Genomic DNA, 144,179 nt, shown 5'->3' on the forward strand with positions numbered 1-144,179 from the left:
CAGCACAACACAACTGTTGGATCCTTCGCTCTAGTTAGCAGTGAGCGCATCATGGTGCATCCAATGTGAAAGGGCCTTGACTCACACTGCACTGAAGCAGTACTGTCGCCATCCTCCATCTTTAAAATGTATCACCCTTCCAGGACCTGAAGCTTGGTAAAGTGAAACCATGAAACCACGACATAAGCCAAACCCATCTGTTCTCTGATTGGCATGACACTGACCAATCAGGTGAAAGGAAGGAAAATCAGGTCAAAAGTCGTACTCGTACGTTGAAACTCACACACAAGCAGGAACTTGGTAGAGTTAACATGTAGTTTTTTGCTTGCTCATCTATAGATGCACAAACATAACATTATCAAATATTTTGGTTTCCAAGGTCAGAAAACTTCACAACTACACAGTCTGACTTACAAATACAAAATATTTATGACCATAATTGGAGCCCATAGAGCTGCTCTGGATGTTTTACATGTACTGGGTCAGTTTATCATGTTCACTGTTTAATAATTAAATGTTACAAATATTTGATTTATATTTCACGTTCTGTAAAATTAACAGTGTGATAGCTGTTAGCATGATTTTCGACACATGCAGACAAAATTCATCAATATTATCCAACATTTAATCCACACTATCAGGTTAACATCTATTACACAGACAGAAACACTTCACTAAGTCCAGAAATGTTTCAAACCTCAGTATATGAGAAAAATCCACAGTGTTAATAACAAACACACAGAGACATCAAATCTACATTTAAATCTGTGGTGACATGTGACATGATGAACGTCACATGATTTATCTTCTCTGCCAATGACACAAATTAAAAAGGAATAATTTAAAGTGAAGAATCGAGCACAGCATCCCAGGATGAAAAGATGGTCTCCAAACTGATGGTTCACAATCCTTTTATTGAACAGCTTTGAATGTGATCACACCGTAAAAGCTACAAAATGTACAGAATAAAATTACCATTGGTAACTTTAATCTTTAACCTTTTTCCTTATTTATTAATCATAATTGTATTACTTTAAATGATGACACCTTTAAGGCCCTTGAATCTCTACATTGAGCGCTTTTGCCGTGTATATTTATTCAACCCTTCTAACATTTAGCCTCTTACCTTTTCTATACCCTGAGATAAAATACACCATATTACGATTGTCTTTGACCTTAAAAAGCATATAACAGTGAATCTTGTAAATCTTTGCATCGCTGACTAAACATGACACATGTACCGAGGTGTGAGCGCCCTCTAGTGGGGGAAAACTTAACCGTTACACTCAGTAGCAGTCAGCAGCTTTATGCTCCGTGAAATAACAAAAGTACACATTTAAACAATAAACTTTGATACCAACATTGTTCCCTCATCAACCAGGTGCCAGGGAACTATTTGCAACTTAGAATTCCACCTTAACAGCCTTTTTCCCATTTCTTAACCGTTGAGCAAATCTTCTCTCTGTATGTTGGAGCTCGTGCTGCTGTATAGTTTACATCGACTGATGTTTGACACCTGGTCGTTCTACTTTCCAAATAAAAACATTAGCTGTGTCCAAGCTACAACAGAATAATATGCACGTATGAACCAATTTATGAAGGAAAACATTAATGAGGTCATTTACAATGAGTGACTGAGACTCAGAGAGGATCAGACTGAGAGAAATGTCTGAGTCTGTGTTGGATCAACCTCAGGTTGATGAAGCTGTTGGTTCATTTTCTCTGACTCATTATTTACAGCTCGACATGTCAGAGTGACGTCCTGTCCAGACTCAGCTGGGATGGTTTTCTGGTCTGAAAGAGGAAACAACACAGAGCAGAGAGGTTAAAGGTCAAAGTACAATTATGATCAGAATGATTGACTTTAAATATTTTGCTTATTTCCTTTGACATTTGAGTTTTTAGTCATGTTGGATTTAATGAACCTCTGAACATCCAGCAGCTATTTAAATGTTTTAAAGTGGAGTTTTCATAGTTGAACATGTTCTGTTGTCTCTTTCTCTTTAATCTCTCTCACACTCCTGTCACACTGGTGTGTGTGACTGCAGCAGCATCTGCACATGTGCAGCTGTTGCTGCTCCTCCTACACTCAGCTTCAGTCTAACCTGATGCCACACTCAGCACTTCCTGCTTATAGTTTGTTAACATGTTGATGTTTCATAACAGAAAAATTTAAATATGAAGCCAGAGTGATGTGTTAGTGAGCTGTGTCGGGCAAACAGTCAGAGTCGTCTCTCTCACCAACCTGGTTAAATCACCATGGTAACGTATGCTGAACACATGTAAATATGAAGATAAACATTATTTATATTTGTTCTGTAACAAACGTTCAATAAAAGTTTCAGAGTATCAGGATCAGACAGAAATCTGTGAGTGTGCAGCTCCATAAATCTGTAGCTTCATAACAATCATAACACTGTGACTGTAAAACACTCTCAGCTGTATTTAATGAAAAGATGATGAAACCTGCTGAGTGTAAAATAAGCAGCATCAGTTACAGAGAGGGTTGTTACACACACTTTGTTTTTCTTCCTGCTGCATTCAACACACACAAAGTTCATAGAAACATGAAAGAGCTCAGTTTGACTGAGACAACATTTCTACATCAAACTGAGTCACAGCTCATTCATTTGTAACTGATCAATGATCCTGAACACAATCAGGCAGATTATTGATCGTCTATAATCCACAGACCTTCATCTACACTCAGATCATCACACAGCGTTTGTGTTGTCACTTCATTCAGTGTGTGTAACAGCTGATCTCAGGTCTGTGTTGTTCATCTCTCACAGAACAAGTTCTTACAAACAGCTGAAGCTCCAACACAAAAACACTCACTGACTCTGAGATCAGAGCTCAGAAATTCATGTGTGTTTGTAACACAGTTTGACTTTGTGTCAGTAAATCTCATGAACAGCCTGAAGATGAAGAAACTGTAGTTCAGAGTCACTGACAGACAGCACAGACACACACTGTTGGTCTGAGTCTGAACATGATGATCATCAGAGAAATAACATCAGACTCTGAACATCCAGCTTTCTACAGCCGTCTGCTGGATGTTCACCATCATTTATTTATCTTTGTGTTTGTTCATCTGACTCACAATCAGGCTGAAGATGCTCTGCTTCATGTGGATCAGCAGGATTCTGTTTACATCCTTTGTAGATCAGGAAACCAACAACAACAGCAACAAGAAGCACAGCAGGAACTGACAGACCAACAGTCAGTCCAGCAGATCCATCCTCCTTCTCTTTGTCTTCCTTTCCTCCATCTTTGTTGTCTTCATCCTTCTCTTGTCCTTCTGTCTGACCTGCAGGTGAGAAACAGGTGTGAGGTGTCAGCTGTCAGGTAGGTGATGAGTGAAGAACAGAACAGAATCCATTTCCTCTTCAAACTGCTGTCAGACATTATCTACTGCACTCTGATCACATCACTCAGACCAGCTGCTTTCTACAAAGTCTCATCAACAACATCTTTAGAAACAAACATCAATAACCAGGAAGCAGCTTCACCTCTGATCACACACACACTCAACTCTACTCACTCACCTGAAACAGTCAGGCTGACAGTGTTGATGCTCTCCCATGAAGTTGTCCCTCCATTGAAGATATTACAATTGTATGATCCATCATCAGCAGTCGTCACATTTTTCAGAACCAGAGACACGTCTCCATCCTTCATCTGTCTGTCCTGAAGGTCCACCCGGTTCTTAAAAGATGGATGCTGGCTGTCTGGAACAAATCGCCCATCCCGATAAACAAACACATATTCATCTCCCAGGTCAGCTCTGCTCCACTCTACAACTATGAAGTTGTTGTTTGGAGCTCGACATGTCAGAGTGACGTCCTGTCCAGACTCAGCTGTGATGATTTTCTGGTCTGAAAGAGGAAACAACACAGAGCAGAGAGGTTAAAGGTCAAAGTACAATTATGATCAGAATGATTGACTTTAAATATTTTGTTTATTTCTTTGAAATTTGAGTTTTTAGTCATGTTGGATTTAATGAACCTCTGAACATCCAGCAGGTCACCAGTGACCCACTGAGGGGGAATTTTAGCCTCATGCTAAACATGCAAAGTGTCAGAAACTACAAGATGTTAGCTTCCACAGAACAACAACATGTGCTGATAATAAGTGAACATAATGTGTGAGAGAAAGCAGCCTCTCATTATAAGACACTGTGAGTCTCTGCATGCTGCCTTTATGGAGCTACAGCTGTTTGTATACACTGAACAAAAAGCTTTGTAGCTGTATACTGACTCCTGACACTACAACACATCACACTGACACACACGTTACACTTCTTTGTCTCTGTCACAGCTGGATTACAGCCACAGATGTTAACTTTACACAGACTTCAAACAGCCTTGTGTGGCTTCACACATGGACACATTGAACCAATATCAAAACAGTTCTTTAGGAAGTATTAGTATGATGTAAACCAGACTGAAAGTCCTTTTTCCTTTTTTATTCAATAGCATTTTGGTTTCTAATAGTTAAATCTCACCTGCAGACACAAACGCGAAGACGCCAATAAACAGCAAAGTCGAGCAGAGTGACGCACATGGTCCAGCAGCCATTTCCGCGTTTTCTAGCTCTGCTGATCCAACACTTAGTTTGTTCTAAACAGTTGAGTGTGTTGGTATTTTCCAAGAGTAACAGAATCTGAGTTTAAATTGACTACGTGAGTTTCTGTGTCTTTCAGCCGCTCGTTCAATGTCATCCATTCAATGTCACGCAGTTACGTAGTGATATGTTACGTACGATACGTAACACGTGATATTACGTACGATACGTAACACGTCACTACAAAAGAGGTGAAAAAAATCTAAAGCAGGTCTGAGTGTTTAACGGGTTCAGTTCTCGAATGATCGCCACAGAACAACACAAACATCTATCTCATCATCATCATCAGCTACACACTAAAGACCATCATCAGCCGAAGGACTTCAAAATGTGTCACTGTATAAAGTGTATATTGTTTTATGGAGGTGGCAGCATTTAGCTGTAGTGATCAGGGATTGTCCATAAATATAAACAGATGTACTGTGACATGTGGAACTTTTGAACTTCATTACAAACTGAATAACATCAAACGAATAACCTGATCAACATAAACCAGAAGGTCTCAGATCACTTACTGATGTCAGGATCTCAGACTGATGTGTCAATGCTCTGAGCTGGAATCAGATGTAAATCAAAGCACTTCATGTAAAACAGAAGTAAGCAGAATAATCCTGATATATGTCCTGTTAGAAATCCTGGTCACGACCTCTCCGACTGTAACTCAGAGAAACCCAGCTGACACTGTCACCCTAACAACTTCAACAGAGATGAGCTGCTCAGCAGTTTCAGATTATTACCATAAAGGTCAGGACAGGATGGAGAGGAGGAGAGTTTACTCTGTGGAGGATGTTTTGACAGGACAGGCAGAGGCCTTGAGGAAGTGGGGACTCACCCCTTCTGGCCCAGCAGACTTGCCTGAGTGGAGTCTTCTCATTGGACGTGGTGTGAGTGAAAGTGATAGGTCGGGGAGGGATGTCAAGACTTTCACAGGAGGCAAAAGGGCAATGTGGAGAGGGAGGGAGAGACAGTGGTGAGGCTCCGGGTTTCAGACTGACTACAGGTGAGGCTGTAGGTGGGTGAGCATTCACTGCAGTCTCAAATATGCTGAAAAACACATTCAACTCGTTAGCTCTGTTTCTTAATGTCTGTAAGAAAAATCTCTGCTGATAGTGCTGGAGGGCTGTGCTGATCTGAGACTGTAAAAAGTCCATAGGAGAGATGGTAGCTGATTAAAGAGTTATGAGATAATAATAAAATGTAAAGATCGGTGACAGCGCTGTAAGAAAAATCTCTTACAGACATTTCTGTTATAAGACATTTGTGTATGTGATACAGGTAAAAGTCAGCATGAAGACTTCCATGTGGACCTCACCCTAAAAAGATGTTCAGACCTAAACTGTCAGGATGTTTGATGTCATTGACTTTGACTCAACCATTTTTAATGGCACAGAGCCAGAGGCTGTGTGCTCTCTTTCTGTGAGCTCAAGTTAAAGGATTTGTTTGCTTTTATATTCAGTAAAAACCTGTAAGTCATGCATTCAGACATATGCTGAGGAAGGCGAAGAAATAGCTTCATCACATGAATTATTTATTCTGTATTATTTATAACTTAATTTATTTTTAGTGTTCTTCTTAGATTATGCATTGCATTCTGCACTCAGAGGTAACATGTGCTAATAATAACAAGTGAATATAATATATGACAGAAAGCAGCACCTCTCATTATCAGACACTGAGTCTCTTCATGCTGCCTTTTCTGTAGCTGCAACTGTTTGTTGAACAGCCTTCACTGAGGTTCCACCCATCCTCTGAAATAAACATCACAGACAGGAAATCCCATCAGAGCACCCGACATTCCCATCAGAGCTGTGCAGAGATGTTTGAAGGGCGGGGTGCTCAAAGTTAAAAAGGGCCACATAAAACCAGACTGAATAACAACAACACACATTCATCAAGAATTTAATATGGAATCACATCATAGTATATCACTGTCATCAGGTGGAGACAATTCCAGGAAGAAAATGTATCCTATGTTTACCTGATGGATACAATGTTGCTGTTGAGGGGTTTCTGCTGCTCCTGCTGCTGATAGTGCTGGAGGGCTGTGCTGATCTGAGACTGTAAAAAGTCCATGGGAGAGATGGTAGCTGATTAAAGAGTTATGAGATAATAATAAAATGTAAAGATCGGTGGCAGCGCTTAAAACCAAAAGGGAAACAAAACTGTGAGAAATAAACTGAAACTGGAATATTAATCAAATCAAATTAATCAAAAGAGCAGAAGAGCAGTTACCATTTAAAAAGGTGGTACTCAGAATACAGTTACTTTGTTGTTGTAGCTGTTTAGACTCGACTGTACACCGTGTTTGTGTTTTCCTCTGAAACAATAAGTTCAGTTGGAGCAGCCTTTCAACGCCTCTCTCTGTCTCTCGCAAGCAAAGTTGACCCAGACAACAAAGTAAAGCTAGTTTTCAGCTACAAGCCCGACACAAACCCGACGCCAGAGGTCCCTTTACTACGGTTCGGAGCCGCTGACCTGTTTTGTATACGCGCAGAATAGTTTTCTATATGAGATCGCTGCAAAGAGTGCAGCCTTACATAATGTCCAACTACTGTTACTCATTTTGTCATGATTCTGGGCCATGTTGGCCCAGCATTCTTAGTTTTCTTGTATTTTTGTATTTTGTTCTGTATTTAGGCCATGCTTCCTGGGTTGCTCTGTTAAGTTGTTCCTTATTTGATTTCCCCTTGTGACTTTTACCCCCTGTGTGCCCCTCTGTGTATCTGTGAGCTCTCGTTTCCCCTCCTTGTGTTTTGTCTGTGAAGGTTCTCAGTCATCCAGGTCATCGTAGACTAAGGAGCTTGGAAAGAAAAGCGTCTGGACTTCTTGAGTTGCTTGAAGACGTTTCACCTCTCATCCGAGAAGCTTCTTCAGTTCTAAGGAACTCACATCCTGGGCCATCTGACCTCAGGAAATCACATGATAGGGTGGGGCCAGGTTTCACAATGAGCTCACCCGAAACTCTGGCTGATTAGGACCCACATCCGCTTTCACACCTTGGCTCATGTGATTAGGTAGAGGATCATCAGGGGGTCCTTTGTCCCCCTTTGGGGGGGAAACTCCCACTAGGTTTAAATCTGGGACTCTCCACCACTGATCCTTAGAACTGAAGAAGCTTCTCGGACTCCCAGCTCTCTGGGCTCTGACTCTCTCACTCCAGCCTCTTTCTCCTGACTTGCCCTTTGCTCTACATCCTCTCTAGGCTCTGCCTGTGACTCACTCTTCGCCTCCCTTCCACCTTCCATCGCCTCATCTCATCCATCACTCTCCACTTTCTCTCCATCCGAGAAGCACAATTTCCTATTGCATTAATCTATCACTTAATTACTCGCACTTAACAACATTTTCACCTAATGTGTTGATGCTGCTCAATCATCCAGGTAAGTAAATCCAAAAAAGCTGATTCTCTTCATCTGGACGCAGAGTTTTCAGAGGGAGAAACATTTCGTCACTTCTTCAGCCCAGCTGACTCCAGGTTTCCCCAACCTTATAAACAGTACATTTGTGCAAATCGATGTGGAGATGCTGTGGTTTAGACTCAGCGTTCCCTGATTTGTTGTCCTCGTAGTTCTTCCACACACAGCGGTCACTAACCTCCAGTCAGGGATCTTGTCCTGTGTGAGAAAACTCCTCCCTACCTTACAGTTGTTACCAGGGATGTTTCATATTCATGCTGATGGCATCTTTAACAGACACCCTGTTATCATACACGTGAGGCCAAGCAGCCTCTGCTGACTGAAACTCTGTTTTGTAAACGTGCAGTAATTTACCTTCAACACTCACTTCAACTCTTTGTATCCCTCTTAATTAACCCTTCACACAGTGGAAATGATACTTGTATCCTTTTAATGAGTTTACCAACTCTATTATAAGCATACATTGCAATTAATGTTAAAAAAACTCAATTTAAAATTTAAATTTAAATTCTAACACAGCTTCATCACAGCTGTCAGATATTTTATTCACAGTCAGTCGGCTCCATTTCTGTTCTATTTCTGTTCATTGTTGTGTTTCTGGTTTTCTCCTGAAGTCCAGACTCAGTATTTTCAGCATTCAGCAGCCTGCTCACAATAAAAATGTTTAGTTGTGTTAAGCTGCAGCACTTAGATAAATCATCATGATGCATGTGCTTCCAGTGTTTATCAATGAAGGACAAGTTTTCTGTAAGCAGTCCAGACAGCAGCTGATAATCACTGATGTCACACCTACTGTTATAAATATTACTGTGTCAAACATCAGCCTGATAAATGTTAATGTAACAGTGTTTATGTTGTATGACTCCACGTTAACCACAATGTGTTTGTGTATTATGACATTTATTGGCTCAGTGGCGCCCCCTTTTAGGCAGTGGAGAAATGCCACTGGCATTGTTAAAACATGGATGAGCCTGAGGTGGGTTGTAGATCACAGCACTGTGTGTGATCATCACACACTGGTGTCTGTTCTTATATAGCCCACCTGTTTAAATTGTATTAAAGCTTAAAGTTTGCATTATTACTGTCACGGCTGACGAGGTGAGCCGTGTGGAAGTGAAGAGAGGAAGGACCCACGAGCAGGCACTGACTTTACTGAGAGGGAGCTTTATTCACAGGGAGAGCAAACAGAAATGTAGCAGGCATGAAACAGAACCTAAAGATGTCCTGCACTGGAAAAACAGACCTGAAACCTGGAATCAGAGATGGACTAGGATGGACGACACAGGGAGGAAATGCAGGGTGACAACACAGACGGACCAGCAATGAACGACAGGAAACAGAGGGCTTAAATACACGGTGGAGTAATCAGGGAATAGGAGACAGGAGGGAAACACAGCTGGGAGAAATCAGGGCTAACAAGACTAGGGAAGCAAAACTAGACACATTCACATAAGACATTGACCTTCAAAGTAAAACAGGATATAGACGACAGACACAGAGATCCGGACTGAACACTGAACTTTACAGACAGACTCCCGAGCAGATACTACGACAGACAGAGGGAACACAGAAAAGTGGGACCAGGGCAGGCGCACAAAAGACAACCAGAATAAACAAGAACACTGAGTATTATAAGGAAACACAAAGCACTGAGTCGTCAAACTCAGGACCATGACAGTTACAGTCTGGATTTTTTTTTTTTAATGTTAATTAACAGGTATGACAGTCTGTATGAAGCTCCTGTACCATCTTTTGACGCAGCTTGATAATCGAGCTAACTAGCTTTAGCTGATAACTCACTGGTGGTCACTATGGTCACCCTCCACCAGTCACAAATATCCTGATCTCGTCCCCGCTCTGCTCTCTGTTCAAATCACCCTCTAGTTCAGAGTGAATCGGTGCAGGACGAGTAACATCATTTCAGTTCACAGCAGCTTCAGAGCAGATTTCCACTCTGTGAACGATCCTCCATCCATGTGACAGGAACAGACTCAAATCTCAGGTTCATCTCTGCTGCAGGGAGGCGGTCTCAGTGAGCACCTCGCCAGTCAGGGTTTGTTGGACTGACTGAAGCTGCATGAGTAAAATCAATGAATCTTTACTTCATTAACTGGTTCAACATGTCAAAAAACACTAAAAACAGCTTTTACAGCATCACAAAATAAAAAAAAGAATAATAAAGAAAGTAGCAGAACCACCAGTTCTCAGTCTTTCCCTTGCAGAGAGATTTCTTCATATTCGGGAAATCTTTGATGATATTGTGTACTATAGATAAGCTGTTGAAAGTCTTCACAATTTCTTCACAATATAATGACTTCACAAAACTGTTTCTCCATTTCTCAAATATGTCAGATTTAAGAGGTTAAAGTATTGTGATTTATAAAGCTGCTGCTCTACTGTAGCACCCAGTTTCACCAGTAGATGGCAGCAGATGTTAAACATGATTCGTGGCCATTTGAATCATCACAGAGGTGTTTAACAGGAGGAGCTCTGTGCTGGTTCAGGAGATGTGATCTAGATGGAAGTCCAGCCGAGTCACATGTTCTTAGTTTGTAGTACATTTTGACTTTGTAATCACCAACAACTAATTAAATGAGCAAATATTTATGTTAGCTGCTGCCAGAGAATATTCTGTATTTTTGCTTAAAATTGCAACAATAAAACTGAATAAATAAATAAAACAACAAAAACAAAAATCATCAGTATGAAACAGATGCATCCTGTGCTGCAGCCACTGACTGATCTTTCTGCTGTTTCTGGTCTGTGGTTGTGGTTTAATGTTTATTAGTTTTCTGTAGAGAGTACAGATGTGTATTTGTTAGTCACCACCAAACCACAATCATCTGACACCTCTGTGAAACCCACAGACCCACACCAGAAAAAAAAAGAAGTGAGAACAAAAGTTTATTTGAGAAACTAAACTGCTGCTGTGGAAACAAGAGCTAAAAAACATGAATACAACATAAGTGATGATGTTACTGAGGACACAGAACAACTGGAACTTTAATTGGATTCTGTAAAAGGAAAGTATGTAGAAAATAAGCAGTATTGTGATCTGAGCCCAAGAAAAAACTTGGATTTAGGTCCATAATTGGTTGAATGAGGACACTTTCTTTAAATGTAGCTTCTGTGTAACCATCTCCTGAACCAGCACAGTGGTTTGCACCTTGTTGAAAGCATTTGATTATAGAGTTTGACAATGACACGTCTGCATCCTCTTCCTGTTCTTGACTTAGAAACATGTTGTGTAGTTGTTTTTCTTAACCATGACAATAATTCTGTCATCATGCACTTTGCTGGGCCTTTTAATGTGGCTCAGCTGGTCAGTGGATTCATTCTGTTTAATGATGCATCATATTGTTGATTTGGCCACTCCTACAGTTTTGCTCTCTCTGATGGGTTTAGTGTCATTTGTGCTGACATCTCTCGAGATCTCACACTGAACATAGTAAAAACAGTGAAAAGCTATAAATTATACATTCAACATGGATCGATGGAACAAGGCAGCGGACTTTACCTGGCCATGAAACTCCTATCAGTAAGTTGTTGCCCCTGTGAATGCAGGACTATCTATAACATTACTGTAATTCCTAACAGGTAACACAGTACTTTACTTAAATGTCTGTAACTAAAGACTGAAGTCTACACTACAGTCACATCCTGATTGTTCAAGTTAAAATTCACTGTGGTGGTAAATAGAGTCAAAACTACAAAAATTGTGTCTTCATAAAAACAAATTATGTCTACAATGAGGAAGAGCCAGGAGAGAGAGGGAGTTCTGGGCTTCTTTGCTTTGGCTGCTGCCCCCACGATCTGGCCATGGATACACATGATGTATGGATGGACAGAGGGACTCTGGTCTGAGGTGCTGGGGGGACCAGTTAGAGACCAGCAGCTGGACGTCAGTGGTTGGACTGGTGGACTACATCAGTGAAGAGTAGACGATGTCTGGCTCTGGACATCTGAACACAAACACACACAGTTCAAATAACAGGAAACATGATTACAATCTTTGTAGTTTCGTCTTGATGCTCAATCATCCAGTAAATCTCCAAAAGTTGAATCTGTTCATCTGGACGTAGCGTTTTGTGGGAGAAACGTTTCGTCACTCATCCAAGTGACTTCTTCAGTCTCAGCTGACTGCAGGTTTCCCCAAACCTTATAAACAGTACATTTGCATAATGACTTCAGTCATTATGCAGAAGCTCAGGAGGTAGTGTAGGTCACCTACTGAAGGTTAGTGGTCCGATCCCTGGCTTTTCCAGTCTGCATATCAAGAGTGTGAATGTAATTAGGAAGCACTCAGTTTAGAGAAAGTGTGTGATTTGTGAATGTGGCATGTTGTTTAAAGCACTTTGAGTAATCTGTGAGAATAGAAGGTCCCTTTATAAGAATCAGTCCATTCACTGTCTGAACAGAGTTTTGTCATGTTACTTTTGTGCTGTTATGTTCTGGCACATGTTGTTATTACACGGCTTGATTAAGGTACACATTAGGCTGACATCTGGGGCCAGAGCTGAAACTGTTCTGGTCCAGCACAGGGCCAGCAGTGTGTCTGCAACTGGCCCGTGGCTGCACACAACTTACACATGGCCCACATACCACAAAGAATGACGGCCCTTTGGTGGCCCAGATCAGGTTTGCCACAGGTAGTTCACTTCAGCAAAGTTTAATCAGTCCTTCAAATTTTACCAGAGTATTTGTACAGCTTGAGTATCAGTAATAATCTATAATTTACTGAATAATATGTAGAATATAAAGCAGAAGCTGTGGGATGACTTACTGTAGTCAGGAGTTCAGGAGAATCCTCAGAGTTTCTGCTCCTCATCATGATGGAAACATGAAAACATGTTGATGCTCTTTGAGCTGGAATCAGTCCAAAGCAGCCGTGAGTGTGAACCAGCAGACATCATTATAACAACTCTGACATGAATCCTGATAGAAATCCTGCTCACTGACCTCTCTGACTGTAACTCTGTCACTGACACATCTGCCAACATCTGTTCCTGTAACAGCTCAGAGGAGTTCAGCACTTTCTCTCAGATTATTATCAGAAAAGTCAATATGACCGTGAATGTGGCGCAGCAATAAACAGACTTTGAGACTTGCTCACAGATGACTATGAGGTCTGTGTGAAACACATTTTCAGCCTTTTATGGACACGTTCCATAAATCTGCATATTTTTCCCTGTTCAGCAGTGTAACAATCTGAATTGTTGTCTGAAGGCCAAAAGATGCCAAACAGATTTAGGTTCCCAAGTCAACCATTACAGCATAGTGATTCACTTGAATCACAACAGACAAGACCAGGAGATACAAAAACAAAGTAAGAGAAGTGTTACGACCCAACGCTCAAAAGCCGCAGCAAAGGCTTCAGAGGGGCTTTTAATTCATTTACGGCTCCAGAGGAGCAGTGTAGACCTTTGTTGTTAGGGCCAAAGGTCAAAGCTGACTTTCAAAATTAATGTAAAGAAACCATGTGGAGTATAATATCTGATATGAAAGGACATGGAGAGATGAACAACACACAGTTTATTTTTTCAATACGACGTCACAATGACACCATAAAGTGTCACAAAAATCACACAGTGCATGAAAAAATCTTAAAATCTGAAGTTTTTACAGGTTATAGAAGCCAAAGATTTCCAGTTCTGCTCCAATCATGTGGGTAAAGATAATAAATACAAAGGTCAAAGGTCAACACTTTCTTTGTTTGAGCTTTTTAAAATATTATTTTTTCAGTGCAACATTATGTGACTTCACACTGACACAAAGATTAATATACTGCACTAGATTTACATATTAACACTGCTGACATCATCACATGATCTATAAAACCTGATGATGTCATCAGGCTGACATCACCATGATGTCACAAACACATGATAAAACATGTTTTAGTAGAGCCCTCTTGTTCTCTCCTGTAGTCTGAGTGTAGCCAGACTACAGGAGAGAACTGGTTCCATATTATATTTTTTACAGTAACAACCACAAACATGTTTAACGAATCATTTTCATAACTTGAAATGCAAATATTGTCACATGCGACAGAGCGGACTCAGGCGCAGACTTAAATCCACAGTTCAATGCAGGTCTTTATTTACACAAACACCAGGTGTGATATATATACATGTGGGGGAAATCCGGGGTTCCAAGGGTCCAAAAGGGAGGTCGGAGAAAGGGAATGGTTCTCTCGTGCTCGTGCTCCACCTCACGGTTCCACACAGCAACTCAGTTACATCCCAAACGGCAGATTACAAAGGTCCGGGGAAACTGTTTACAGGAGAGGGTAGTTACAACGAGGAAACAGACTCACAAAGAACACGTTCATGAAAGCTTGAGTCTTAACACTAACGTGTCTCGCACAATCACCCAGCGCTGAGAGAATCTGAGCCCCGGCCTTAAATGTGCGTGGGCCAAAAGCAGAAGCCCACAGTGAGCCTGCCCAGGCAGAATGACGAGTGGGAGAGAGCAGCTAAACAAATATGTAGCCTTTGGGGCCGGATGGGTAGACACAGGGACCAAGACAAATATAAACTTTAAGTTTTAAAAGCCTATGCACAAGTTTTTCAAAGTTAAATGCAGCCATTTACCTAAAAATAAACTCGGCGTTATTTTAAAATCTTTTCAAACTATTTACTGAACAATCAGCTGTTCTGGATCAAATAAGATGCCACAAATTATTTGTGCCACTCCAGGTCTGACAGCAACTGCAGCGTGTATCTTACTTCGTGCTTCAAACGTGTCAGTCGCGCTACTTGGTTGCGCGAATCAGGTAGAAAAGCGTTTTTGCGACGCAAATCTGCTTCTGAAGTTTCACGCGACCCCCAGTCGCGCTTCATCGCGCTTCTCCATTGACTTTACATGTAAACCTGAAGCTCTGGTCTCGTCTATCGTGTTCGGTGTGAATGCACCGTCACTCCTCCTGTTTCCCACCTGGAGACAGTGTTTACACTGTAATCTGCCTTTGGTGGCTTTGTGGCAGAAACTGTGACATTCAGCAGTCGTCTTATTGTTCTGACACACAACACAAAACTATCCACTACACTACACATTAACTACACACTAACTACACACTAACTACACTTTAACTACACACTCCAAACACGCCAAACGTCACAAATCTCTCACATCTCAAAACTCGCTCTCTCTCTCTCACTGCCATCACTCCTAAAACTTTCCCCTCTGCCCTACAGAACCAAATGCCATGTTGCCATATCATTTATTGATTGGCACATTTTTCCAACAATAGAAAAGGTGTTCTTTTTGTTTTTGGAGAGGTTTCGAAGAGTACTTTCCTTAGAAAAGTCCTGCAGTAAACAAAACAATGATATTCAGGAAAAATATGGTTTTTATCATGAGGCTGGTTTTACATGGCCGATCAACACAAATTAAAAACTAGTAAACAGTTTGAAATCCACACTTTTTACACAAAAATGGAAAATCAGGTTTGTATTGGGCTGACACAGCATCTTGTTGCTATGTTATCTTAAATTGCTCATGTGATTGGTTTACCGTGACTACTTCTCTTTCCCAGCCAATCAGCAGCACTCGTGAGATTTTTTCACCCCTTCCTGCTCTCAGTAAACTGAAGACAGCTTCAACCGTCTGCATTTTCTTCTTAATAATGGTAGCAGTGTTGTAACGATAGAAATAGTAATTAGTTGGATTACTAGTTACCGAAAAAAGTAACGCTGTTACTTTAATGCTGTCATTCCCATCAGACCTCCTCACACTTTGAACTCATTGTTATTCTGAATGTTTCTATTTTCACTTTGTTTCTATTTTTTCTTCTCTCTCAAGGTGATTCTTTGGTTTTCTTAAGTATTTATGTGTCTCCCCATCTGTGTTTACTCGTCTCTCTATAGTTAATCACTTCCTGTTTTATTTTGAAAGAATCTGTTCTTGTGTGTTTTTTCTCACTTTACTTCCTACTCCTGTCTCTCCACACAGATTTCTACCTTCCTGCAGTGACTCTGAAGCATCTGCAGCTATAATCAGAGCTGGTTGAATCTCTAAACACATTGATTACCTCCTTTCAGTCTGACCTGTGTCTGTGTGTCATTTGAACAATCTGTGTAACCTCTGTAACGTCCAGGTGTTGTCTCATCCTAACAGTTCTGACCATAACCAAATGCAAAACTAGCTAAAAATGTCAGAATACATGAGAAGGGAACATGTCAGTGACCTCCAGCTGTAAATCCATTCCTGTTTTGAGGGTTGTCTCATTGTTGTCCCAAAGTGCACCTGTTAAGATGAAACTGATTAACAACTTCCTTTGATTAGTCACTAGCTGGGGTTGTGCATCTGAATTAAGAGAAGCGAGATGACAGAATTCAGTTGAATACAATCTGTTGACTTAAAGCATTGTGTCAAGATAAGTAGAAAGACCACGCTATAATGGACAGTTTAAGGAAAAGGTCAACTTTACAAGAAACCTTTTTTTTTTGTTTTCTAACATAAAGATGAGTATTTTGATGTATTTGAAGTCTGAGCTCTGGGCTTGAGTCACGATGTGGTTTGGTTAGCTTAGCTTAGCATGATGTCTGTAAACAGGGTGAGCAGCTAACTTGTCTCTGTCCACAGTCAAAGATAAAGAGCAGCTGTACCTGGGCCTCCTTGTTCTGATGGTTGTTTGTCCATAACTGACATCTTCACTTCTCACTGCTGAGTAGATCACAGCTGAATCAGTCTCTGTGCAATAAACACAGTAAAATTACTGCAACAGTGCTGTGATATTTTTACACTACAGCGACGGAGACATTTCATTCTGTTCATGCTTTTAAAAGACATTAAATTGTGTCTTTTTATAAACAGCAGCAACTTTTCACAGTTTTTATTTTTAATCTTAACACCTCTGCTGTGAAACAGTGAGAACAAAGAAAAGAGGATGTTTCTGAGAAAAGGAAGAAGGGCGGCCACAGAGCTGCAGACTGATGCACTTTTACCACAGAGCAAACATGCATGACCACTGTCAAAGGAGTTTGCAAAGAAAAGCGTCTGGACTTCTTTAAGTTGCTTGAAGACGTTTCACCTCTCATCCGAGAAGCTTCTTCAGTTCTAAGGTCAAATGGCCGAGAGTCCCAGATTTAAACCCAGTGGGAGTTTCCCCCCAAAGAGGGACAAAGGACCCCCTGGTGTGAAAGCGGGTGTGGGACCTAATCAGCCAGGGTTTCGGGTGAGCTCATTGTGAAACCTGGCCCCACCTTGTCATGTGATTTCCTGAGGTCAGATGGCCCAGGATGTGAGTGGGCGTTAAGGCGTCTGGGAGGAACTCAAAACTGGATTATAGATGGCAGACAGTTGGTGTCGTAAACCACCGCCTCTGTTCAAAGATGGTCGCTCACAGTGGACATAGATGGCCTCTTTCACTCCTCTTTCAAACCATCTGTCCTCTCTGTCCAAAATGTGAACATTGGCATCCTCGAAAGAGTGACCTTTGACCTTTAGATGCAGATGGACTGCTGAGTCTTGTCCTGTGGAGGTGGCCCTAGGGTCCTTTGTCCCTCTTTGGGGGGATACTCCCACTGGGTTTAAATCTGGGACTCTCGGCCATTTGACCTTAGAACTGAAGAAGCTTCTCGGATGAGAGGTGAAACGTCTTCAAGCAACTTAAAGAAGTCCAGACGCTTTTCTTTGCAAACTCCTTTGACTACGATGACCTGGATGACTGAGAACCTTCACAGACATGCATGACCACTATTATCAGCCAAACCCAAACACACTGCAGCATGAAGCTCCATCAGTGTCAGACTAACTCGAGTCAAAAAGAAGCTGCTGTGTTTTACATGCAGATCAAGTTTAAAAGAATAAAAAGTCACTGATGGATATAAAGGACATTTTATCTGTTCAGTCTCTTCATATGTCTCATGTTCACATGTTCCATATATTAACTGTGTGTGTACAGACAAACACACATGTGTGGGCCTCATCTGAGCTCTGACATTTATGGCTCAGTCACAGCTGAATGTGATGTCATCCAACAACAAACACCTGCTGTAGAGCTGCAACAAAGTCCTTCTAGAAGCAAATCCACCCACTCTGTCTACACGGCTGTGGACACAATTTAAACACTGAGGCTTCAAAATGCAGCATCTACAACACTGTCACTCTGCCTGCATACAACTCTTATTTAGATTTGATGCAACAGTCTCCATGGTGACGAGTACAATTTACTGCATCTTCACTGTGATAAGAAGCTGAAACTGTTTCAGAGCTGCTGATTGGCTCTTTGGGCCATTTACCTTCAGGTCATGGGGGAATCACTAAAGTCGTTCACAGAGAGAAATGAGCACTGATCAAGCAAAGAAGCTGAAACATTTCAGACTGAAGAAACTGAACTGTTTCCTAATTCATGTGACTCTGACCTTTGACCTGTGTATTTATTATCTTTACCCAAATAATTGGAGCAGGGCTTGAAATCTTTGGCTTCCATAAGCTGTAAAAACTTTAGATTTGAAGATGTAATCTCTTCAACTCGATGTCGTTTCTTGAATCATTTTTAAGGTCAGCTTTGTTCTTGGTGCTAACAGTGAAGCTGAAGGTCAGATGCTTCGAGAACACTGATGTCTTCCAAGGCTTTAATGTTGTTGCAAATGTTTAGGATGATCCATAAAAAACAGGTAATATAATGGTTTTGACTGATTTTCACATTTGGTGTGACCTTCTCATGATTTTGTTCTTCCATCACACTCAACATGAAGATGATATGTTAAAGCCTGAGTGTCAGACTGCAGACAGACAAACTGAACCGATTACTCTTAAACACAGGAAAAGGAAAAAATACAAACCTCCATCTCTGATTTGTTGGATTGGAGGTTGATGATTTCACAACAATGTATGTGATGCTACTGGTGATGTCATCTTCTCCATCTGCTGAAATGAGTTAAAGTAAACACGTTTATGACTTAAGAATCTAAATTATGACCACAGAAAGTGAACAAAATGCCACAATGAATAAAAACGAATATGTACAAACCTTCAAGTTTCCTGTAAACACATCGTCTCTCCCGCAGAACCAGTAACACCAGTAGAACCAAAACATAGACCGATCCAACAGGCAACAGCACAGAAAGAGGAGGAGCAGAAAGTGACAGAGGAAGAGTGATGGAGGTGGAACCAGGTCGAGGTGTGGATGTAGGTGGAGGTGAGCTGCTCGATGCAGGTGGAGGTGTGGATGTAGGTGGAGGTGAGCTGCTCGATGCAGGTGGAGGTGTGGATGTAGGTGGAGGTGAGCTGCTCACTGTAGGTGGAGGTGTGGATGTAGGTGGAGGTGTGCTGCTCGATGTAGGTGGAGATGTGGTGGTGTGTTTGTCTAAAATAAAGCAAACACAGTCATTAAGTTGTCGTCACATTGTGAATGTTGAAACCTGCAGAAACACAGACAGGTGAGTGTGTCACCTGTGACAGTGATCCAGCTGTTAGTGAGGGGAGGGGCTGTGTGTCTGTGAAGGTGTGTCTCAGCTGGAGGAGCCAAAGATGACATGATGGTGTCCACATTGACTCTAAATCTGAGTCTAAATGTGATCAGATGAAGTGTGAGGTTGTGAGAAAGTCTCTGACTGCATTCATAGATGTGTCCTTTCAGCTGCTCTGATCCAACCTTTGGTCTCTATGAAGAGGCTTCAGGGAGATGTTTGCTACGTTGGACTGTAGGACCATCAGAAATGTGTGCAGTAACAAAACAGGCAGCACTGAAAGGAGCTCTAAGTGTTTGTGTTGTTCAATGATTTGTGCACAACAACAAAAATGGGACCTCTCTCATCCATCAGTCATCATGTGGACATTTTTCTGACACACTTTGAAGCTGATGGACGTTTTGTGTCTGCACTAAGTACGTTTTCAGCAGCTATGGCACCGGCAGGATTCACTTTCACAGACTCACAACCACCAGCTTCACCCCTCCCCTCCCCCTCCAGCTGTAGGCTTTAACATTGAGTTTCCCCACACATGTTTACAGACGAGTTAGAGAGCAAGAGAAGAAGAGACTGATTCATAAATGTCTTTGTTTCTGCTCTAACCTTACCCAAACAATGCTGCTCTACAACTCTAGACTACCAGCCACAAAGACAACAGCTGGAGAAACATCTGTCTACCTCTGACATCCACCAGCTCATCCATACAACAAACAAACATCAACAACCAGGAAGCAGCTTCACCTCTGATCACACACACACTCAACTCTACTCACTCACCTGGAGGATCAACAACACTAAGATAAATGATGCTGAGATCCCATAAGCGTGTTTCTCTCACATCAACTCGACACTCGTATGTTCCAGCATCATTAATCGTCACATTCTTCAGAATCAAAGACACGTCTCCATCCTTCATCTGTCTGTCCTGCAGATCCACCCGATCCTTAAAAGATGGATGCTGGTCGTCTGGAATAAAGTGTCCATCAAGGTACAAAAGCACATATTCTGGTAACAGGTCAGCTCTGATCCACTCTACAGCTGTGATGATGATGTTGCTTGGAGCTCGACATGTCAGAGTGACGTCCTGTCCAGACTCAGCTGTGATGGTTTTCTGCTCTGAGAAAGGACACAACACAGAGCAGAGAGGTTAAAGGTCAAAGTACAATTATGATCAGAATGATTGACTTTAACCTCCTAAGACCCGAACTCTTCCAGGGCATGCATTTTTAATTTCTCTTTGATATTTGGGCTGATTGGGGCCCAATGAATGTAAAATCAAAGAATTACCAGATTTTTTTTTGTTTTACCTGATTTTTGTTTCTAAGAAAAGTGAGAGCCACAAATGAGGATATTCGTTTAAAATTTTGATAGAACAGTCCTAATGTCCTCGTAAGTGGTTATCAGGCCTTTGTAGAGCAAATTTGAGTATTTTGGTCTAAATAACCCAAAATGTGATGTCCACATATGTGGACGTCAGGTCCTAGGAGGTTAAATATTTTGTTTATTTCCTTTGACATTTGAGTTTTATCTTATCCAACGTCTGCTCCCTGGATAATAAACTGGACTATATCCGACTCCAGCAGGCTACACAGCGTGAGGTTAGAGACTGCTGTGTCTTTGTTTTCACGGAGACATGGCTCAGCGACAGACGGGCGCCGCTATTCAGCTGAACGGGCTGGCCTCGTTTCGTGCCGACAGAAACGCAGCTCTGTGCGGTAAGACCCGCGGTGGCGGCCTGTGTATTTACATCAACGCGAAATGGTGCAAGAACTCTGTGCTAGTTTCTAGCTATTGCTCATCGCTGGTGGAGTTTGTGACTGTTAGATGCAGACCTTTTTATTTACCACGGGAATTCACCACTGTTTTCATTATCGGAGTGTACATTCCACCTAGCGCTAATGCTAAGGAAGCGCTAGGGGAACTGTATACAAACATCAGTGAACTGCAAAACACACACCCGGATGGACTGTTCATTGGTGCTGGAGATTTCAACCATGCAAATCTCAAGTCAGTGCTTCCTAGATTCCATCAGTATGTGGACTTTGCAACGAGAGGGGAAAACACGCTGGATCTTGTTTACACAAACATCCCCGGCGCTAGTGGTGGGCGGATCGATCCAAATATCGATAGTATCGATCCCAAGTCGGGATCGGTATCGAATCGATACTGGCCTGGTTAGATCGATTCTTTACTTTGAGTTCTGCTTGCTTGCTACGCTGTGCTTTCGGCAAAAACGAAACAGCCAGGTCGCTGGACTCGCCGCTCCTGTGACAGCGGAGAGCAGGCACACTTTGCTCCCCCCCCTTCTTATGTTTCGGTGTTGCGCTGACACATCACGTGACTTAGACACTTTGGGGTTGTTAAGTTGTTTACATATTAATAATATATATTGTTTTAGTTGTTGAGAATTTTAATTGTCATTTTTGTATTATAGTTTATCAACAGTATTTGTTTTAATTTGTTTACTGGTTTGCGTGCACTTAAGATTTAGAAAAAAAAAAAAAAAAAAAAAAAGATCGCCACCACGGCAGACCCGATGGCATTTTCATGCTTCGCATTATTTATTCTTACAATAATCCCACGGTTGCTGTAATAGTACATTCAACGGCTGCAGCTCTCCGCTGGCAGCAGTACACATCACCACCACCAAACCTGCAGCGGCATCGCAGAACACGCCCTGCCACATACCCCTGCCAGCTTCACCCCACCCCACGAGCAGGCGGGGGAATCGCCCGGACCGTCGGCGCCCATTCCCGGCCCAGCGACGGGAAGTGTCCACTCTGGCGGTCGCCCGCGCCTCCGGTGGAAGCCGGGAGCTGGCCTGATGGCCACCCATATGGCAAGCAGAGGCGGCGGAGCAGGAGTGGAAGTGAGCCGGGGCTCAGAGGCAGCTGGGCAGACGGCCGGCGGGACAGCATGCCGCCCTCAGGCAGGACCCCAGCACACTCGACCTCCATCTCCAGCTTGGCAGGTCCCGCTGGCGCGCCAGCCTCCGGCTCACCCCGAGCCGCGCGCTGTCCACCCTTACAGTGATCACACGGTTGCTGTAACAGTAGCCTACATTAAACGGCTGCAGCCCTCCTGCTGCCAGATATACACATCAACACCAAAAACAACAACAGCACAAGCAGCGCACAGGTTTTAAGCCGGTGAGGCATGATTGTAGATGCAATGAAGGTGAGTCCATCTCACCTGCAGCAGCATCGCAGACGGCTGCCACAATAATAAAGCATTTTTTATTTAATTATAAATTAATTATTTCTCCTAATTATGTCCCGGATTTTAAGTAATTAATAATACAAAAGGAAAAATCACAAAAAACACTTAAGGTCATGAAAATTAATTGCGATTTAGCAATTCAATGAGGCATCCACCTTGTTTATTGAAAAGTATTGGTATCGGTATTGGTATCGGCGATACTGGCCCGTATTTACTTGGTATTGGATCGATACCAAAATATGCAGTATCGCACACCACTACCGCGGATAGTGGGAACAGCAGAGAAGATCATCGGGGTCTCTCTCCCCTCTATTAAGGACATCTACACCACACACTGCATTCGCAAAGCCACCAGCATTGTGGCTGATTGGACACACCCCTCTCACACACTCTTCACGCTCCTGCCATCTGGAAAAAGGTACCGAAGCATTCGGGCACACACATCCAGACTGTGTGTGATGGCTGCATGCAACCACACAATTAAGATACTTAGGTAATATTCATTTGGTCTTTTGTCTTATGTTTACGTTATGCTCTAAAGCTTCTGTGATCATAAGTTAACTAATTTGTTATTTTGAGTTTACCTGTAATGCATGACAGCACTAAGCTATAGCCCAAATGGTGGCATAGACCCTGCTTGCATTGTTTGTTGTTTTATATAGGTATGTTATATTGATTATATTTCTACTCTTTCTGAGTTACCTGACCTCCGCTCCAGTCCTTCCTGGTTTGGCTGAAAGAGGAGGCTGTGGGTGGAGCTGGTTTAAATGCAGAAGCCAATAAAGTGGACTGGACCATCTATTGTGATCATGCAGGGGGAATGGGGTTCTTCTTGAATGATGGTTAACTGTTATCTCTTTAGTTTTCACCTTTGGTGTATATAATGGTTTATTCATTTGCTATATAACCGGAGCTGTTTCTCATTTGGGCAGGTCAGTTTGTTGAGTTATGTTTTTGTTAAGTGACTTTTGAGTAAAGTTCTGTTAAGTTAACCTCTTTTATGGGCCCACTTGGTTCTTAAAAAAGTTTATTTTTGTTATTTTGAATTTTTGTAATCCTCTTGTCCTTTTTGGGGTATAATAAAACCCATTTTTTTGAAGATTACATTTGTGCCTGTGTGTTCCTGGCCCCTTGGATCCTGACACTGTGCAACAGCTTTTTTCCACAAGCCATCCGTCTCCTCAACAAAAAGGGACTGGACTGATGAACACACACACACACACACACACACACACACACACTCTATCACTCTATCACTCAGCTCAACTCAACTACCTCAAAGCATCAACCTGTAAATGCTCTTTTAGCACAATATTATTATGTTTACTGTCCAACACTACCTACATACCAAGTATGTTTACTGTTACCTTTGCACTACCTACCTTGTTAGATAGTTAGTTTTAGTTAGATAGTTTTTGTTTTTGTTTTTTGTTAATTTATGTTGTAATTTATGTTAGGTCAGTCTGTCTTGTCTCTAGTTAGCTAGTTTAGTGTTTTTCTGTTAATTTATGTTGTAAATTTATTTATGTTGCATGTAGCACCTTGGTCCTGGAGGAACGTTGTTTCACTTCACTGTGTACAAACTGTATATGGTTGAAGTGACAATAAAGCCGACTTGACTTGACTTGACTTTTTAGTCATGTTGGATTTAATGAACCTCTGAACATCCAGCAGGTCACCAGTGACCCACTGAGTGGGAATTTTAGCCTCATGCTAAACATGCAAAGTGTCAGAAACTACAAGATGTTAGCTTCCACAGAACAACAACATGTGCTGATAATAAGTGAACATAATGTGTGAGAGAAAGCAGCCTCTCATTATAAGACACTGTGAGTCTCTGCATGCTGCCTTTATGGAGCTACAGCTGTTTGTATACACTGAACAAAAAGCTTTGTAGCTGTATACTGACTCCTGACACTACAACACATCACACTGACACACACATTACACTTCTTTGTCTCTGTCACAGCTGGATTACAGATGTTAAGTGTCCACACAGCCTCGTGTCTCCTTCACACACACAGACAAACTGAATCCAGATGAAAATAATCCTCCTGAACTTCTTGTTATCTCAGAGAAAAACTCAGTTTAGTTCAATCTCACCTGCAGAGACGAAGATTTGGACAAACAGCAAAGTGGAGCAGAGCAGCGCAGTGCCAGCAGCCATCTCTGTGTCAGTATTTGTGCTGATCCGACTCTTAGTTTGTTCTAAATGTCTGAGTCTGTCGCTGTTTTCAGTCAATAACAGAGTCTGACTTTAAATACTGACTACATCAGGTTATATTTAAGCTTGAAATAAAGCTGAAAGTCTGCTTTGAAGAACAGATTTGACTTTCAGCGGCTCACTCGGACTCTGCGGTTTGTGGTGCATTCAAGAACCTCGGAAGTCCGACCAGCGGCTGACGTCATACCCTGGTTCAGCGCGATCCAGCAGCAAAGCTCAAAACAGGAGATTATGTTCACTGTTGTCAGGGTAACTGACATTTCAGTTAACTACTTGGATCTGGTTACACGTCCTGCAGAACGACTCCTCATATTTCAGTTTTAGTTGTAATTTCCTTATCAATCGATAATTTTTTTTCACTTTGTTTTCACTTTTTGACATCTATGTGACTGTCTTTACGACAGTATAGCCGTACTCCGAGTGAAATGGCCATTAAGCACATTTTTTGTAAACATATATTTATTGAATTTTGTATTCATAAACATCCAACACTAAGTCATTAAGGACATTTTATCTGGGTGATGGGGATAAGTGATTGTCAGTCGTGTGCGTTCCTGCACAAACATGAGTCTGAACCTTTCTAGAGTCAGTTTCGAAATATAAGGAACAGGACATGTACCTGATATCAATACTCAACTGAGTATGTTTGGAAATTTGACTGACATTATTACTAATCATATTGTAGCGGCAATCTTCGACCCCTTTTTGTCGATGTGGTTGAAGACACAGCAGAAGAGGTTTGGCTGCTTCGACGTCCCTTACTGTGTCCGGATGACATCACTGAGGCACTGTCTGCAGGTTCAACTTCAGCATCAATTATTTATTATTATTCTTGCCTCATCTATTTGCCTTTCCACTCTTTTCAACCATTTCTCGAGTTTCTCCACAAAACACCTCAAATAGCCTTTGGCTCACACCACAGTGTCTGATCATGAAGAAGTTCTGACTCAGTCATGAAATATTTAACTGCATCGTTGTTTTCACAAAACTCGATATAAACATTTGAGAAGTCAGTGGCTAACTTCCGAAATTGCCAACATCTTCCATAAGCTCCTCAATCTCTTCAATCTTTCTAGTAAGATAACCCAACTTGGTTTTCCTTGTCACTTTAACCTCCTAGGACCTGCCGTCCACATATGTGGACATCACATTTTGCGTTATTTCGACCAAAATACTCAATTTTGCTCTACATGGGCCTGATATCCACTTATGAGGACATTATACTGCTACTGTTCTATCAAATTTTTAAATGAATATGCTCATTTGTGGCTCTCATTTTTCTTAAAAACAAAAATAAGGTTAAAAAAATCTGGAAATTCTTTGTTTTTACATTCATTGGGCCCCAATATGTCCAAATATCCAAGAGAAATTAAAAATGCATGTCGTGGAAGCTGCTGAAGCTTTTCCTCTTGTATTTTAAAGGTTGGCTTTGGAATTCGCTTTCCCAGCTGTAATTGCGCTGCCAGAAACCCTTCAATGCAACTAATCCTTTATGCAAGCCACGTACCTCTTAACCTTACAGGAATTTTCACACACCATAACGTAGACACAACATCTTACTTTTCTGATGTTTTCTTACTGCCGAAAGGATCCGGGTAACACGAGAAGATCGGAGGAGGATCCTCTTTAAAGTCCGTGGTATTGGCAATTTTTCCCGTTTTCCCTTGTCGTGCCGCGGGCCGATTAACTCCGTGCGCCGGTGACGTTTGCATGATCCTCCCTCTGAGCTGTGATTAATTAATTAATTAATTAATTAATTAATTAATTAATTAATTAATTAATTACTAGTTTATCCCCTGTTCACAAAGTCATATGGTTTTAATTTCCCTGAGTGACAACAAAATATATTATTTTTAAAAAGAGTTTAAACATAGTTAAAATTATCATATAAAACTAAAAGATCAGCCAATGTCCATGATAACTATACTACAGAATTATGTTTATTTTTTAAAGAAAAAATTGAACAATTAATAAAACTAATATGTTCACCATGTCAGTGGCTGCTGGTTGGTTTTGAGGTGACTGAGGAAACAAAGAGCTAAAAGTCTTCAGTCTCAAACACAAACATCCTGCACTGAAGCTTCTCTGTGTGGTTTAAAGACACTGAATGATGCTCTGGCTGTTTTTAGGTTGAGGTCTTTATTCTTTGTTTTCTTCAGTGAAGAGAGTCATTTAGCCACAAATAAACCGGAACAACTCAAATTCTCCATCAGATGCCTTTTTCAAACCCACAGAACCACAGAAGGAAAAAAAAATCAGAGAGCAAAGGTTTATTTATCACTGCTGTGGGAACAAAGGCAACAAACATCAAGTCAATGAACTGACTTCCAGTAAGGAGTTCTGGGTCATCAGAGTCTAATTCAGTGATAAAAAGACATAAAACATATAAAAATTCTCTGTAACATGTGGCTGTCCTCTGGTCTGAGGTGCTGGGGGGACCAGTTAGAGACCAGCAGCTGGACATCAGTGGTTGGACTGGTGGACTACTTCAGTGAAGAGTAGACGACGTCTGGCTCTGGTTTAAAGTCTGAACACAAACACACACAGTTCAAACAACAGGAAACATGATTACAAGCTTTGTAGTTCAATCAAGACCTCCAATCTCCACCTCTCTGCATCACACACAGTCCCAGTTCAGACTTTACTGGGAACCAGCTCACATACAATCACAGAGCTTTCTATATGGCTCACACTTTGAATGTTGAAATTGCAGTTTTTTTCCAGTTTCTCTCATCAGGTGTAATTCAGAGTTCATTTTTCCTGAACAAGGTGTTTTATTTTGAAAATCAACTGGATTCAGTGTAAATGTTCTCTTCCTGTCCTCCTGCTCTGCTCTGTGCAGCTTGAAGTGACTTTAGTCCACAATAGACGTTAATATAATCCATCCTCTCTCTGAAATAAGCTGTATTAGCTCCTCCCCCTTTCAGACAACTTTCTTCTGATTGGGTGCCCCACATCAACAGAAGGTTTGAACAACAGGTGGGTGGAGCTTCTGTGCCTGAGATGAACATATTAGGGATCTGTTTACTGCTCACAGGGGGCACTGTGACACTGAACGGTAATATGAACATCTGCCATTTGAACAGGAGAGGGGGCAGGAAATGAGAGAAAACATAATGGAAACAAGAATTATTTGTTTTCTTTGTTTGTTTGTTTTTAATTCAAATGTAGCCCAAATAAAAAAGCTGTCTACCACTGTGGAGCTTATTGTGTGTTTGTTGTTCTCTCATCAGGCAAAACTGGATTTTTAGTAAGTAAACTGACTTAATTTGAGCTCTGAGCTTGAGTCATGGTGTGGTTAGCTTAGCTTAGCATGATGGCTGTAAACAGGGTGAGCAGCTAGCTTGTCTCAGTCACAGATAAAGAGCAGCTGTACCTGGGCCTCCTTATTCTGATGGTTGTTTGTCCATGACTGACGTCTTCAGTTCTCACTGCTGAGTAGATCACAGCTGAATCAGTCTCTGTACAATAAACACATTAAAATTACTGCAGGTACAACTGCAACAGTACTGTGATGTTATTAGACTACAGTGAAAGAAATATTTGTTGTTTTAATGCAGCTTTTGAAGATATTAAGTGTAGCGTTTTTATAAACCACAGTTTTTTCCATCCTAACTCAGAGTGACCACAAAGAACTGGGTTTAGTTTCAGAGAAAAAGGCAGGTGGACGACCACAAAGCTGCACCTTCTTCCAGTGCACACTGACAGTCTTCACCACAGAGCTCAAAGCAAACATGTTCTCACAGCATGAACACAATTATTAACCAAACCAGAACACACTGCAGTGAGAAGCTCATCAGCTTCACACTAACTCCAGTCTAAAGGAAGCTGCTGTGGTTTTACCTGCAGAAACACTTTAAATTGCCCTTTTTTGTCTCATGTTAACAAATTCAACCTCTTAACTTGTGTTTGTACTAAAACCAGATATCAGACACGTCTGTGCTGTTTGTGATGTTTTAGCTCAGTGACAGCACTGCTGAGAGTTCAGTGGGACAGATGTGGTCCAACAGAAATGCAGACGAGCATCATTTGGGCACACAGCATCCTGCAAACACTCAGTACAGAGGAAAAACAAAGACAGTCTGTGTTCAATATTTTCTGTCTGAGAAAACTTTGATCAGCTGTTTTACAAAGAGAATAAAAGCGTCTGATTATCGTCTCCATCTTCTTTATCTGCTCAGATAAACCAAAGTAAACAAAACGATATTATGTAAGAATCTAAAAGGACCAAATGATGTCATGTCCACAGGATCTAAACAAAATATTACAAATTGTGAAAACTTTCAACTTTCCCGTGAACACATCGTCTCACCAGCATAACCAGTAACACCAGTAGAACCACAACACAGACTGATCCAACAAAGAACAACACAGAAAGAACAGGAGGAGGTGTGGATGTAGGTGGAGGTGTGGATGTAGGTGGAGGTGTGGTGGTGTGTTCCCCTAAAATAAAGCAAACACAGTCATTAAGTTGTCGTCACATTGTGAATGTTGAAAGCTGCAGAAACACAGACAGGTGAGTGTGTCACCTGTGACAGTGATCCAGCTGGATGGAGACTCTCCATGACCGCTGATGTCACACTTGTAGAGGCCTTCATCAGACCTGGAAACATGCTGGATGGTCATGTGACCTGTAGGCTGCTTCCTGATGAGGGAGCCATCTTTATAGAAAGCAGCTGGGAGGTTGGAGGGAGTGGTCTTTGTTTTACAGAGCAGAGTGACGTCATCTCCCTCCATCACAGGGAGGACAGGACTCTGCAGGATCACTGATCCACCTCAACACAGAGACAAACTACAGCATTTCATCCATTTACACACAGCTTCATCAACACTAACTCCACACACTCAGCTTACCAGTGACTGTCAGGTTAACCATGTTACTGATGGGACCCTCTCTGGACTCACACCAGTAAACTCCCCTGTCATGATGGGTACATGTATTTGATTTTACAGGAAGAACCAGCTGGTTTCCCCACCCATCTCCACACTGAGTCCTCTGTTGTTTGCTTGTGTTTCTCCTCAGAGTCCATCCAGCAGAGCTGTCGTCCTCCTCACAGCTCAGAGACACAAAGTCTCCTTCAAAGAACTGAGAGCTGCTGGGACTCACAGTCAGACGAGCTGTGAGGGTTAAAATGAAAAACTGATGATCTGTTAGACTTTACATTGTGAAATATGAACCCAATCAGGTCATATCAGTGAGAATTTATCAGGTTTAAACTGTGACAGAAGAAGGTTACTGACCTTGGTTTGTTGTGCAGCTCAGCAGTGAGATCAGAACTAAAGAGAAATGACACTCAGGTTGATTTGAGGTCAGTGTTGGGGAGTAACAGAGTACATGTACCAGCGTTACGTATTTAAATCTGTATTCCATTACAGTTACCGTTTTAAAAGGTGGTATTCAGAATACAGTTACTTTGTTGAAATAAATGGATTACATGGCGGTCTTTTACTGTTTCATATGTTAGGCTATGCTCTCTATTTTTGGTAATTCCACCCTGGTGGAAATCCAAACAAAACACGCACTGAGAGGCTCTAATGTCTGTGTCTCAATCTGGCGGCCCATATCACCCCTACTAGTGTAGTCCATGCTGCAGGGAGAATGGACTACCATACACGTTATGTGTCTGTGAGCGAGGGAGGGAGAGAAAGGAAAAGTCCGAGCTGTCACGGAGCAAAAACGGGAGCTGGAAGCATGTAAATATAATAATAACCACAGCAGCCAAGAAGAGTGCCTGACGAGCCCATTTATAAGTAAGCTATTAAGACTCAACTGTACACTGTGTTCCTGTTTTCCTCCGGAAAAATAAGTTCCATTGGAGCAGCCTTTCAACGCCTCTCTCTGTCTCCCGCAAGCAAAGTTGACCCAGACAACAAAGTAAAGCTAGTTTTCAGCTACGAGCCCAACATGAACGCGACTTATTAGTCAGAGGTCCCTTTACTACGGTTCGGAGCTGCGGACCTGTTTTATATACTGGTAGTTTTCTATATGAAATCGTTGCAAAAAGTGCAGCCTTACCTAATGTCCACCTGCTGTTACTCATTTTATATTAAGATTTAAACATCTAGTTGGTATTGGTATGGCTAATAACCTTCAGTAATAGTAATAAATCACACAGCAATAGTACATTCATGTAGTTGTAAAAAGCATGATAATATATTAAGTAATCCAAAGTATTCAGAATACGTTACTCTCATTGAGTAACGTAACGGAATACATTACATGTTCCAAAATGTATTTTTAATCTGTAATCTGTAGTGGAATACATTTTAAAAGTAACTTTCCCAACACTGTTTGAGGTGAACATAAAGAACAACTCGACACAAACAGCTGACAAACACACAAACTCGTCTCTCTGATGAATCTGCTTGTTTTCTATTTAACACCAGCAACATGTTTAAAATATATACAAGTAACAGATTAATAATTAAATCAAAGAAATGTTCTTGTTGTTCACTGCCTACTAGAGAAAAACAAAAATAGTTCATGAATCAACAAAAGTCTTGTATCAGTACAGAACAGTGTGGGCAGTGATTTATCTGAACTTCTATAATTTTACACATTTGTCATGTAGAAAACTGAGAGCTCAGCTCTAAAGAGTCAGTTCAGACCTGCAGTTGGTCCTCGTGGTGTTTGAACTTGAATTCAGCCTGATTTGTTTTTCATGTCTTCTCCTCCATCATCAGTTATCAGGAGAGCAGACAGTCAAAGTACAAGAATTCAAACAAACACAGAGATTCTACTTACAGAGCAGACACAGCACAGATGTTTCCTTCATCGTCCTTCTCACTCATTTGAGCTTTTTTTCATTTCTCTCACTGACACCAAGTAAAGCCCGCCCTCTTCCCCTGAAGATGTCCTCTTCCTTTGTTAGAACAGAGACAGTTGGTACAACTACACTACCAGAGATGGTGATGCATGAACTTCATTAACAAAACTATTCTGAAATATACAGACAGTCACATTGCAACGCCCGTGTGTTTAAAAACGTTAAATGTTTTATGTGAGGATAAATAAATCACATCCTACTCACTGAAACTTCTCAGTTTATTCACAAACTTTAAAGAGAATAAAGTCTCCTCTGGTCTCAGTGATCTGTAGTTTGGTTGATGAACAAATCCATCTCCATGCTGTTGGAGCTTAGACAGTTTAGGCCATATTTAAGTATATTGTGATGCTCTTTAATTTGAGTTTCTAGTTATAATCTTGATTGTTTTATGTTGTAATATAAAATAATATGCTCCACAAATGTGTCCTGCTTTGTTAATCTGTTGGCTTGTTGTAAAGTGTTGGTAGGTGTCGTGAAGCACGAGGTGGTGATGAAAGGTTAAGCAAGTAAGCAGAACATGGAGCAACAGTTTTATGATTGTTGTTTAGTTAGAACAGAACAGAAATATAAAAAGAGCGCTGGAGGCTTTTGTTTTGTACTTTTGGTTTGTACGGAGCAAATAAATGTTTTCTTCTTTACATTTGTCTCGTTTTTGAGACATAAAAGTATACAAGCCATCCAAGAAAGGCACGAGTCAGAAACGTTACGTCCTGCAGAAGCGACAAAGAAGGACTGAAGGTTGCTGCTACACATATAGTTACGTCCCCTCAGTGAGAGAGGCAGATATGAGCTGAAACACAGGAATCAAACCAGGGACGCTGCTGTTATGGAGCTGAACTGGAACCATTCAGACACTGAGGCCCTCTGAACACATTTTAATTACAGCTGTGCAGAGACACACTGATGACTGACTGGAACACTATGATTCACATTTTACATTAACACCATCCTCACACATGGTTTATATATGACCACTAGAGGGAGATGTTGGACTTTAAACACTAACATGGAAACAAGCAGATCATCAGTGATGCTTCATCAGTGTGATGACTCCTTATTCTGCTTGTTTCTTCCTTTCCTCTTTCTCATTTCCCATCTTGCATCCTTGATTCTGCCCCGCCAGCCACCCTGGCACTGCCCCTTGAGCCCACAGCACCACCTCCTCCACTGCAGTGGAGCCAGAGACCGCACCCCTGCCACAGTCCCCCTGTCTCCTCAGCTTCCTGTCTTTGACCTGATAGCTTTTAATTAAAAATAGTATAACATCTTGGCATCCTCATGTCTTAAACCTTGTTTTAAAGTTGACTAATCTCCATCATGAACAGTTGTGTTAAAGTCCACAAACAGCAGCATCTTATGATGTCAGGTGTAACAGAGATAATGACATGTTTCATATTTACGGACACTTAAATAAATTCACAGCATAAATCATGGTGACATCATGCTGACGTCACCATGATTTCATAAACACATCATAAAACATCAATTTTAGTAGAGCCCTCTTGTTCTCTCCTTAGTCTGAGTGTAGCCATGATAACAGTGAGACAGCACTGCCACCATGAGGTCAAACTGGAGCATTGCAGGTAATAATTCTCAGCCTGAACACTGTTGGAACATCAGACCTCCTCACCACAGTTGGGCAAGTTACTTTGAAAAAGTAATTAGTAATAGTTACTACTTAATTCTTCAAAAAAGTAACTGAGTTAATAACTGAGTTACAATATTATAAAAGTAACTACTTCCTAGGAAAAACAACTATTGTATTACTTTTAATTTTTTTTCCTGCTCTCCAGGAGTCCACCCTGCAGGTGGGGAAGAGGTAGAGGAGAGTTGGAGAATGAACCCAACCTGGGTCTCGTAGTCTGACAGATGATTGGATGATGGGGTGGGTGTAGCTTCCTTTGTGGTGTAGGTGGGTGGGCTGCCCCGGGCTCTGCACAGCTTGGCGGTGCTGCTGCTGTGGGCCCCGACCTGAGGCTTTTTACATTGGCTGTTTGGTATCATTGTTTGCAGCACAACCTCACATGACTGAATTTACAGTGATTTTTTGATTTTGACATATTGATCTAAAATCAGACAAAAAACATAAAATCTGTCTAGAAAAAAGTTATATTTCTTACAGTAACAACCACAAACATGTTTAACGAATCATTTTCATAACTTGAAATGCAAATATTGTCACATGCAACAGAGCGGACTCAGGTGCAGACTTCACAGTTCAGTGCAGGTCTTTATTTACACAAACACCAGGTGTGATATATATACATGTGGGGGAAATCCGGGGTTCCAAGGGTCCAAAAGGGAGGTCGGAGAAAGGGAACGGTTCTCTCTCACTCGTGCTCCACCTCACGGTTCCACACAGCAACTCAGTTACATCCCAAACGGCAGATTACAAAGGTCCGGGGAAACTGTTTACAGGAGAGGGTAGTTACAACGAGGAAACAGACTCACAAAGAACACGTTCATGAAAGCTTGAGTCTTAACACTAACGTGTCTCGCACAATCACCCAGCGCTGAGAGAATCTGAGCCCCGGCCTTAAATGTGCGTGGGCCAAAAGCAGAAGCCCACAGTGAGCCTGCCCAGGCAGAATGACGAGTGGGAGAGAGCAGCTAAACAATAAACATATGTAGCCTAATGGGCCGGCTGGGTAGACACAGGGACCAAGACAAATATAAACTTTAAGTTTTAAAAGCCTATGCACAAGTTTTTCAAAGTTAAATGCAGCCATTTACCTAAAAATAAACTCGGCGTTATTTTAAAATCTTTTCAAACTATTTACTGAACAATCAGCTGTTCTGGATCAAATAAGATGCCACAAATTATTTGTGCCACTCCAGAAAATAATTTCTGTCCACTATAAAGGAGAACATCACAGCCTGATACCTGCAGGCCTGACAGCAGCAGGTGTATCACGGTGCCTTCACACCGAACACGATAGACGCGACCAAAAAGCACCAGACGCCCCTCGCTGGTCGCATGCACATTCCCATCTCGATGCGCATCCAAAGCGAACTGAACGTGCTTTAAAATATGTAATTTTCACGCGCGTGAAGTGGAAATGTGGGAGGATGTAGTGCCAGACGGTATGTTTGCAAGACGGCAGCTGTCGATCTAGCGTTTGAAGAGAGAGTCTCTATTCACTGTGCAGAGCAGAGCAGCGGCGTAAAGGACGCTTTACACATTAGTCATTACAAAAATGTATTTGAAATAATATTAAGATGCTCAAACAGAAAAACATTAAACATAAATATATAAAATATAACTATTTACAGAGAGACAGGAATAAAAAGCATCCAGCTTAAAGTGGAAGAGCTTCATGAAGAAGGAGGAGAAAAATAAGAACATTGTTTCTGCCCTGGAGAGCCTGCTGCCTCATCAGAGAACTACTGACTGCTAGAATGAAGGGCTTTGACTGGACCTGCCCCTTTGAACTAGGTCAGAGCATCACGTCACCAGGCTCCTGATTGGTTGTCGCGGCGCGACTTGACCCTGGAGTTCAGATTTTTCCAACTCGAGCAGTAGGTGTGATAAGCGCGAATGCACAAAATGCACCACACAAAATGCAGCGCGTATTTTACTTCGTGCTTCAAACGTGTCAGTCGCGCTACTTGGTTGCGCGAATCAGGCAGAAAAGCGCTTTTGGGACGCAAATCTGCTTCTGAAGTTTGGGTCGCGCTTCATCGCGCTCCTCCATTGACTTTACATGTAAACCTGAAGCTCTGGTCGCATCTATCGTGTTCGGTGTGAATGCACCGTCACTCCTCCTGTTTCCCACCTGGAGACAGTGTTTACACTGTAATCTGCCTTTGGTGGCTTTGTGGCAGAAACTGTGACATTCAGCAGTCGTCTTATTGTTCTGACACACAACACAAAACTATCCACTACACTACACACTAACTACACACTAACTACACACTCCAAACACGCTAAACGTCACAAATCTCTCACATCTCAAAACTCACTCTCTCTCTCACTCCTAAAACTTTCCCCTCTGCCCTAAACAACCAAATGCCATGTTGCCATATCATTTATTGATTGGTACATTTTTCCAACAATAGAAAAGGTGTTCTTTTTGTTTTTGGAGAGGTTTCGAAGAGTACCGTAATTGTCGGGCTATAAGCCGCTACTTTTTGCACAAGCTTTGAACCCTGCGGCTTTTAGTCAGGTGCGGCTTTTCTATATGTTCTATGGATTGTCCATGAGTAGTAATATACCTATAGCTTTTTTGCCCCCCCCCCACACCCCTACCCCCACCCCCTCCCTATCCCCTCCGCGTCCATGTGCGCGACGGACCTTGCGCGCGAGAACGGACTTTGCGCGTGAACGGACTTCATGAGTTCAGAGATCATATGTTTACATGTGTTTAATAGCGTTTTATTTAATGAAACCATTATGTGTTTTAATTAAACTCTTTTTTAAAGGATTGTATAGGTCTCAGAGTTCTGTTATTTAGACATAGATGATTTAATTTAACTAGTTTAGGGGTATTTTTCTTTAGGGCTCTGAAACACGCAGAGGCTAATAGTTTTTAAACAGAAAGTTTTTTCCACCTTCTAAAAACACATATTCACACGCAGCATTTAATTTAACTAGTTTTAGGGGTATTTTGCTTTTTCTTTAGGGCTCTGAAACACACAGGGGTGTAATAGTTTCAAACAGAAAGTTTTTTCCACCTTCTAAAAACACATATTCACACACAGCATTTAATTTAACTAGTTTTAGGGGTATTTTTCTTTTTCTTTAGGGCTCTGAAACACACAGAGGCTAATAGTTTTTAAACAGAAAGTTTTTCCACCTTCTAAAAACATATTCACACACAGAGGCTAATAGTTTCAAACAGAATACCACAAACAGCAGGCATTCCTTTAGAAATAAACAGGGATTCTGCAACAGTTAGCCCCCCTACAGTCAGCAGAAGAGGTCATCCTTATCAAGAGCATCTCAATTGTACTGCCATAGTTTTCAATACAAACAGTCTCCTTTATCTTATGGCAGAGGGCCGGCTGTGCTAGGTCCATCGGAGCCACTATAGCTTTTATCACGCCATTACACTTTGTACTGACCATCCTCCAAACATGGCATCATCTTTTGTTTACACCTTATCTCTGCATCTCAGAGGGCACCTGAAACAAGCCCAACCCCAAGGGGCGGTAACGACACCTCCTAGAGGACTGCACCAATACATATAAAAACGGTCTCTTTCACCATTCGGAACATCAACAGCGCAACCTAAAGAACCCTCTAACTAACTAACTAAGGAGTGCAGGATGACATCTGTATCAACCATGACGAGTAGCCTGGACATCGCCCAAGCAACAGAAGCTCTAGGTACGTCTACAGGCGTATGCCGGGGCCCTCACCGCAAAAAGCAACGCTGTGAAAACGTCGTAGACGGGACTGAATTTAAGTTAGAATATCGAGGCAGTAACGGGTATGTGTATACCGTTAAATATACCAACGGAGAAGTTATACTTCGTGTAGATTGTGGCGAGGGAGTGTTTTGGGGGGAGTCACAACGCATGTCTACTAGAAACTGGAAACTCTTTTGCACTGTTGTTTGTGCGGACTTGGACAATGTGGGCTTCCCAGAGATGCTGTGTGTTTCCCAGTGGAACAGTCCAACAGGCCCTGAGCTTTACAGGGTCGAGGCTGATCGTTTCAACCGTAGCCCCGATGACTTTATTTTTCTCAGTGTATGTGATGACAGGGAAAGTTTTATAGCGGCCAGAGGGGTTGAAAACTGGAGGTTAAATCCTTACCCTCTGAGCATAGAAGAGCGCTACATGGTTTAAGGATATGTTTTTATACAGTGGTGCGACTGGAGAGCTATGCTGCATATGTTTAGCAAGGTTGACGACGCCATCAAGAGAGATAGACTCAACACTGCGTCGAGGGTATTAGAAAACGACTTGTTTTTGATGATTTTGCGACTTGCTCAAGACTGGCTTGCCTTCTACCCTGTGCAAACCTAAAATCATAAGGCCGTCCGACAACTAAATAAACCAAATGGTAGGTTAAATATATGTGTGTGTGTGTGTGCGTGTGTGTGTGTATCTAAGCAACAAAATATAACATTTTTATTGTTCCCATTTTCAGAGCGAGACACGCAGCCGTGGGACCTCACAGACTCACCACCCCCATCGCTGTTAATCCAGACCCCACCATCTCCACCCCCCTCTCCACAGCTGCTGCTGCAGGATCCTACAGGATCGGGGCTGTTTGAGGAAACCATTATCGACATCAAGCTTGCAACCCACCATCTTCTGATGTTGGCGCTAAACGAGTTTCTACAGGATACATGCTACGGATGTCAAATATCTCACCCCAGTCAGGTGCAACACAGCTGCTTGCTCGAATTGCCCGAGTATTTCTTTGACATCTACTATGACGATGTGATGATAAGGCTCAAGACAGACCGTTTCATCCCGCCATACGCCTGTTTGTGCGCTCAGACAGTCGATGGGACTGGAACACAATTCAGCCGATTGCAGAACACACCATGACCGAACTGAGATCATCACAACATATAGTATGCGCAATTAACGACAACATTGTGCAGTTGCTAGAAGCAAGTCGTTATGCCCGACGTGCTAAACCAGCCATGCTACGTATGATTGGTAACTACTGGGCCGGGAGACACCTGGTTTAATGTATGCTGTTCAGTATTCATTGTCTGTGTGAATGAAATAAAAGACGTGTTAACACCGACAGCTTTATCATTTGTGTCTTGCATGCATCATGGAAAACACCATGTATAAAATTTATCATGATCCGCCCATCCGGCTGGCCTGGCCAGTTTAAATAAGCTCCGTATAGCTACCGCTGAGGCAATAGGTGTAAAACCCTCATTATCACAGGTTAAACATTATTTAGAACGAGACGACACTTACACACTCCATAAACCAGCCAGGATCCACTTTCCCAGAAACAGAGTATTGGTTAATGGAATCGACAAACAGTTTCAAGCCGATCTGGTTGATATGTCTGAATACATGACAGATAATGATAATGTTAGATACCTGCTAACATGTATAGATGTATTCTCAAAATATGCATGGGTTAGATGTCTCACAACCAAGACGGGCCCAGCCGTAGCAGCCGCTTTCGAGGATATACTTGCTGAGGGAAGGATCCCTATGAAACTACAAACAGATGAAGGCAAAGAGTTTTATAATACAACCTTTAAACAGCTAATGAAGCGATATAACATCAAACACTTCTCAACAGCTAGTGAGGTTAAATCTAGTATTGTTGAAAGATTCAACCGCAGCTTCAAGGGTAGAATGTGGAAGTACTTAACATCCGTCAACTCAAGGAGATATGTACACGTCATCCCCGAGCTCACACAGGCATATAACAATGCTTATCACAGATCTATCCATATGGCTCCAGCAGAGGTAAATAAGGATAATGAGAAGCTGGTCTTTAACACTCTGTACAAAACCACGCCTCAGAGGAAAGTGTGTTTTAAATTTAATGTTGGCGACACAGTACGAATATCGAAACTGAGAGGAGTGTTTCAAAAGGATACGAACAAACCTACACCGATGAGATTTTCACAGTCAAAGAACGTATAGGGAGACAGCCCCCAGTGTACAGACTAGCCGATCTAGCAGGAGAGGTGTTGAAAGGCACATTTTATGAGCCTGAAATACAACGGGTGATTGTTGATAAAAACAAAACATTTAAAATTGAAAGCATATTGGCTAGAAAAAGGTGGGCGAAAAAGATGGCTCTAGTAAAATGGTTAGGATGGCCAACAAGTTTTAATTCATGGATTCCAGAAAAAGACATCATCGAGGTGTGATTAACCCTGATGACACAGCTCTGCAGTCATTCATTCACCACCGTGCAGAGACAGAGTAAAGAAGGATGGATAAAAAGAACAACAAGGCCGGCTTTTATGTGACCCTCTTCTCAAATGCGTCAGCTCATGTTTACCCAGGCAATAAGATATCTAATTTTAGAACAAAGTTAGCAAAACCTATTGTTTTGAATCATCAGTATGAGGTAGCTGTTATAGAGATACAGTACCAAGCACTTGGCTGTCTTTTCCACAAGCAGATTCGCAAGTAGAAATTTATAACCCTGTCAAAGATGACGCTCTATCCGTAACAACGATTGAGCTGTCTGTGGGTCATTATACCTCTGTGGAGCAGATAATAAAAGAATTTAATTTGAAATGCCAACAGCAGCCAGGCACGGCGGACATTAAAACACAATACAACACCGTTAGTAACTATGTAGGTGTTATGGGGCCTAGAGGCTGCGTTCTCACATTTAGAGGAGACTGGCAGAAATCCTAGGATTCAAAACAGAAGAACCATTTGTGCTTCATTATAAAAACACATATGCTCTGCATCCTGCTGACATATACGGGGAAAATACAACATGTTTATTTATGCAGATATCGCCGATTATCAACTTGTGGGTGACGCCACGCAGCGCTATTAAGGGCTATAAATATCACAGACGATGTCCGGCGCATAGCCATTTTACAATTTGACACTCCACACTACACACCTGTGTCAAAGACATTAATCGACGACATAGAAATTGATTTGAAAGACGATCAGAATCAGCATATACCCTTTTTATACGGTAAGGTGTTTGTCAAGCTACACTTCCGCCCGATAAGACAACAATTTTAAAAAAGAAAGGATGGCTGTCTACAACGCAGACGAGACAAGATATCTAAAATATTACGTCGCTCAAGCCGGGGTGATTTGGGGGTATATAGGGACCAGTACGCAATATGGTGCAGGTCTGGGCGGATTGTTCCGCAGCTTATTTAGATTTGCAGTGCCGTTGTTTAAAAAGGAGTAGGTATACTGAAACCCCACCTTAAAACCGCAGCGTCAGGAATAGTGTCTGATGTCATATCCAACATAACTAAGCCCACAAACACTAAGCAGGACGGTAACGGAGTGTATGTGTATACGCCCAATTCTTCAAAAACCCCACCCACAGCACGCATACCATCTAGAAAGCGTAAAACCACAAAACCAGCCAGAAGATCCAACAAACGGACACCGTCACGCGGAGTGAAAAGACCCAGAACCAAGCGCTCAAAAACTACAGCATTTGACATATTCTAAATGGCGCTGTTACACAGTCAATCTGGAGAATGTGTAAAAACAGAGCTGGACCTGTTTACTGTTCCCTACACACAGACCAGCATTGAGAAAAGTACGTTTATTGAAATACCTCCTGTTTCGGCAATCACCGATGGAGGCCCGATCGAGTTTTACATCTCATCGTCCGGCGAAGACTACCTGGATCTAAATGACACATATATCTACACACGCATGCGAAATCACAAACGCTGATGGCTCAAACCTGGCTAGAGATGCTAACGTGGGATTTATTAATTATCCCGGATGCAGCTTATTTAGTCAAGTCGATGTTAATTTGGGACACACGCTCATTAGTCAATCATCCAACACATATCCATACAGAGGTGTGATAGAATGTCTTATCAATTATAATAAGGACACTTTAGACACACAGTTCAGCACAGGGTTATTCTGTAAGGATACAGCATCACACATGAATGACACATCCATAGAAGGGAACAACCAAGGCCTTGTGACCAGAGGCGAATATACAGCGAATAGCAGCATTGTTGAATTGATAGCTCCTGTACACGCAGATCTGTTTTTTCAAGAAAAACTGTTACTTAATGGAATCGACCTGTCACTGAAATTTGTGCGCTCTAAAGACGAATTTGCTCTCATGACAGCGGATGCCAATGCGTACAGAGTTAAAATTGTCTCAGCCAGTCTCTTTGTCAAGAAAGTTAGTATATCACCGAGGCGTCAGACTTGCACACAGCAAGGCATTGCACCACGCAAACGCAAAATATGCTATAGACAGAGTATCTTTAAAGACTTTCTCCATACCAGCAGGGTCTCGAATATCAACTAATGACAATTTATTTATGGGCAGGATACCTAAATTTGTCATCATTGCTTTCATTGATAATGAAGCTTTTACAGGAAGTCCAACCCGTAACCCATTTAATTTTGAAAACTGTGATATAGAATTCATTTCTTTATACGCTGATGGTCAGGCTTATCCTGCTAAACCGTTCCAGCCAAATTTTCAGAGAAAACAGTATACCAGAGAATTCTATCAGCTGATACAAACCACTGGAAGACATTTAAAGGACAGGGCACTTGCCATATCGCGTAACGACTTTGGTAACGGGTATACATTATTCTGTTTCAATCTGGAAGCTGACGAAGGACATTCAGGCAATGTATCGTTAATTAAAACTGGGAACGTGAGGCTTGAAGCCCGTTTCAGAAACCCGCTACCCGCACAATGAACATCTTGTGTTATTCAGTATTTGATTCAGTCATTGAAATATCTAATATGAGACAGGTGCTCTTGGATTACTATTGAGACAGCAAACACGGTCATGAACACTATAGAGCTAACATCTGTGATCGGTAGGATTATCAATAAAACACACATTTTCTAGGAGTGCTAGCCAGCGATCAGCTACCCAATGCACAGCTTCAAAGACTGCCTGCTATGGCTATTGTAAACACTCACCCATCTACAATGCCCGGGGAACACTGGCTTGCTGTTTATATTTCGAGAGACAAACGCTGTTATTTTTTTTGATAGTTTTGGAAACTCGCTAGACCGTTTTCCACCAGAGATAAAGGTGTTTGTTCTAAAAACTGTTCCACTATTTTATATTCAGGAAAACAAGTGCAGAACGACTTCTCCATCACATGTGGCCAACATTGTGTATTTTTTTTATTTCATATACAAAATGGTGTATCTTATTCACGTTTGCTTAACATGTATTCTACTAATTTAACTTGTAACGATGCTATGGTGTGTCGCTTTGTCAACAACATAGAGCCTGTGGCAGGCTGTAGCGATTATGTATGTGTGCAACAAGGATACTGATGTGTACTAGTGGTTATAATAAAAAGCGATATGAGAGCGTGATTTAATCGAGTCAATTGTATTTATTTATTATCAAAAATGTTGCATATATATTATACGGCCACATCATACAGACTTCAAGAGTAATAAAAAACAATAATAGAAAAACTGTAATAAAAGAAAACAACGTAGTAATAATGTAGTAATAAAGTAATAAAGAAATCAAACATTATACAATAATAAAACAATAATAGAAAAACTGTAATAAAAGAAAAACAATCTAACAGTTAGTGAAAAATTACGGTAGAAAAAACAACAAACAGTCAATATTTTAGGCAGAAAAACAACAACAACATTACAGCTGTGATAAGAAACAGTCTGAATTCAAAAATCCAACCACTCGACAGGACCACCCTTTAATTTATTTTTTTTTATTCTTTATTTTTTTCTTTAATGTACTATCACGCAGTGAGACGCCCGGTGTGTTCTTTCTAGGCGTATGTTTTAAAAAACAGGGTCTTCAGGCAGGGTGTGATCTGTTTTATACAACGCAAGGGTCTTACGTGCGCCGGCATTGGATATGGCTGATAACGGTATGTTTAAATCTGAAACAGCCTTTAAAAACTCTGTCCAGCCTATAGGTCTGAAACCTTCAGAAGGTGTGTGTGTGGATGTGACGGCTTTAATCAGATCATAAATGTGTGAGCCCGGTATAGTGTGTTTATCGACAACAATTTCGCCTTTGTCATTGTAAGAAATAGTGTTTGGCTTAACGGTTCAGAGCTGATAGAATGAGTTCTGCATTCCTCCTACTCCTTTTAGATATGTGTGTCAAAACATTCTCTGAGATAAAATCCTTCACACCTTCAGCGCCATAAGCAAGAGGGGTGTCCGCAGGAGGGGTTTGCACCTCTGTGTTAAGCTGCTCCGGTAGGGATAAAGACAATACGCTCTTTTCACGGGCCCCTTGTCTCACAAGTGCTAGGTATCTTTGGAGAATATCGCTGTATTTTTAGCTTTCTCATACACATCTATGTCTGATTCTTGCAACACCTGAAGCATTTCCTTGTCCAAGTCATTCTGAGCCTGTTGTCTGATGTTGCCTGTGTGCTGTGGTGGTTGCTTCAATGAGTCCAACTGATGCTGGGGCACCAAAACATCTTTTGCACATGTTCCATTTTCACCTGTTTGCTATCAGACTGGTGATGAAAGGGATTGCAGCCCCTAATAACGGCAGTAAAACCCTCCAGATTGGTTGATTGTCTTTCTCTTTTTTTCAAAGTTTTTATTTTTTGTCGGCAATCAGTCTGATTAGAGATTTTTCTTTTTAGCTGTTTGTACTGGTGATTGGTCAGTGGAATGTTACCTTGCAATACGTTAAAGGCTATCTCACACAAAGCATTGATGAAATCCAAGTTTGCATTGCTAATAATAACTCTGCGTGAGCCGGTGGAGACTTGTATATCAACTCCAACAGAGACAGATTCCTCCGCATGCGTGATGACATCCTTTCACCTCTTCACAGTTTTTGTTTTGGGATATAAACAACCGGACGGTCTGACAGTAAATTTGTTCTGAGTCTTAAATAGTCCGGGGTCTTGGCTTTATAGTCTATTAAAAGATACCCGTATGTTGCGGATGTAGCATCATTAAACGCTTCTAAAAAATATTTAGTATTGCCGGAAACATTTGTCTACCTAAAAGCATGATTTGATATTTATCTCTAGGATTTTTAAACAATATTAGGTAGTTAGTGTTCAAGGAAATAGTTCTACTGGATTTTCCTTGAATAAACAAATTCTGAACCAGATATATACAACTCAAATTCCTATGATGCACATACTTTGTGAACACGTTTTGTACTTCTAAATTGTTAGCGGCATCGTTCATTACATCGCCTATAATTAACAAATTGTTCTTGTCTATAGGCAGAAGGGTGTCATCAGCCAGAGATTCGGGTATACCATTAACAAAGTTTATGTCTCTTATCTTAAGAAGCTGGTCATATAAAGGCTGCCAACATGAGTATATATACACAATGTTATCAATGTTGTGCGAAATAATCCCGGATGCATTTTCAATGACATTTTGACAAAAAAAAGTCTTGCCGCAGTTACTGGGACCGCTGACCACCATGCTGAACGGGTGCTGCAACCTAGCGTCAAACCCTGATCTAATTTAAAATCCATAAGGCAGGGTTGTGTAGTCTGGGAGCACACGGCGCTTGTTGTAGACAACTTTAAGCTTCTTCACAACGGATACATTCTTCAAATGAAGCTTCTTTTTATCGCGTTTGATATTATCAGACACAGCCACTAGGTGTGCATCTGAAACCTGATTGGATACAAACTTGTGGACTAAACCTTTCAAGGATTCGTGGGTGACAACTTTGGAGTTTTGTGCGTTCAGTGTTACACCTTTACATTTGACCTGGGTTTTGCCCAGCGATGTGTGATACGCTGTAGCATTTTGGCCCACCGAAACAAATTCTACTATGTGATCCTCCACACCGCCCTCTCCAGAAGCTAATTCACTGGTGAGATCACCCAGAAAAGGGCCTAGAGGAGGCATCCAGTCGCCAGGGCGTGCTGTGAAAATGACGCTGTCTGTATCACAATACAGCACGCGCTGTTGCAAGCTGTCTAACAAGTCATACAACATGAGTCTGGCGTGTGCAGTGGTCATGGCACCCACAAAGACATTAACGCCCTTGACGCGGGATGCTCTACCATCGGCGTGGCGCCACTGCACCATGGCGGCGTCGTCCAGAGATGAAACAAAACTGCCGCACGTCGTGCTGATCGCTGAACATTAGCTGACTAAACCTGGACGGATCTGTGATGAGCTCAGACGACGCCATGTTTGACCTCATACTGAAACGACCCCATAATGAGTTTAGCAACAGCTTGTTGCAGTTTCGAACAGCTTTATTTACACATATTTGGACGGATCCAGCATTATTCCTCCTTTTCATAATACTCGGCTATGTACTTTTGCTGTTCTTCAGGGGTTTCACATGTTCTGGATACCCCGAGGCCTCCTGTTTAAGTTTTAGGAAGGCTTTCACATAGTCTTTAAACAATGTGTCGGTCTTGTTGGGGAAATGCCACACCTCATCAATAGAAACAAGCTTGTATCCTTTCTCAACAGCTTTTTCAAGCTCAAATGAGGCCCATGTGCCTTTCAACACCCGTTCACTGTCACTGTGCCCGCATGCAGTGTGCTGGTTCTGGTCTTCAGCGCACATGCTGCAGAGTGGAAACATCAGTTTGCCATGGCACCTGTAGGGAAGGACGGGTGAAAAAGCCCTCTTGGTGGCAGTACTGTGCATTTAACAAAGCCGAAATAATTTTCTAGCTTGTCAAAGTTGCTGTAAATGATTTGAGGGTGTCCTACAGGATAATCTTTTTAGATTGCACCGTGGGATAGAGACTGGTGAAGTCGTAGTAAAATATTTTTTCATCACACGCTACCTTGTGGTACAGTTTTATAGCATTTGTGCGACCGCCAAAAGGGCGTCTCGGGGGTTCAGGCGTTCTGGCTTTCTGTATGTATGCATGAAAGCCACAACTGCAGGGTCTGTCTGCTTCAAGGCAGCCCATTCACACTCCCACATCACAACAACGCTCAAACTGTATTGTGATTTCAGTGCATCCACTTTGTCACAAAACATACGGTGCAGCAGTCCGTAGGACGCTTTGCTGACAGGATTTACTTCACTCTCGGGTAGCATTTAACACATCCGTGGTGAAAACATCCTGCAAATTCGTAAGCCGTGTGATCTGCGGGGTCAAAACCATCCAGAAAATACGGCCCAACCCTCTGTTCGCCTCCTCTGAGAGCGTGTTTTATCACTGTGTTGGTGGTGTGGGACACATATTGAAGCCATTCAATAGAGACGTTTGAAAATGTCTTATTCTGCTCAACGTATGCACCATCATACATGAGAGCGAGCGTGTCTCTAGGCAGAAACAGTGTTTTATACACACCCATACTGAATGCAGCCATGGTGGTGTGCATGAATGGATCAACTTGTGTACAACCCAACAGAGTGTCACGATATATGGTACATGCTTTACGCAGGACATCAACATCGTTAACACAGTAGCGTCTGAGTTCAACCTGAAAATCAAAGGTGTTCTGTGAGGCGGTCTGGTACCATTCCATGAAGCTCGCCTTACCACTTTCAGACATGCGCTCATAACCATAGAAGGAGGGATCCGGTATGGACCGACATAATACTCATTATCCCTAGTGTTGAATCTATGGGAAATGGCCCTTCTGCAGGTCTTGAAAACCTAAAGCAGAGGGTATTTTGGCAAGACCCATGGGCAAAAAGCTGAACGAATCAATCCACCGCTGGTCATAGGCCGTGTCATGCATCAAAATCACACGGCTCCCTCTCATTGTGACGGTAGGTGTTATACATTGCTTGACGAAGTACTCCAAAATTATGTAATTATCGAAGCCGGACGCGTTATGGGCTATGAATGTGTACCCACGAAACCTCGGGCGTCTGTAATGCTGCACAAACGCAGCCACACATTTTAATGTATTAAATGAGAACTTGTTGCCCTTCAGATCAGACGCACACACAAAGTTGGCCTCATGTTTGCCGTTGTGATACCGTGTCTCAAAATCATATAAAATATATTTATCGCAAGGGTTCTGTTGTTCAACAGGCTGTATGAAACACTGATGCTCAGAGTCCCGGCTAATTTAGGCTCGCGGCAGTGCTCGCATTTAGGCTGGACACATCTGTGTGGTGATTTCTTTGATTTTTATATGTGACACCACAGCTCGTGCAATGCTTCATATTGTCACACGGGACCATGTTGTGTTTTATTTCTGGTAATTTGTGTTGTTGGTAACAGTGTTGTGATTTGCAGATGCGGTTACAGTCACTGCATTTCACGGTGGGCCCTCTGTGGTGGTGACAGAGTGTGAAACATACGTTGCATCTATGTTTACAGCTGTGATAGAGCGGTGATTCATATGTATTGTAACAAAAATTACACACATAGCCTGCCCCTAGAAAAGCTGTGGGTTTTTCAATCAGGTGATAGTGTTCATTGTGTAGGTACAGCATTACAGTGTTTGGATTTGGCTCATCATGTGTGAAAAAAGTATGCAGACGCTTCGCCCTGCTGCGTGATAATAGATCACTATCTTAATGTTTAGGTGTTTCTCAAATTTGCAGACATCAGAGAATGATACTGTCTGTGTGTCGCGTGAGACCTACTTGAGCATGTAACTGTTTAGCAGCAGCATATTTTTCATGCTCTGGGGCTGTTGGTTTTAATGAATGTGCTATGCACAGGAGAAGCACAAATTGTTGTGCGTATTGTTTGGTGTATACAGATGTTCACCCTTCTTTGAGAGAATCTCATCATAAGGAATGTTTGCCAGTTTTAAGCGAGCCCCACCACCGCTACTGTTTTGTGCAACTGTGACAATAAACTCTAATTCATCATCACCGATAGATTCGTCGTTACTTTGCATAACTTGTGCTATTTGGTCGAGAAACAGGTCAGGGTCATACTGATCATCAGGATTTAAAACAGCTTGAACATCAGAAGCCAGCGAGGGTCCACGGAGGACCACATTTAGAACACAACCCTGCTGAGATCCAGCCACTGCTCTATCTATCACATTAGCTAGGCAGCTTCTAACTCTTTCTGGCACTTGTTCTGGATCATCAAGACTTATGTCCCTAAAATCAAGGCGCCACGCAACTCTCGTGCATTGAAATTAGGTATCTCTCTGATGCTAAGCTGGCTGTGACTGCCAGACCCAGACTGAACAATGGGCTCAACTACAGCAGCATGTGTTTGTGTATGGTTAACACTTGAGGAATTTCCATTGTTTGAGGGGCTGTGGTGTGATGCGTCAGCAACAGCAGCAGCAGCAGCAACAGATACAGTAGCATCAGCCCCTGATAAGCATGGGTGAAAGAAGGCTCAGTAATAACACATTCATCAGTATCCTGAGTAACAACAGTAACATTCGGGTTACAGGAAACTCCGTCTGTGTTTCGGTTACATCATCAGCAATAGGTTCAGAATGAGTTGGACGAGGACGCTCATTAGACACACCACTGCGGGTTGCATCGAGACTACTAAGTGTTGCATGCAAAACTTGACAATTGGTTACTAATTGCGCAGCCGCCTGATTAAAAGCCTCAAAGTCGAACCATTTAGCCCTAGCGGAGGTACCGTCATTGTGCTTGAATAATTTACAGGGTGGGTCCATGATGTGGATTTTAAAAGTCACCTATTTAGAATGGTGGTATTAATGAGACGTAATAAACCTGAGGTCTCGTTTATTGCCTGGTGGCTACTTGTTAGAACCCGTGCTATTTCTTGCAAGTTGGCCTGTGCTGCTTCTCGATCTTGGTTAACTTTAGCTAGTATTTCTTGCAAGTTCAGCTGTATTGCTTGTTGTTGCTGGTTAAGTTTAGCCTCTATTTCTCGTCGATGTTGACTAAGTTTAGCTTCGATCAAAGATAATATATCATTTTTGAGGCACTATGGCTCTGTTCAAAAGTAGAGGGTTTTGCTGCATTTAAGTATGCATCATATGCCTCATATATTTGTGAGTCTGTTATGCCTCCTTCTTCAAAACCTATGTCTGAATCGCTGTTGTTTCTGAGACATTTTGGTGTGGCGGGTATGTCATTTATGTTGAAATCTGATAGACTGTACTCGAAAACATCGTTGAAATCACTAGGCAGACACTCACTCGCTGGTGTGTGCGGTCCGGTGATGAAGAATTCTTCCGATTCTCCGATGTTGCCCAAAGGTTGTGGTTTTTCTTGTTGTTCTGGGAGTTCAATATCACGTAAATATTCCAAAACGTCAAGGGATCTTCAAGGGGTCCGTAGTGGTAAGGGGTTGTGTGATCGCTGTGGAGATAGACGGGTGTTAGAAATATATATGGTGTATCATTTCAAAACAGGATGTGTTTGGCTCTTTTGATTTATTTATGCCTATACTCACACTTTGTTCTGTGTTATTCCGGATGGCCCCGCTTCTTGACACGCTGTGTACTCTGTCTCGGGCCTGGTGTATTAGAACGTTTGTAAATATTTAAAACCTTTTTTCCTTTAAATTGAGTGTCATGTATAGAGACATGTATACATACCTAACGTAAGGCTTGGTCTTATTTCCTCCGCTTCTGTAGGTTTTTCTGGACAACTTATTGATCCTGTACCCGGGGGATAAGCACTGTTAATACAAAGTTTAAACAGAACACACACGCACACATATTTAAAACATGTGTAACACTATATTTACCTTGTGTTTTTTAGAGGTGTTGTTTGCCCTATATAGCTTTGTGATCCTGTAGAAAGAATGAGAAATACACATTTAAATGTTACTATGTGTGAAACAGGTAAGATTGCTTCTAAACAGTGAGGCACAATCTGTTTTGTGTGAGAAGAAATACAAACCTTGTGTAAATCCCGCTTGGGGTGTCCATGTGTACCAAGTTCCTAAAAATCAGGCTTTTGTTTAGAAGAGAAACAGTTTGAATATTTTTGATATACAGCTGTATAAATTTAAGAATCCGTTAATAGTCTTGTTTACCTACCATATACGCTGTCCATGTTAAAAGAACGCTCTTAGGGTTGTTGTCCGTGCTGATGAACGAAGTGTTATGCTCTCAATGACCGATGTAATGTAGTGAGGGAAAATACAGGGTGACTGATTATGGCCTTTTATATAGGTGGGGCTTGTTTCAGGTGACCTCTGAGATGTAGAGATAAAAGGTGTAAACAAAACAGTGATGCCATGTTTGGAGGATGGTCAGTACAAAGTGTAATGGCATGATAAAAGGTGAAAGTGTAATGGTGGCTCCGATGGACCTGGCACCGCCGGACCTCTGCCATAAGATAAAGGAGACTGTTTGTATTGAAAACTATGGCAGTACAAATGAGATGCTCTTGATGAGGACGACCTCTTCTGCTGACTGTAGGGGGTCTAACTGTAACCCCACTCTGTCTAGCTGATGCAGAATTAAGAATCCCATTTCTAAAGGAATGCATACTGTTTGTGGTATTCTGTTTGAAACTATTAGCCTCTGTGTGTTTCAGAGCCCTAAAGAAAAAGAAAAATACCCCTAAAAACTAGTTAAATTAAAAGTAAAATGCTCTCAAGGCCATATGTAAAGTAGTGAGGAAAAATACAGGGTGTTTGATTAGGGTGTTTTTATATAGGTGTGGGGCTTGTTTCAGGTGCCCTCTGAGATGCAGAGATAAGGTGTAAACAAAAGATGATGCCATGTTTGGAGGATGGTCAGTACAAAGTGTAATGGCATGATAAAAGCTATAGTGGCTCCGATGGACCTAGCACAGCCGGCCCTCTGCCATAAGATAAAGGAGACTATTTGTATTGAAAACTATGGCAGTACAATTGAGATGCTCTTGATAAGGATGACCTCTTCTGCTGACTGTAGGGGGGCTAACTGTTGCAGAATCCCTGTTTATTTCTAAAGGAATGCCTGCTGTTTGTGGTATTCTGTTTGAAACTATTAGCCTCTGTGTGTTTCAGAGCCCTAAAGAAAAAGAAAAATACCCCTAAAACTAGTTAAATTAAATGCTGTGTGTGAATATGTGTTTTTAGAAGGTGGAAAAAACTTTCTGTTTAAAATTATTAGCCTCTGTGTGTTTCAGAGCCCTAAAGAAAAATACCCCTAAAACTAGCTAAATTAAATGCTATAGGTATATTACTACTTCCATGATTTTTGTGATATCGTAAGATGATTTGTTTTGTTTTTTCCGCTGTTGTATGGCACTACGTTGCCTGGCGGAAGGGCATGTGATCAAACACACAGTATCGGGGTTCAAGAGTGGTATGTTGGTCACATGTCCATCCGCCAGGCAACAGTGCCGTACGAAGTAGCGCGAAAAACAAACTTCAAAGTAGCGCTACGCGTTCAGCGGGAGGCGTGGATGACGAGCGGCGATAAACTTAGCCAAAAAGCAAGTTATGTTCAACTCCACCAGTGAATTCTGACAGCGTGGAAAAGTGTGAAAACATCCATGATCACTAACGGATTTCGAAGGGCTGGACTGCTGCATGATGGAGAGGAGGACACCGCCACAGCCCTTCTGAGGGTGTTCGACTCAGACACTGACAACGAGGATTTGTTTGGTTTTGAAAGTGACAACGAAGGAAAGAAGCTGAGAGTGGATGACGAAGCCATCCTGAGCCTGTATCTGACACTGGAGAAGAGGACTTTGGTGGTTTTAGTGCGCAGGAAGATGGTGGTGAATGACTGACTTTTCTTCTTGTTAAAGCCGTGTCACTGCACCTGAGCTTAAAAGGTTGGCTGAATCTATTTTTCTGGTGTGCTGTAGGTTATTGTTATGTATTACATTTGTTACTCATTTATGAAGCACAGTACATGTTTCGTACTTGTAATTACCAGTACTTGTACATATACCTAAAAAGTTATGCAAATATGTACCCGTAACTTGTTTTTCAAAATATTAATACAAGGGATGTGTCTCCAAACAGCCATCTCTTTCCTGACAATTCCCTTTGTGCATATTCTCTTACATATGATAAGTAAACATTGAAACACCTGCGGCTTTTAGTCAGGTGCGGCTAATGTATGTACAAAACAGGATTTTCCCCTGATTTTAGCTTGTGCGGCTAATATTCAGGTGCGCTTTGTAGTCCGGGAAATACGGTACTTACCTTAGAAAAGTCCTGCAGTAAACAAAACGATGATATTCAGGAAAAATATGGTTTTTATCATGAGGCTGGTTTTACATGGCCGATCAACACAAATTAAAAACTAGTAAACAGTTTGAAATCCACACTTTTTACACAAAAATTGAGAATCAGGGTTGTCTTCAGCTGACACAGCATCTTGTTGCTATGTTATCTTAAATTGCTCATGTGATTGGTTTACCGTGACTACTTCTCTTTCTCAGCCAATCAGCAGCACTTGTGAGATTTTTTCACCCCTTCCTGCTCCCAGTAAACTGAAGACAGCTTCAACCGTCTGCATTTTCTTCTTAATAATGGTAGCAGTGTTGTAACGATAGAAATAGTAATTAGTTGGATTACTAGTTACCGAAAAAAGTAACGCTGTTACTTGCTGTGGGATTTCTCTTTAGTGTATTGTCCTTTAATGTATTGTCTTGCTTTCATGTTACTTAGTTTAGTATGTCTGGTTCACACCTCATTCACGCTGGGAGACAGACGGTGAGAAACTGGTGAATGTCTCCCAGGAGACGGAAGCTCACACAGGAAGACTTGACCCCAGAGTGGGGGAGATTCACACAGGTGACGGAGAGTCTGTCTGCTTAGAGCCAAGGTGTGAACTGCAACTGTAAAAGCCTTTTGTTCTGTGACTGTGTATAAAAAGGACCTGAACTGTTCATTGTTAGAGACTACTTTCAGTGCCCCCTGACTGACGTCTCTCCTCATGCATGGGAAATAAAGTGTTGGGTTTTTAACCGCTCATCGTGTCTGCAGGCTTTGTTAAGAAATTTCCACAACATACTTTAATGCTGTCATTCCCATCAGACCTCCTCACACTTTGAACTCATTGTTATTCTGAATGTTTCTATTTTCACTTTGTTTCTATTTTTTTCTTCTCTCTGCGGTGATTCTTTGGTTTTCTTAAGTATTTATGTGTCTCCCCATCTGTGTTTACTCGTCTCTATAGTTAATCACTTCCTGTTTTATTTTGAAAGAATCTGTTCTTGTGTGTTTTTTCTCACTTTACTTCCTACTCCTGTCTCTCCACACAGATTTCTACCTTCCTGCAGTGACTCTGAAGCATCTGCAGCTATAATCAGAGCTGGTTGAATCTCTAAACACATTGATTACCTCCTTTCAGTCTGACCTGTGTCTGTGTGTCATTTGAACAATCTGTGTAACCTCTGTAACGTCCAGGTGTTGTCTCATCCTAACAGTTCTGACCATAACCAAATGCAAAACTAGCTAAAAATGTCAGAATACATGAGAAGGGAACATGTCAGTGACCTCCAGCTGTAAATCCATTCCTGTTTTGAGGGTTGTCTCATTGTTGTCCCAAAGTGCACCTGTTAAGATGAAACTGATTAACAACTTCCTTTGATTAGTCACTAGCTGGGGTTGTGCATCTGAATTAAGAGAAGCGAGATGACAGAATTCAGTTGAATACAATCTGTTGACTTAAAGCATTGTGTCAAGATAAGTAGGAAGACCACGCTATAATGGACAGTTTAAGGAAAAGGTCAACTTTACAAGAAACCTTTTTTTTTTGTTTTCTAACATAAAGATGAGTATTTTGATGTATTTGAAGTCTGAGCTCTGGGCTTGAGTCACGATGTGGTTTGGTTAGCTTAGCTTAGCATGATGTCTGTAAACAGGGTGAGCAGCTAACTTGTCTCTGTCCACAGTCAAAGATAAAGAGCAGCTGTACCTGGGCCTCCTTGTTCTGATGGTTGTTTGTCCATAACTGACATCTTCACTTCTCACTGCTGAGTAGATCACAGCTGAATCAGTCTCTGTGCAATAAACACAGTAAAATTACTGCAACAGTGCTGTGATATTATTACACTACAGCGACGGAGACATTTCATTCTGTTCATGCTTTTAAAAGACATTAAATTGTGTCTTTTTATAAACAGCAGCAACTTTTCACAGTTTTTTTTGCATCTTAACACCTCTGCTGTGAAACATAGCACAAAAATGAGGATGTTACTGAGAAAAGGAAGAAAGCTGATGCACTTTTACCACGAAGGAAACATGCATGACCACTGTTATCAGTCACTCTTATCAGCCAAACCCAAACACACTGCAGCAAGAAGCTCCATCAGTGTCAGACTAAAACGAGTCAAAAAGAAGCTGCTGTGTTTTACATGCAGATCAAGTTTAAAAGAATAAAAAGTCACTGATGGATATAAAGGACATTTTATCTGTTCAGTCTCTTCATATGTCTCATGTTCACATGTTCCATATATTAACTGTGTGTGTACAGACAAACACACATGTGTGGGCCTCATCTGAGCTCTGACATTTATGGCTCAGTCACAGCACTGCTGAATGTGATGTCATCCAACAACAAACACCTGCTGTAGAGCTGCAACAAAGTCCTTCTAGAAGCAAATCCACCCACTCTGTCTACACGGCTGTGGACACAATTTAAACACTGAGGCTTCAAAATGCAGCATCTACAACACTGTCACTCTGCCTGCATACAACTCTTATTTAGATTTGATGCAACAGTCTCCGTGGTGATGAGTACAATTTACTGCATCTTCACTGTGATAAGAAGCTGAAACTGTTGTGAACTTCAACACGAGTCATATTTCCTGTTTCTGAGCTGCTGATTGGCTCTTTGAGCCCTTTACCTTCAGGAGGTCATGGACGAAGCACTGAAGTCGTTCATAGAGAGAAATGTGCACTGATCAAGCAAAGAACCTGAAACATTTCAGACTGAAGAAACTGAACTGTTTCCTAATTCATGTGACTCTGACCTTTGACCTGTTTATTTATTATCTTTACTAGGGATGCACCGATACCAATACCGGTATCTGGTATCGGCCTCGATACCAAATTTTCTAAAGTACACGTACTCGTTAACACTAGGTTTACTATCCTGCGCAAATTTGCGTAACTTCCCTAAACCCAATACCCCCTAGAATTACTGGCTTTTTTATTTTCTGGTGCAAGTCCCGAGGTGTTAAGCACCCCTGCTGAGATTTTCACAGGTCGTCAGCTTGTTTCTCCTACAGCTTTTGTTGTGCAAACCACCCATTGTCCTTGAGGCCTGGCACATTTGCATTTGCTCACTCAGAGTTGCTCAGATCCAAGGCAGGCCAAACCTCTGTGTTACAACTTTCAGAAATGCCTGATAGAAATGCTTCAACTTACTCATGAGATTTTGACCACATTTTTTGCGGAAGTCACAACTATACTGAATGCACGACCGTTGTTGCCAGCTGCAAGAAATGCTTGGTAGGGAACAGCTGTTCCCTACCAAGGTTCGTTCAAAGTTTGAAAGACTTTGAAATAAAACAGACTTAATGTACCCATATATTGTGAATGTCTGTCTTTTGTATGTAGGTTGTAACACAGAGGTTTGGCCTGCCTTGGATCTAAGTAAACAAATGCCAATGTTGCGCACACACACACACACACACACACACACACACACACACACACACACACACACACACACACACACACACAGCAAATCTGCATTTATTTGTCCCACAAGTGGAAAATCTGCATTGTCATTGCAAAAAAGTGGACAGAGCACAGTATAGAAAGTGCACTATACAAACAATCTGGAAGCATAAATATGGACACGTGTATTCAAAAATATTGGTGTATGTATACACACACACACACACACACACACACACACATATCTATCTATCTACGTGTGTGTGTGTGTGTGTGTGTATGTATATATATACATACACACACATACACATATACATATATATATATACATATATATATATACAATGCCCCGAGATAGATTCATTTCAATTATGCAACACCTTCGATTTGATGACAGGGACACGCGGGCAGAACGGGTGAAAACAGACAAATTTGCAGCGATCTCCGACATCTGGACACGCTTCAACGAGAACTGTGCTAAGAGTTTCACTCCAGGGGAACACATGACCATAGATGAACAGCTGTTCCCTACCAAGGTTCGTTGTCCATTCACCCAGTATATTGCAACCAAGCTAGACAAATTTGGGATCAAGTTCTGGATGGCCACGGATTTGGACACCAAATATGTCTGCAGTGCATCTCCTTACTTGGGAAAGGACCCCAGTCGTCAGAAGGGAGAGAGGCTGGCAGAGAACGTGGTCATGAAACTGATGGAGCCGTTTTTGGATGATGGAAGAAATGTCACAACGGACAATTTCTTTACTTCACTGTCACTGTCGCACAGACTGCTGCAGCGCAAAACAACATTACTGGGCACGGTGAATAAAGTCCGGCGTGAACTTCCTCAACTTGCAAAAGATACTGCAAAGCGAGAGGTATTCTCCACTTCAGTGCTTAGAAGTGGCAGTGTGTCCTTGACAATTTATGCACCTAAAAACACAAGACTGTGTGTGTTCTAAGTTCCATGCACCAAGACGTGACGATCGTTGACGGCAGAAAGAGGAAACCCAACACGATCACAGACTACAACCACATGAAGGTATGTGAATGTGTGTACAATTTACACCACTGCTACAATGTTTTCTGATGTGTGCTATACAGGCCTATAGAAAAAACATATACTCATGACTCTCTCGCTCTGCTTTTACAGTGTGGTGTAGAGCGTGTTGGACCAAATGGCACGGATGTATTCCGTAAGATCAGCAACACACAGGTGGCCAGTAGCGGTTTTCTACAATATGCTGGACCTGGCGGCAGTGAATGCCTACATTTTGTACAAGGCATGTACAGGGTGGACAGGCAAAAGAAGATCGTTTCTGCGTCTTCTAGTTCAGCAACTTCATTGCCGATTCATGCAGCACAAGGAAATCTTAGCACAGAGGCAGGCTGCTGCAGCTGCTGTGCCAGGGACTGTAAAGACAACGCAGTGCCAGGTGCAAGAGAGCTGCAACAGGAATCGCAGCAGATTTACCTGTGCAACATGTAAGAAATTCACCTGTGCCAAATGCAGGGATGATGGACACTGGGTCTGCAAACCCTGTAAAGTTTGAAACACTTTGAAATAAAACAGACTTGTGTACCCATATATTGTGAATGTCTGTCTTTTGTATGTAGGTTGTAACACAGAGGTTTGGCCTGCCTTGGATCTGAGTAAACAAATGCCAATGTTGCGCACACACACACACACACACACACACACACACACACAAAATCTGCATTTATTTGTCCCACAAGTGGAAAATCTGCATTGTCATTGCAAAAAGTGGACAGAGCAAGGTATAGAAAGTGCACTATACAAACATTTTATATATATATACATATATATATATATATATATATATATATATATATATGTATGTATATATATATATATATATATATATGTGTGTGTGTGTATATATGATATAGATGTGTCTGTGTGTATAACTAGACTTTATGCATATTATATAAGGTGTGGCTATATAAATATATAAATATATGTACAACTCTGTGTATATGTGTTTATGGACAGGCATGCAGGCAGGTAAGGAAGGAAAGCAGCCTTGCAGGGAAGGAAAAACTTGAATCTCTCATGGTTAGGGGTTGGGGGAGGGTGTGTTTGCACAACAAAAGCAGGAGAACAATGGAGCTGACGACCTGTGAAAATCCCAGCGGGGTGCCAAGAGGTGTTAAGGTCGGGGGGAATTTACGCAAATCTGCGCAGGCCAGTAAATCTAGTAGTAGGGACTTGCACCAGGGAAAAAAGGCTCAGTAATTCTAGTGTTAAAAGTCCCCCGATACCGGTCACCGATACCACGGTCTGAGACCTGTCTATGTTTGAGCGGCATGTAAGGGGTTAATCACAGGCGCCGAGTGCCCGCCCCCAGGCCCCGGATGCAGCTTGGAGCTGGGAGAAGGCGAGGCGAAACAAGAGGAGGCTCAAAAGGTAGCGCATTTAACACAAGTAATTTAATCAAGCACCTATAATCCCAACACGACAACGAGTACAAAGAGTTTACCCGCGTGTATTTAACCATGCTTATTAGCACAGAGGAGCATAGCTGATGTTATAGCAGTGGGACGGAAAATAGTTGGGCATTTTAAACATTCCGCCTTAGCCTACTCCCGCCCTGAGGACATCCAGGGACAGCTCAACCAGCCAATAAAGAGACTGCAGCAGGATGCCCAGACGCCCTGGAACAGCATGTATTACATGCTCCAGTCCCTCATTGAGCAAAAGCGAGTGCTGGGGGTGTCCGAGCATGAACTCCCTGACTATCTCACCGCTCACCAATGGGCTCTTATGGAGTCGACTGTTGCCATCCTCGCCCCCTTTGAGGAACTAACTAAAAAAGTGAGCAGCTACGGCGCACTAGCCTCTGATGTCATCCCAGCTGTGACTGTGCTAGTGAGGTCAAGACAATGAAAGCAACCTTACTGGCAGCTGTCAAGAAGCGCTTCAGTGACGTCGAGACCAACCCACTGTACTTCATCTCCACCATACTTGACCCAAGGTAAAGTCTGTGTGCTATAGGTATTCAATGATAAACTACAGTACATCTGAAATATTATATTTGTAACTAAAATACACAAATACAAATGTATGCAATATGAAATACATTTCCCTTATTACTACCAGAAAGTCAAATGGCTGGCATTTGTCACAGTGGTTTAGGGGAAACTAAAATCAGTCCTATTTTTCCACATATTAATACATTCATGAATTTTGTGCAGGTATAAAGATCGCTTCTTCTCCAACAACACTGCTCCAGAGGCCAAGCTGCACCTGAAGCAGGAGCTGCAGATGATGTCCAGGGCTGAGGCAGAGGGGAGTCGGGCAGAAGCTGCAGAACCTCCTGCTAAACTGTTCCTCAAGGCCCAGGCCAGCACTAGCAGCAGTTTGGACACTGTATTTGACAAAATCGCTAAGGAGCAGCCCCAGGCAGCACAGCTGCTGGCAGCAGGTGCTGCCATTGAGCTCGACACATACCTCGGAGAGGCCCCAAGCCCTCGTGAAGACAGTCCTCTGAAGTACAGGGGTGTCAACAAAATCAGGTTCCCCACTTTGGCTCAAATAGCCCGTAAATACCTCTCAGCCCCATGTAGCAGTGTGGAAAGTGAAAGGCCTTTTAGCTCAGTGTCACACATTATAGATGAAAACAGAAACAGTCTGACTGCTGATAATGCAGAAGTTTTTTAAAGGATGACACAAGGGTTAAAAAAAAACCTGCCACTCACTTTTTCTAAATAGGCTCCGTTAAGTGAGCCATCTTAGACTGACTGCCACAGTTCTATGTTGGTGGATGTTGTTAGTTTATTCAAATATTGTGCACTAAATAGCAAAGATGTTTATTAATGCCCCTTGTCTTGTTCAAAGCGGCAGAGTTTACAATAAACTGAAAAAAATACTTGAGTTGTACTGACACTGTTTAATTTTTTTTTCATAATTATTTATTCTGTAATATGTTGCACACAACATGCTTTTCATTTTAAATAAATGTTCTTAATTCCAAAAATAGTACAAACCTCTATCTCCGATTCGAGGTTGTTGATGATTTGATGATTTCACAACACTGTATGTGATGTCACTGGTGATGTCATCTTCTCCATCTTCTGAAATGAGTTAAACACTTTTATGACTTAAGAACCTAAATTATGACCACAGAATGGAAACAAAATACCACAATGAATAAGAATGAATATATAAAAACCTTCAAGTTTCCTGTGAACACATCGTCTCACCAGCAGAACCACAACATAGACTGACCCAATGGGCAACAGCACAGAGAGAAGAAAAATGGTGTGTTTGTCTAAAATAAAGCAAACACAGTCATTAAGTTGTCGTCACATTGTGAATGTTGAAACCTGCAGAAACACAGACAGGTGAGTGTGTCACCTGTGACAGTGATCCAGCTGTTAGTGAGGGGAGGGGCTGTGTGTCTGTGAAGGTGTGTCTCAGCTGGAGGAGCCAAAGATCTCTGACTGCATTCACAGATGTGTCCTTTCAGCTGCTCTGATCCAACCTTTGGTCTCTAAGGAAGAGGCTTCAGGGAGATGTTTGCTACGTTGGACTGTAGGACCATCAGAAATGTGTGCAGTAACAAAACAGGCAGCACTGAAAGGAGCTCTAAGTGTTTGTGATGTTCAATGATTTGTGCACAACAACAAAAATGGGACCTCTCTCATCCATCAGTCATCATGTGGACATTTTTCTGACACACTTTGAAGCTGATGGACGTTTTGTGTCTGCACTAAGTACGTTTTCAGCAGCTATGGCACCGGCAGGATTCACTTTCACAGACTCACAACCACCAGCTTCACCCTCCCTCCCCTCCAGCTGTAGGCTTTAACATTGAGTTTCCCCACACATGTTTACAGACGAGTTAGAGAGCAAGAGAAGAAGAGACTGATTCATAAATGTCTTTGTTTCTGCTCTAACCTTACCCAAACAATGCTGCTCTACAACTCTAGACTACCAGCCACAAAGACAACAGCTGGAGAAACATCTGTCTACCTCTGACATCCACCAGCTCATCCATACAACAAACACACATCAACAACCAGGAAGCAGCTTCACCTCTGATCACACACACACTCAACTCTACTCACTCACCTGGAGGAACTCTCAGGAAGATGATGCTGATGAATTCCCATGAGTCTGTTTCTCTTCCCATGTAGACACGACACTCGTATGTTCCAGCATCATTAATCGTCACATCCTTCAGAATCAAAGACACGTCTCCATCCTTCATCTGTCTGTCCTGCAGATCCATCCGGTTCTTAAAAGATAGATGCTGGTTGTCTGGAACAAAGTGACCATCCCAGTGCAAAAGCACATATTTGTCTCCCAGGTCAGCTCTGCTCCACTCTACAACTCTGATCTCACTGTTTGGAGCTCGACATGTCAGAGTGACGTCCTGTCCAGGCACAGCTGTGATGATTTTCTGGTCTGAAAGAGGAAACAACACAGAGCAGAGAGGTTAAAGGTCAAAGTACAATTATGATCAGAATGATTGACTTTAAATATTTTGTTTATTTCCTTTGACATTTGAATTTTTAGTCATGTTGGATAGGGATGGGTATCCAGTGCCATTATGGCACTGGTTCTGACATAAATGGTAGTATCCAGACCGAAAAGCAGCGCACATTTCAGTGCTTTATTTCGGTGTTTTTTTTTTCCTGAGCTGTCATACACTTTGGATTCTAGCCAATCATTTTACGTTTCCAAGGACAGTAGGCGGGCCCAGGTACGTACGTTCTTTTAGAGCAGAGCTACAGATTAAAAATGCCCAAGGCGAAGCGGTTAAAAGTCTGGCTGTACTTCACAGCAAAAGATGCAAACTCAGCAGCCTGCAACAAGTGCTTTAAGCTGATACTGTGCAAAGGAGGTAACACCTTGAATCTGATGAAACACCTGGCGACGTATAGCTTTTTTTAAAAAGCCGAGAAATCCACCGTATTTGATAGCTTGCTGCGAGACCTCACACCGAGCACGTCTACTGCGGGTATGGTGCCTGTTATCAGGCCGGAGTTAGCAACATCCCCCAAGAACCCGAAGAGGAGAGTCCTGGCCCCTAGCCCTGCCAGTGTAGCAGAAATGATGACGGATGATGATGGCAGCAGCAGCCGTTCTTCTCTGCGTGAGTAGCTTAATGTTGTTCGTGTGTAATTTACGTTGAGTAGGCTAACCACGTTATTAAATTAATGCATGTAAGGTGAACTAAACGATACCCATCCCTGATGTTGGATTTAATGACCCTCTGAACATCCACCAGTGACCCACTGAGGGGGAATTTTAGCCTCATGCTAAACATGCAAAGTGTAACCAAGGTGACAGCCAACCCCACTTCCAGCAATCTAGTTATTGTGGCAGGAGTGAACTTTGCATAAGTTCCAGGTCAATCTGCTGCGTCTCCCTTTCTTCATTGCTGCTGCTGTCTCAGTGGTTGGCGTGCTCTGTCAGAAGTTGACTAATTACTGACACCATACCACTTGACAGTGTAAGTGGTATGGCTGATTCAATCAAATTTGTGCCCGATTACCCGATCAACGGTGAGTTAGTTACTTTGTTTGTTTTGTTATAATTAATGGAAATGCGAAGCTGTGGTCGCGCAGTCAAAACACTAGTGAGCTAATGCTAGGCTAGTGAAGCTAAAGTTTGATTACTGGTTTATTTGGTAAATGGTAAATGGCCTGTATTTGAATACCGCTTTACTTAGTCCTGAAGGACCCCAAAGTGCTTTACACTACATTCAGTCATTCACCCATTCACACACTGGTGAAGGCAAGCTACATTGTAGCCACAGCTGCCCTGTGGCGCACTGACAGAGGATATCTGTTTTTTGGTGTTATCATTATGGCCAAATGTTAAATTGACACTTCCAGAGTTGAGTGAGTGATTTGATTTTTGTAGTTTTGTCCATATTGGATGTTTTTTGTTACTTTTCTAGTTTTTAGATTATTGAATCTGTTGCACAACACATAAACAATTAAAGTTGTTTGTAAATAATTATCTAATTTTGGACAATGTTTCTAAGCTTTATTGCTAATTTACTTTACTTTGACTTCAATATTATTCTGAATCAAGAATGAAGTGTTGGGACTTGTTTCGGTATTGGTTGATTTTTATGGATTTGTTTATTTATTTGAGATAGCAGTAGAAAGTTTTTCCAATTTAATTGTAAATGTTAATTATCTTTTCCGACCTTTTTTAGGTCTTTTTTTCTTCTTCCTGCGATCACTGTCCTGATCAGTGCGGGATGAAAGGCCATCCAACCACCACTGCATTGCAGTAGGACCAAAGTTAACTTATGAGTTAACTAAACTGACCTGAACTGAACTTCCTTTTAGCACCAAATTGCTTGTTTAGCATTATTTTGATAGCATTGTTCATATATATATATATATATATATATATATATATATATATATATATATGTGTGTGTGTATATATATATATATATGCAATGAAGACGGCTGTAGTGATCGATGTAGCGGTTCCGAATGACAGCAACATCAGAAAGAAGGAACACGAGAAGCTGGAGACATACCAAGGGCTCAGAGAAGAGCTCGAGAGGATGTGGAGGGTGAAGGTGACGGTGGTCCCCGTGGTAATCGGAGCACTAGGTGCGGTGACTCCCAAGCTAGGCGAGTGGCTCCAGCAGATCCCGGGAACAACATCGGAGATCTCTGTCCAGAAGAGCGCAGTCCTGGGAACAGCTAAGATACTGCAAGAGGACCCTCAAGCTCCCAGGCCTCTGGTAGAGGACCCGAGCTTGAAGGATAAAACCGCCCGCAGGGGCGAGATGGGTGTTTTGGGTTTTTTTTGCAATATTCCCTCTAATTTTTAATGTGTCTGAGCGAACACACAAACTCCCTGAGCGATCCCTTGGACCACTGTGAGCAACAGCAGACGTGTGCACTGTGTTCACGCCAGCATCTAATCCATCCAAGTTACAATGAAAATTTAAAAAATCTTGTTCATGACCTGTGTAGTATGTTAACTTGAACTCCAATTTTGAAAACACAACTTTCTTTTTTTCTTTCTTTCTTTTTTTATATAATGAGTCTGTGGTCTGGGAGAGTCCTGTAACTCTCTGTCTGCAAAATACAGTATATAATGATCAATGATGGGCAATTAATTATTATAGTTACTTCTTCAAAAAAGTAACTGAGGTTTGCAAACAACAAAGTTTTTTGCAGCTGTTTCCCTAAAAATGCTGCCAAGGCGTTTTTTTTATATAAACATTTCAAACTATTTACAGAACAATCAGGTGTTCTGCATCAAATTTGATGCCACACAAATTATTTGTGCCACTCCAAAAATTAATTTCTGTCCACTATGAGATAAAGGAGAACAACAGCCTGATACCTGCAGGCCTGACAACAGGAGATGTGTCACTCCTGTAACACCTGTAACATTCAGCAATCGCCTCATTGTTCTGACACACACAAAACTATTGGTAGTTTTTGCTCACAGGCAGAGAGTGCTTTCAAGCGATTTCCTTGTAAAACGCCGTTTTTACAGTTTCTTCCCGCAGTAAATATAAACAACGACAGTATTCAGGAAGAAAACCAAACATTGCAGATATTTTTATCATAACTCTGGTTTTACGTGTCCTATCAACACAATTTAAAAACTGGTATAAAGTCCACACTTTTTCCGTCAATTGTTCCGTCTGTCCTGCTCACATCTCCAATGGTTGTACACGTTGTCAGAAACGTGGCTTCACTCCACATCAGCCACGCCGCTTTGCTAGCTAAAACACCGGTGTCGACACATAAGGACGCTGTCATAGCCTGTCAACGACGTTGATTAGCTGTGTATATACGAATGTGAATCGCATTATTGGCTGGACTATGGGATAAGGTGGCATCTTCTAATTCTAATCCTGTACAGGAGCAGACAGTCACTTACTTAAGTATTAATTTTAATCTCAATTCAGGTTAGATTTTTTTTGTGTGCAACGCAGATTTTCTGTGCGCAGAGACCGAGCCAGCAGTGCACAATTGCGCACGTGCGCAGGTTAGAGGGAACATTGTATATATGTCTATAACATTTACATCAGCACAGTATATATGTTTTTGAGTTCTATTTCTGTTGTTAGTGTTTTATTCACACACTCTTAGAATCATGGTGAAGCTTGAAGCCGGTTACCAAGACTACATGAAGTACCCTCTCAGAAGATCTACTAGGTGATGTGAATGTGATGATGTGATGTTAATGTGAATGCAGCACTGCGGATGATAGCTACCACCACCATTTCCGTGACTAACAGGCTGATCTACACCACGGCAGCAGTTATTAGTGAGATGCTTGGCTACAAGATGAACAGCCACAAGCAGCAATACCCTCCATGGAGAAGGAGACTAGAGGCCAAGATCAAGGTAGCACGGAGGGAGGTTAGACAACTATTGGAGCTCCAGAAAGGTGCAACAAAAAAGGTCCCTAGGAGTACAGCAAGCTGTCCATACCTGAGGCCTCAGAAACTGCCAATCAAAGCCTCATAGCTGTTTGAAGAGGTACACCAGAGAGATAGAAGGCAGGAGAATAAACCAGCTGTTCTCCACGGAACCAGCCAAGGTGTACTCTCAGTGGCAGATGAACAATATGATAACAGGACCACCAAGGCTGGAGACTGAGCAATACTGGAAGAGCGTATGGGAGAAGGACACAACCCATAACAGCAATGCTCAGTGGCTATTGGATCTAAGAGCAGATTCAGCAACCTCCTTGAACAGGGTCCAGTAACCATCACAGTGGCAGACATTCAAGAAGGGTCTCCAATATGAAGAGTTGGACAGCACCAGGGCCCGACGTGGTTCACGCCTACTGGCTGAAGAAGCTGACTGCACTCCACGGATGTCTGGCAGCACAAATGAACCAGTTGCTAGTTGATGAGAGACACCCAGAATGGCTAACCGAAGGCCAGACAGTCCTGATCCTCAAGGACCCCCAGAAGGGACCGGTCCCATCCAACTACCGACCAATAACCTGCCAGTACCACATGGAAGCTCCTGTCAGGCATCTAAGCAGCTAAGATGAACAGGCACATGGGTCAATACATGGGTGGGGCACAGAAAGTGATTGGCAAGAATACCAGAGGCACAAAACACCAGCTACTGGTAGACCAAGCAGTCGCCCGAGACTGCAAGACTGGGCTGACCAACCTGTGCACTGCCTGGATTGATTACAAGAACACCTATGACTCAGTGACCCACACCTGGATCCTGGAATGGCTTGACCTCTGCAACCACCAAGTACCTGCAAAGGGTCCGACAAGTCCTGAGGAGTCAGCTGAACAGTAAGAACAAGATCCGGGGTATCAACACCTACGCCCTAGGTGTTAGGGCTCAGAGAAGAGCTCAAGAAAATGTGGAGGGTGAAGGTAACAGTGGTCCCAGTGCTAATTAGAGCACTAGGTGCGGTGACTCCCAAGTTAGGCGAGTGGCTCCAGTAGATCCCAAGAACATCATTGGAGATCTCTGTCCATGTCAGGAGAATTATTCTAAAACACTTCTTCAGTTGAGAATCAGAGAGGAGAAACACAGTTTTACTTGTATACAAGGGCAGCACAGAGCATCCACAGTGAGAGTGATGGCTCTGTGACACGCACTCTGAAACTGCCCTGGCCTTTATTTATACATCAGTGGGTGTTTGTTCCTTACATTGGAATGTGGATGTTTAGGTGTGTGTGTGTGTATGTGGGGTCAAAGCATGACCCCATATATGACTTCCCTAAACCTGCTGGCCTGGAAGTCCAGCAGTTCATCTAAACAAAATGCACTTAGCCTAAAACTGACATAGCTACGTTTATCCTACCGTAAAACAATAAAACAAGGTATGACCTCTCCCATGCTCCCAGGATGTGGGTTTGAATACCAGAACACCCTGGAATGCACACAAAGCCCACTAAAGATCACACATCCTATCACTACACAATCGATTATACACCTCTAAGCATATATGGAAACTTATATCATTAAAAGATTATACTGACTACTAAGTACAATTTTCCATTGACAGTCCAGAAGAGCGCAGTCCTAGGAACACCTAAGATGCTGCGCAGGACGCTCAAGCTCCCAGGCCTCTGGTAGAGGACCCATATATTGTATTGAATTCAAAATCCTGCTCCTCACATACAAGGTCTTAAATAATCAGGCCCCATCTTATCTTAATGACCTTGTAGTACCATATCACCCTATTAGAGCACTGCAGGCCTACTTGTTGTTCCTAGAGTATTTAAAAGTAGAATGGGAGGGAGAGCCTTCAGTTTTCAGGCCCCTCTTCTGTGGAACCAGCTTCCAGTTTGGATTCGGGAGACAGACACTATCTCTACTTTCAAGATTAGGCTTCAAACTTTCCTTTCTGCTAAAGCATATAGTTAGGGCTGGACCAGGTGACCCTGAATCCTCCCTTAGTTATGCTGCAATAGACATAGGCTGCCGGGGATTCCCATGATGCATTGAGTTTTTCCTTTCCAGTCACCTTTCTCACTCACTATGTGTTAATAGACCTCTCTGCATCGAATCATATCTGTTATTAATCTCTGTCTCTCTTCCACAGCATGTCTTTATCCTGTCTTCCTTCTCTCACCCCAACCGGTCGCAGCAGATGGCCCCGCCCCTCCCTGAGCCTGGTTCTGCCGGAGGTTTCTTCCTGTTAAAAGGGAGATTTTCCTTCCCACTGTCGCCAAAGTGCTTGCTCATAGGGGCTCATATGATTGTTGGGTTTTTCTCTGTATTTACTGTACAGTGTAAAGCGCCTTGAGGCGACTGCTGTTGTGATTTGGCGCTATATAAATAAAACTGAATTGAATTGAATTGAATATATCGGTCTATAACATTCACATCACCACAGTATATACCTTTGTGAGCTGTATTTCTGTTATTAGTGTTTTATTCACACACTCTTAGTCCTTAGTTGAACCTACTTCTGATTAACTTATTAAACATTAAGCAGCGGTCAGGCGATCTAGCCCCTTGCCGAATTACATTGGCTTCCACAGAACAACAACATGTGCTGATAATAAGTGAACATAATGTGTGAGAGAAAGCAGCCTCTCATTATAAGACACTGTGAGTCTCTGCATGCTGCCTTTATGGAGCTACAGCTGTTTGTATACACTGAACAAAAAGCTGTGTAGCTGTATACTGACTCCTGACACTACAACACATCACACTGACACACACATTACACTTCTTTGTCTCTGTCACAGCTGGAGTACAGACACAAATGTAAACTTCATACAAACAGACTGAAACAACATGAAAAAGATTTGATTATACTCCTTTGTGCTCATTTGGCTTCTAACAGTTACATTTCATCTGTAGACACAAACATGAAAGTCAAGCAGACATTAACTTGTTAGTATTACTGTTCATCTTAATATATTATAAATCTCCGGGTCTTTAGTCTCACTGACTCGGAGAGAATCTGAGTCTAAAGCTGAGTGTAAATGTGGTCAGATGAAGGTTGTGAGAAAGTCTCTGACTGCATTCATAGATGTGTCCTTTCAGCTGCTCTGATCCAACCTTTGGTCTCTAAGGAAGAGGCTTCAGGGAGATGTTTGCTACGTTGGACTGTAGGACCATCAGAAATGTGTGCAGTAACAAAACAGGCAGCACTGAAAGGAGCTCTAAGTGTTTGTGTTGTTCAATGATTTGTGCACAACAACAAAAATGGGACCTCTCTCATCCATCAGTCATCATGTGGACATTTTTCTGACACACTTTGAAGCTGATGGACGTTTTGTGTCTGCACTAAGTACGTTTTCAGCAGCTATGGCACCGGCAGGATTCACTTTCACAGACTCACAACCACCAGCTTCACCCCTCCCCTCCCCCTCCAGCTGTAGGCTTTAACATTGAGTTTCCCCACACATGTTTACAGACGAGTTAGAGAGCAAGAGAAGAAGAGACTGATTCATAAATGTCTTTGTTTCTGCTCTAACTTTACCCAAACAATGCTGCTCTACAACTCTAGACTACCAGCCACAAAGACAACAGCTGGAGAAACATCTGTCTACCTCTGACATCCACCAGCTCATCCATACAACAAACACACATCAACAACCAGGAAGCAGCTTCACCTCTGATCACACACACACTCAACTCTACTCACTCACCTGGATCAACAATCAGGTGGATGATGCTGAGCTTCAGTGACTGTCTTTCTTCTATGATGACACGACACATGTATGTTCCAGTGTCAGTAGTCGTCACACCCTTCAGAATCAAAGACACGTCTCCATCCTTCATCTGTCTGTCCTGCAGATCCACCCGGTTCTTAAAAGATGGATGCTGGTTGTCTGGAATAAAATGACTATCACGGTACAAAAGCACATTTTTTGGCCACAGGTCAGCTCTGATCCACTTTACACCCGTGATGCTGATATTTGGAGCTCGACATGTCAGAGTCATGTTCTGTCCAGACTCAGCTGTAATGATCTTTGGTCCTGAAAGAGGAAACAACACAGAGCAGAGAGGTTAAAGGTCAAAGTACAATTATGATCAGAATGATTGACTTTAAATATTTTGTTTATTTCCTTTGACATTTGAGTTTTTAGTCATGTTGTCATGACTAAAAACTCAAATGTCATGTCATGTCTGAACATCCAGCAGGTCACCAGTGACCCACTGAGGGGGAATTTTAGCCTCATGCTAAACATGCAAAGTGTCAGAAACTACAAGATGTTAGCTTCCACAGAACAACAACATGTGCTGATAATAAGTGAACATAATGTGTGAGAGAAAGCAGCCTCTCATTATAAGACACTGTGAGTCTCTGCATGCTGCCTTTATGGAGCTACAGCTGTTTGTATACACTGAACAAAAAGCTTTGTAGCTGTATACTGACTCCTGACACTACAACACATCACACTGACACACACGTTACACTTCTTTGGGGCGATCGTGGCTCAAGAGTTGGGAGCTCGCCTTGTAATCGGAAGGTTGCCGGTTCGAGCCCCGGCTCGGACAGTCTCGGTCGGTGGGCAAGACACTTCACCCGTTGCCTACTTGTAGTGGTCAGAGGGCCCGGTGGCGCCAGTGTCCGGCAGCCTCGCCTCTGTCAGTGCGCCCCAGGGTGGCTGTGGCTACAATGTAGCTTGCCATCACCAGTGTGTGAATGTGTGCGTGAATGGGTGAATGACTGGATATGTAAAGCGCTTTGGGGTCCTTAGGGACTAGTAAAGCGCTATATAAATACAGGCCATTTACCATTTGTCTCTGTCACAGCTGGATTACAGATGTTAAGTGTCCACCCAGCCTCGTGTCTCCTTCACACACACAGACAAACTGAATCCAGATGAAAATAATCCTCCTGTACTTGTTGTTAAACTCAGTTTAGTTCAGTCTCACCTGCAGGGACGAAGACATGGACAAACAGCAAAGTGCAGCAGAGCAGCGCAGTGCCAGCAGCCATCTCTGTGTCAGTATTTGTGCTGATCCGACTCTTAGTTTGTTCTAAATGTCTGAGTCTGTCGCTGTTTTCAGTCAATAACAGAGCCTGACTGTAAATACTGACTACATCAGATTACATTTAAGCTGAAATAAAGCTGAAAGTCTGCTTTGAAGAACAGATCTGACTTTCAGCGGCTCACTCGGACTCTGCGCTGTTTGTGGTGCATTCAAGGACCTCGGAATCCTCGCCCTCGGTTTGACTAAGTAATAGGCCCACGTGACCTGGTGACTGTTACAGTGTAACAGCTGCCTGCTCAGTGTAACCAAAGTGTCTGTGATGAAGCTTCTGCTGTGAATATATGATGCTGATGATATTCAGCTCTATTGCTCTTTTAAGCCAATGGAAGTCCATAAACTGTCCTCTTTAATTAAATGTTTAGCTTCCACTGAACAGTGGCTTGGTGACAACTACTTACAGTTGAACTCTGAGAAGTCAGAAACATTAATTATTGCCCCCGACAACCAGATATCTTTAATCAAACAGCATCTTGGTTCTCTTGGCTCATCTGTTCACCCGAGCCTCAGGTAGGGGAGACCGGGGATAGTTGTAACGTGGGTCAGTTGTAACACTTCCAATTTCTCCAATCAGGGCTAAGTTTCAAATGATGTGATTCATCCTGTGCATGCCCAATTCAGTTCTGCTATCACATGTGAAAAATCAGCACATTTTGTCAAACACAGACAATTTAACACGAAAAAAAAGTAATTTGTATGCCAAAAAGTAAGTTTTTCTACTTTATTTCAACTTCTAATAGCATTATCTGCTTTGCAGTTAAACTCATCAAACTTAAATTATGTTATTTGTATGTCTATGGGGATATATTCTGTGTAGATCTTTAGTGCTAATGTTTTAGCCGTTGGCTGTAATGTTAGCTAGTTCATGGCTATAGGAGTCTGGGTCAGTTGCAACAACAACAGTCTGGGTTAGTTGTAACAATAATGCAAATGTTACAACTTACCAGCTATTACTTTAACTTATATTAAACAAGTTGGGGCAACGACATCAGCAGAGAGAGGTTCACTGGTCACCTTTGTATATGCGGTTAATGCCATTGGCAACACAACCACTGTTTGTGTTCCCACACATACATTATGCAGACCACTGTGTCAGAGATGGACCAGTAGGAAGTATTGGTAGTGGAAATAAATCAGGATGGGTGCAAGAAACAGATTTCCTCATCTTTCTGAAGCACTTTGCAAACCACACCAAGGTCAGCCATGATAAAAAGTAATGGAATTGCGATGCTGGTGAACAACTACATTTTTTCAGCTTCATTGTTATGTTCAAAAGTTGGTGCAAGAGTTGTAGGTTACAATGCCCACTGAGCCAATGAGGCCAAACTCAAGGAAGACCAACCAAAATTAATGAAATATTCAGTTGCAGAAAATTCCATCATCTGTCTTTTTTGGGGGGTTGGAATATGTTCAAAAGCTGGATTTCTGCATTCTGTCACACACAGAGCTACATAAATGGCTCTATGTGCATTCATGTGTTGAATAAAAAAGATTACATGTTAATGTTTTGTCAGTACCCTTATTTCATTGTGTTACATTTCACCCCAGGATGTGTTACAACTAACCCAGACTATGGGGTTAATTGTAACATTTCACTCTTTGTGTTTGAGACCATACCATGCAATGAGTAATTGTGCTGCAGAGAAAATAGCTGCACTATTTAATAGCAGAGACATGTAAATACTTTGCATTACATTTTGAATCCACTACTTTAAAAGAGCTCCAAGCTACCGACAGAAATGTCAAAAATGTTACAACTATCCCCGCTCTCCCCTACCTTGGTGTGATCTTTGATTCTGCCATGTCCCTAGAACAACACTCTCGTCAGTTAATTAGGAATTGCCTTTTTCAGCTAAGAAACATCTCCAAACTGCAAACTTTATAAACTATCTAAATCTGAGTTAGAAATGGTTATTCATACTTTTATTTCATTTCGCTTAGACTATTGTAACAGTCTTTTTCTTTGTTTGAGCAAAAGGAATCTTGACCGTCTCCAGTTAGTCCAGAATGCTGCTGCAAGGCTTTTAACTAAGACACGAAAAAGAGAGCACATTACACCAGTGTTATGTTCATTACACTGGCTTCCAGTACATTTCAGAATTCATTTTAAAATCTTGGTATTGACTTTTAAAGCTTTGAATTGTGATTGTGATGCCCCTACCTACATTTCTGATCTTTTAGAACCCCGTGCTCCCTCTCGCAGCCTGAGATCATCTAATCAAAGGCTGTTGGTAGTCCCCGAACTCGTTTTAAGACCAGAGGTGATGGATCTTTTACAGCGGTGGCCCCCAGGTTGTGCAATGCTCTCCCTCCATCATTACATTGCGTTGATTGTATTTATTCTTTTAAAAAGCAGCTTAAGACTCATTTATTTAGATTGGCTTTTAAATAGATTTGTGCTGTATGACTGATGAAGACTGTGAAGACTGATTACAGCAGGATTCATAACACTGACAGCAAACACACGGGCAGGAAACTCCGGCTAAACTACATCAGCAGCAACAAATGAGAACAATTTTAAGCTGTTGTGTCTCAGAAGATGCCCGTCTGCTTTCATGTGCTCACCTTGGATTATTAACTATTATCAGTTTTCTTGTTTGACTAAAACATCTATTAATTCTGTCCAAAATGTTGCCGTGAGGTTTTTAACTCATTCTCATGAATCTTTCAAAGCTTCTGCTTTGGCTCCCCATCAGCTTCAGACTCCAGTTTAACGTCTTGGTTCTTATCTTTATGGTCTTGTTCGTCTCATGTGTTCATTTTGTGTTTTGCTGCTGTTCTTGGTTTTAACAAGTGCAATAGAAATAAACTTTACTAACAGGAACAGAGACATGAAAGCGTTCAGCTGTGTCTAAAATAAAACTCCGAGCTGATTAAATCCTGTCACAAATATTTGCTCTTCTGTATTTGTATGATTAATTATTTTTACCAGTTTCCTGTTCAAGACATGCCAGTGTTTAAAAGTCAAACCCACACAGACACATTCCTCCAACACAGAGAGGTCAAAGCTTTTTATTTTTTAAAGTTTGAAAGCCAAAGTAAAAAATCACACATTTCAGACCCTGAAGAAGTCACATGATCACAGAGTCATCAGCATATTTATGCAAAATCCTGATCTTGTTATAAAACAGAAATAAAAATGGTGAAATCACAGCGCTGGGAGGAATCAGAGGGAGATTCATCTTCACATTACACAACAGGAACATTTGAAGCACAATTCAAAGCAGGGTCACATAAACTGTGTCAGACCTCTTTGCAGAGCCAGTTAAAGCCCTGCTGCTCAGTGCTCGTGGCTTTTTGTTAATCCTGGTCTTTTTAGTTCAGTCTGACTGGTGTCTGTACATTCTGGAGTTACATGGAAGTCCAGAATCCAGCAGTTTGCTTCATTTTCTCTCTGGACAAATGAGAAAATTCACAGCCCTACAAACAGAAGGTTGTCTTTAACAAAGATGACTTGAAACTCACAGAACCACAGAAGGAAACATCTGAGACCAAAAGTTTATTAATCCTGCAGAGAAACTGCTGTGGGAACAACAGCCAACAAACATCAAGTCAATGAACTGACTCCCAGTAAGTAGTTCTGGGTCATCAGAGTCTAATTCAGTGATAAAAAAGACATAAAACATATAAAATTCTCTAACATGTGGATGTCCTCTGGTCTGAGGTGCTGGGGGGACCAGTTAGAGACCAGTAGCTGGACGTCAGTGGTTGGACTGGTGGACTACTTCAGTGAAGAGTAGACGACGTCTGGCTCTGGTTTAATGTCTGAACACAAACGCACACAGTTCAAACAACAGGAAACATGATTACAAGCTTTGTAGTTCAATTAAGACCTCCAATCTCCACCTCTCTGCATCACACACAGTCCCAGTTCAGACTTTACTGGGAACCAGCTCAGATACAGGGAGTGCAGAATTATTAGGCAAATGAGTATTTTGTCCACATCATCCTCTTCATGCATGTTGTCTTACTCCAAGCTGTATAGGCTCGAAAGCCTACTACCAATTAAGCATATTAGGTGATGTGCATCTCTGTAATGAGAAGGGGTGTGGTCTAATGACATCAACACCCTATATCAGGTGTGCATAATTATTAGGCAACTTCCTTTCCTTTGGCAAAATGGGTCAAAAGAAGGACTTGACAGGCTCAGAAAAGTCAAAAATAGTGAGATATCTTGCAGAGGGATGCAGCAGTCTTAAAATTGCAAAGCTTCTGAAGCGTGATCATCGAACAATCAAGCGTTTCATTCAAAATAGTCAACAGGGTCGCAAGAAGCGTGTGGAAAAAACCAAGGCGCAAAATAACTGCCCATGAACTGAGAAAAGTCAAGCGTGCAGCTGCCAAGATGCCACTTGCCACCAGTTTGGCCATATTTCAGAGCTGCAACATCACTGGAGTGCCCAAAAGCACAAGGTGTGCAATACTCAGAGACATGGCCAAGGTAAGAAAGGCTGAAAGACGACCACCACTGAACAAGACACACAAGCTGAAACGTCAAGACTGGGCCAAGAAATATCTCAAGACTGATTTTTCTAAGGTTTTATGGACTGATGAAATGAGAGTGAGTCTTGATGGGCCAGATGGATGGGCCCGTGGCTGGATTGGTAAAGGGCAGAGAGCTCCAGTCCCACTCAGACGCCAGCAAGGTGGAGGTGGAGTACTGGTTTGGGCTGGTATCATCAAAGATGAGCTTGTGGGGCCTTTTCGGGTTGAGGATGGAGTCAAGCTCAGCTCCCAGTCCTACTGCCAGTTTCTGGAAGACACCTTCTTCAAGCAGTGGTACAGGAAGAAGTCTGCATCCTTCAAGAAAAACATGATTTTCATGCAGGACAATGCTCCATCACACGCGTCCAAGTACTCCACAGCGTGGCTGGCAAGAAAGGGTATAAAAGAAGAAAAACTAATGACATGGCCTCCTTGTTCACCTGATCTGAGCCCCATTGAGAACCTGTGGTCCATCATCAAATGTGAGATTTACAAGGAGGGAAAACAGTACACCTCTCTGAACAGTGTCTGGGAGGCTGTGGTTGCTGCTGCACGCAATGTTGATGGTGAACAGATCAAAACACTGACAGAATCCATGGATGGCAGGCTTTTGAGTGTCCTTGCAAAGAAAGGTGGCTATATTGGTCGCTGATTTGTTTTTGTTTTGTTTTGAATGTCAGAAATGTATATTTGTGAATGTGGAGATGTTATATTGGTTTCACTGGTAAAAATAAATAATTGAAATGGGTATATATTTGTTTTTTGTTAAGTTGCCTAATAATTATGCACAGTAATAGTTACCTGCACACACAGATATCCCCCTAAAATAACTAAAACTAAACACAAACTAAAAACTACTTCCAAAAACATTCAGCTTTGATATTAATGAGTTTTTTGGGTTCATTGAGAACATGGTTGTTGTTCAATAATAAAATTATTCCTCAAAAATACAACTTGCCTAATAATTCTGCACTCCCTGTACAAATCACAGAGCTTCCATTCTGCTCACACTTTAACTGCTTCTTCAAACCTGGAGCCACAGATCTGTGCTGATCTTTAACTTTGATCACATGATTTCTTCGAGTGTGGGTTTAGTGTTTCTTTCTCTCAGCTTCAGTTCTTACTTTGAGTTTGTCATTAGTTCCCTCTGTGTTCCCTGTCTGTCCTCCCTCTGCCTCGTCTCTGTTCCCTGTTTTACTTCATTTATGTGTCGCTGTTCCTGGTTTCACTGACTGAGTTTGATTTTTGACTTCCAGCTAATAAAGCTCATGTTTTCCTCCCTCTGACCTCTGACATCCTCTTTCATAAATAATAACACATCCTTCCTCACATGAAACACACAAATGGTTCATCTGAGGTTTCTTCAAGCTTTTCTTCTCTTTTTCTTTTTTTAACAGCTTGTAAATCATTGACGATAGAAACCAGATGCTCTGAATGAAGTGATCTATGTTTCTACTTAAACTTGTTAAACTGAGTGCAGAAGTGTGTTCATACTAAAGTATGGCTACATGTAGAGCACTGTGTACCTGGATGCTCTGCTGATAACTGGGACTTATTCAAATATTCTGATATTTGTTCTGTGGGTGTTTATTCAGTCGTTGTCTTCTTTGACATCTGGCTCACTCACAGCATGATGTCTGTAAACAGGGTGAGCAGCTAGCTTGTCTCAGTCACAGATAAAGAGCAGCTGTACCTGGGCCTCCTTGTTCTGATGGGTGTTTGTCCATGACTGACGTCTTCAGTTCTCACTGCTGAGTAGATCACAGCTGAATCAGTCTCTGTACAATAAACACATTAAAATTACTGCAGGTAAAACTGCAAAAGTACTGTGATGTTATTACACTATATTTAGTTTTATGTGGCTTTTTGAATATATTAAGTGTTGCCTTTTTATGAACCACAATATCTTTTCACAGTTTTTCCATCCTAACACCTCTGCTGTGAAACTCAGACCCATATGGAAAAGAAATAGTAAAAACTTATATGATTTACTCATGAAAGTGGCCACTTTCTCATTACTTTCATATATTGTTTTAGTAAGTATCCAAAACATAAAAGTTTCATTTATATAATTTTTCAAGGGATCTTATATCTGTTTTCACTCTTGTATGCTTTTCATACAAGTTTCACACAAGACAGATACAAACTTTATAAGATTTATATATATCTTTTCCATATGGGGAGTGACCACAAAGAACTGTGGAGTTTCTGAGAAAAAAGCAGGTGGACGAGCACAAAGCTGCATCTTCTTCCAGTGCACACTGACACTCTTCACCACAGAGCTCAAAGCAAACATGTTCTCACAGCATGAACACTATTATTAGCCACAGTAAAACACACTGTGCTGTGTCACACAGTGTCACCTGCTTCAGACTAAGACCAGTGAACAACAGGAAGTAGCTGCTGTGTATTTTTCACAACTTCAAAGACGACAAAAAATTTCATTGCACTAAAAAACATTTGCTTTGTTCTAAAACAGTATTAACAGAAATTAGTCAGTGGGCACTAAAACAGCCTTGTTTAAAAGTGAATTCCTCATTAAAAAAAAATCTAAAGATGAAGATGCAAAAAAGTCAAATTAAGACTGATGGCCTGTATATGTGCCATGTGGAATATTGCCTATTTAGATTGAATCCATGATGTTCTTGTTCAGCCTGAGAAATTATCCATGTGACTGATTAGTGATGGCTGCAGAGTCAGGAAGGGGAACTCTGGCCAAGTTGCCCCACTGTCAATGAAGCTGCTAAAAAGATGCATTGTGTACGAACGTCTTTATTGATTAATCCTCTGTTTAGGTAGAGAATATTTCTACTCTTGAACTGTGGAAATATATATGTTGAGCAATTTTGACTCCGTTTGCAAATATACTGAGAGAACATTAGAGATGTTTAGAAGATTTATTTTTTGATATATTGTTGGCTCATGGGCGTAACTTTGTGCTGAACTGTCTAAATAAATACATTTATTTGTTTTAAACGAGGACCACTGGCATTTTTGCTCGTCGGCTCTCCACTGATGTATTCAGAATCAGAATCAGAATAATTTATTAATCCATAAGGAAGTTATTGCCAGATGGCAAAAATACCACATGGTGACTCTGCTTATTTATGTATATATTCAATCATCTACATCATTGTATTGACACCAATAAACTATACCAACAACTATTCCTACTTGACCTCGTAGAGCTAAACCTTGCTGAGCTAAGTATTGATGGAACCTACACTCTTCAATAATCCATCTGTTGCTTCCTCCTGTTGTCTGGCAACAGCTGAAGAAAGCTGTGAAGCTACAGTGTTTCGTTTTAAGCACAGATGTTCATGGCATGGATGTGTACCTGATTTTTTGCATGTGCCTAGAACCTGAAGAGAGCCTTTCTCCAATTTCTAAAGCCTGCACTCACAAAGGCAGGCTCACACTTGCTTGCAAATGTTGACTGATTTGAATAAATTTGGACCAGTAAAAACACAGAACCCCTTGTAGTGGCACCGTAATGCAACCAAGGAAAAGTTGTGAACCCTTTTAGTTTAAAAGACAACACACATTTAGCTCGCTTATGCATTGCTATAAACTCAGGATCAGGTTGTGCAGGTGATGATGTCTGAAACATCAAATCCTTCTCTGTCCCTGTCATCTGTGTTTGGTTCCTGACATGGGGCTCAAGTCCCTGTGGTAAACATGGCAAGAAAACTTGCCACTCTCTGAAATGACTATATCTTAAATGATTGTATTGCACATATTAACCCACTCCCTGCATGCACACAGCACAGCACAGCACGCTGCCAACCCCCCTCCACCCAACTGAATCATCAGTAAGCCCCTTCCCCACATATACGGCACATTGTTAACGTCAAAGTTAGCAGTGATTTTTGGTGACAGATGTGAACAAATAGGGAAAAATTTATTTTCCTTACATTGCAATTATTTTACATTTACAATTTTTGCAGATAAGCTAAAGAACAGCTAACAGATGTTTCTGTTACTCCTCAACTCACCGTTTCCGTCATAGACTACATCTTTTTGTAACCAACAAGCCTACAAACAGTGTTGGGGAGTAACGCAATACATGCACGAGAGTTACTCATATTTTGAATTTTAAATACGTAACTGTTACAGTTCTTTACAGTTACAGCTACCGTTACAGTTACCGTTTAAATAGACCCCCACAGAGTCGAGCTTTTCAGCTGCATTTCGATGTCGTCTGTGTCCAGCCAGTTAATGCGAGACAAATCCAGCTGCTCATTAAAGCTTTCTGGTTTGATCAGAAAAGAATACACTGGTCCAGACACCTGAAAGTCCCGAAAACGCGTTGTGAATTCTGTCTCGATTCTACAGATGTATCCGTGTATTTCTGTGGTGCTGATGCTGTGCTGAGCGGAGAGCTCCTGAAGCATTTGAAGTGTTGGAATGTGGAAATTTCAACATTGGTTGAAAAAACTGACAGCTAGCAACGTCCCTCTCACCAGTTGGCTAAGTTATTTTTAGCCAGTTACAAGTTCAGTCTGATAGTTGGGGTTGTTAGCTAAGATACCGTCATTAAGAAGTGGCATAACTAATGTGTCTATGTGAGCTAATTTGCGATGTGCATCGCTGGCCCAGCCATTTATTTTTTAATGCACCTTCTCAGATTAATTCACTGCGTCTCGTGCCATCAGTTAACCCTTCACGTGCCAGCTGTGCCCAGGGTTGCCGACCCCTGCTCTAATGTAAGCATCCTGTTGGTGGCATCAGTTACACAATGGACCCAGAGCCAGCACAACAGAGCCAGCAGTGCATGGGGAGGAATGCATTTCTTGGTAATTCCAACACCACTTCATAAGAAGAATGGGATGGATGAAACTTCAGTATCATCGATGTACCATATTGCTGTTTTGTCGCCCATGAAAAGGTTCAACAGTAGTGCAACCTCAGCAGCTGCAGCCTCCACTTCACGACGAAGTGAAGCAGCTCATAGCGGTGAGAATGACTGTCAGAGGAAAGCAGTTTGCATTAATAGATGATTAAACATGCAACTACTTTGCTGGCAGTAATTGAAATGATTAAAGGAAATCAACAAGCTATTTATGCAACATGATTAATAATTTTATTGAGAGGTTATATTGACTGGATCTGATTATTGGTGGGGTCATAACCCCCCTAACGCGCCTGGGCATACTGTTAAGCAGCTAGCAAAGCTAAGCCCTCTGCTGGTGAATAGCAAAGAACATCAAGCTACTAGACGACACAACACATACAACACATATGGTTCTACTGTAGTGATGGTAAATTTGATTCTTTTTACTGAATAGAGTTTTAATGAGTCACTCACCAAAGTGAATCGGGTTTTTTGAGTCATTTGAGTCACTGAGTCAGTTGACCAGAGAGTGCAAAAAATGTACATTTTCACTCAAACTTAATTTGTTTCTCTTTTCATGTAAATCCTACTGCTAAGATGAGTGATTCTAAAAGAAAACAACTATTTTATATAGCAAAAAAGAGCAAAAAAAAAAAAAAATTCTAAAGGGAACATTTATTTTGTTTATTTTTATTTTATTAGTATTTTCCTTAAATGTGTCAAATATATAATTTCTCATCTAAATGTCCACTGAGCTGTGAGCCAGGGGGCGGTAATGCGCCTTAACATTGGTTGAAAACCAAGAAGAAGAAGAAGAAGAAGAAGAAGTAGCTGCGAGCCAGGAGGGAGGGGGTGAGTGAGTGAGTGAGTGAGTGAGTGATTCGTTCGCGCTATGATTCAGCACAGGAAAGGAGGGGGTGAGTAGCTCAAATGTGCTGTTAGCATGTTAGCAGAGCGATACTACTGTGAACTATTGTCTTGATGTGAGCTTCTACTCAGGGTTTTTTTCTTCCAGTTCAGAGCAGAAATGTTTTTGTTAAGATACTGGATGTTGTGTTTTTCTCCACATTTTAATTATAAGCTAGATATATTTCTACTAATGGAATTAGTTTGCTAACAGCAACAGAGATGAGTCAGTGAGTCAGTTGGGCTTGTGAATCATGATTCACGAGTCAGTAAAGTGATTCTCGAGTATTTAACGATTCGTTCATGATTCGCGCATTACTATTCTACTGCTCTCTTTGCTTTTCAAGGCATAAACATGAAAGACTGCAGCAGATAATACACAAAACTAGTTGAAAAGAGAGTTTTTAGTATCACTTTTTTATCAGCAGAATGATCCCAGACACAGATCTGAGGAACCTTTTGTCTCAGCCTTGCTTGGTGACCCTGAGCTCTACTTTCTGAACTCTTCCATCGTCACTGGGAAAAGTGTTTGTAATGAGTGCTTTACACCAGTTGCTTCGGGCCACATTGCTCTACTCTAGCAGCCCAGTGTTGCCTTTCTCAATGTTAGGATATAACTTTAGAAACTTCTGACAAGCTTGAAGTGTGTGTAAATGCTTGAAAAGTGGTCTGCTACGTGCTGCTCTTGGTGCCATTGCTATTTATAGAGATCCATCCCTGTGAACTACCCAGGTGTACATGCCTTTTGAATGAGGAGTGAAACTGGACTAAGTATTTGAGGTGAGTCTCTCTTTTCACTACGGCAGACTGGTACAGCATCACTGCAGCCACAGCACCTATCCATCTGTTGATCCCCTCGGCCGTGAACTAGACCCTGAGATACATGAACCCCTCCACTCGGGGCAGGAACTCGTCCCTGACCTTAAGTGGGTACTTCATCATTTTCTAGCTGAGGACCACCACTTCACACTCTGCTGCGAATCATTCCAGTGCGAGCTGGAGGCCATCACCAGATGAAGCCAACAAAACCACACCATCTGCAAAGAGCAGAGATAGCTATGGCCAGAAATTCTGTCCATAAAAAGTTTGAACAGAAGCAGTGAAAAAAGTAGCCCTGGAGTCCATCACCCACAGACTTATTGCTGGCAATACAGACCGAGCTCTTGCAATGGGTTAGAAACTGCATACTACCAAAGCACACCCACGGGACCCCCAAGGTGGGACATGGTCAAATACCTTCTCCACAAAATACATGTAGACTGGTTGGGCAAACTCCCATGCCCCTCCAATATCCTTGAGAGGGTAAAGAGCTGGTCCAGCGTTCCACGACTGGGACAAAACGGCATTTTTCTTCCTGTTTCCGAGGTTCGTCTAACAGACAGACTCATCTCAGGATGTAGGCATAGACTTTCCTGGTGGTGACTGAGGAGTGCGATCCCTCTCTAGTTTGAGCACACCCTCTGATCCCCCTTCTTGAAGATGAATAGCACCACCCTGGTCTGCCAGTCGAGAGGTACCCCTCCTTAATTCTCCTCTTGTTTTTGTCAGGAAAAAGTGAAGAAACACGGGAACATGTAAAATGAGCATCTTGCTGCATTTCATTGGTATTAGAGACTACACAGTCTCTAAGTGCAGAATTTATAAAATTAGGAACTGGCTAAAGTGATACTTGTTTTCATTTCCTGCAATTGTGAAGAACAAAAGGTTATAATTAGAATTTATATTTAGTATTTATAAATCTTAACTCGTTTGATCTGCTCCTACAAATAAGCACAAGCAGAAATTCTGGACTTTTAACTGTATTAACAAATTTTATGGCTTTTCCAAAAAAAAAAAAAAAAATCCATTATGGCCATTCATGCTACACAAAGTAAATAAGCAATAAACTGTTAGTCTCTTTAATCCCAATGCTCCCAGTTGCTGGGTTGAAATGGAAAACATCTGGGTTAAAGATCTGTTATTTAAATATAGAGACATGTGGTATCCACAGAAATGTCAAAATGTCAACTAAGCTCACAAAATCATTTCAACAACCACCAAACAGCTGAAACAGCAAATGATTAAAGAGCAGGGAAACAGGTTCTGCAAAAAGATGTAACACAAAGTGTGGATAGTTCACCTGAGGACACGTACACTGACATGCCATTGGGTGCTGTCTGGCAGACATCTCACAGATCCTGAAACTGCGGTGTGTTATCACTCACCATCCAAAATTCATTGAACCAGCAGCAAAAGAAGACCATACCTCTGCTTCACGTTTGAAAAACATTGTAATTAATTCTCTCTTACTTTGGCTGTTTTGCTTTCACCATGATTAAACAGCCCTTCCTGCACAGCTCTGTCAGTCTGCATCGAGACCAGTTTCTAATCAACAGTCTCCATTTTCTGCATTATTTGCTTGCTTATTGGGTACCAGTTTTGGACAGTGTTGTTGGCCGCTGTTCAATACCGCACAAATCTCAACTTTCACAAAATATGACAACCTTCCGTAAATTACTTTCTTATCGTTGTGGAGGGGTTTGTATGTTCTGTGGGGTTTCTGTGTTGGCGGGGGACTTTGTTGGTGGGGTCTCCCATGGAAACCAGACAAAGACAAGTGGACGACCACAAAGCTGCCATCTCTTTTAAATTAGAACTGACAAACCTCCCCACAGACCACAAAGCACACATGATCACATGGCATGAACACTTTTATTAGCCTGAGTAGAACAAACTGGTGAGGAGTGTCACCTGCTTCAGATTAGGTGGAGTGAACAACAGGAAGGAGCTGCTGTGGTTTCACATGCAGAACTTCAGAATGATATTTGATACTAGAAGACATTTGCTTTGTTTAGTCTCATATCAATAATAAATCTCAATAATCCTGCTGATAACTTGTGTGGGGAGATGAGTCTGCGAGGAGCATTCACACACTTGCTGCACATCAGAGCATGTGTACAAAAAACTGGACTGTTGGACAAGAACTGTTCCATATTCTGACTGTTTGACTGATGTTCTCACAATTTTCTGTTTCACAAATGGTTGAATTTAACCACAAACACACACACACAAAACAAAAACAAACAAAGAAACTCTTCAACCCTGCCACTGCCGATCTCAAGCCTGGATAAGAAAAGAGGAGGGGCGAGTGAAAGTGATGTCGTGGTGACACAACAAAGGGTCCAGGGTAACAATAACAACAGGATTCATTCTAAAGGACATGGATGGGCACGTAAAATTTAGAAAAAATGGATGAAAGATTTTAAAGACACATCTAAAATTGAAAGTTTGACCTAATGGCACTGCCAGAAAAAAGGTCATGTCATCACCAAAACCCACTAGGGTTCATCCACTTGTGGTCATTAATGTTGTCAGTAATTTTGAAAAGACTTGTATTCAAACTTTTAAAGATACATTTATCCTCAATTAAAAGTTTGTCCTGATGGTGCTGCTTGAGTTTCATTATCTAAGAGCTACTTATGTGTTCAAGAAATAAACAAAGTGCTTGACACAAACACTTGGTCAGTAATTGTATGTTGAAGGTAAACGTGTTCGTAAGATTGAAGGAGAATGCTAATATCTTAGCATGTTAGTATTAGCATGTAGCTTAAAGCAAAGCCTGAGTGACCCATGACAGAGACAGAAGAAGATCAGCTGTACCTCCCAGATTTGATTTCTTCTTCTTTGATGAGGATTTTTCCACAAGTGACGTCTTCAGTTCTCACTGCTGAGTAAACTGTAGCTGGATCACTGTCTGCACAACAAACACACACAGAGGACATCAGTGCAGGAATAACAGCTGATCATATAGAAACTGACAGATAATGTTTGGAAGTGGAATTTAGATTCACTGAATGAATCAGACCTGATACAGGAGGAAGAAACTGAGCTTTTATCAGCAGGATGAATGTTTCTGATTAACATGTCAGGATGTTACAGAAACCACCAAATTATTAACTTAGAATAATGTTAGATTTAGATTTTAAATATGGTGTGATTATTGAATATGAATCAGCAAAGGGAATTTTAAAAAACAGCACATTCTGTATATATATATAATACAATTCAACATATGACTGGTAAAAAACAAAAACAAAACAAAAAAAAAAAACAGTATTAGAGTTTTATCTGTAGACTCGTGGTCTGTGTGCAGAGTTTACTGTTTGTTCAGAAACAGGATGCTGGACGACTGCAGAGCTGTTAGCTGCAGTTAACCACAGACCACAAACACACAGTCCAGCTCACAGTGAACAACACTCAGTAAGTACAGAGTTAAACATTCATGGTTACATTTGGTTTGATCTTTGAAATCTAAACCAACACTGCAGACAGTTTATCACTAAGTGTGTAAGTGTGTTTTATATTTCATAACTGTGAATATAAACCATCCATCACATGATAACAGTAAGAAATAGTGCTCATAAACATAAATCTAATTCTAACCATCATCCTAAAACCCAGGATAAATTATGTGAAGAAGGTCAAAGGAAATGTCCTTAAACATTATATTATATTATATTATATTATATTATATTATAAAGCAGTGTCACAGTGCCTACATCCATCTTTCACTGATGGAGCAGACACTGGGCTCGCTCATGTTATGGACTCAGTTATCCAAGAAAGAAGATAAATGGAGTTTAAAGTATTCTGAACATCAGCATGTGTCAGTTATATTTTTGTGTTTCAAATCAAAAACAAAGTTTTAAGGGAACGTGTGGATTATTAGCGAAAAATCAGATTAAAAGAAAAAAGTCCTATGATTTGTTTGGTCTGTGGTAAAACTTTGTAGTAAAGGGATTTTCTATTACAATATGTTAAATGAAAAAGTAAACTAAAGCTTAAACATGCTTAGTTAGGTTGTTAGTTTATTTAATAACCCAGTAAACAGAAAAATCAAATGGGGGTGGGGGGTTACCTCTTCTTTCCTTGATTGGCTTTTGTCGATTATTTAATATTTTGATGTCACTGTATGTGATGTCATTGGGGATGGCATCTTCTTCAGGTTCTTCTTTATCTGCTGATGTGAATCAAAGTGAACACGAATATCATTCAATAATGGACCAAACATATAAAACAGCAAACAAAACACAGTTTAAATAAATCACTTTATGAAATCCAGAAATTTGAGTCTCACCTTCTGGTTTCCTGTGAACACATCGTTTTCTCAGCAGAACCACCAACACCAGTAGAACCACAACACAGACTGATCCAACACATGATAATGCAGAGATAACAGGAGGAGAGAGTGATGGAGGAAGAGTGATGGAGGTGGAACCAGGAGCAGAGGTGGATGTAGGTGGAGGTGTGGATGTAGGTGGAGGTGTGGATGTAGGTGGAGGTGTGGTGGTGTGTTTGTCTAAAATAAAGCAAACACAGTCATTAAGTTGTCGTCACATTGTGAATGTTGAAAGCTGCAGAAACACAGACAGGTGAGTGTGTCACCTGTGACAGTGATCCAGCTGGATGGAGACTCTCCATGACCGCTGATGTCACACTTGTAGAGGCCTTCATCAGACCTGGAAACATGCTGGATGGTCATGTGACCTGTAGGCTGCTTCCTGATGAGGGAGCCATCTTTATAGAAAGCAGCTGGGAGGTTGGAGGGAGTGGTCTTTGTTTTACAGAGCAGAGTGACGTCATCTCCCTCCATCACAGGGAGGACAGGACTCTGCAGGATCACTGATCCACCTCAACACAGAGACAAACTACAGCATTTCATCCATTTACACACAGCTTCATCAACACTAACTCCACACACTCAGCTTACCAGTGACTGTCAGGTTAACCATGTTACTGATGGGACCCTCTCTGGACTCACACCAGTAAACTCCACTGTCCCATGGGTACATGTATCTGATGTTACATGAAGAAGCAGCTGCTTCTCCTTCCACATCTCCACACTGAGTCCTCTGTCGTTTGCTTGTGTTTCTCCTCAGAGTCCATCCAGCAGAGCTGTCGTCCTCCTCACAGCTCAGAGACACAAAGTCTCCTTCAAAGAACTGAGAGCTGCTGGGACTCACAGTCAGACGAGCTGTGAGGGTTAAAATGAAAAACTGATGATCTGTTAGACTTTACATTGTGAAACATGAACCCAATCAGGTCATATCAGTGAGCATTTATCAGGTTTAAACTGTGACAGAAGAAGGTTACTGACCTTGGTTTGTTGTGCAGCTCAGCAGTGAGATCAGAACTAAAGAGAAACGACACTCAGGTTGATTTGAGGTGAACATAAAGAACAACTCCACACAAACAGCTGACAAACACACAAACTCTGATATATCTGCTCGTTTTCTATTTGATTCCAGCAACACTTTTTCAATGAATTTTGGACAAAAGAGTGAAAAAGTTTGTAAAGCTAAAAAAATCATCCATCCTCTATTGACTGCATATCCAGTTTAGGGTTCGGGGGAAGCTGCAGCCTTTCTCAGGAATCACTGGTCTAGAGTAAAACAGCAGTGTCTCATCAGAATTGTTACCTTCACACATAAACATAACTTTCAGCACATTTTCTGGCTGTACTGTAAGTCTATACAAATTATCCTCTACCCTTAAATAACACAGTAAGGTCATGTGTCCACTGTGCAGCTGTGTTGATATAATGAGTGAATGATTTGATCTTTTCACTGCCTGCTGTGTTTCCTCGACTCCTGAGCAAAGATAAAGAGTCAGTTCAGACCTGCAGTTGGTCCTCGTGGTGTTTTGAACTTGAATTCAGCCTGGTTTGTTTTTCATGTCTTCTCCTCCATCATCAGTTATCAGGAGAGCAGACAGTCAAAGTACAAGAATTCAAACAAACACAGAGATTCTACTTACAGAGCAGACACAGCACAGATGTTTCCTTCATCGTCCTTCTCACTCATTTGAGCTTTTTTTCATTTCTGTCACTGACACCAAGTAAAGCCCGCCCTCTTCCTCTGAGTACCAGCTTTTCTATTGGTTCAAAGACAGGTGGGAAATACATTTAAAAACAAAAAAAGTGATGAAAAAAATAACAAAACATATTTAAATATAGTTTTAATACAGTCACTTGCCTCAGACATTTATCAATTCACAAAGATGAAAAAGAAAAACTAAAAAAAAAAATCAGATGTCCTCTGCTCTCAGTGATCTGTAGTTTGGTTGATGAACAAATCCATGTCCATGTAGTTACGTCCCCCTCAGTGAGAGAGGCAGATATGAGCTGAAACACAGGAATCAAACCAGGGACGCTGCTGTTATGGAGCTGAACTGGAACCATTCAGACACTGAGGCCCTCTGAACACATTTTAATTACAGCTGTGCAGAGACACACTGATGACTGACTGGAACACTATGATTCACATTTTACATTAACACCATCCTCACACATGGTTTATATATGACCACTAGAGGGAGATGTTGGACTTTAAACACTAACATGGAAACAAGCAGATCATCAATGATGCTTCATCAGTGTGATGACTCCTCCCACTCTGCAAGTTTCTTCCTTTCCTCTTTCTCATTTCCTATATGGCATCCTTGACCCTTGATTCCTCTCCTCAGCTCTTGTCCTTGTGTTTTTCGGGATTTTCTAACTTCTCTAATTTGTCCCCTTGTCTCCTCTTTTTCCTGCCTTTAATTAAAAAAAAACATATCTTGACATTCTCATATTTTAAACCTTGTTTCAAAGTTTACCAAACTACATGATTAATAGTTTGATGAATGTTTTGTGATACCAGGTGTAATAGAGGTAATGACATGTTTCATATTTATGGACACAGAAAATTAGTCCAAATAAATAAATAAAATCTCCTTAATCCTCAGATTAGGAGTATGTTTATGGGAAGTTTTGAGCTTTTTTACAGGAGTACATTTAGAACTGTTGTTCGTTGAGAAGGTCCAGCTTGCAATTTCAGCTCTTATTCACCAGGTTCTGTCCGGTTGAGGTCAGGACTCTGTGGGTCCAGTCAAGCTTTTCCACACAAAGCTCTCTCATCCATTTCTTTATGAACTTTGCTTTGGGCACTGGTGTACAGTCATGTCAAATATGCCAAATATCCTTGGACAACTTCACTGGAGTATGAATGTGTGTGAACAAAACCAGACTCATCCATCAGATGCAAGATGGAGAGGTGTTCATGCGCAGAGTAATCATGAAGGACTGCTGGTCCTCATGGTTTGAGGATAAACCCATGATGATGATCCTGGAGACAGTAATGCACCACATCTCTGCTTACATCATATGTTGGTTGGTCTGTGTTGTTCTTCTTCTTCTAACAGTGATTGGTAGGTGCTTTGAGCAAACAATAACTACTGGTTACTGACCCTGTGGTCCACACTGTGGGAACTTCAGCTTGTTCAGTGGCTAAAGAAATGCACAGACCAATTAGTAAGTAATTAAAATGTATTTATGTTGCACATTTCACAGATAAAAATGACAAAGTGTTTCACAATAAGACCATTAATATAAATACATTAATATAAAACAATGAAAAAACTAATTAAAAGCTTGTTTGTATATAAATGTCTTCAGCTGTTTTTTAAAGGAGTCATGGAGTCTGAACAGTGTAAAGACAATGGAAGAGAGTTCGACAGCCTTGGTGCCTGAAAAGCCCGATCCCCACATGTTTTGAACAGAGTACGTGGGACCAACAGTAACTTCTGCCCTTAAGACCTAAGTGGAAGAAGTATGAGGTTTCAACAGGTCAGAGATGTACCGGGGAGCTTCACCATGTAGAGCTCTAAAGGGTACAACTAAAAGTTTAAAATGAACCCTAAAATTTACTGGCAATTTTTAAATGATAGAAACAGTTCCTGATCAGTTGTTTGGAGTGTTTCCCCACATTGAACTGAGACTTGACTGAAAAACTGAGAACATGTTACCAGAAGCAAAGTTTCTGTTTTATCTGTATTTAACTTGAGGAAATTTCCATTTAACCATTGTTTGATTTCTGACAGACAATTATTTAAACAAGACAATTGATAAAACTCGGAAGGTTTAAAAGAACAGTATAACTGAATTTTAGCCGCATAGATATGATAAGAAATATTATTGTTGGATTCAAGTTAAGCTATCCCACCTGATAGCACTCAGCCAATCATCTGTGTGCATTCCAGATGGTAAACACACAAGTTAGACATGAAAAGATGATAAAAAGAAAGATTGCGATGTAGAAATAAGAAAGCGAGAAATACAGATGACTGCATGGGAGAAAGCTGAAGGACAAAAAGACACCGGTGACACAGAGAAACCAGGAGATGTCCTTACTGAATCATCAGAGCTGAACAGGTGATGGAGAAACAGGTTTACCTTTTAGGTGACATGAATGAGTTGAAGGGAAGTTATGAACGGTTTCTGAGAGACAAATAACACCAGGATCCTTTTCTGTGTAGCTGACAGCTGGTAACTGTGCAGGGGCGGGTCTAGCAAAGTGTTGCCAGGGGGCCAGGTAGGGCATTAACAGGGAAAGGGGGGCACAAAGAAATACTTTTCTTTCTTGTTCTCATTTAAAATATCTAGCTTTTAATAAATGATTATCTTAATCTTACAAACAAAGTTTTCATGTCATGTAAAATATATATAAAATCATACATATACCAAAAAGACAGTGTACATCACTGTCACAGCAGCATTTGTTTTCATTCAAAAGCTTTATGGCTTTCCTGTAATACCTGGTGGGCCGGTCTCTAGTCAAAATGCCCGGGACGATTGTTTGTCCAGGTTCAGGCTTCAGTACCTCCACATGTGTATGAGGATGGCCTTGACTACATTCAAGCCAAGGTTTACTATTATGGCAGTACAAGCTACACCTGAATTCACTCACTGAGCAGAAAAGTGGAGTTGATTATAGATTTGTCTGAAAATCAGGGCCGTGCAGAGATGTTTAAAGGGGCGGGTGATCAAAGTTAAAAAAGGGGAAATAGAACCAGGCTGAATAACAACAACACAATATGTCTGTGAAGGTTCTCAGTCATCCAGGTCATCGTAGTCTAAGGAGTTTGCAAAGAAAAGCGTCTGGACTTCTTTGAGTTGCTTGAAGACGTTTCACCTCTCATCCAAGAAGCTTCTTCAGTTCTAAGGTCAAATGGCCGAGAGTCCCAGATTTAAACCCAGTGGGAATATCCCCCCCAAAGAGGGACAAAGGACCCCCTGGTGATCCTCTAATCACATGAGCCAAGGTGTGAAAGCGGGTGTGGGACCTAATCAGCCAGAGTTTCGGGTGAGCTCATTGTGAAATCTGGGACTCTTGGCCATTTGACCCTTAGAACTGAAGAAGCTTCTCGGATGAGAGGTGAAACGTCTTCAAGCAACTTAAAGAAGTCCAGACGCTTTTCTCTGCAAACTCCTTTGACAACAACAACACAAATTCATCAAGAATCTAATATGGAATTGCATCATACTATGTCACTGTTATCAGGTGGGGACAATGCAAAGAAAATCCACAGTGTTTGTGTTGTCACGTCATTCAGTGTTTGTAACAGCTGATCTCTAATTTTTGTGATTCGAACTTTACAGAATAAGGAAAGTTCTTACAAACAGCTGAAGCTGAAGCTCCAACACAAAAACACTCACTGACTCTGAGATCAGAGCTCAGAAATTCATGTGTGTTTGTAACACAGTTTGACTTTGTGTCAGTAAATCTCATGAACAGCCTGAAGATGAATAAACTGTAGTTCAGAGTCACTGATAGACAGCACAGACACACACTGTTGGTCTGAGTCTGAACATGATGATCATCAGAGAAATAACATCAGATTCTGGATGTTTAAAGTCTAAAATCTGTCCTCAGATGATCCATCTCGTAGTTCTGTTGTCGAGTCTGATGAGGGTGTTTAGTGTTCCGATTAACAGGACGCTCGCCCCGGGACAGTCTACATATGTATGTGCAAAACCCAACAACAGCAATAAGGAAACAAAGCGAGAGAGCAACTCCCAGTCCAATTGTCAGTTCATATAATCCATCCTTTCTGTGCCATCCTGATCGACCTGCAGGTGAGAAACAGGTGTGAGGTGTCAGCTGTCAGGTAGGTGATGAGTGAAGAACAGAACAGAATCCATTTCCTCTTCAAACTGCTGTCAGACATTATCTACTGCACTCTGATCACATCACTCAGACCAGCTGCTTTCTACAAAGTCTCATCAACAACATCTTTAGAAACAAACGTCAACAACCAGGAAGCAGCTTCACCTCTGATCACACACACACTCAACTCTACTCACTCACCTGGAGGATCAACATGAAGGTAGATGATGCTGATGAATTTCCATGAGCGTGTTTCTTCCATGAAGACACCACACTCGTATGTTCCAGCATCATTAATCTTCACATCGTTCAGAATCAAAGACACGTCTCCATCCTTCATCTGTCTGTCCTGCAGATCCACCCGGTTCCTAAAAGATGGATGCTGGTTGTCTGGAAAAAATTGCCTGTCGCGATACAAAAGCACATATTCATCTCCCAGGTCAGCTCTGCTCCACTTTACAACTATGATGTTGTTGTTTGGAGCTCGACATGTCAGAGTGACGTCCTGTCCGTGTTTTCCTTTCTATGTGCCATGATGAATGTTGAATCTGTTCCAGAAGCGTCGTCGGGCGTTTGACGATTGTCACCGGGAATCCCCTCTTTGCCATGTAACCTGTCGCCTGTTCCACCGAGCCATATAGCACTGTTCCCTCAGGATAAGGCTCTCATCTTTGCTGGAAAAGGAATTTGAAATTAGATTTTCTTGTCTTTTAAAACAGCTTTCACCTCTGTGTATTCCCTTCGCTGCTTTAAAATCTCTGGTGCATAATCATGATCCAAGTTAACTGTCTTGCCTTGGTAGTCAAATCCACGCTTCTGCCAGGTCAATTTAAATATTTCTTCTTTGGTTCTGTAACTAGACAGTTTGGCGACGATTGACCGTGGCGTCGCTCCTGGTGGTGGTTTTGACATCAAAGCGCGATGTGCTTTTTCCACTCTTAACTCAGCGGAGTCAGGCAACTCCAGATTCTGTCGTAATAAATTCTCCACAAATACGACCATTGATGTAGAGTTGTCTTCCGACCCCTCCTTTACACCGTATATTCGAATGTTTTCTCTTCAAGACCGTCCCTCCAGGTCTGTTAGCTTGGCATCCATCACAATATGCAGTTTAAGCATCTCTGTTACTGCTTCCTCATTAGCTTGTACTTGGGTTTCAACATCCACAATTCTTTCTTCTACCTCTTCCACCCTCTTGTTGGTTTTGTTTATTTCCTCTCTGATTCCATTCAATTGTGCACAGTTATCTCTTCTGAATTCCCTTAATTCTCAGAGAATAAGGTCTAGGCTTGCTGTGCTGGCATGTTCTTTTGCTTCTGCTATCATATCGCTGTCCTCTATGACGCTGCCAGCTGGTGAGTTCTGGCTTCTCCGTCTTCGTTGTGCACTTCATGCTGCGTAGATTTCTTACTGTTTTTAGTTCTTGGCATATTGTAGCCCTTACTCAATTATCTTATTTTATAAGAATCTTTACGAAAATCGGGTCTCTATGGGCTATTTTATATTATTTTTATTTCAGGCGTCAGGTACACGTTTTCCTATGCTGCCATCTTGTAGCTTTCCAAACCGGAAGTCGACAGTTTTTCAAAAAAAAAAAAAGAAAAAAGAAAAAAGAAAAAAAAGAAATGAAACATAAAACTGTTAAAGTTGTCTATTAGCATAAATTGCTAGATTGCAAAACAACAGCTGAACAGGTGTTGATGCATAAATAGTTAAATGTATGATGCAAATGTAAACTTAACCTTTGTAAACAAAACAAAAGTCAGAAATATAAAATGGATTTGAGTGTTTAACAGGTTCAGTTCTTACATGATCTCCACAGAACACAAACACAGTCTGTCTCATCCATCAGTCACAAAACAAAAACTATGTTATTTTATTTCACACATATGAATCAAAATAAGGAACAAAGCTGCCGTGTGCTGTAAACACATGAATTCTCTGTATACTGCACTAAAGACGAGGCAGCATTTAGCTGTAAATGGTTCTTTTCTGCACTGTTTTGTCTGTTTGACTCTAACTGTAAACAGATGTGCTGAGAAGAAAAGTGAAGAGGAAGAGTGTTTGATTTGTGGAGGCGTGGTTTGAAAAATAATATCAAGTTTCAACTGTGACCTAAATTCCAAAGCACAGAGTCAGATTGTTGGAAGTGTTTGGAGGCTTTCTGAGTATGAAATCCTTTCTGCAGTGTGACTTCCTACACTGTGATACTCCACTCTATGTGGGTGGAAGCTATGAAATAAACGCTTTGGAAAAGCAGTAAAGAGCCACAGATGATGGGAACAACCCACCCAAAAGGACTGGATCCAACATTATAACTAAAGCGCACAACAGAAGAAGTTAGTCACCATCAGTGTTCCTTATTCTGTAATTATTGCACCCAAAAATATGTTATTGTAAAAATCTTAAACTGAACTGAACCAAACAGCTCAGCCAACCAGTCACACATTCAAATGTGATGCACGGCCCATTTAGTATTGTATCCTGCTGCTGGCTGTGTTATATAACCACTGCTGCTTTTCTAGTCCTGCTGACCACTCGTAACTAGACTTTCATACAGCACTTTATCCACTAAACATACACAGCCTGTTTAATCACCCTTTACCTCACATGGATGTCTGTGGACTGTGGAGGACTCAGGAAACACACACAGGCATAAGGAGCACATGCTGGGATTTGAACCAGGAACCTCCTTGCTGTGAAGGGACAGTGCTAACCCACTCTACTTCCTGTTACAGATCTTGTTCCTGGGTCAAGGCACCCTGTGACCTCTGCATGACCCCTGTTCCTTATGTGTACCATATATGATTATTCCCAATCCTGTTGGAGATTCCTTCATGATCCTTCAAAGACCTGCAGGTTTCTGTCTCTATGGTAACGTGGAGAAATGTGCTGGGAACACACACAGTCCCCTTTGACCTCTGTCACCACTGTCCTACAAAAACACACTGATTTGAACACACTGGTGCTAAAACTCAGCATCAGTGTACAAAAATGTAGCAGCAGTACAACAATATAAAATTCTTATAGTTTCATTTTTGTGTATTTTTGTATTTCAGGCTGAAGAATAAAGTTTATCTTGTTCTTATCTCAAATTGGACGTGAACATCATGTAAGGACTGAGAAAGAAACACTGAAGAGAAACGTCTGTGAAGGTTCTCAGTCATCCAGGTCATCGTAGTCTCAGGAGCTTGGGGGAAAAAGCGTCTGGACTTTGTTAAGGTGCTTGAAGACGTTTCACCTCTCATCCGAGAAGCTTCTTCAGCAGGTTAACAGTCTGCACGACCTCATAACACACTGACTACACTTCTTCTGCACAGTGTTACAGTGACACTAACACACCTGCACTGTAAAACAGCACCACAGTAGTACTGAAACAGTTACTGTTGTAACCAATGACAGTTTTATAGCCACATACATCACTTTCATGAACTGACTACATCACAAACTCCCTGATTATGCAGAGACTTTATTGTGCAGCTCTGACCCAAACATACCTGTACAGACATTACAGACTTTCATCACAGCCTGATAACTGGATCAGCACAGCTGTAGGATCACATGTGTGCTCTGTAGCTCAGCCTGATTCTACATTTAGTCAGCATTTCCATTTACACAAGCATCTCATGACATGACACATTTACTCTGTTTAACAAAGGTTTGTTCATAAGCTCATGATTTTACTGACGTTATGTGCATCTCTCAGTAGTTAGCTTACAGCCTTTAAACTCACAAAGACATGAAACAGTTCTCAGATTCATTACTATGAACACACCGGACTTCGAGTCCGCCATTTTAGCTACACGTGGTGACGAATCATCTTTACAAACCCTTAACTCTTGAATTCACTCTTTAGTTTGAGATCTGTTGCACTGGAGGACACTTATGATCGATTACTACTGTTGTCTATTACTTATATGTCATTTCTAACCCAGCTTGAAGAGCCTCATTATTCTCAGTAGGAACCTTGTTTGAATATCGGGACACTTTATGATTTCTGTAGATCAAAAAACCAACACCGACAAGAAGGAGAACAAGAATAACAACTATCAGTCCAATAATTCCTCCTGATGGACCTGCAGGAGAGAAACAAAGTGTCAGCTGTGGATGGAGGTAAATGATGAGTAACTAACAGAATATAATCCATTTCCTCTATTGCAGTACACTGAAAAAAAGGCCATGTTGGATTTACTTGATTCAATAGTGGACATTGGTTGCACACAAATGTTTTGCTTTGGCAGAAACTTAAACAACTGAGTTAAATCAACACAACTTTTTCATATTGACTAAACCTGTGCATTCTGTGTTCATAAAATGTGATTGAAACATGTTTAGATGAAGTAAGTTGAGCTCTTGGAATTGTTTAATCCTTCACAATTTTGTCATTTTATTTCAACACTATTCAATAACCTTTACCCCAATACTACTTGATCACTTAAATACTACATGTTGTCTTCATATTACATAATGTTCAACAGAGTCTAGAGTCTGGTTACCATAAAAATTGAACGGATCTTCCTATCTTTATCCTGGTTGCAGGGGGGCTGGGAAATAACCTTGAAGTGATAGGGTAAGAGACAGGGTACACCCTGGACAGCTCACCAGTCTATCACATAGAGACAAACCACCATTTGCACTTACATTGACAGGTAATTTAGAATCACCAATTAACCTAAATCTAACAACTGCATGACTTTTAACTGTGGGAAGAAACCAGAAAACCCAGAGAGAAACCACAGCAAACTAGCCAGATTGTGGATTTGAACCCAGGACCTTCTTACTGTGATGCAACAGCACTAACCACCATGCCACCAATCCAGGCTTAGCAAAAGTAGGAAAGTTATTATTTTAAGGCTTGATGCAGAATTTTCTGTACGTTTTTGTTCTTGACAGGTTAAACCACAATAAATAGCGATAGCGTACACGTGGTGTGTGTGTAGTTGTCTGCCTCTTATATCCCCAGTGATTTTCCTGCAGTTTCAAATCTCCTGTGATCTTGTGAATTTCATGAGTTCAGCAACTAACCACTCTTACTAGATTGTATCATGTCATCTCAACAAGAACAAATTAAGTTGTTGAATTTCGTACAGATCCTTCATGATTTAATTACGGTCATAGAAACATAAAATTATTGTGTTCAAATTACAAGTTAGACTTTTTTAATGCAACAACCACCCAATTTACTTTTTGTCGGTATACCAAAAGAAGTAGAGGCAGCTGCTCGACTTGACTGAGATGGATGCCTTCCTGAAACCACGATCCAAAGCGCGTGAGACTGAAATCCCGTGCAGTGTCGCAGTAAGTTATTGACTTACTTCACTCGAACATGATATGAACAATTTAATCTAGCCTCTCACCATATCATGTAGTTTCTACACTATATAGTTACAATTAACTTTAAAGCATGAGGCACTTGTGTTAAATACACGCAAGATGCTTACGTAAATCCAAGAGGTGGCCAGTCCCCTTTTTTCAGTGTAGAAAATGTTAATAAACAGATAAAACGTGAATAAAGTGTCAAAGTTTCCACCTAGATTTTCTTGGATCATTGATTAAAATAAAACCGGTGGGCACCATTCTTACCCCTCAGCCTCCTACACTCAAAAAATAACAATTTGAATAAAAAAGTAATAAAAAGGATTTCCACATGATTTATTTGTTTAATTTTAACATTATTCTCTTATTCCAACTTATTGTACTTGGTTTGGACCAACTTAATTAATTAATGATGAATCAACTTAATTAACTGAGTTGATCCAACCCACACAAATTACATTAGTCCAACTAAAGTACTTAATGCTGACAGAAAGACATTTATTAACGTAGAAATCCTTTCCATGATTAGTTTAAGTTCATTTAAAGAATTATTTTTTGGCTGAAGCCTGTCCCAGGGCAAGAGGCAGGATACACCCTGGACAGGTCACCAGTCTATCACAGGGCTAACACAGAGCACACTTATTTAGATTCATCAGTTAAAATGTGTTTGGACTGAGGGAGGAAGCCAAAGTATCCGGAGAGAATGGACACAAACACAGGGAGAAAATCCAAACTCTACACAGAAAGGATTCAAACTCAGGACCTTCTTGCTGTGAGGCAACAGTGCTGACAACCAGACCAACAAGCTGTCACTCCAAATGATTACAAGACTTGATACAGAATTTTATTTATGTTTTTGTCCTTGACTGTCGAGGCTGGCTGTGTGGCAGCAGGAGTAGGACCCAAAAACTAGGAGACATGAGGGACACGAGGCACACAGGACAACACACAGCAACATGGACGACACAACAACAAGCAGAGGAAGACAGAGGACTTAAATAGACAGAGGACAACGAGAGGATAGGAAACAGGAGGGAACACAGCTGGAAGTAATCAGACACAATGAGACAGGATGAAGCAAAACTGAACACACTGAACACAGGACGAGAGACTGTCAAAATAAAACAGGAAACACAGACAGAGTAACAGACAAGAGCTTGACACTGGGACGAGGGAGAAACAGACACAGGAACAAGACAGACTAAAGAGACAGAGAGGGCGAGAGACATGACGGGCTGGTGAGAACACAGACGAGACCAAGACAACCAGAGCACGAAAGGAAACTGATCCATGAATAACAGTAAAACACATAAACCCAGGACCATGACACTGACACATTAACCCACAACAAATAGCACACATGTGGTGTGTGTCTGCTTTCCTGCCTCTTTAACCCCAGTGATTTTTCTGTGGTTTGAAATCTCGTGTGATCCTGTGATATCGCGAGTCCAGGAAACTAACCACTCTTACTAGATTGTATCACGTCATCTCCACACAAAATAATAATTTGTTTAATTTCATGCAGATCGTAGAACATATAATTGTGGTCACCATAGAAACATAAAATTATTTTGTTCAAAATACAGGTTAGACTCTTGTAAATGAAACAACAGCCCAATTTCACTTTTTTGATTGTAGCAGAAAATCCTGGGTGTCATTCTGCTCAAGTTATTATGTTCACAGGTTTTCCAGAAAACTTGACCTTTGACCTTGAACTTGAATCTTGTCCAACATTTGCAGTAGATGTACCTACTGTATGAATTTGATTACATGAATTTAAAAAGCCTACGTCACCTGTGTTTGTAAACTTGGGTGTCCACACCACCCGTCCACCTGACCACCCAACAGGGTGATGACAACACCCAATCAGTCTTTTATGACTGGGGGGTAAAAACACACATGAACTGACCATCTTGTTTTTAAATAAAGCCGCCAGAAAAAGAATACAATGGATACAAGTGGCTTCAAAGAGCTTTCTCCGAGGGCTGGCTGGCCTCTCTCTCAGAGACAGGAGGACAGATTGGTGTGGCATGAGAGGCAGAGCTTGCACTGGATGGATGTTTTGTGTCTCCACCAGTGTTGGTGTAACGTGTTACTTTGTAACAGATTTGTGTTCATATGTTACTTTGTAACATGGTACTGTAATCACATTACATTTTTTTAGTAATGCAGTAGAGATTTGTGTTGTTGTGGGACTTGAGTCAGGTTCATATTATTACATGTTGATCATGTGACAGTGCATATCAGATCATTTTACAGAGTAACAAGAAAGTAACAAGTAGTCAATTACTTTTTCCAGTGAGTAATTAAGTAACACTTTACATTACTGTAGAGGAAAGTTACGAGTAATACACGTAACAGATTACTCTTCCTGAGTAACAACTCCCCCTCCTGCTGTAGACTGATCACACACACACACTCAACTCTACTCACTCACCTGGAGGAGGAACAACAATCAAGTAGGTGATGTTGATGAGCTTCCATGAGTTTGTTCCTGCCATGAACACACAACACTCGTATGTTCCAGTGTCATTAATCATCACATCCTTCAGAATCAAAGACACGTCTCCATCCTTCATCTGTCTGTCCTGCAGATCCACCCGGTTCTTAAAAGATGGATGCTGGTCATCTGGATCAAACTGCTCATCCTGGTACAAAAGCACATATTCATCTCCCAGGTCATCTCTGCCCCACTTTACACCTGTGATGATGATGTTTTTTACAGCTCGACATGTCAGAGTGAGGTCCTGTCCAGACTCAGCTGTGAGGTTTTTCTGATCTGAAAGAGGAAACAACACAGAGCGGAGAGGTTAAAGGTCAGAGTTCAGACCTACTTGAAGGGTTTAAGGAGTACCTAGTGTACCTGTACCTACAATAAATAAGGAGCTAATTAGTGTGAATGCTTGTAAAAGCACCGTTTCTTCTCTCGTCATATGTCCGCGACGGAGGTACAAAGAGCTATGAAAATCGCAGTCAAAATACACCAAAGTCCGCTGATTCACCCAGTACAAGAATTATACTGCTAGCCCTCCTAGTTTTTGAGTTACACAACGTTTTGTAACTCCAAAAACCGGCGTTTTTTGCCTCTCACCGCGATCTAATTCTGACTGCTCAAGTCTCTGTGTTTTAGACACCCGCCCCCTTTGCGACCAGACCTCCTTTTGCTCAGAGGGTTGAGCCGCTGCTGTGAGACCCGGTGGCAGAGGTTCGAGTCCTACGTATGACAGTTGCTACACATCTTCCCTGCTTGCTTGCACTCTCCTTTCTTGACACTCTTCAGTGTACCCTTACACATAAAGCCATCTCCATCAAGCGTGTCTAAACCTCTTTTTTAGCAGATAATTCTGCTTTTTCAGTTGTTTTCAGCAACTGCTGGTCAAGTCTATCTTTCACTATCTTTCAGCCGTCCGCCCCCTTTCCAGGTGGCGCAATTAGTAATGACACGGCTCTGCAGCTCAAAGGTCGTGGGTTCAATCCCACCTTGTTCAACATTTTTTTTTTCACTACAAATTTATACACTATCACAGACCTGTAATTTATTTTGCTAAATTATTACAATTCTGCAAAGTTTTATGATTGTGTGGATGCCCTAAAGGGCTTCCACACTATTGAGTTCCTGTTTCTCTTTATTGTGTGGATGCTTTTTGCATCCACACTATTGAGTTCCTGTTTCTCTTTATTCTTTATACTTTATTATTCTAGTTGCCAATTTTTGTACTTTTTTTGGCACTTAACTACTTCCACAATTTTCAGCCGATTTTCACCATTCAAATTTTAAACTATTCTACTATTTTTGCTAATGTGCGCTATATCTTTTGGTATTTTTTGCTATTATACTTTTTAAAATATTAAGCTTTTTATGCTTTTTTTTGTCCCATTGAAATGAATGGAAAACTTCTAAAATTCTGCTAAAACTTGCTTGTTTTTGAAACTTAACTACTTCCTCATACTTTCACCTAGAACAACCATTCAAACTTTAAAATGTTCACAAATTATTGGGCTATTCATGTATGATTCAGATTTTTCATATCTGTTACCGTTTTCATCTTATCCTTCTTAAAGTTTTCAGTTTCATCTTTGTGATTTTTCACAAAATACATGAGTTGTTATGGTTGCTATGCACTTGGCTTTCAGTGAGCCACTGAAGGTTTTGCAGTCTTCTCTTCATGTCTGAACAACTTCTTGCTACTCGCTCAATTTTCACTCAACCCACACAAATTATACATCAAAACGTAGGTATTTTTGCTGGCTTTCAGAAAATGGCACTATCAGTGTTGTGGGATTTATAGAATTTTGGCAAATCTCCTCAGACCAACACAAAGTCTCAAAAATCCCAATAGAAAGTCAATGGAGAGTTTGTTCAAAATCACCTCTTGATTTCTGTAATGAGAGGCATTTTCGAATCGTCATATCTCCCGAACGAAGCGAAGTTAAGACATGAGGCTTGTGCCAATATATCTTCAGACACTCCTGACGCTCACAATTCAAGAATTTTTTTCTCACCTATTACCATTTGGCCATGAATTGGGTTTGTTTGAGGGTAGGAAATTTGTCCCTCACTCAGATTTCTTCAGATTTCAAACTCTGGAAATGAGGCACTTTTTTCTCTCGTCATATCTTTTTGATGGATTTCCACACAGACCTGGAAATTTCCATGACTGTTCACCAAAGCCTGCTGTCTCTTACGGTGAAAGAATGATATCTATACTCCAATTAGATTTAGAGTTACAAAGCGTTGTTTGAGGGCAAGTCAAGGCAGTTTTCGCTTTGCCTCTACTCAGTTATGGTGCATTCGAAGTCAAATATCTTCAATAATTCATAGGTTAATGATAAATTGTCAACACTTTAAGATTCCCCTATGTCTTCTGAACAAAACGGTGTAAGAATGACTGTTCTAGCCCCTACGGTTAGGGAATTATGGCCATTTGTTTGAGGGGAGTCCTGACTATGAGAAATAGACTGCAGAAATCCTGTCTCTGTGCTGCGTGTGTGTAAAAACAGGTGCACCTGTTTTGGCGGGAAAAAGCACAGAGCCTCTCTGATTGGTGGATTCAAATTTAGCAGCTCCCAGGCTGCTTGACTGACCTAGAAACTTGATTTTCTCTCCCTGTGTGTGTGTGTGTGTGTGTGTGTGTGTGTGTGTGTCTGTGTGGCTGTGTGTGACACACAGGGAGAGAGAGAGAGAGAGAGAGAGAGCCTTTTTATGGGAGCATCTTATTGTATGATTTTAATTAAATATATTTAGACTGGTTGACTGAATTTGATCCTGTGTGTCTCTCTGTGCTTGTGTGTTTCCATATGTGTTCATATTTGGGATTGTGTGACTGTTATACTTTTTTTTTGCTGATTCTTTTTTCATTTAACAATTACATTTGAGGGACCCTTAGCATGTTCAGGATTTTTTCAGCTGTCCATTTTGCTTTTCCAATTTCTATTTAAGTTATCACTATTGTGCTAGTCATAGCATTTCTGCTGCTTTTCAGCATTTGTGCTAAATACTGCATTCCTGCTAAATCATACTATTTCTGTTATTTTATGAGATTTGTGCTAAATACAGCATTTCTGCTAAATCACACTATTTCTGCTATTTTATGAGTTTTGTGCTAAATTCAGCATTTCTGCTAAATCACACTATTTCTGCTATTTTATAAGTTTTGTGCTAAATACAGCATTTCTGCTAAATCATACTATTTCTGCTGTTTTATAAGGTCTGTGCTAAATGCAGCATTTCTGCTATTTCTGCTATTTTTTAAGATTTGTGCAAAATATAGTATTTCTGCTGCCAAATATAGTATTTTTGATTAATTATAGTTTTTCTACCAAATCATAGTACAGTATTTCTACGTTTTATAGTATTTCTACTAAATGCAATATTTCTGGGTAATCATAGTATTTCTATATATTTCTGCCAGGTCCCCAGGGAGTTAATCCTCTGTGAGGAGTGTAATATTCAAATTCACATATCAGGGCCTGCACGACTTCCCAACCAGCCAATCATGTCTGAGGCCTGACACATTGAACCACTTTTTTCTCTCGTCATATCTTTTTTTTGGATTCCCACAGAGACCTGAAAATTTCCATGACTGTTCACCAAAGCCTGCTGTCTCTTACGGTGAAAGAATGATATCGATACTCCAAATAGATTTAGAGTTAGAAAGTGTTGTTTGAGGGCAGGTCAAGGCAGTTTTTGCTTCACCTCTACTCACTTATAGTGCATTACAAGTCAAATATCTTTAATAATTCATATTTTAATGATAAATTGTCAACACTTGAAGATTCCCCCATCTCTTCTGAACAAAACGGTGTAAGAATGACTGTTCTAGCCCCTACGGTTAGGAAATTATGGCCATTTGTTTGAGGGGAGTCCTGACTATGAGAAATAGACTGCAGAAATCCTGTCTCTGTGCTGCGTGTGTGTAAAAACGGCTGCACCTGTTTTGGCGGGAAAAAGCACAGAGCCTCTCTGATTGGTGGATTCAAATTTAGCAGCTCCCAGGCTGCTGGACTGACCTAGAAACCTGATTTTCTCTCCCTGTGTGTGTGTGTGTGTGTGTGTGTGTGTGTGTGACACAGAGAGAGAGAGAGAGAGAGAGAGAGAGAGAGCCTTATTGTATGATTTAAATTCAATATATTTAGACTGGTTGACTGAATTTGATCCTGTGTGTGTCTCTCTGTGCTGGTGTGTTTCTATATTTGTCCATCTTTGTGATTGTGTGACTGCAGATTTTTTTTTTTCATTTAACAATTATATTTGAGAGACAATTAGCATGTTCAGCATTTGTTCAGCTGTCCATTTTGCTTTTCCAATTTTTCTATTTAAGTTATTACTATTGTGCTAAGTCATAGCATTTCTGCTACTTTTCAGCATTTGTGCTAAATACAGCATTTCTGCTAAATCATAGTTTTTCTGCTTTTTTATGAGATTTGTGATAAATACAGCATTTCTGCTAAATCATACTTTTCTGCTATTTTATGAGATTTGTGCTGAATAGAGCATTTTCTGCTAAATCATACTATTTCTGCTATTTTATGAGATTTGTGATAAATACAGCATTTCTGCTAAATCATACTTTTTCTGCTATTTTATGAGATTTGTGCTGAATAGAGCATTTCTGCTAAATCATACTTTTTCTGCTATTTTATGAGATTTGTGCTAAATACAGCATTTCTGCTAAATCATACTTTTTCAATTTTTCTATTTAACTTATTTGTATTGTGCTAAGTCATAGCATTTCTGCTGATTTACAGTATTTGTGCTAAATACAGCATTTGTGCTAAATCATACTATTTCCGCTATTTTATAGGATTTGTACTTAATATAATATTTCTGCTTAATTATAGTATTTCTGCCATTTTATAGTATTTGTGCTAAAACATAGTATTTCTACTAAATGCAGTATTTCTGGGTAATCATTGTATTTCTACATATTTCTGCCAGGTCCCCAGGGAGTCAGTCCTCTGTAAGGACTGTAATATTCAAACTTACCTATCAGGACCTGGACGGCTTCCCAGCCAGCCAATCATATCTGAGCCCTGGCACATTCAAATTTGCATATTGGGGCCTTCATGGCTTCTAAGACAACCAATCATATCTGAGCCCTGGCACATTCAAATTTGCATATTGGGGCATTCATGGCTTCTAAGCCAACCAATCATCTATGTCATATATCTTTAATATTTCATATTTGTATTTTAAATGGTCAACATTTCAAGATTCCCCCATGCCTTCTGAGCAAAACGGTCTAAGAATGACTGTTTTAGCCCCTATGGTTAGGAATTTATGGCTGTTTGTTTGAGGGGAGTCCTGACTATGAGAAATAGACTGCAAAAATCCTTTCTCTCTCTGTGCTGCATGTGTAAAAGCCTGCACTTGGTGCACCAGTTTTGGCGGAAAAAAGCACACAGCCTCTCTGATTGGTGGATTCAAATTGAGAAGCTCACAGCTGTTTGACTGACCTAGAAACACACTGTTCACTTGCTGCTGCTGTGTGTGTGTGTGTGTGTGTGTGTGTGTGTGTGTGTGTGTGAGAGAGAGAGAGAGAGAGGAGGGAGGGAGAGAGAGAGAGACAGAGAGAGACAGAGAGAGAGACAGAAAGAAAGACACACACAAAGACTTTTTTTAGGGCAGCATCTCATTGGTGGATAGAAATTTAATATATTCAGACTGGTTGACTGACATAGACCCTGTGTGTTTGGCTCTCTCTATGCTGCACATGTGTAAGCAGTTGCACCTGTTTTGGCGGGAAAAAGTAAACAGCCTCTCTGATTGGTGGATTCAAATTTAGCAGCTCCCAGGCTGCTTGAATGACCTACAAACTTGCTGTTCTCTCCCTGTGTGTGTGTGTGTGTGTGTGTGTGTGTGTGTGTGTGTGTGTGTGTGTGTGTGTGTGTGACAAAGAGAGAGATAGAGAGGCGAGAGAGAATTTCTATTGAAGCATCTTATTGTATGATTTTAATTTAATATATTTAGACTTGTTGACTGAATTTGATCCTGTGTGTCTCTCTGTGCATGTGTGTTTCCATATGTGTACATATTTGTGATTGTGTGACTGTTATAGTTTTTTTGCTGATTATTTTTCGTTTCACAATTACATTTGAGGGACCCTTAGCATGTTCAGCATTTGTTCAGCTGTCCATTTTGCTTTTCCAATTTTTCTATTTAAGTTATTACTATTGTGCTAAGTCATAGGATTTCTGCTGCTTTTCAGTATTTGTGCAAAATACAGCATTTCTGCTAAATCATACTATTTCCGCTATTTTATAGGATTTCTACTTAATATAATATTTCTGCTTAATTATAGTATTTCTCTCATTTTTCATATTTCTGCTAAGTTCTGCTATGCTATTTTATTTCTGCCAAGTATTATGTTTCCTCTAAGATATTAGAGTTCTGCTAAGTTACTACATTTTAGCAAAGTTCCTTTGCTTCTGCAAAGTTTTTACAATTTCTGCAACTTTTCAGCTAGTTTCAGCAGACAGCTTCAGCGTTCCAGCATCCACACTGCATTTTCGCAGGAAATGCAAATTTTTCTAGTTCTTTATACTTTATTCTTCAAGTTGCCACTTTCTTTGCCGTTTAACTACTCCCTCAGTTTTCAGCCGATTTTCTCCGTTCAAACTCTAAACTGTTCTGCTCTTTCTGCTAATTCCTGCTATGACTTTTGGTGTTTATTACTATTATACTTTTTGAAATATTACACTTTTTTCTTTTAATTTGTCCCATCCCTTTGAAATGAATGGGAAACTTCCACAATTCTGTGCAATTAACTCAGAGTGAGTGCTGGTCTGTTCTGACTTTTCTCTTCATGTCTGAACAACTTCTTGCTACTCGCTCAATTTTCACTCAACCCCCACAAATTATACATCAAAACGTAGGTATTTTTGCTGGCTTTCAGACAATGTCACTACCTTTATTGTGAGATTCACAGTTTTTTCGCAATTTGCCTCAAAGTGACACAAAGTCTGACAAGTCCCCATTCAAAGTGTATGGGGAGGTTTTAAAATTCAGAGCTGAAATTCTGTAACGGGAGGCATTTTTAGATCGCCATATCTCCTTAACAAAGCAAAGTTAGGACATGAGGCTTGTGCCAATATATCTTCAGACACCCCTGACACTCACAGTGGAAGCAGTTTTTACATTCATCTTACCGATGAGCCATAAATTACGTTTGTTTGAGGGGTGGAAATCTGTCCTCCTCTCAGTTCTCACACTCGGAAAATGAAGCCGTTTCTTCTCTCGTCATATCTCCGCGACGGAGAAGAGCTATGAAAATCGCAGTCAAAATACACCAAAGTCCGCTGATTCACCCAGTACAAGAATTATGCTGCTAGCCCTCCTAGTTTTTGAGTTACACGACGTTTTGTAACTCCAAAGAACGGCGCTTTTCGCCGCTCACCGCGATCTATTTTCTGACTGCTCATGTCTTTGCTTTTCAGCCGCCTGCTCCCTTCCCAGGTGGCGCAATCAGTAATGACACGGCTCTTCAGCTCAAAGGTCGTCGGTTCAATCCCACCTTGGTCAAAATTTGTTTTTTCACTACAAATTTATACACTATCACAGACCTGTAATTTATATTGATCATTTATTACAATTCTGCAAAGTTTTATCATTTTAGCAGCTTTTCTAATATGGACCGAAATACATACAAGTACCCAGCCTAATCAAGCAGACAGAGGCAGTAGCTCTGATTGGTGAATTTGAGCAGAATCAGGTTGTCATTTCATTTCTTTATTTATTTCACACATGGTTCATCGTGTTTCTTTTTCTACATACAGAACCTTCTGCCTCTTTTCAGCAGAAATTCTGCTCATTCACCTCTTTTCAGCGCGACATTCTGCTTCTTTGTCTCTTTTCTGCAGAAATTCTGCTGATTCGGAGTACAGTATTTCTGCCAAATCATAGAATTACTGCAATTTCATAGTATTTGTACTGAAACATAGTATTTCTGCCAAATCATAGTATTACTGCTATTTCATAGTATTTGAGTGAAATTACAGTGTTTCTGCAAAAACATTGTATTTCTGCTACTGTATTTCCGCTGTATTACGTAGTGGCAAAGTAGGAGGCTGACTGTTACTAAGTGCATCAGTGTACATAGGTCATCTCTTGTGTTGGAGTGCCCTCTTGTGGCACCTTTTGGGTAGTGCCTTAGTAAACGTGAACACTGCACAGTGGTATCAGACTGGTTTGTAGTGGAGGAATTTGTTGCCAGTTTCTTTCATCTTTAATCCGTATTCATGTTGTAATGTAGTAACTTTTGTAGCACAAATACCACAATACCAAATACTTTGATTTGGTAAACTTTAGTTTCCTCACCACTTTTTAGCAAAATTTTCATTTTTCTCACCCCTTTTCAGCACAAATTCCAGGTTTTTTGGCTGCTTTCAGAAAAAAAACTCTTTTCAGCAGAAACTGTGCTGATTCACCTCTTTTTTGCTTCTTTGCCTCTTTTCTGCAGAAATTCTGCTGATTCACCTCTTTTCTGCAAAATTTTCAGCCTTTTCACCTCTTATCAGCACAATAAATTTGCAGAAATATATACAAGTACACAGCCTGATGAAGCAGACAGAAGCAGTACCTCTGATTGGTGAATTTGAGCAGAATCAGGTTGTTCTGCTTCTTTTCAGCAGAAATTGTGCTGATTCACCTCTTTTCAGCGCAATGTTCTGCTTCTTTGCCTCTTTTCTGCAGAAATTCTGCTGATTTACCTCTTTTCTGCGAAATTTTCAGCCCTTTTACGTGTTATCAGGACAATTCTCAGCAGCTTCTGCTCATTCCACCATAATTGTCAGTCTCTCCATTTCTTCCCTTGTCAGAGTGAGTTGGGCACAGTGAGATGAGTTGCTGCCTTGAAACCATGAGGGCCAGGTTCAAATCCTGCTTAGGACAACATTGTTTTTTTCACAACCATACAACTTTTGCTACTTTTCATCTTTTTCAGCTTTTCAGCAGACAGCTTCAGCGTTAAGGCATCCACACAGCATTTTCGCAGGAAATGCAATTTTTTCTAGTTTTAGCAGCTTTTCTAATATGGTCCTAAGATTCTTGTTAAGATGGCAGAAATACATACAAGTACACAGCCTGATGAAGCAGACAGAGGCAGTACCTCTGATTGGTGAATTTGAGCAGAACCAGGTTGTTCTGCCTCTTTTCAGCAGACATTCTGCTGATTCACCTCTGTTCAGCGCAACATACTGCTTCTTTGCCTCTTTTCTGCAGAAATTATGCTGAGTCACATCTTTTCTGCAAAATTATTTTCAGCCTTTTCACCTCTTATCAGCTCAATTCTCAGCAGCTTCTGCTGATTTCAGCAAAATTATCAGTCTGTCCACCTCTTCTCTGTGCGAAGGAGTTTGGGTCAGTGAGATGAGTCGCTGCCTTGAGTCCAGAAGGGCCAGGTTCAAGTCCTGCTTAGGGTGACATTTTTTTTCCACCACCATACAACTTTTTGCAACTTTTCATCTTTTTCAGCTTTTCAGCAGACAGCTTCAGCGTTAAGGCATCCACACAGCATTTTCGCAGGAAATGCAAATTTTCTAGTTCTTTATCTTTATTCTTCTAGTTGCTCCGTTCTTTGCCGTTTAACTACTCCCTCAGTTTTCAGCCGATTTTCACAGTTCAAACTCTAAAAAATTCTGCTCGTTCTGCTAATGTGTGCTATGACTTTTGGTGCTCATAACTTCTATACTTTTTGAGATATTTAATTTTTTATGCAATATTTTTGCCCATTGAAATGAATGGAACACATTATGAATGTGGTCACTTATTTCTGCCTGCCGGGCTGAGCTGTGTTTTAGCTCAGTGACATGAGCAGCCGTTCTCAGACTGGGAGGCCCGGGTTCAAATCCCGCTTGTGGCAACAATTTTTTCAGTTCACAGTGAAACTTTTTTTTAACTGTTTTCAACACAAATTTGAGCATCTTCAGCCCCTTTCAGCAAAATTTTCATTTTTTTCTGCTGTTTTCAGAAAAAAACCCTCTTTTCAGCAGAAATTCTGCTCATTCACCTCTTTTCAGCACAATGTTCTGCTTCTTTCCGTCTTTTCTGCAGAAATACTGCTCATTCTTCACCCCTTTTCAGCAGAATTGTGAGTTTTTTCACCCCTTTTCAGCACAAATCCCATCTTTTTCAGGTGTTTTCAGCAGAAACCTCTTTTCAGCCGAAATTCTGCTGATTCACATCTTTTTAGTTCAATTTTCTGCTTTACCTCTTTTCAGCAGAAATTCTGCTGATTCACCTCTTTTAAGCAGATTTTCAGCCTTTTCATCTCTCATCAGCACAATTCTCAGCAGCTTCTGCTCATTTCAGCAGAATTGTCAGTCTCTCCACCTCTTTTTTTGTGAGAATGAGTTTGGGTCAGTGAGATGAGTAGCTGCCTACAGTCCAGGAGGGCCAGGTTCGAATCCTGCTCAGGGCAACCTTTTTTTTTTTCACCACCATGCAACTTTTCATCTTTTTCAGCTTTTCAGCAGACAGCTTCAGCATTAAGGCATCCACACAGCATTTTCGCAGGAAATGCAAATTTTCTAGTTAGTGTGAATGCTTGTAAAAGCATTCACAGTATTGTTGTTGTAATTAGTGTGAATGCTTGTAAAAGCATTCACAGTATTGTTCTTGTAATCTTTCTTATTATCTATTATTCCATATTCCGTACATTTTTTGGCATCTAACTCATTCAAAACCATTCAACTTAGAAAAACCATTCAAACACCGTTAGAATCCTCTTCTTTTGGACATGACTGCTTCTACTTTTCTCATTTTTACATTTATATTTTTAATTTTATTCAACTTTTTTCAACAAAAATATCCCATGTATTTCAATGGGGAGACCCTTCAAATCCTCATTCAACTTACTCATTTTTAAACTCTTACTACTTCCACATACGTTGACATAGAGCCACCATTCAAACTTTAAAACGAAGACAAGACATTCAACTATTCAACTTGTATTTATCTTTTCAATATCTATTATACTTTTTCTTCAGTTCCAGTTTAAGTTTCATGATGTTTTTTCAGCCGTTTCAGAGTTTATAATGGGTGTGTATGGGATGGAATGTTGCCGCTAGAGTGAGACAGCTCAACTGCTAGAGTGAGAGGAGCAAAAAAATTAATCTTAAAATCTTTTTTAAAACTGTTGCTGTATCCGCGGCGTTTGCTCTACAGGTATGATTTTACCCTCAAAGCGTAGCCATCGCTGTCCTCTTTCATCCAATGTGTTTATTATAGTACTAGCTAAACGTAAGCTAAAGTGGCAGTCTTTCGTTGTTGACGCTGTCACCGGTACGAGATTTCGGAATGGCACCACTTACCTCAACATCCAGTTGTGAAAGCTGCGTCAACCTGAGCCAAAAGGTGATCGAGCTGGAACAAAGGATATCCACGCTATACCAAATCCAGGGGGCTGAACGCGAACTTGACACGATCCTCCTTGGCAAAGCTCAAACCACCGCTACTAGCGCTGAGCTAGCCGACACAGTGCACCACCCAGCTGTTGTGTCCCAAGATCCCGCTAACAGTCAACCCAGGCTCCAAACTTGTGTCGCTGGTGTTTCTGCCACGGATGAGAACTGCTGGTTTCAACTAGGGGCCAGACCCAAGGCTCTGGTCAGCTCCACTCCACTCCAATCAGCGCCATGGACCATGGTTGGGATGCGCGGTGGCTGCAGAGGGGCCAGGAGGATCCGTCTCTCGCACCCTCACCCCTCCGGTGCGGTAGTGCTGGAGAATAAATTCAGTATCCTGGATCCTGTGGACTTTCCTCCTCTGGCCGCTAGCCCTTGCCACCCAGCTGTGTCGCTGAAGTCTGCACCATCTCCACCACTACGTCCCCGGAGCCGTGGCGGGCAGCCCGGCGCTGTGGCGCAAACTCGCCGTGGAGAACTGTTCTTCACCCCGGCTCCTCGGAGAAGAGGACCCACGGCGCGTCTACCTGGGAGTCACTCACGCGGTCCGGCTGGTGCATCTCCATCTCCATTTGAACACCCCCGGTGCCGTGGCGCAGGCGTCTCAGATGGCCAGCAGTCCCCGGTGGCATCTCCTCTCTCCACGCTGGTCCTCGGGGATTCCATCGTTAGGAACGTGCGGATGAGGGGGGCGCTCACGCTGTCGTTCCCGGGAGCCACCGTTGTCGACATAGTGGAGAGAATTCCCAACATCCACCCACAGGCCAACCGGCTCATCATCCACATCGGCACCAATGACATTCCCAAACAGCAATCTGAGCTGCTGAAGCTGGACTTCCTCCAACTCTTCAGCCTCCTTGGTCAGTTGCAGGTGAGTGCTTTTATCTCCGGGCCCACCCCCACCTGCAGAAGAGGGATAGGCCGTTTCAGCCGGCTGCTCAGCCTTAACACCTGGCTTTCCTCCGCCTATGTCTCCCACGGTGTGGGTTTTATTAACAATTTTGATGCCTTCTGGGAGAGGAGACATCTTTTTGGGGCAGACGGACTCCACCTCAACGCCTGTGGACGCCGTTTGCTGTCCGCCAATTTGGTATTTGGCGTACAGCACTCCCGCACACGGCCCTGTCATTACCCCAAACCGACACTACCCGCTGATCTGTCCTCCACTGACTGATGTTCCCCTGGTCCCAGCTCCTACATTTGTTCCACTTTTAACAGTAATACACAAAACTCCGGACTCGGACCTCTCTCTCCCCCAGTCAACACAATACCCGTCATAATCACAAACAGAGAGCAACACAATTATCATAAATCCAGTAACTCCAAAAACATTAATAACCTCCGGCCTCTTCAAAAATCTCAGCATTCATTGAACTCTACTATCAAAAATCCACCAGTCTCGATCAGTATGGCACTTTTAAATGTCCGCTCTCTGTCGAATAAGTCTTTTATTATTAATGATTTAATTTTAGATAATAAACTTGATTGTTTATTTTTAACTGAAACATGGCTGGGTTCGGATGCACCAGTTGTTCTCACTGAGGCCTCCCCACCAAATTTTAATTTCTCTTTTTCTATTAGAAGTGGTAAGAGAGGTGGTGGGACTGCATCTTTAACCAATAACACACTCACCACCAAACAAATTTTATTTGATCATTTTACCACTTTCGAATTCCACGCTATTGTTTTTAGCAGCCCTCCAGTTTTATCTGTCACAATTTATAGACCACCTAAAGACAGTGCTGCTTTTATCAAGGAATTCTCAGAATTTTTAACAAACATACATTCAAAGTATAATATGATAATTCTAACCGGTGATTTTAACCTGCACATAGATAATCCTTCTGACCCTACATCAAAAGAATTCTTAGACATTCTTCACTGTATGGATTTTACCCAGCACGTCACGCAGCCGACTCACAACAGAGGACACACTCTGGACCTGGTCATCACCCATGGGCTGTCCATCAGTGTGTCGTCTGTTGTTGACTTGGCTGTCTCTGACCACTACTGTGTGTTTTTTAACATCACCGGTTTTATTCAGCGGGAGATCTCGGTGCGAACTGTGAGGAGGCGCTATCTAACCTCTGAAGTGGCTGCAAACTTTACCAGGGTTTTAGACGAATGCCCCCCTGTGATTCTACCTGCACCCTGTGATTTTATTTTTAATCATTTTAACCTCAAACTGAAGAAAAGCCTTGACTCCGTTGCTCCACTCACCACCAAAAAGATAAACGTAAAACGTGAATCACCATGGAGAAACGAAGAAGTCAAAAAACTCAAAAGAAATTGCAGGGCAGCAGAAAGGAGATGGAGGAAAAATAAAAATGAAATCAACTATCAAATACTTTGCGAGCAACTCAAAATTTACAATAATACACTAAGGAATTCAAGGAATTCATACTTCACCAAAATAATCAGTAATAACAAAAATAATCCCAAGGTCCTCTTCTCCACCATAGATCATTTATTTAACCCTGATTTTAAGAGCTCCCAAAGAACCCCCACAGACCCACTCTGTGAGCAGTTTGCGGACCACTTCAGGGGAAAAATCAACACCATCAGATGTGATATTTTATCTTCTCGTGTTATGATTTTAAACACATCTGAGGGCTCGATTGTACCTGAGGAGACACTGGACAGCTTTGTCCTGGTTAATGCTGAGAACCTTAAGAAAGTTTTCTCCACAGTGAGAACCACCACATGTCTTTTAGATCCAATCCCCTCTTCACTTTTTAAAACACTTTATGGATTTTGTGAAGCTGAGCTTTTATACATGATGAATTGCTCTCTTCAGTCGGGTGTCTTCCCTGCTGCCTTTAAAACAGCGGTGGTGAGGCCCCTTCTGAAGAAGAGCAATTTGGATTGCAATGATTTTAATAACTACAGACCTGTATCCAACTTACCATTTTTAAGTAAAATTTTAGAAAAACTTGTTTTTACTCAGATTAATGATTTTCTGAATGATAAACAGATCCTAGAAATATTTCAGTCTGGATTTCAGGTGAACCACAGCACAGAGACCGCTCTCCTAAAGGTTTTAAATGATATTAGGTGTAACTGGGACTCCCAAAAGCTCTCAGTCCTGGTGCTACTGGATCTAAGCGCAGCCTTTGATACAGTAGACCACGCTATACTTTTAAACAGACTGAAACACATGGTGGGCCTCTCTGGTGCTGTACACAACTGGTTCACTTCCTATCTCTCAGACAGAACTTTTATGGTGTGTATGGATACATGCTCCTCTAAGATCCAAAAAAGGACATGTGGTGTGCCTCAAGGGTCGGTTTTAGGCCCTGTACTTTTTAACTTGTATATGCTCCCTCTTGGCGGCGTCATCAGGAGGCATGGAGTGAACTTCCACAGTTACGCTGATGGTACTCAGCTGTATATCTCCGTGTCTCCTGATGACGCCAGACCAATGGATGCCCTTTTTAACTGTATTCTAGATATAAAATCTTGAATGGCAGAAAACTTTTTACAGCTTAACCAGGACAAGACTGAAGTTTTAATCATCGGTCCTGAGGCTCAGAGAGAGAAACTCTTGTCTAAATTACAGACATTTTCACTGTGCCCTTCACTACAAGTGAAAAACCTGGGTGTTATTTTTGACTCTGAGCTTGGTTTTATCCCACATATTAAACACGTAACCAAAATTGGATTTTATCATCTAAAAATATAGCCAGAGTCCGCCTATTCTCTCTCGAGCCAACACGGAGATGCTGATGCATGCTTTTATTACCAGTCGCATTGATTACTGTAATGCCCTGCTCTCTGGTCTCCCCAAAAAGAATATTTCACCTTTGCAACTTTTGCAAAACTCTGCAGCTCGTGTGCTGACGAAGACCAGAGGGCGGGCCCACATTACACCGGTTTTACAATCGCTGCATTGGCTCCCCGTGTGTTTCAGGATCGATTTTAAAGTTCTTTTACTGGTTTTTAAATGTCTTAATGGTCTTGGGCCTTCTTATCTTTCAGATCTGCTCTTACCATATGAACCCTCGCGGACCCTGAGGTCCTCTGGTACTGGCCTTTTGATTGTCCCTAAAGTCAGGACACATACTCACGGAGAGGCAGCTTTTCAGTGGTATGGTCCTCGACTGTGGAACAGCCTGCCGGAGGAGCTCAGGGCCGCAGAGAACGTTCATGTTTTTAAAAACAGGCTCAAGACCCACCTTTTTAATTTAGCTTTTACTTAAAGTTTATTTATTTTATGCTTATTTATTCTATCCTGTTATTCTATCTATATTATTAATTTAGTTTTACCTAATATTTATTGATTGTATTCTTATTCATTTTTTATCTTCTTACTCTGTTTATACTTATATTTATATTGTATCCCACTCTTATTTATTTTATCTTTTTATCCTGTTTATATTCTTATTAGGTCATATCTCCAGTGTTTCCTCGGAGGGGGCTCTCTGCACCGGGGCTGTGATCGACCGTGGCTGCTAGGGCTCTGTGGATCCTCTAAGCCTGGCTGGGGGGCTTTTTTGCCTCCCTCCTGCTGTGTGCCCAGCCTGGAGGCTGCGGTCTGTGTCCGGCTCCCGGTGCAGACGGCTCTCTGTGATAGTGTTTCCTCAACTGGCTCATATGTGCCCAGCCCAATTTTACTCTTTAAGTGTGTGTGTGTGTGTGGGGGGGGGGGCTGCTTTTAACCATGTAAAGCACTTTGTGCTACAGTTTTTTTTTGTATGAAAAGTGCTTTATAAATAAAGATTGATTGATTGATTGATAGGTGTTATGGTTCTTTCATAAATGTCACCAATGCACAGCCTCCTGCCTCCAACTCCTCCATAGACTCCAATGTTAAAATGGCTCAGAAAGTTCCTTTGAAAATCAGAAGAGCATGGTGTCTTTACACTGTCACCACATCCATATAATAAACACCACAGGCATGAAAACTGAGAATTCAGTAGACTAGACATTGCTGCCGCTCACGGTGAAAGTACGACTTGTACTTTTCATTTGGGAACGATTTGTTTCGGCCTGACTTTTCTGTTCATTTTAAGCAGCAAAAGTGAGGTGCATGTCTGTGTGCGTGTGTATGGAGCCATTGGGTGCAGTCACTATAGTAACCAGGCTCACACCTGCCTGCCTAACGAGCTCTGTCTCTCACTCTGCCAAGATTAATCTTGAACACTTCTCTTTCAACTGCTGCTGTGTCCACAGTGTTTGCTCTACAGCCATCATTTTACCCTCAAAACGTCACCATCGTTGTTCTCTTTCCAACACTGTGTCTTTCAAAGCTCAGAGATGTAAAGTTTTTAAACTGTGTGGATCCAAGTGGAAGGATCAGATTTTAGTCATTTAGTGATTCAAAGAATATGAACTTTTAATATTCATTCAGATGTTTTCTGACTCTAAATTTTCTTTTACCATTAGTTAGGTTTTTCTAATTTACATTTAAAACATTTTCAGCTATTTTCCAACTTCTCTGTGCTTGTCAGCTTTTAGCAGTTCTGCACTTTTGTTTTCAGGTGCAAATTCCTGTATTTTTCATCTCATTCAACATTTTTAACTTAAAATTCAGCAATCAATTTATTTCGGTGCATACATTCAGATTCAAGCATTCACACTGCAGTTTCTTCAGAAAATGCACTTTCTAGTTGTTATTGACTTCTTGCAATCTCACATAATAAACGTCTTTACTTCCAGTGACTAACAGAGGACCTAAGTTTAAAACTGATCAGACTTTCTATTGAGTATGTTTCATGTTTCTACTGAGGAAAAGTTTTTTTGCAATAATGATCTTTATCATTTCATCATCCAGCTCTAGATTACAGTGAGAGACATTGAGCCCACACAGACTCCTTCTACCCTGATGATGCCTTCACACACACAGACAAACTGAATCAATATGAAAATAATTCTTCTGAACTTCTGGTTTCTAACAGCTTCATCTGACCTGGAGAGACAAACAGCAAAGTGGAGCAGACTGACACAGTTACTGCAGACGTTTGTGTGTTATTATTACTGCTGATCTACATTATTATAAATGTGTGAGTCTGTAATCTCACTGACTAACAGAGAACCTGAGTCTAAACCTGATCAGATGAAGTGTGAGGTTGTGAGAAAGTCTCTGCCTGCATTCATAGATGTGTCCTTTCAGCTGCTCTGATCCAACCTTTGGTCTCTAAGGAAGAGGCTTCAGGGAGATGTGTGCTACGTTGGACTGTAGGACCATCAGAAATGTGTGCAGTAACAAAACAGGCAGCACTGAAAGGAGCTCTAAGTGTTTGTGTTGTTCAATGATTTGTGCACAACAACAAAAATGGGACCTCTCTCATCCATCAGTCATCATGTGGACATTTTTCTGACACACTTTGAAGCTGATGGACGTTTTGTGTCTGCATTAAGTACGTTTTCAGCAGCTATGGCACCGGCAGGATTCACTTTCACAGACTCACAACCACCAGCTTCACCCCTCCCCTCCCCCTCCAGCTGTAGGCTTTAACATTGAGTTTCCCCACACATGTTTACAGACGAGTTAGAGAGCAACAGAAGAAGAGACTGATTCATAAATGTCTTTGTTTCTGCTCTAACCTTACCCAAACAATGCTGCTCTACAACTCTAGACTACCAGCCACAAAGACAACAGCTGGAGAAACATCTGTCTACCTCTGACATCCACCAGCTCATCCATACAACAAACAAACATCAACAAGCATGAAGCAGCTTCACCTCTGATCACACACACACTCAACTCTACTCACTCACATGGAGAAAGAACACTCAGGTAGATGAAGCTGCGCTCCCATGAGTGAGTTTCTTTCATCTGGACACCACACTCGTATGTTCCACTGTCAAATATCGTCACATCCTTCAGAATCAAAGACATGTCTCCATCCTTCATCTGTCTGTCCTGCAGATCCACCCGGTTCTTAAAAAATGGATGCTGGTTGTCTGGAACAAAGTGACCATCCCAGTACAAAAGCACACATTCATCTCCCAGGAAAGTTCTGTTCCACTTTACAGCTATGATGTTGTTGTTTGGAGCTCGACATGTCAGAGTGACGTCCTGTCCAGGCTCAGCTGTGATGATTTTGTCTGAAAGAGGAAACAACACAGAGCAGAGAGGTTAAAGGTCAAAGTGCAACTGTTCACTTCTACAGCAGCCAATCAGAAACACACAATAAAAGATTGTCTTCTGTTATTAGTTGATGATCTTTGATTGTGTCTCTTCTTGTGTCAGCTGCTCCCTTCAGGCGTCACCACAGCGAGTCTTCTCCTCCTCCTCACCTGATCCCGAGCATCTTCATCAGGGCTGATTTGTGACAGAAGGACAGCAGCAAGAGTGAAAGGGAAGGTTTAAAGATGGCAGTGAGCTGCTGTGATGTTTGCTTTGGAGACTCTGACACAAAGACAGGAGGCCGAGCTGAACATGTTCAGATTTTCATTGAGAGCAGAAAGGACGAGATTATGAACGAGTTGATCAGAGGGAAGCTCAGGCTGAGAGGTTTGGAGACAAAGTTCATGAGAAAGACTGAGATGGATGAAAAACATCATCTGAAACCATTTTGTGAACAAATAAAACAAATCTTTAGTTTTAGAATCTGTTAGTTTGATCAAATGTTGTTGATGGACGAGTTCATTGAGACTCTGGACGTCTGTCAGACTGAGTCACTGCTTTTATTGTAACAGCTGTACTGATGCTCCTAAATCTGGCCTCTGACACAAACCTCCAAACAGTAAGAATGAAAAAAGAATAAAACCATTAAAAACTCTTCAAGCAATAAATAATCAAACCTGAAAAAGAAGAAAATCATCTGGAAACTAAACTGAACTAAACACAAAAAGTCCAAATGGAATAAAAACTAATGAGAAAATACAAAACTACAATAACTCTGTTGCACAAACAACAACATGTGCTGATAATAAGTGAACATAATGTGTGAGAGAAAGCAGCCTCTCATTATAAGACACTGTGAGTCTCTGCATGCTGCCTTTATGGAGCTACAGCTGTTTGTATACACTGAACAAAAAGCTTTGTAGCTGTATACTGACTCCTGAAACTACAACACATCACACTGACACACACGTTACACTTCTCTGTCTCTGTCACAGCTGGATTACAGATGTTAACTCCCCCCAGCCTCGTGTCTCCTTCACACACAGACAAACTAAAATAACATTACAGTAATTCGTAGGGAAGAACTGGTAACATCCAAACAAGAATGATTGTTCATCTTCTTCTATAAACCAAATAGAAGCGCAGTTTGGTTTTCTAGCAGTTAATTCTCACCTCCTGAAGCACTCATGAAGACAGAAAACAACAAGAAGAGCGACGCAGTCCCAGCCACCATTTCGTGTATTCTGGTTCTTCTGCTCCGACATTAAACTTGATCTAAATGTCTGAGTCTGTTGGTATTTCTCATAAACATTAAACTCCGATTACACGAGTTTAATGTTTAAACTAGGCTGACTTTCAGCCTTGTTTAAACGTGAAAAAGTACTGCAGATAGGCTGGAAGCGGAAACTCCCTCGCCAGAACACGTGACACCAGTGACGGCCGAAGCTTCGTGACGTCACTACTCGGTGAAGAGAAATCTGCAAATTACAGTATAATCCACGTGTAATTCATTACTTTAAGCTTCACGAATCGCAAATGTCTACAATTCCTCCAACATCTTCTGGTTCACTTGCAAAACCTTAAATGGATGTTGACGAATCGCCTAAAGCTGATGTTATAGTAGTGTGTTTGTAGTGTCTATAATTGCTGACTCTGTATTCTAGCAGAGGGATGATGAGATGTTGTGTTTATTTAGAAAAATAAGCGTCAGGTTTATTAATAAACAAACAAAAAACTAACAAACAAAGAAATTAACCCTAACAGGAGTAAAGAGGAAACTCAGATATTCCACTTTTACACTGTGACTTGAATGCAGCTCACATTTTTGGATCTGTGGGAAAGAGAACGGCCTGGTGTTGGTGCGCTGAGAGCTGGATCGACGGGTTGAGCTTTTCCGCAGAACCGTTTAAGAACGAGGAAAACCGTTGTGACTGGTGTGTGACTGGCTGGAATGGCGTCTCAGGAAATCCATGGATGAAATGGAGACTGGACCTCGGTTTCTAGTGGGGAGGAAAAGGAAGAGGGAGAAGCAGAAGAGAGGAGGGAAGTTTAAGGACACAGAATACTCCTGTATTCAGGAGTAAACGGAGTTTGGTGGAGAACAGTTCGGATGAAGGGACAGGGCTGTGAGGAGAAAGAGGGAGGAATTTAAAATAATCCCGGAGTTCAGGGAGGAAGATGAGGAAGTGCAGCTAAGTGTCCAGAGAGTTGAAAAAGAAGTTTGGAGAAGTGCAGCTGGCTAAAATTCTCATGGATGGAAACTTGTGGATTGTGGTTAAAACAGAAGAACAGAAACGTGTTAAAAGCTGAAAGCATCTGTAAGAAGACTGTGGGAGAGAAAAGGATGTTAGGAGAAAGTAAAGTGACTCAAAACAATTGAGTAAAGCTTTCTTAAGATAACTACGTTAGGACAACTTATTCATTGCAAGAATACAGTACTAAGAATAACTTGATGTTTCTGACTCTGCAATACTAATTGTTTACCCACTGCCAAACATTTCAAGTTCTACTAAATTGAAAAACAATTTATGGTAATTTACTTTTTTAAAAATTATGTTTTAAAAATTATGTTGTTATGTTCAATCAGCCTTGAAATTTCTAGTATAAGACTTACATTATTATAAGTCTTTATGTGGGTGTGAGTCAAAAAGAATAATTAAAACACTTCTTGTAATGTAGTTAAAATCAGCCCAACTTGTATTTTCAAATGGAAAAACGTACATCAGCCAACACACTGGACACTGTTCTGCTGAACAACAAACAGTTATATTGCTGTCATTGTTATAATCTTACAGTGAAACAAAGTCTCAGATTCTATTGCTCTGAAATGAAGTTTTGTCAGTAAAGGTTATGATGAGATTACCAAAAAGCACCACTGAACGACACAGGAAGTCATTCCTGCCTGTGGACATCTCCCCGTTTAACTCCTCCATCTATTACGCTATAAACACCAAATTAGTTACATCCTTTTGCACACGCTCTTCTCTACTCAGTAATATTCCTGTCAACATTTTTGATATTTATTTATAATTACCTCTGTCAATCCTTGATATTTATTATTGAGCGATTTGTATTATATTAGTGCTATTGCTTAAATTTCTTAATTCTGTATCATATTGTGGTCCAGTCCAGTTTTGTTTATTGATCTAAGCCTGAGCAGCTACGCGTAGTGTCCAGTAGAGGGTTCTGTTGCTTAGTTAGCGACAAGCTGCACTTCCAGCTCAGACCAGTTTTTGTGGCGCTCATGTGCACATGGGCAGCTCTCAATGAAGCGTGAAGAAGCCGGACTCTAGCGAAATTAACAATTTGCAGCCCTTGGAATGCGGAGTTTTAAGTTGTATTTGATTGCTTAGTTGATATTTTGTTGTATTTTCTGCTTTATTTGAGTTCATATTTGTAATAAGTGTTTAAGAAAATGCATTTTGTGTTTCTGTTTAGTTTTCACGGTGCATTGGCGCATCTCAGCACTGTTAGATTCTGAACGAATCTCAAAGTAAAAATTACTGCACCCTTCGAGGCTCTCTCTATTTCTTCTTTGGTCCGGGGGACTGCTACATATTGTATTCTTAAATAGTCTAGTCTGTTTCTGTTACTGTTATTTATACTGAGGCAACTGTAACCCAGATAATTTCTTCAGGGATTAATAAAGTATTCTAATGATTCTGATTCTGATGGTGTCCGCCAAGATAGAAAGCAGGATAATGGTGGAGGATGTGTAACATTTGTAAAGCAAGGAACCCAGTATAGTTGTAGTGTTAGGGACACAGAATATATTATAATTGAAATCTGTTGAAGAAATATCAGAGTGATCAATTTTTACAATCCGGGTAACAAACTTTTCTCAGTAGAGGAACTTGGCACATATTTAAGGGGTAAAAAAGTAAATTGGTGTGGGGACTTTACTGCACACAGCACACTATGGGGTAATTGTAATGATCAGAATGGAGCAGTGATTGAGGAATTGATGGAGATAAAAAAAAATGATGTGTGTCTGAATGACGGAAGTGGTCCAAGAGTGAATGGTAGAACAGATGCAGAATCAGCAGTTGGCCTCACATTAGTGTCAGACTCATTGGCAGGTACTAAAAAAGACAACTGTAGGTGATGATCATTATCCTATAACGACAGAGAGAGACGAGTGTAGAGAAACAGAATACTGGGAGTTGTAGAAGTAGTGTTTCAGTGATGCTGATTGGGATACATTTAGACTAGTTAGTGATCAGGAAATGCAAAAAGTTGAAATGAATGTGGGGGGTGGATGAGTTAAATTATTCTATTTGTAAGGCAGATTTAGAGGCAGCAAATTGGGCAATACAGAAGAAAGAAGGGAAAAGAAGGTCGTACCTTGGTGGACAAAGGACTGTGATAAAGTGATTAAGTATTAGAATAAAGATTTTAAAATATTAAAGAGGAATCTCAGTTTTCAGAATCTTGTTGAATATGAAAAATCACAAGCTAAGGTAAGAAGAACCATTAAAAATGCGAAGAGGAGGAGTTTTTGTAATTCTGAGGGAGACAAAAAATACATAATGTTTGCTCAATGACTGGAAGGATGAATGATATAAAAAGGGAGTATGGATATCCAATATTGAGGGATGGAGAAGCAACAGCTGTAAAAGATGAGGAAAAGGCAAATGTGTTGGCAAAAACATTTGATAAAAACCATAGTTGAGGCAATGTTAGTGAAGAAGGGCAAAGAGGAAGAGAAATGACAATCATAGAGAATAGGGATTCATTGGAACTGGTAGAAGATGCAGATGATTTATTAAATATTTTAATAAATCATCTGCACTTTTGCATAGACAGAATTGAATTGAGTTCTTCGCAAATCCAAATGATCAGGACTGGAAAAGATCAGATTTCTATATTATGATAAACCATCTTAGTGAGTCAGCTAAAGATCTTTGTTAGAGTTATATAACAGAGTTTGGGAGGCTGGGAAACTGCCACAAGGCTGAAAGGAGACAATTGTTGTGTTCGTTTGCAAACCAGGACAGGATGATACGAATCCAGGAAATTACAGACCTGTAGCTTTAACATCTAATATCTGTAACATAATGGAGCGAATGATAAATGAAAGACTAATGTACTATATAGAAAGTAAAGGATACATATCTAAACATTAAAGTGGTTTCAGAAGAGGGAGGAATACAATGGATCCGGTGTTGTGTTTGGAACATGAAATCAGGAAAGCACAAATAAACAAAGAGAGTGTAGTGGCAGTGTTTGTTGACATAGAAAAAGATGTGGAGAGAAGGCCTACTAGTTAAAGTCGGGAAATTGGGTATCTTTACAGGCAGCTTTACAGGTAGAGATGGGTGAGATGCCACTAGGAATCAGAAGAGAACAGCTAACATTCAATTACTGGGAAAATCTACAGGGCCATGGACAGGATCACCCACACAAGAAGAACTCAAACTTGCTGTGAGAAACAAAGAGCTTTGGATGGACTGTGGGTAGAAGAGCAATAGAACTTAAACTTGACTAGTTCAACATCAGTCAAAGAGTGCAATTACCACACTGTAAGACCAAGTAGTAATAGTTTGATAAAGGAAATGAATTGCTACTTAAAAACCTATTATAAGTTCATACACCTTTATTTATCTGAGTAGTTTGAACAAGTTTGTTTTTTCCAAGTTATGAGTACTTCAGTATATTGATTAGTTTCAGACATTACCCTCAAATAATTTAAGTCGACACTGACGACTCAAATTATGTACGTGCGCCACCTGTTTCTTCATGAGGTGCTGGAATCCTTGCATTCGAGTGCGATTGCCCGCTCGTTACTCCGAAAGAAACTTGTTGGTTGTTAATATCCGAACAGAAATGAAATCATTTCGGATGGTTTTTTGCTGGTTTTGGTGGCATTAGCCTCAAAGTGTGTTTTGCATGAATTATGGTAATAAACTCACGTTTAGTATAACACATTATTAGTCCCAGTCCCACTAAAGCAAAGCCCTGCACATACATTTCTAATCTCTTACTATTTTAAAAGAAGTCTTTTGAAGGCGTTTCTAGAGTCCTAAACAAATTTGCAGATTATAAACTGTCTTGTGGATAAATTGTTAAATCAGTGTGCACTGATGTGCTGCTGCACACTTAGCGCATACATGGATATTGACTTTGGCTAACCCGTTTGCTAACTGGTGAAGCTTGAAACCTATGTTCAGTTCTGTGGAATTGTACATATTCAACTGGGGCAGCAAAATTGTAGGGACAGGATGATATGTAGCAACAAAAACTTCTGGCACAACTTCACCTACTTCCAAGGTGCATGGAGAGGATGAGAAACTAACAGCGCAGGAACTCCACTTAAAGGTAAAGAGGAACAACTTTATTAACTGACCAACGTGTTTCGGCATGTGGCCTTCATCAGGGTCATAATAACATATAAACCAATTTGTGTTTAAATACAGTACAGAAAACTGAAAAAAGGAAAAATATTTAAAATGAACCAATCTCACCTTCATAGGTAAACCAGATGACGTATAACAGGTTGATATTGGTTAATAGGTTAAGATACAGCCTGAGTTAATACTGAACTAGACCATTAACGATAAAAATGGGGGGAAACCATAATCCCCACCTATCGTAACATAATACATACGAGAAAAGTACAAAAAGAAAGAATGTTATGAATAATACAGAAAAATAGTAAAGTGGACTCATAACACAATTTGTCTAGAATGTTTCTCTTTTTTGCTGATAAAATACATAAATATTATCCATGCAAAAATACAGGACAAGACAAAATAACTGGTTAAAAGTAATAAAATCATAAAAGGAACAGTTCACAAAAACTCACTGATAGAAAAATCCTCATTTATATCTCTGGGGTATAAACTCTTGTATCATTTCCAGTCACAAAAAAACTTGCTGGTTGAATAAAAGTAACTTTAAGTATAAATAATAATGGGCTTGACTGAACCACCTAACTACTCCCTCTCGACTTGTGTTCCTGCTGTTTATGAAGTTAACTTCACTCCCTTCAGTTCAAATTTCAGACCATTCTCTGTAGTAGTCCATGTTTCAAATATGGCAATAATTCTGAATGGTTTTGTGAACTGATTTAAATATTCCTTGATATTATTGAAATTGACATACAAACTTCTGCTATTAAAAATGGATTACTGATCATTTGTTTTTCATTTTGATGGTATGTTTCATTGTCCTTCAGTCCTCTCCAGCTTCCCATCAAAGCTTCCCATGTTGTTGTTAGTGGTGTGTGAGTTTTCAGAGGCTGAAAGAAGCTTCACCTCTGATCTCACACACACTCATCCAAACTCTGACGTCAGCATGATGTCATCAAAACATGATAAAACATCAGTTTTAGTAGAGCCCTCTTGTTATCTCCTGTAGTGTAGCCATGATAACAGTGAGACAGCACTGCCACCATGAGGCCAAACTGAACCACTGCAGGTAATAATTCTCAGCCTGAACACTCCATCCTAACACATCTGCTGTGAAACTGAGAGTGACCACGAAGAACTTGGTTTAGTTTCAGAGAAAAAGTCAGGTGGACGAGCACAAAGCTGCATCTTCTTCCAGTGCACACTGACACTCTTCACCACAGAGCTCAAAGCAAACATGTTCTCACAGCATGAAGACGATTATTAACCAAACCAGAACACACTGCAGTGAGAAGCTCATCAGCTTCACACTAACTCCAGTCTAAATGAAGCTGCTGTGGTTTTACCTGCAGGAACACTTTAAATTGTCTCTTTATGTGTCTCATGTTAACAAACTCCACCTCTTAACTTGTGTTTGTACTAAAACCAGATATCAGACACGTCTGTGCTGTTTGTGATGTTTTAGCTCAGTGACAGCACTGCTGAGAGTTCAGTGGGACAGATGTGGTCCAACAGAAATGTAGACGAGCATCATTTGGGCCAAAAAACCTCTAAAACACACTGCAGGTAACTGACTCACATAGCATTCTGCAAACACTCAGTACAGAAGAAACAGTCTGTGTTCAGTATTTTCTATCTGAGAAAACTTTGGTCAGCTGTTTTACAAAGAGAATAAAATCATCTGATTATGACTTAGGAATACAGTTTTCAGCAGTTTCAGCAGGAGGAACAGCAGAGCAGCCAGGAGGTCCTCTTGGTTTAATGTACGTATGAAATCGAGGAGGAAGTGAAACGGTTCATTTCTTTTAAAATGGGAATTTTTTCTTCCCACTGCTTCCAATTGTTTGCTCATAGAGAGCCATGTGATTGTTGGAAACTACTAAGGCTACATCCACACTAGCCCGGATAGACTTGAAAACGGCGTCTTCGTCTGAAAACGCTCCGCGTCCACACTATTGTTTTCAGTCGTTTGCACAGAGTTGTGCATCCACATTGAAACGGCCAAAAACGCTTACGTTCCAGTACTGCGCATGCGTGAAAAGCAAGACGATTCGACCTGCCTCATTTCTGTCTGCCGTTTATTTACTTTCCGTCTCTTTGAAAAGCACCGAGCTTTTTTTAAATAGACCAACAATGAGGTGGAGTTGTTGGTGTGAGTAACACAAAAGTACAAAGTTACAAAAGCGATTGATAATTAAATAATTTGAACAAAAGCGATCTTGGTTGAAGTGGTCACATGACTGCATCATATGACTAACATACGTCATCGTTTTCAAATGTATGCGTTTTCGAGAGCGTTTTAAAAAAATGCTGAGCGAAAACGCGGTCTCAGTGTGGACGGGAGGCCAAAACGGAGAGAAAACGCATCGTTTTCAAACGAAAACGCATTAGTGTGGCCTCAGATTAGTGGCAGACAACTTGACTAAAGCATGACTGTGATCATTTCCACTTTCACAGGAAAGCATCAGTTAAAAAGTTAAAAATCTACCTCTGGTTCATTTGAATGGATGTTGTTTTTGATTTGGTGATGTGTCATAACGGATTGTGATGTCATCATCTCCATCTTCTTTATCTGCTCAGATAAACCAAAGTAAAGAAAATTATATTATTTAAGAATCTAAAAGGAGCAAATGATGACATGTCTACGGAATCTAAACAAAATATCACAAATATGTAAAAACCTTCAAGTTTCCTGTGAACACATCATCTCACCAGCAGAACCAGTAACACCAGTAGAACCACAACACAGACTGATGCAACACATGACAACACAGAGAGAACAGGGGGAGAGAGTGATGGAGGAGAGGTGGATGTAGGTGGAAGTGTGGTGGTGTGTCTGTCTAAAATAAAGCAAACACAGTCATTAAGTTCTCATCACATGTTCGGAGCCGCGGACCTGTTTTATATACGCACAAAATAGTTTTCTATACGAGATCGCTGCAAAAAGTGCAGCCTTACCTAATGTCCAACATACTGTTACTCATTTATATTAAGATTTAAAAATCTAGTTGGTATTGGTATGGCGAGTAGCCTTCAGTAATAGTAATAAATCACACAGCAATAGCATTCATGTAGTTGTAAAAACCATGATAATATATCAAGTAATCCAAAGTATTCAGAATATGTTACAAATACATTTTGGGGCATGTATTCTGTAATCTGTAGTGGAATACATTTTAAAAGTAACCTTCACAACACTGTTTAAGGTGAACATAAAGAACTAGGGCTGTGCGATATGACCAAAATCTCATATCCCGATATTAAGACATCTATCGTCCGATAACGATATAAATCACAAAAATGTATCATTTTCTGTAAATTCTGTGAATCTCGGGCAGCTCGACTTGCGTGAAGTGTTTCCAGCTGGGCGTCGCGTACCTGGAGTCGAGTGTTTTAACTGATGCATGAAACGATACATTTTTAGACATACGTTGTAACAGCCGCCTTTTTCTTTGTGAGTATTTATTACACAGCGTGCTGCGGAGAAAAGCCTGTTGAGGTTTATTTTTTAGCACCTGACGGCTCTTTTTTGCTTCTCATCCATAAATACTCTGCATCTTTCATGTGATTCAGTTTATTTTGAAAAGTCTCAACAGGATCTTGGGCTTTATTGTGAAAGGTTTATGTGGAAAATAAACAAGCGGACACGCGATGCTGTTACCGTCGTTGTTGCTAACCACAACGCATAAAAACAGGCGCTTGTCCGTCTGTAGTGTGGTTATATTAAATATAAGAGAAAGAGAGAACTTTAAGAAATTAATATAGCCACTACAGTGACCATCAAAATAATGAAAAAATATTGCCGTAAACAGTTTATTTTGCGACACCACGAAACAAACGATAGCGTAAAATGAAACGATAGACGTTTTTATATCGTCATCCGATATATATCGTTATATCGAACAGCTCTATAAAGAACAACTCCACACAAACAGCTGACAAACACACAAACTCGTCAATCTCTGATGAATCTGCTGATTTTCTATTTAACACCAGCAACATGTTTAAAATATATACAAGTAACAGATAAATAATAAAATCAAAGAAATGTTCCCGGTGTTCACTGCCTACTAGAAAAAAACAAAAAAAGTTCATCAATCAACAAAAGTCTTAAATCAATACAGAACATTGTGGGCAGTGAGTTGAATCTGAGCTTCTATAATTTTACACATTTGTCATGTAGAAACTGAGATGTTCTCATTTTCAGTTGGAAAGAAAACATCTGGTAGAAGAGTGAGAGTAAGTCTTCAAACAAGTTTTTATCCTAAAAGCAGCACTTAATGTGCACTAACTACACTGTGATCATGTATAAAATATACACTACATTTAAATAACCCAGTAAAGTCATGTGTCCACTGTGCAGCTGCTGACAATTGCTGCTACACATGTAGTTACGTCCCCTCAGTGAGAGAGGCAGATATGAGCTGAAACACAGGAATCAAACCAGGGACGCTGCTGTTATGGAGCTGAACTGGAACCAGTCAGACACTGAGGCCCTCTGAACACATTTTAATTACAGCTGTGCAGAGACACACTGATGACTGACTGGAACACTATGATAACGACTGTGTTGAGTCTGTTCCTTCCCATTCCATGCAAGGCCACCTGGGTTGGCTGGAAGACTGTTTACTTAGCCTGGCAGGGCGAAGGACACTGTCTCAGCTGAACTATGAACACACACACACATACATATACTGATACTGATAAGGACTCACTGACGCATCACCCTCCCTACCCAATGCCACCTCCAACGCTTACCTCCCCTCTGTTGTGGACATCGGGTCAGTTGGAGGCGCAGTCGAAGATTGCAGCGGTCCCAGATCAGATGTACACACTGGAACACTTTCCCATGTTGGTTGTCTGTGTTTATTGTGCTATGGTGTGTTGATATCTGTGCATTCCTGTATTATCCTTTTGTGTTACACATTTCGATGTTTTTTCCTCACTACCTGGCCTGACCTGTCTCCCCAATGTGATGTTTGTATTGTATGTGCGGTCGGCAAGGTCTGTCATCTCGGTTGTGGGCAAAAGACCTGCAACTGACAAATAAAGGCTATCTCATCATCATCATCATCTCATCATCATGATTCACATTTTACATTAACACCATCCTCACACATGGTACATATATGGCCACTAGAGGGAGATGTTGGACTTTAAACACTAACATGGACACAAGCAGATCATCAGTGATGCTTCATCAGTGTGATGACTCCTCCCACTCTGCTTGTTTCTTCCTTTCCTCTTTCTCATTTCCCATCTTGCATCCTTGATTCTTCTCCTCGTGTTTTTCAGGATTAGTTTCTCTAATTTGCCCCTATGAAATGAATGGACCCCACACAGCCTCAGGTGGCAGTTTTGTTGGGTTTTGTTTGGACTATACATCCTTTCTTTATGTTGGGAGGTCAGCTTTTCAGCTGCTTCTCCACTCCTAACTCAGCTGCTCTCTCGAGCCCCTGTGTCATTGAAATAGGGACAGTCTGATTACTGAGTGGCAGCAACTGACCCGCCAGCCACCCTGGCACTGCAGCGGAGCCAGAGACCGCACCCCTGCCACAGTTCCCTTGTCTTCTCAGTTTCCTGCCTTTGACCTGATAGCTTTTAATTAAAAATAGTATAACATCTTGGCATCCTCATGTCTTAAATCTTGTTTTAAAGTTGACAAAACTCCATCATGAACAGTGTTGTTAAAGTCCACATACAGGAAAATAGTAACAGAGATAATGACATGTTTTATATTTAGAGACACCTTTAAATAAATTCACAGCATAAATCAGTGTGACAGATATCAGAGCTCACTCATAGGAGTCCTCCCTCCATGGTCTGCATATTCCAGCTGTGGCCACGCCCCTTTTCTACCTGAAGGTCAAAGGACTCCTAAAGGATCCACCTTTGCATGATTCCAGCTCCTCCTGCAGCCTCCTCTCTCCTTCTGCCAGGAAGTCTGAGGTATCTGTGTCTCTGTGATGATGATGATGATGATGATGATAATGATCAAAGACATCAATACAACACAAACTCTCATAGAGGACATAAAGTCAGAGAGATATATGTTTCGAAACAACAAGGAGCAGCAGGCACGTCTAGTACACGTAGTGTGGCAGCACAACACAACTGTTGGATCCTTCGCTCTAGTTAGTGAGCGCATCATGGTGCATCCAATGTGAAAGGCCCTTGACTCACACTGCACTGAAGCAGTACTGTCGCCATCCTCCATCTTTAAAATGTATCACCCTTCCAGGACCTGAAGCTTGGTAAAGTGAAACCACAAAACCACGACATAAGACAAACCCATCTGTTCTCTGATTGGCATGACACTGACCAATCAGCTGAAAGGAAGGAAAATCAGGTCAAAATTCGTACTTGTGAGTTGAAACTCACACACAAGCAGGAACTTGGTAGAGTTTACATGACATACAAGTTTTTTTTGCTTTAACCAAACTTTAACAATAAAATTTCACACACTCACACACACACACACACACACACACACACACACACACACACACACACACACACACACACACACACACACACACACACACACACACACAATTCCCATCTACAGTATACAGCTCAGAAGATATGGAAGGATCAATTATACGAGCCACCTCCAGAAAGATAATATAACAATGAAGGCAACAGTACAGCAATGTGAAGCAACTGCTATACAAATACTGCAAGCCTCAGGTTTGTCAACTATTATAGCAGAACGAAAGCACTTGTATATTAATCTATCCTAGGTAACTTGATGATATTTCTAATAGTGGTTGAGACAGAGAACAATTGTGCCATGTGTTCTACTCGAAAACCACCAATTCCACGGCCTTCAATCACCAAATGGGTAAGACATATTTATAATTGAGGGATTTATTGTAGAAAGTCTATTTTGTATAATTGCTTTTTTTTTTAAATTATTTTTTATATTGATGTAGGTGGGCAAGATGGGAAATTCACCCAGCCTTCATGTAATTTGTTTTTGCTTGTTGTGTTTTTGCTTTTGAATATTTGAGGAACACATTATGCAACACCTACTAATAGCAGATTAATCAATATATTCATCTGAAATGAAGTGATGAAATAATTTGTTGTGTTTTCTTTTGTGTTTTTGAACACCCACAGATCCAGTGTGACAGCTGTTCCAGGTGGTTTCACACACAGGGCCTCCAGAAGAATACAGAGCAGTTTAGGAAAGTGGAGGCTGGAGAATGGGACTGCTCTCTGTGTGGAAAAGAAATACTTGTTCGAAATGAAGACGAATGTATGTCGTCAAGGCAAAAAAACATTTTCTTTATTGTTTTTGAAGTCTTTGTGTCCTTATGAATAATGTTTATAATGTTGAATAATTTCATATGTTTCTGTCAGAATGTGAGAAAAGAATGTAATTTTTCATACACTTTTTGGTACTTGGACAAAGCGAATTAATAGATAGTTATTTATACATTTTCATTATTCTGCGTTTGAAACTGTAAATTAAGCTTTTTTTGGTTAGATTTTTTATTACATTCTTAGTACGTTTGATAAATTTTTGATAAGATAAAACTAAATTCTGAAAGAATTCGGTATTTTTCAATACAGAATGCGCAAATATTTCTTATAATGATTTGGAAGGCAGCATTACATTAGTAAAGTCAAATATATCACATTAGAAAACTAAATGACAAACAATATGTTTCTGATGACTATTTTAATTGGACTTTTGATACAGAAGCAGAACGAAAAAAGTGTTAAAAGAAATTACTTTTAGCCGCTCTGAGCTGGGCATTGGGTTTTCGAAGCCATGGAACTCTAAGTTCCTGGTTGGGTTATGTAGTTTTTAGTTATTATATTTTGTGATCCCTTCCTGTCTCCACAGTTATGTCTCCATGTGTAACTGCTGTGTTGTGTAAAGTTGATATGTTTGAGTACTAGAATTTGTTTGTTATTCTCCAAAAGTTGATTCTGTTCATCTGGACGTAGCGTTTTGTGGGAGAAACGTTTCGTCATTCATCCAAGTGACTTCTTCAGTCTCAGCTGACTGCAGGTTTCCCCAAACCTTATAAACAGTACATTTGCATAATGACTGAAACCAGCCCACTGAAGGAACAATGGGCTGTGAGGTCAGTTCCTTCATCATAATTATGCAAATTACCATGTATTTATATTTGTATGTAAAATATGTTTGTTACTTTGTTTTATTTATGTTATCAATTATATTATTTTGATAGTGTCTCATCTCGTGGATGTTGTTTATTTTTCCTTTTCTCGTTGATAAGATTCTGTTAAGATGTTTTCCCTGGTGTTTCCCATCTTCCTAACCTGGCGTATATATGTGTCACGGTCCCGTGCCTCGCCGGCTGACTCCGTGTTAGGGAACACGTTTTGTTTTTGTTCTCTCTAGCCTCATTAAAAGGATATTGTGGTCCACTAAATTAAACGCTGAGGACACATCCAATAAAACTAAAACCGCTGAGCACCCTGAATCAGTGATTAAAAGGAGGACATTGAAGACTCTCAGCAATGCATTTCCGTACTATGGCGTGATTTGAACCCAGACTGGAATTTATCAGTGATGCTATTCGCATCTAGATAGGCCTGCAGTTACAAAAGGACTCTTTTCCAAGAGAGGAAGTTTGGAAATCGGCCTCTAGTTTGCAGGGTCATTTTAGTCAAGGCTACTTTTTTTTTAAGAACAAGTTGCACTACTGAATGTTTAAAAATGGTCAGGACACAACCCAAAAGTAATGATAAGTTCATTCAGGATAGAATACTAGGCCCAATTACATTAAAACCCTCCCTGATGATGCAAGATGGGAGGATGTCATGTACAGAGTTGGAATTTTTCAGATGCTCAATTATCCCCTTCAGGGTAGAGAGTGACACAGGCTCAAACCGCTGGAAGGACGTGGTGCATCCCGAAGCAGAAATTTGATTAAACACAGAAGAAAGAGGAACTCTAAGAGAACAATTTTTTTCTGTAAAGTAAATTAAAAAGTGTTCCCAGAGAGCTGGGGAAGCCACTCTCAGAACATCAGGGCGAGGATTAACCACTGAGTTAAAGGTTTTAAATAACATACGAGGATTATGACTATTAGCTGTAATAATAGCCGACATAAAAGCTGCTTTAGCCATCTTAACAGATTTCTGCTAGCTCAAACGGCTCATACGTAGGATGTCAAAGGACACTTGAAGCTTATCTTTCTTCCACTTCCTCTGGACTTGGCGACAGGTGCGTCGTAGGGCTCGTGTAGAGTCATTTAGCCAGGGTTGTGAGCAGGTTCTAGGACGTTTCACCTTAACTGGAGCCACAGTGTCCAGTATGGAGGAGCATGTGGAGAGGAAAGAGTTAGCAAGTTCCACGGCTGAGTAAAATGTAGCAAAGAGCAAATATAAATACAGAAGAGGAAATATTTGTGACAGGATTTAATCAGCTCATGGTTTTAGTTTAGACACAGCTGAACACTTTCAGGTCTGTGTTACAGTAAGTAAAGTTTATTTCTGTTGCCTTGTTAAGACCAAGAACAGTCATTAGGCTTTATAGTAATTTTTTTTTTAAAAGCCAGCAGCAAAACACAAAATGAACACATGACACAAACAAGACCATAAAGATAAGAACCAAGATGTTAAATTGAAGTCTGAAGCTGACGGGGAGCCAAAGAAGAAGCTCTGAAAGTTTCATGAGAATGAGTTAAAAACCTTGCAGCAGCATTTTGGACAGAATTGTTTTAGTCAAACAAGAAAACCATTAAAAATCAATAAGAGAGCACACGAAAGCACAGACGAGCATCTTCTGAGACACAACAGCTTCAAATTGTTCTCATTTGTTGCTGCTGATGTAGTTTAGCCTGAGTTTCCTGCCCGTGTGTTTGCTGTCAGTGTTATGAATCCTGCTGTAATCAGTCTTCTACGAGCAAACAGAAGCAAAGGCTGTCTGTTCAGTCAGTGAAACATCAAACACAGATCAAAGCTTCCTCCATGAGCCACACAGAGGAAACACTGAAGCAAACACAGACAGGGAGGCACAGAAATATTAAGAAAACCAAAGGATCACAACAGAGAGAAGAAAATAATAGAATCAAAGTGAAACTAGAAACACTGAATAAACTCAAATAAAAACGAGTTCAAAGTGTGAGGAGGTCTGATGTTCCAACAGTGTTCAGGCTGAGAATTATTACCTGCAATGCTCCAGTTTGACCTCATGGTGGCAGTGCTGTCTCACTGTTATAATGGCTACACTCAGACTACAGGAGAGAACAAGAGGGCTCTACTAAAACTGATGTTTTACGATGTTTTTATCACATCGTGCTGACGTCACCCTGATGACAGTGGTTGCCCAGGGTAGCAACATGGTGGGGGCGGCATCTTGGCATCTGCAAAAAAAAAAGAAGGTTGCTCATACATCATGCTGGCTCATTTTGGGGATGTGATGGGCACCGATTGGTGTTCTATTGCCCATTTGTGGGGAGTAAAGGCGCCTCCGTTTGTGGGGTGCACCTTCTTGCCAAACACAGCGAGGAGAGGGCGGGGCGGTGGGGGATTCTCTGGCTGGAGCAGCATCTCGTTAATGCCGTCATCCTGATTAACACGATTAAAAAATTTTACGTAATCAATCCATTTGGAGCGCAAAATGACTCAAAATCCCTGAAATGTCTCTGTCAATGCATTTCAGGCAGTTTGTCCAAAGTTTGTCCATTCTGCGCTCCAAATGGGTTGATTGCATTAAAAAATGTAATCACATTAATTGTGATGACAGCGTTAAGGCGTTAACGTTGACAGCCCAACAACAAACACAAAAACAGAAGACATTATGATATAGACTTATAATTTGTACCGATATTTTTCCTAAATTCTATCACACACATATACGCGAAAAGTGAGCGTGAGGGCCCTCGGTGCACCTGAGTGCTGCTGCTACTGTGTTAAAGTCTCACATGCAAGTTGTCGAGAGGGGAGAGGGCAGGCTGCTTCCAAATAGTGCACATTTCATCCATAATGTTGTCTATCCAAGCCCATTATGTATTAATGATTTTTCCTAGGTTGTGTGAAATAACATTCATTAGTAGGGCCAGGACTCCGCAGTCTATTTACACCTACAGGCCAGTGGACACTCTTTCAATGATGATGATGTACACGTCCTAGAAAGGGAGGAGCACTGCAGAGGGAGTGTTCCCCCAGTGCACAAAACAGGACCGCCCCTGTTTCCGAGGTTATTAAATGCAAGACAAACTGCAGAGTCCGAGTGAGCAGCTGAAAGTCAGCTTTATTTCAAATTTAAATGTAATCTGATTTATTCAGTATTTACAGTCAGGCTCTGTTATTGACTGAAAACTCCGACAGACTCAGACATTTAGAACAAACTAAGAGTCGGATCAGCACAAATACTGACACAGAGATGGCTGCTGGCACTGCACTGCTCTGCTCCTCTTTGCTGTTTGTCCATGTCTTCGTCTCTGCAGGTGAGATTGAACTAAACTGAGTTTCTCTCTGAGATAACAACAAGGAGGATTATTTTCATCTGGACTCAGTTTATCTGTGTGTGTGAAGGAGACACGAGGCTGGGTGGACACTTAACATCTGTAACCCAGCTGTGACAGAGACTGTCACGGTTCTGGGTCAGTTTGGACCCAGTATTTTGAGTTTATTATATTTTGGTTTAGTTTTGCATTATGGATTGTTCATTATGTTTCTCTGGCACTTTGTGTTTCAGTTATCTTGGTGTTTTGGATTTTCTCATTTTGTGGTGATGGTGATGATGATTATTGTTATTGAGTTCCATGTTTCTGTTTATTGGTATTTAGGATTTGTGTTCTCATGTTTTGTGTGGGTTTAGTTCCATGTGTCATTTTCTGTCTGTCTCTCTGTGTCAGGTCTGCGTCTTGGTGTAGTGTTCTTGTTTCCTGTTTTATTGTGAAGGTCCGCGTCTCATGTGAGTGTGTTCAGTTTTACCTCTGTCTCGTCTTGTTGATTATTCCCAGCTGTGTTCCCCACCTGTGTGTAATCTCCCTGTGTTTCTCTGTGTGTATTTAAGTCGCGTCTTCTGTCTTTGTGGTTGCTGGTCCGTCTGTTTCCCTGCTGCCAACCGTCATCTGTTTTCTGCTCGCTGTTATTCGTGTTCAGGTTTGTGTTCTTGTTCAGGGTCAGTAGTTCAGTTATCCCAGTATAGTTTAGTTCTCCGTTTACCGTTTTGTCCATCTCTTTTGTTGTGTTTAATAAACCACCCTCACACCTTTACAAGTGCCTGCGTTTGGATCCTCCTTTAATTCCCACACAGCTCATCTCACTCGCCGTGACAGAGACAAAGAAGTGTAATGTGTGTGTCAGTGTGATGTGTTGTAGTGTCAGGAGTCAGTATACAGCTACAAAGCTTTTTGTTCAGTGTATACAAACAGCTGTAGCTCCATAAAGGCAGCATGCAGAGACTCACAGTGTCTTATAATGAGAGGCTGCTTTCTCTCACACATTATGTTCACTTATTATCAGCACATGTTGTTGTTCTGTGGAAGCTAACATCTTGTAGTTTCTGACACTTTGCATGTTTAGCATGAGGCTAAAATTCCCCCTCAGTGGGTCACTGGTGACCTGCTGGATGTTCAGACATGACATGACATTTGAGTTTTTAGTCATGACAGCATGACTAAAAACTCAAATGTCAAAGGAAATAAACAAAATATTTAAAGTCAGTCATTATGATCATAATTGTACTTTGACCTTTAAACTATCTGCTCTGTGTTGTTTCCTCTTTCAGAGCCTAAGATCATTACAGCAAAGTCTGGACAGGACGTCACTCTGACATGTCGAGCTCCAAATATCAGCATCACAGGTGTAAAGTGGAGCAGAAATCACCTGGAGCCAGAAAATATCTTTTTGTACCAGGATGGTCGCTTTGATCCAGACAACCAGCATCCATTTTTTAAGAACCGGGTGGATCTGCAGGACAGACAGATGAAGGATGGAGACGTGTCTTTGATTCTGAAGGATGTGACGATTATTGACACTGGAACATACATGTGTGGTGTCTTCACAGAAGGAGCAGATTTATTGAACCTCATCACCATGATCGACCTGAGTGTTGATCCTGCAGGTGCGTGAGTAGAGTTGAGTGTGTGTGTGATCAGAGGTGAAGCTGCTTCCTGGTTGTTGATGTGTGTTTGTTGTATGGATGAGCTGGTGGATGTCAGAGGTAGACAGATGTTTCTCCAGCTGTTGTCTTTGTGGCTGGTAGTCTAGAGTTGTAGAGCAGCATTGTTTGGGTAAGGTTAGAGCAGAAACAAAGACATTTATGAATCAGTCTCTTCTTCTCTTGCTCTCTAGCTCGTCTGTAAACATGTGTGGGGAAACTCAATGTTAAAGCCTACAGCTGGAGGGGGAGGGGAGGGGTGAAGCTGGTGGTTGTGAGTCTGTGAAAGTGAATCCTGCCGGTGCCATAGCTGCTGAAAACGTACTTAGTGCAGACACAAAACGTCCATCAGCTTCAAAGTGTGTCAGAAAAATGTCCACATGATGACTGATGGATGAGAGAGGTCCCATTTTTGTTGTTGTACACAAATCATTGAACAACACAAACACTTAGAGCTCCTTTCAGTGCTGCCTGTTTTGTTACTGCACACATTTCTGATGGTCCTACAGTCCAACGTAGCAAACATCTCCCTGAAGCCTCTTCATAGAGACCAAAGGTTGGATCAGAGCAGCTGAAAGGACACATCTATGAATGCAGTCAGACTTTCTCACAGCCTCACACTTCATCTGATCAGGTTTAGACTAAGGTTTCCTAATGGTCAGTTATGATATAAACATCAGCACTACAAGAATCACAGTCATATTTACTGTAACTGTGTCACTCTGCTTGAAATTCAGCTGGTATAAACTAAATGGTGTTCATATCAGAGATAAAGATGATCAGCCTGTTTGCATGTTAATAATATTTCTCTAATAATTTTTTTCATATTGACTGAGCTTTTGTCCCTTAACATCTGTAATCCAGCTGTGACAGACACAAAGAAGTGTAATGTGTGTGTCAGTGTGATGTGTTGTAGTGTCAGGAGTCAGTATACAGCTACAAAGCTTTTTGTTCAGTGTATACAAACAGCTGTAGCTCCATAAAGGCAGCATGCAGAGACTCACAGTGTCTTATAATGAGAGGCTGCTTTCTCTCACACATTATGTTCACTTATTATCAGCACATGTTGTTGTTCTGTGGAAGCTAACATCTTGTAGTTTCTGACACTTTGCATGTTTAGCATGAGGCTAAAATTCCCCCTCAGTGGGTCACTGGTGACCTGCTGGATGTTCAGAGGTTCATTAAATCCAACATGACTAAAAACTTAAATGTCAAAGGAAATAAACAAAATAATTAAAGTCAATCATTCTGATGATAATTGTGCTTTGACCTTTAACCTCTCTGCTCTGTGTTGTTTCCTCTTTCAGTTGAGAAAACCATCACAGCTGAGTTTAGACAGAAGAGTGTCACTCTGACATGTCGAGCTCCAAACAACAAGAAGATCACTGGTGTAAAGTGGATCACAGATGACCTGAAATCAGTTCTTTTGTACCAGGATGGTTACTTTGATCCATCCAACCAGCCTCCATCTTTTAAGAACCGAGTGAATCTGCGGGACAAACTGATGAAGGATGGAGACGTGTCTTTGATTCTGAAAGATGTGATCACTGATGACACTGGAAGATATGTGTGTGCTGTCTTCATGGAAGAAACAAGCTCATGGAAGTTCATCAGCAGCATCTACCTAAGGGTTTCTCCAGGTGAGTGAGTAGAGTTGAGTGTGTGTGTGATCAGAGGTGAAGCTGCTTCCTGGTTGTTGATGTGTGTTTGTTGTGTGGATGAGCTGGTGGATGTCAGAGGTAGACAGATGTTTCTCCAGCTGTTGTCTTTGTGGCTGGTAGTCTAGAGTTGTAGAGCAGCATTGTTTGGGTAAGGTTAGAGCAGAAACAAAGACATTTATGAATCAGTCTCTTCTTCTCTTGCTCTCTCTCGTCTGTAAACATGTGTGGGGAATCTCAATGTTAAAGCCTACAGCTGGAGGGGGAGGGGAGGGGTGAAGCTGGAGGGGGAGGGGTGAAGCTGCTGGTTGTGAGTCTGTGAAAGTGAATCCTGCCGGTGCCATAGCTGGTGAAAATGTACTTAGTGCAGACACAAAACGTCCATCAGCTTCAAAGTGTGTCAGAAAAATGTCCACATGATGGATGAGAGAGGTCCCATTTTTGTTGTGCACAAATCATTGAACAACACAAATGCTTAGAGCTCAGGTAAGTGATGAGTGAATAGAATAGCTATTCACTCTTTTAGTCAATTAGGTTAAAAAGGAAAAAAAAACTGTGGATAAAGAACGACAATTTGGTCCCTGTATATTTGAAGTATTTCTATACTGCCAGAGGTCTTCATGCATGCTCAATCATCCAGGTAAGAAAATCTCCAAAAGGTGATTGTGTTAGAATCAACCTTTGGAGATTTACTGCCAGAGCATACACTGTCTGTGTCATGGTCGCAGTGGCTGACCGTATGGAGGACTCAGGCGCAGACACTGGACAAGGCATGAAACTGAGTTTTGAACGAAAAGCGAGCCTTTATTTCAGCTGAAGACGTGGCGGTACAAACCAGGCAGAATCACTAAACTGATAGCTAAACTGGGGAACTAATACTATGATAAAGTATTAGTACAAAATACATGCCCAGTACAAAAGACTGGGCATGGAAACATGGAGGGTGGGAACAGAGACGACGCGACACAGACAGCATGAAACATGCTGTCCGTCCAGCCCTCCAGCTGACGAGGCGTGGGGCTGGACGGGCTCCTCGGGCCCTCCAGCTAACGTGGCATGAAGCAGCGGGGATGCTGCGGGGTGCCGGGTTGGCACACCCGGGCATCCAGCAGCAGATGCAGGATGAGCTGCTAACTGGACAGGGAGCTGAGCTGCTAACTGGACAGAGGGCTGAACAGGAGGCTGAACAGGAGGCTGTCGTGGCGGCAATGATTCTCTTGAGCCTCCAATGGAAACATGAGCTGGTACAGGCGCCTGCAGAGCGACAACCACTCCCACCCGAGTGCCTGGGATGGGTGCGGAGCTCAGCTGCGTACTGACTGGCATAACCTTGGGGACCAACCTGGGTGCAGGAACAAACCGGACGACAGCCACTCCCACCTGAGGTGTAGATGCAGGTGCATGAGATGGCTTAACAGTCATTTAGCTTAACAGTACTTAACAGTACCGGCTAACTGAATCTCCAGTTGGGAGCGGCCGTGAGTGCGGCGGCATTAACTGTTGGGATTGGGTCTTCTTCCTCTGCCCACATCCGTGCCAGACAGGTGGCCGGAGACGAGAAGTCCTTGCGAGGGGGTGAGGGTGAGCGGCCGGTCCGAAGCAGGGCGACAGGTGGGAGTGAATGAGCCACGGCTTCCAACGGAGCTCCTCCTCCCGATAAGCCCATAACACCTGCTGCCGCTCATCATCACCAAAATCTATGGCCTCCACCGTCTCCGTGTGCTGGTCAGTGCAGCTTGACCGTGGCGGAGACGAGGGAGCCAATGCATGGTGAGACGATGGCAGAGTGGAAGTGGGCCTCAGCGTTCCACCTCTCACAGCCTCTGTCTCACGAGGCAGTGGCGACGGCATCCGTTTACGGGGCGGAGTTGTGGGTGATGAGGCGGCGTTCAGGACCCTCTGGGCAAGCGCACGGGCACGAAGCTCCTCCTTAAGGGGGCCCAGGGAGTAAAACGCCTCGATTAGGTGGGGCAGCTGCCGCAACCGTGGCTCCCGCAACAAAATGGCATCCACGGCCGCCAATCCCGTGGAAACCACTCTTGGATCCGCGCATCCGATGATACGATCCATTATGCGGTAGAGCCTGTTCAGCTCCTCTCGTACCTCCTCTGAAATGTCCGCTGAGTCCGACATGGTCGCGTCGTACTGTCATGGTCGCAGTGGCTGACCGTATGGAGAGTGTATGGAGGACTCAGGTGCAGACACTGGTGAAGGCATGAAACTGAGTTTTGAACAAAAAGCGAGCCTTTATTTCAGCTGAAGACGTGGCGGTACAAACCAGGCAGAATCACTAAACTAATAACTAAACTGGGGAACTAATACTATGATAGAGCTATGGCTGAGAATACAAAAGACTGGGCATGGAAACATGGAGGGTGGGAACACAGACGACGTGACACAGACAGCATGAAACACAAAGACTAATTACACATAAGGGATGATCAGGGGAAGTGGCCACACATGGGAGCACAGCTAACGCACATGAACCTAAAGACAGGACCGGAGAAGTGAAACCCTGACATTGAATACAGACTTTCAAAGTAAAACAGGAAACATGGAGATTAGACATGACATGAACTAAACATAACCACACAGACATGACGCATGAACCAGGGAGACTTAGTACAGGGGGAGATGACATAAACAACTAAGGAACAAAGGACTAAACAGCAATCTCAAAATAAACTAGATGAGCTAAACTAGGGCACAAATGAATACAAAAGATACATAAAACTCAAACACTGGGTCGCTCGATCCAGGACCATGACAGTCTGATGGGGGAAAATGCCATTTAAATTTCCCTCAGGGTTTGGTTAGTAGTTTTAAATTCAATTAAAATACATGTTTGAGACATTTTAACGCTACTCCTTATTATCAGAGTTAAACCTAGATGTACACAGTTTTGGAGCACACTTGAAATTTTTTTGCACTTTTTCTTTATGCATTTTCTTTTTTGTTTTTTCTTTGGTGGCTGGTGGCTACAATTTTGTTTAGATCGTGTAGTCTAAGGAGCTTGGAAAGAAAAGCATCTGGTCTTCTTTAAGTTGCTTGTAGACGTTTCACCTCTCATCCGAGAAGCTTCTTCAGTTCTAGGGTCAAATGGTGGAGAGTCCCAGATTTAAGCCCTGTGGGAGTTTCCCCCCAAAGAGGGACAATGGACGCCCTAATGATCCTCTACCTAATCAAATGAGCCAAGGTGTGAAAACGGTTGTAGGTCGCAATCAGCCAGGGTTTTGGGTGAACCCAGATGTGAGTGAGCTTTACGGCGTCTGGAAGGGATCTCAAAACTGGATTATAGATGGCAGACAGTTGGTGTCATAAACCACCGCCTCTGTTCAAAGATGGTCGCTCACAGTGGACATAGATGTCTTCTTTCACTCCTCTTTCAAACCATTTGTCCTCTCTGTCCAAAATGTGAACATTGGCATCCTCGAAACAGTGACCAAAGAGTGTCCTTTAGATGCAAATGGACTGCTGAGTCTTGTCCCGTGGAGGTGGCTCTTCTATGTTGTGCCATGCGTTTGTGAAGTGGCTGTTTGGTCTCTCCAACATAGAGGTCTGAGCATTCCTCGCTACACTGTATAGCAGCGGTCCCCAACCCCCCGGGCCACAGATCGGTACCAGTCCACGAGAGTCGAGGCTTGGGTGTGAAATTTGTGATTTTCAGGGTATTTATAATTTTTTTTATCGTTTTTATCATTAACTTGGGTCTCTTCCGTTTGTTTTGAATAAATATTTAGTTTTGGTACTGGCTTTATTTTGTTGTATTTATGCGGGACACATTATTGGCTGGTCCGTGAAAATATTATCAGACATAAACTGGTCCATGGCCAGGGCTGGACTGGGACAAAAAATTGGCCCTGGCATTTTGACTAGAGACCGGCCCACCAGGTATTATCGGAAAAACCATAAATCCTTTGAATGAAAACAAACGCTGTTGTCACAGTGATGTATGCTGTCTTGTTGGTATATATGTATCAATCTAATAAACTCAAACCTACACCATCCTCCCTATTCTGGTATTCTAAACAGTACCCGAAAGTCGACTGCTTGGTCGAGTTAACCTCCTGAACTATCTACAACACATGGTGAAAACCTGAAATTAAGACAAAGACTAGAGGTGAGACATGATCATTACTGATGACAGATTTAGATATATTTTCATAAACCATTCATTTGCCACATCAATAAACAGCATGGCAGGGCAAAATATTTTTTCTAACATGGCAACCTTTAAAAAGTGAAAGGAGATGGAAAGACAACTTAATTGACTTTTTGATGGCACTTTACACACAGTACTGGTACAGAATCTAGAAAATGTGGGAAAAATACTGGCATCATATACAGTACTTAGCTACTTCTGAAGATATTATGATGGGACCCTAAAAAAATACTATGTAGAATAATGGATTTCTATGCATTTTACATCAGATAAAAACGTTTGTTGTAAGATTCAGAGCGATAAACAAACAAAAGAGAAAAGCTGATCATTGATCAGTTTCATGATTGAAGTAGAAACAGGAGAGGGAGGGGGGAGAATGAGAGGAGAAGAGTCGGCTGTGCAGCAAAGACACAGAATAACTCCAGCTTTGTGTCTTTTTCATTGTAGCTGAAATACGGGACAAACTGTTCCTTTTCACCTCAATACGAAACGCGCAATATTTTCTCTGAATACGAGACGATTCCGTTTTTTGGGGGGACGGGTGGAAACTCTAATAACTAACCTTATAAATAAAATAAAACAAGTTCAACATCAATAATATCATAGCACCCGCCCAGCTGTATAGAAACTCCGTCATGCTAGCTAGTACGCAGTACGAGTTATTGTAACTGACTGTAAAAGTCAGCATAACGAAAATAAACTCCACCTAAACTTGGTTTATATCTGACCCACATAGACTGCAGGTCATAACTTCTTACCTGAAGTTCAGTTCACCGCCTCGGGTCTCTGCTCCTCCTGCCTTTCCCTCATCCACCTGCCAGCGTGTTGCATCTGCTGGCCTCCACCACTTGCTAATGTTACTGAATCTGTAGAAGCTCCGCAAAAGCCACCACCAAACAATTGAGTTATTTTTACACATCTCCCTTCATCTGGCCAATAGACCACCTTTCAGTGTTTATACTGTTATGGAAAAAAACGAAGAAAAAAACCCTCATCGGCCCATAAAAACGAAAAATCACGATCGGCCCACCGGGCAAATGCCCGGTATGCCCGATGGCCAGTCCAGCTATGTCCATGGCGCAAAAAAGGTTGGGGACCGCTGCTGTACAGCATACACTACGTTGTGTAGTTTGTGTTTAGGACTTCTGTCTTTGGGATGAAACAGTTTCTGTCTGAGTGTGTTGCTGGGTCTGAAGTACACTGGGATGTCAT

General features: G+C 41.3%; 5 protein-coding genes and 3 long non-coding RNA genes across 12 annotated transcripts; 1 reads left to right on the plus strand and 7 right to left on the minus strand.

Moving 5' to 3' along the window:
* Positions 1-907: 907 nt before the first annotated feature.
* LOC120437703 (selection and upkeep of intraepithelial T-cells protein 8-like) lies at positions 908-4,635 on the minus strand. Its single transcript, XM_039608226.1, has 4 exons — positions 4,508-4,635; positions 3,549-3,878; positions 3,104-3,310; positions 908-1,794 (listed from the first exon to the last, which is right to left on the minus strand). The coding sequence occupies exons 1-4, from the start codon at positions 4,578-4,580 to the stop codon at positions 1,652-1,654; spliced, it is 753 nt and encodes a 250-aa protein (XP_039464160.1). The 5' UTR covers positions 4,581-4,635; the 3' UTR covers positions 908-1,651.
* Positions 4,636-14,179: 9,544 nt separating this feature from the next.
* Positions 14,180-21,777, minus strand: LOC120437702 (endoglucanase A-like). Of its 2 annotated transcripts, none has more exons than XR_005611354.1 (5): positions 21,417-21,765; positions 19,021-20,575; positions 18,833-18,917; positions 16,652-16,736; positions 14,180-14,315 (listed from the first exon to the last, which is right to left on the minus strand). XR_005611354.1 is itself a non-coding variant. In XM_039608225.1 (5 exons), exons 1-5 carry the CDS (start codon positions 21,453-21,455, stop codon positions 16,730-16,732), a joined length of 801 nt encoding a protein of 266 aa, XP_039464159.1. In that variant the 5' UTR covers positions 21,456-21,777; the 3' UTR covers positions 15,916-16,729. The 2 variants fall into 2 exon arrangements, 1 of the variants encoding a protein (XP_039464159.1); XM_039608225.1 differs by lacking the exon at positions 14,180-14,315 and having other exon boundaries at positions 15,916-16,736; positions 19,021-19,356; positions 20,237-20,570; positions 21,417-21,777.
* Positions 21,778-27,022: 5,245 nt separating this feature from the next.
* LOC120437705 lies at positions 27,023-29,348 on the minus strand. Its single transcript, XR_005611356.1, has 2 exons — positions 28,279-29,348; positions 27,023-27,429 (listed from the first exon to the last, which is right to left on the minus strand). It is a non-coding gene; the product is annotated as an uncharacterized LOC120437705 (long non-coding RNA).
* A 3,263-nt stretch (positions 29,349-32,611) lies between these two features.
* On the minus strand, positions 32,612-70,461 carry LOC120437701 (CD226 antigen-like). Of its 3 annotated transcripts, none has more exons than XM_039608223.1 (7): positions 70,106-70,456; positions 68,872-69,201; positions 60,858-61,193; positions 59,956-60,054; positions 59,771-59,857; positions 54,057-54,141; positions 32,612-34,137 (listed from the first exon to the last, which is right to left on the minus strand). In XM_039608223.1, exons 1-7 carry the CDS (start codon positions 70,167-70,169, stop codon positions 34,119-34,121), a joined length of 1,020 nt encoding a protein of 339 aa, XP_039464157.1. In that variant the 5' UTR covers positions 70,170-70,456; the 3' UTR covers positions 32,612-34,118. The 3 variants fall into 3 exon arrangements, with proteins under 3 accessions (XP_039464157.1, XP_039464158.1, XP_039464156.1); XM_039608224.1 differs by lacking the exon at positions 32,612-34,137 and adding an exon at positions 51,216-53,694 and having other exon boundaries at positions 59,771-59,854; positions 70,106-70,461; XM_039608222.1 differs by lacking the exon at positions 32,612-34,137 and adding an exon at positions 51,216-53,694 and having other exon boundaries at positions 70,106-70,458.
* On the minus strand, positions 49,240-50,158 carry LOC120437704. The gene is made up of 5 exons (XR_005611355.1): positions 50,086-50,158; positions 49,931-49,976; positions 49,779-49,841; positions 49,634-49,696; positions 49,240-49,539 (listed from the first exon to the last, which is right to left on the minus strand). It is a non-coding gene; the product is annotated as an uncharacterized LOC120437704 (long non-coding RNA).
* Positions 70,462-73,706: 3,245 nt separating the features above from the next.
* On the minus strand, positions 73,707-85,778 carry LOC120437707. The gene is made up of 5 exons (XR_005611358.1): positions 85,564-85,778; positions 85,345-85,446; positions 84,087-84,180; positions 76,401-76,485; positions 73,707-73,987 (listed from the first exon to the last, which is right to left on the minus strand). It is a non-coding gene; the product is annotated as an uncharacterized LOC120437707 (long non-coding RNA).
* Positions 85,779-87,510: 1,732 nt separating this feature from the next.
* LOC120437708 (matrix remodeling-associated protein 8-like) lies at positions 87,511-119,120 on the minus strand. Of its 2 annotated transcripts, none has more exons than XM_039608228.1 (4): positions 118,875-119,120; positions 117,350-117,679; positions 99,165-99,506; positions 87,511-87,609 (listed from the first exon to the last, which is right to left on the minus strand). In XM_039608228.1, the coding sequence occupies exons 1-4, from the start codon at positions 118,933-118,935 to the stop codon at positions 87,587-87,589; spliced, it is 756 nt and encodes a 251-aa protein (XP_039464162.1). In that variant the 5' UTR covers positions 118,936-119,120; the 3' UTR covers positions 87,511-87,586. The 2 variants fall into 2 exon arrangements, with proteins under 2 accessions (XP_039464162.1, XP_039464161.1); XM_039608227.1 differs by lacking the exon at positions 87,511-87,609 and adding an exon at positions 94,861-95,487.
* A 16,145-nt stretch (positions 119,121-135,265) lies between these two features.
* On the plus strand, positions 135,266-139,622 carry LOC116312121 (V-set domain containing T-cell activation inhibitor 1-like). The gene is made up of 4 exons (XM_039602473.1): positions 135,266-135,486; positions 136,776-137,111; positions 138,455-138,787; positions 139,534-139,622. The coding sequence occupies exons 1-4, from the start codon at positions 135,423-135,425 to the stop codon at positions 139,620-139,622; spliced, it is 822 nt and encodes a 273-aa protein (XP_039458407.1). The 5' UTR covers positions 135,266-135,422.
* Positions 139,623-144,179: the final 4,557 nt, after the last annotated feature.

Source organism: Oreochromis aureus, linkage group 3, assembly GCF_013358895.1.
Source record: "Oreochromis aureus strain Israel breed Guangdong linkage group 3, ZZ_aureus, whole genome shotgun sequence".
Lineage (NCBI taxonomy): Eukaryota > Metazoa > Chordata > Actinopteri > Cichliformes > Cichlidae > Oreochromis > Oreochromis aureus.

What these genes read in the sequence shown, in the direction of transcription:
- LOC120437703 (XM_039608226.1), bottom strand. Translation starts at nt 4,580, where the DNA reads ATGGCTGCTGGACCATGTGCGTCACTCTGCTCGACTTTGCTGTTTATT. An exon ending in CTTCGCGTTTGTGTCTGCAG is followed by an intron (nt 3,879 to 4,507) that starts GTGAGATTTAAC and finishes TTCCTCTTTCAG; the next exon opens with ACCAGAAAATCATCACAGCT. An exon ending in AGAGCATCTTCAGCCTGATT is followed by an intron (nt 1,795 to 3,103) that starts GTGAGTCAGATG and finishes TTCCTCTTTCAG; the next exon opens with ACCAGAAAACCATCCCAGCT.
- LOC120437702 (XM_039608225.1), bottom strand. Translation starts at nt 21,455, where the DNA reads ATGGTTGAAATCTCCAGCACCAATGAACAGTCCATCCGG. An exon ending in CCAATGAACAGTCCATCCGG is followed by an intron (nt 20,571 to 21,416) that starts GTGTGTGTTTTG and finishes TTCTCAGAGCAG; the next exon opens with AAAACCATCACAGCTGAGTC. An exon ending in TGTTTACAGGAAACTTGAAG is followed by an intron (nt 18,918 to 19,020) that starts GTTTGTACATAT and finishes AACTCATTTCAG; the next exon opens with CAGATGGAGAAGATGACATC.
- LOC120437701 (XM_039608222.1), bottom strand. Translation starts at nt 70,169, where the DNA reads ATGGCTGCTGGCACTGCGCTGCTCTGCTGCACTTTGCTGTTTGTCCAT. An exon ending in ACCTCGAATCGGAGATAGAG is followed by an intron (nt 54,142 to 59,770) that starts GTTTGTACTATT and finishes TTTATTGCACAG; the next exon opens with AGACTGATTCAGCTGTGATC. An exon ending in ATCAGAACAAGGAGGCCCAG is followed by an intron (nt 53,695 to 54,056) that starts GTACAGCTGCTC and finishes TCATCTTAACAG; the next exon opens with GTGCACTTTGGGACAACAAT.
- LOC120437708 (XM_039608227.1), bottom strand. Translation starts at nt 118,935, where the DNA reads ATGGTGGCTGGGACTGCGTCGCTCTTCTTGTTGTTTTCTGTCTTCATG. An exon ending in CTTCATGAGTGCTTCAGGAG is followed by an intron (nt 117,680 to 118,874) that starts GTGAGAATTAAC and finishes TTCCTCTTTCAG; the next exon opens with ACAAAATCATCACAGCTGAG. An exon ending in GATTGTTGTTCCTCCTCCAG is followed by an intron (nt 95,488 to 99,164) that starts GTGAGTGAGTAG and finishes TCTCTCCTGCAG; the next exon opens with GTCCATCAGGAGGAATTATT.
- LOC116312121 (XM_039602473.1), top strand. Translation starts at nt 135,423, where the DNA reads ATGGCTGCTGGCACTGCACTGCTCTGCTCCTCTTTGCTGTTTGTCCAT. An exon ending in CCATGTCTTCGTCTCTGCAG is followed by an intron (nt 135,487 to 136,775) that starts GTGAGATTGAAC and finishes TTCCTCTTTCAG; the next exon opens with AGCCTAAGATCATTACAGCA. An exon ending in CCTGAGTGTTGATCCTGCAG is followed by an intron (nt 137,112 to 138,454) that starts GTGCGTGAGTAG and finishes TTCCTCTTTCAG; the next exon opens with TTGAGAAAACCATCACAGCT.